General features: G+C 40.4%; 1 protein-coding gene and 1 long non-coding RNA gene across 2 annotated transcripts; one reads left to right on the top strand and one right to left on the bottom strand.

The window, feature by feature from the left end:
- The first annotated feature begins 23,916 nt into the window (after nucleotides 1-23,916).
- ofcc1 (orofacial cleft 1 candidate 1) lies at nucleotides 23,917-101,862 on the top strand. The gene is made up of 24 exons (XM_039617186.1): nucleotides 23,917-23,936; nucleotides 26,408-26,484; nucleotides 30,716-30,786; nucleotides 31,166-31,341; nucleotides 33,729-33,833; nucleotides 34,468-34,551; nucleotides 36,616-36,840; nucleotides 37,169-37,266; nucleotides 38,647-38,733; nucleotides 38,818-38,888; nucleotides 40,126-40,249; nucleotides 45,079-45,321; nucleotides 48,338-48,486; nucleotides 48,756-48,870; nucleotides 49,674-49,971; nucleotides 55,713-55,804; nucleotides 57,584-57,729; nucleotides 69,163-69,417; nucleotides 71,468-71,720; nucleotides 72,090-72,253; nucleotides 77,611-77,770; nucleotides 95,135-95,335; nucleotides 100,582-100,714; nucleotides 100,906-101,862. Exons 2-24 carry the CDS (start codon nucleotides 26,467-26,469, stop codon nucleotides 100,977-100,979), a joined length of 3,342 nt encoding a protein of 1,113 aa, XP_039473120.1. The 5' UTR covers nucleotides 23,917-23,936; nucleotides 26,408-26,466; the 3' UTR covers nucleotides 100,980-101,862.
- On the bottom strand, nucleotides 72,174-117,196 carry LOC120441785. The gene is made up of 4 exons (XR_005614279.1): nucleotides 117,186-117,196; nucleotides 101,856-101,959; nucleotides 100,864-100,967; nucleotides 72,174-72,245 (listed from the first exon to the last, which is right to left on the bottom strand). It is a non-coding gene; the product is annotated as an uncharacterized LOC120441785 (long non-coding RNA).
- Nucleotides 117,197-144,179: the final 26,983 nt, after the last annotated feature.

Genomic DNA, 144,179 nt, shown 5'->3' with positions numbered 1-144,179 from the left:
ACACACACGTGCACACAAACATGCACACACACACACACAGATCATTGTGAGGTATCATGTAGTCCAACCAGTGTGTTTTGCAATTGTCGCCCTGACCTTTACTGCAAAGAAGGCACGGTGAGCCCCAGACCTGGGAGCTGTCAGCAACTCAAACACTCCAATAAATAATGTTTAGGCTTAGGTGTAAATGTGTGTGTGTGGGTCTGTGCGCTACTTAGAAGAGGCCTACAGCACTGTTTCATTTAGTTGATACTCAGAAACCATTTAATAAAATGTTTAAAAATATAGATAAATGCACAGCCTTAATTACAAGTAAAAAAACACACAACGGGTCTATTATTACCAAAGTGTTTCCTGGTTAGCGCTGCTGCTGAAGTCCTGGGTTTGAATCCAACACCTGGCCCGGGCCTTTCTGTGTGGAGTTTGCATGTTTTTCCCGTGTCTTCTCCCATAATCCAAAAACATGCAGTTGGTGCGTTTAGGTCAACTGGTGATTCTAAAATTATTCCACAGATATAAATAGTTGAACTGTGGAGCGGGGTTTTGTGGCAACAGTTACCGTTAACCATAATTTGAGCATAATTATTCAAAGCAACAATAAGAATTGATAAACAGGTTATTGTGGTAATGTTGACTTCACTTCTGCTTTCTCCACTGAGTATATGTTGTAAAACTGAGAGATAAACAAGCCTCTCCCCCCTTTTTCTCCTTGGCATTTATTAAGCATTATTTTTATTCAAGTAATTTTTCACATCAATTGTTAGCTAGTGTCAGGCTTGCAGTAAACAACCTTCCTTTGTGCTATAAAATCACCAAGCAGATCCCCCCCTCTGAAATGTGATAAAGGTGGCACACAATTAAGTCTGTGTATATTATATTTTTCTTATACGTGTAAGATGAATAAGTTTGAATATGAATGTTTCCACACACACGCACAACGATGCACATCCTCTTCTTCAGCACAGACCTCCTGTCTTCCTCACACACTGAATTACTCTGATAATCACCGGAAAAATGAAACAGCTATGACACATAATACAACATAAAAGGGAAAAACACATGCAACACACTTTACTCCATGTTCTAAGCTGTACCACGTAGCAATCACACGTTTGGTGCGCACCAGGGTGAGAGGAATAGCAATAAATTGGATTTCCCAAGGATGATGGTGTGATGAAAGATTGTGTGTTTTTCTCATCTACCGCCAGTGCTGTTAGAGCAAGGCATGATTAAATAAAACCTTGCCCAAGTTTCAATAAATGCATTATAACAATTGCATTTCCTTGACAAAGATTTAGGGACTGGTGTGATGCGATTGGATTACTGGGGAACATTGAGCTTTTTTAATGCTGTTTTTGCCCTGCCTGAAGTTGAACGTACACCTCCACTTGAGCAAGTTTAAAGGATTTCTCTCCTCTCAACATGTGGTTAGGGACTTTGATGAAGATGATAGAGGTGGCTTTTGCTCGTTCCGTCCCCACCCTTTATGCAATGAAGAAAATAAATGACCAAGCTGCCTTTCACGCCATGATTTTAATTCCTATTTGTGGTTAGTGCACACACCAGCAGTGTAACAAGTCATCTGAAAGTTTCTCTCCCAGTATTCTATTTAAACCCTTAAAAGCTCATCTCTCTTAATCAAAATGGCATATTTAGAAGTTTTTGTTTGGTCCCTTTAAACGGACAAAATGTAACTCTACACCTTTGTAAAGGCAAACTTGTCTCTGCCTCCAGCTCCACCAACCCTCTCCATCTCTCTCCTCCATTGGAAGCTACACACTGGCTAGGTGTAATATTGGTGTCATTTGCCATGCATGTTTGAACCAGAAAGCAATTCAAGAAATAAAAGGGTAAATTATACATGGCTGTATGAGCCTTCTACTTGACTGTGTCATGAAAGCTCATAACTCTGTTGTCAAGCCTTTCTCACGACACTGTGCAAGATGCCGGGACTGGTTCCACAGGAATTTTATGTTTGAAACCGTGAATGTCTGAAACAGGGGTTTTTAGTGCAGCACGCTGCACAGTGCAGCTCCAAGTTGGGAATGTTAAGACACATGATGACAAATGTCAAACTTTTATGTATTTATTTGTTTTTTTTAATGACGCAGCAATGGAAAAAAGCCTGGTATCCAAAACAAACTTATATATGCACCAAATTCTGAGAAATAATGTTTAGTTCATAGCAACACAATTGATTGCACGGCCACATTCATGTGGTCTGTGTTGCCTCAGATGAAATATTTATCTGAAGAGTAAAGACAGTATGAGTCATAGCAGATCTAATAGTACAGAAAGATTAGACGGCTGTTATGCTGATGACTAATACGTAAAAGGTAGTGCATAGTTACTGAGGAAATTCAAAGAGATGTAGAGATAGGAAGAACACCCAGATAAACAAAAGGAGACGAGACAAGTTTATGAATGTGTGTGTGTGTGCGTGTGTGTGTGTCACCTACCACCGTGGGAAGATTGCCTTTTTTTGATTTAAGGTCAACTGTCTCGCTTTTCATTAATTCAAGTCCACATGTTAGGAGATATAAACATACTCATGACCCAACGCTACCCATCTGTGATTCTGGCAGGTGGCGACAGGTTTGTTAACAATACCACACCATCTCTTTCTTCTTGTATCTCATGCCCCGCACCACTTTATACACACCCACACAGATGTACAGAGTATACACTGATATATAGGACCTGTATGAAATTACAAAAAAGTTACACGCTTTAAAATTCTGCTGCTCTTGTCATTGGTCCATATTCTCCTGCCTATCTGGGTGTTTACAGGGGGCAGAATAGAGGAAGACATATGACCTTGAGAGGTGTTATTGTCTTCAAACATTGTGGAGAATAATCTTTTTTGCAAGTGTTCAGGATGTTAGAAATGAAAAAGGCTGTCCAGGTTGTTCAGAAATGCCTGAACAACCTGTCACCGAAACAGAATTGTCTGGGATTTAGACTTTACAACTTGATCATTTACTTTATGTGACCAAAATAAAAAAACACCTCCAAAGACAACATGATGCATTAGGTAGGTTATTTTCTCTGTGTTTTTATTTAAACTAAAGCATTTGACTCTAAATAATGGAGGTTAGTTCATTTATACTGTCTGTGTCATTTGCCTTATGTTATTGTGCGACCAAACTCTGTGCAGAAAGGGCTCGTGCCATTCCTCCTCTTTGGAAGAATAGGTAATTGGGCTCATGGCAAGTGTGTCCAGAGCCAATATACATGCTAAAATACAGATCTTTCCTCTTTAAACCAGCCAAGTGCTACAGGAAACTTTCTTCACCAGTGGTGTCCACAACAACCTTTTGACACCAGCACAGCCACCAAAGCAATAGAGATGTGGAACATGGAACATTGGTTCCCCACACTCTTACATAAGGCTTCAACAGCTTTGCAAGATTTGAAGAGATCTCAGATTACTAATTGCCTAAACTGACATTTTCATGATCAAACACAGTGAGTTGGTCAGACATTTCTTGCTGATCACACCACAGTCCTCAATCCACTGCCCAAGTGAGCATTGAAGGCCCCAATGGAGTCACACCAAAGGAGTCCAGAGAGGCACTTGAAGTAGTTCCCCAACCCAAGAGTACAGTGAAAGCACTGGAGAAAAGCAAAATGTATGGCCACTAAACCTGGAGCCAAGAGTACTGCAGTGTACACCACTGTGCACTGCTTCTTACCCAGGGCAACTCCAGAGACAAATAGAGTCCAGCCTCTCTCCAAAAGATTGGCTCAAGAACCTGAACATTTGGGTAAATCCAAACTAGATTTAGCAGTTTTCTTTCAAATATTACTCACTTCTTCTCATAGCAGTAGTCTTGGAAAATATAAGTTTGTCTAGGGTGACCCTCCAAGAGTCAAATTGCCCCAGACAGCAGCTTGTAAAAAAAAAACTGCCTGCAAAACTAAATAACATCAAGGTGTTTTTTTTAACATTGTTCTAACTGGTTACATGTTGCTAATTCAACCAGTTCAGTTCCAGAATAAACATGGTGCACCGGTCATTTAACCACAGCAGTTTGTTGTGCTGAAACAAAGCGAGCAAACATTGCTCCTGGTCTTCTAAGTAAGAACAGACTAAATTCAAGAGATCTGAAAATGCTATAGATTAATTTTTAATGCCACTAAGGCAGTGTAAACCAATTTAATTCATCTGTCACGTACGGGCGTGTGGCGAGCAGGGAATGAACCCAGACGCAGGACCATCTCTAAATCTTGGCTTCATTAATGCTGGCAAAACAGCAGGGAAAGCAAAAAGCAAACACTGATAAGGCAGGTCAGGAACTGATTGACAAAGATCACGCACAATGAAGAAGAACACAACAGAGAACAGAGGGAAACACAGATACACAGGAGGTCATTTCAAGTGGTTGGGCTATAGCCTATCACAGCTGCCATAAGGTTAGACACAGGTAACACCCAGGACACGTCACCAGTAAAACATTCACAAAACACTAGTTAACCTAACATGCATGTCTTTGGACTGTGGGTGGAACTCAGAAAGAACCCATAGACAGGCACAGGAAGAACATTCAAACATTCATAGTAGGTGAATTCAAACCCAGGCGACAGTGCTAACCACTGCACCACTGTCACGCCAACAACTACTTAATGTTTTTAGGTTAGCGAGTGTGTGAATCTGCACACATCCACAGTTAGCACAAACCTTATTTTATTGCTTCATAATATGTAATAAGGTGAAATCTCATGTAAGCTATCGAGACAATGACAATTTCATAACACTAACTGTATATGCGAATACATTAATGTAAAAGTTCCTTATTGAGAGAAGCAAAGCTGTACAATGTTAACAACAGTGTGATGAAGAACAGCATGTTATAGTGGATGGATGTTAAGTAGGCAATAGTGCAATATATAGATTAAAAGGAAAATGTAGGTCGTTTAAACAAAAACACTAAAGTATAAAGCTTAAAAAACACTTTGTGATATCTCATTCCTATTGATGCTTTTAAAAAAACATAATGCAAAATATGCCTGGCATGAGATGAATAAAAAAAAATTGCACAGCTTTAAGTCTGAAAATTAAATGAGAAACAAAACATTGTTTACAATATGCCACGGTTATCATTATTTCAACAGGCAAATATGTGACATTATGGAATGTCATAAAAAAGTGACATTGAGTGATGGCAAGACCATGCAATTGTGTGCCACGGTGGCAAAGGCTGCTACGTCAAATCATTGCCAACTAAAGTGACACGCAGGTTCCTCAATGCAAAATAAAAATAGAGTATTATAATGAGAAAAAATTGTTTTATTAATGTTTTCCCCTTTTCTCTTTTTCTCTCGCCGTTGGAGGCATCCAGGGTTCTGCTCAGCATAGCTCACAGTTCCTCCCTACTTGCAGTCTCTCCTTGGAGGGAAAGTCAAAAGGTTTTTCATTTATCTCAGACTGAAGACAAAGCACAAAACATGACTCCCTCGAGAGACCCACGAGGAAACTGCGAACACCTTGCCCTAAATATCTGATCTTGGAGGAGCAGAAAATAGCATGCACGCATTTGTTTGCTGGGACGAAGACTTCCCTCATTCCCCAGACGCTGTGTTGTCATTGAACATTTTGCCTGTGTTTGTTAGGCATATAAAAATACATTTCGATTTTTATTGGGGAAAGAAAACACATACTACCAAGAACAAAAGATAATTGTATTGATTTGCAGAGCATGTGGAGCAGTTCAAAAAAGTATCTGTTGGTAATGTTTGGAGCTCTGAGATTGTGAATGTGTGTTATGTGTTCATGCATGTGTGTGTGTATTTGCTCACTTCTGTATCTTGATGTGTATATTCTATTGACCACATTTTTTACCAGTGTTGACTTCCAGATATAAAAAGGCTCATTGGGTTGTTAAACTTGAATTTGAGAAACAGCTTTGAGGTATAAAAAACTAAGATGAAAGCTAAAGAGGTGGAGGCAAAAGGTTTAGAGTCCTTCTGCAGCTGTATCTGTACACTGTTCCTGCACAGTGCAGCTACATATATAGATCAGTGTGACACAGAGTTAAAGTTCAAAGCTGAAGGGAATGTGGTTTAAAGGCTGTCATACTCATTGGGGTAGCATCCGTGTTTGTTAATGCAGCAGTAATATTTTGCACTTTGCATTCAAACCTGCATACAAGTGCCGAGTAAGGGACTCCAATGCTTGCATTAGGCTTTTTAATGTGAAATAAAATTCGCATTTCACGCATGCTTTTACTGCAGAAATTCATGGCTGCATCTGAACAAAGTCACCGACAACAGTTAATCAGAGTCACTGAGAGGAACTGGTAATGTCAGTTATGGCTCATGGCTCAAAGACATATTTTCTCATCTGTAGGCAAGTTAATCTCTCACTAACACACTCTCTTTTGCTGCAAGCTACACTAAATCAGATTTGCATATGGATAACTACTCAAGTGAAACCGTATGAATGTCCACAGAAAAAAAAGAAAACAACAACCCCCCCAAAAACTAAAGAGCAAAATAGTAATTATGCTCTGTTCTGCTTTTATCATATATCCTCCCTGACTCATTGTCTCGTTCTCTCATATACACATGCAAAAATGTGTATCTTGTATCAAATGTTCTTGTTATTTTGCAAGATATATAAAATGAAGAAATAGAGGAGACAATGTAAAAGTCTGCCCTCTGCTGCAGCCGGAATGGCAGGCTCCTGTTTGTGTCAAGCGTCGAGTCTTGCACAGACTGGTGTGCTGCACCAAAGCAGTGCAACAAGTAATATATTAGATCATTAGTACAAAACTCTCATCATGTGCTTTTTCTTGTGTGGGTGGGGGACCTCCGGGGAGGCCAAGCTTAGGGGGGAGACCTCCAACCTTTTCACAAGGAGGGTGACCTACAGAGGCAAAGGGGAGTAATAAGACCTTCAAAGGCAGGTTAGTTGAAGAGAGTCAGGGACAACCCACACTTAGTGCCCACATGAATATGAAAACAAGCAAAAAACTTGATGCACTGGAGCACTTAATCATAATGTTTTTTTTTTTAAAGGACATAAAAGAACATATAAAGCTGGGAAAGAAATTCTCACTGATGCTACAGATGCTAAAAAACCCCTCCTTCCTCTCACCTACATATCCACACAAGCACTCACATAAAGTTTCAATCTGGTTATCAACCTTGGTCTCTTGGCTACAGGGCTTGTGGGATATCCCTGCTTCTTGGCACTCATATCTAACACAAGCTGGAAAAACAGGCTTCGGGTTTGTGTGCGCACGTCTGCGCTTCTGAGTCATTCTCTGTGCGCGTTTTGTTTTTGTATGAGTGAGTGTATTTTCAGAGTACGTCTGTTTCTCAGGCATGTGCATTTTAGACGGGCTTTTGTTTGTGGGATAACTTGTGCATGCACCTGTGCAAATGTGTTTGGATTACAGGAGGCAAAAACAGATCCACGACTCGATAAAGCTGTTGAAAAACATAAATGACACACAGAGGAGGAAACGCAATTAGCCGGAGACTAAGAAAAGAAGAGATCCGAAAGCAACTGGTTTCTAAAAGCGCGAATCATTCCTCCTTCTGTGCATGCAACAAAAGGATTGCAAAATGTTCTCGCAGAGGGCTTTTGTGTCGTTACTAAACTTTTAATCAAAGTGAAAGATAAATTTTGGATTTATATGTGAATGTATAAATGACAAAATCAAACAAAAAGCATAAAAATTTGAAGTCTTCATTCTTTTTATTTTGTTTGAAGTAAATTGCCTGAGGAGCAGAAAAAGTGTTAACATTTCATGTTAACTCATTTCATTTCATGAAATGCTGAATTCTGATTGTGCCGCAACTGTTCATGACAGAATTACTCAATTTATATCTGTCAACAACTATATTTTTTAGGTGTAGGCACAGGTACGTGTGTAGGTATAAGTGGGTGTTACTGTAAGTACACGGTGTTTTAAAAAGAATCATCCGATTTGAAAAGGCTGTATTTTTCAAAGTCAAGGCGAGAGAAGCTTACGGTAAATTTTAAAATACGGGGCTGAATATAAAGTTTTTCATGCAAAACTCTGGACGTCCCCTCTGGACCCTACGCTATGAAACTCTGTTGTTCTGCTACGTACTGGCAACCTGGTGAAACTGACGAATTCTAACAGTATGTGTTTCAGTCGTTACTGGTGAACGGCTGTGTAATGAAACCACTTTCTTTTAAAAACATCCTGTAAATCTAGCACAGTTGAATTTGTATTATAAGACCACAGTAATACATAATAAACTATCAGGGTTGTGATCTCATTTTTGAGTCGAGGTTTGAAATCTCAGCAGAGATACCCGTTTCCATCTCACGTACATGTTTTCCTAAGAAGTTACACATGCAACTCTAACTGCTGTTTTTACTGCCTCCTGTCTGGGCTTTGAGGTCACCTCTTACCTTTAATTAGCTCCATCCGTCTGTCCTTCCTTTCATCCATTTTTTTTTTCCAGTTTTCCTATTTAGCCTTTTGGACCTTGACTTTGAATAGTTCAGCCCAAGCAAGATGGACTTTAATACTGACAGGTGTATTTTTTTTCCCACTGGATCACTTTAAATAAGAGCAACATTTATCTGAAAAAAGTGACTCTGATGATGTGTAGCATCATGGAGGATGATGCCAAGGTAGGATACATGTTGAATTATTGACGGTGTCGGTGCTAGAGCAGAGTAAGCAGATATTTGATGAAGATTTTGGATGAGATACGCTGAACAACCTGCTCATAAATGTAGTACTAAGTGCTGATGTGCCAGAAGCTCTCCTTAATTTTTTGATTACTAGCAGCATTTGCAAAGCTGCTTTGCAAACACACACACACTCCCAATCTCATTCATACATTTAAACACCTAACTTGTTTCCCCCCTTAATCCTAAGATAACCAGATGGTTTGCTTCCAGATATTATTTATCTAACAGAACTATTATTGATATGGATGGCGATAATGGGCAGGGGTTGGGGAAAGGACATGGTGCGGCAGCATTCCTGGTAGCCACTCAGCCAGCTGGAGAGTTAGTACTGCTGAAAGCAAAGAGACTTCCCACCCATTTTTCAGAAGATCTACAGGTACCTGCTAATGCAGCCAGTGTGCTTGTTTGTGTTTATACACGTTTTTGTCTACATGAATGAGTTATTAAAAAGCAACCGTGGAATAATGAGACATAGATGTTAAACAACTGCGTGCAATGCAAGAATGTGTGTACAAATCATTCAAATAAGTAGGCATTGAGCAAAAATAAACAAAGACAGCATAAGTTAAAAAATTAATAAATTTCACCACCATTGGTTAACATTTTATGACAGAAAAATCTGAATAAATGTGGACATAAATGCACAGAATTACACAGATTTGTATTGTAATTAACCAGAAACATCATCTCATTATTATGAGTCATGGTCATGCCAATCAAGAAGGTCAGTCCTATAAAATTATATCACTTCCTTTTCTTTCAAGCAATACGGAAGAAACAGTTAACAACTGAGCTGTAACCAAAACAAGACAGTAAGACAGCAAGATGTGAAGAAGCTAAGTGTCTCATTTTTGAAACCTGGGGTTTCCTCTCTTCTTTCTGATATGTGATGTCTTTCTTGTGGACATGAACTAAATATAAATAAAAGGGCAGAGTGCACAGGTATGAGTCTGAGTAGAATAAAAATGGTAGACACATGCAGACAGATACATTTTTGATTAGCTTACTTCTGGAGCCTGTGCAGTGAAGGACTGCACAGGCTGAATGGTAGAGAAGCTGTTGCACAGCATGACGAATGCTCGTGCATTGCTCATTTTCTAAAATTCATTTTTATTTCTCTACTCTATTACCACTGTTCACACATGTTGGTTTTCAGTAGCAATTTTTACTTAAAATGTTGTGGCGAAATCGTAGTAAACAGGCCCCGCACCACTGGCCTCCTCCCCTTTAATAGACCTGGTTAGTCTGAAAATCTCCTTGACTCAAGTTGTTTAATGACCATGGCTAATGCTGCTGTGCTCTCTCCTCTCTTTGTCTTGTCTGTGTAGCCAGCCTAATCACTGCTGACAGTCAGCTTTGCTCTTTTATTAGCTCTGCGTCGCTTGCAATCAGTGACAGTGAAGTCAGGCAGCAGGAAGGGCTTGTGTGAACTCAACACCCACTCTGGCCCAGTGTTCAGACTTGCACACACACAGACACACATATACACACAAATGTGTACATATGCACCATCACAAAAAAACCCCTCCCTGGTCAAATCAACAATCACGCAGCCTCTGACTTGCACACATGCAAATGAGCAGTGTATGTGCAGAGACACGCACGGCCATAAATTCATAAAAATATTTGCAGCGATGTATGTAAGCACAGACTTGTCCATACATGCATTCATACATTTGCTTTCAAAATAATGGAACAGCCTTGACAGCCACTGGCCCCTCTGTATGTGGGTCAGGCCGATGCAAAGCTGTATTGATTTTTTTGGCTGTGTGTCTAACTGCGTGCCCCCGTGTTCAAGAGGCTGACTGCTAACACGACAGCTAGCAAGCATATCTAAACGTGCACACACTCATTCACAGATGAGAGGTTCCACAGTTTGCTAGCCCTTCTCGTCAGTGCCCCACGAATTGGCAGACAATGAACTTATTTGATAAAGAGGAGGGCTGACATTCGAACGGGCAATTTGTGAGCGACAGGCCAGGAGAGAGGGATGGGGGTGGGAATAGGGGGTCAGGAATTTGCTTCACTCTCTTTAGAGAATGTAGCGTCACCCATATGTCCGTCTGCCCTGGTGCATACTCGATGGAGTGGAAGAACAGGGATGTGAGAGTGCTCTCTCTTTTTTATTCTCTCTCTACTTCCAGCCTATTTTTGCAGGGCTGACAAGCTTTCCTCCCCACTCTGGTGCAGAGCAATAGCTTAATGCTGTTTTGTCTATTGCATTAAACCATGGAGTGGCCATTTAGGCCACTATGTAGGCCACACAAAGCCAGAAAGAGACGACTTTAAAACCTGTGCCATCCGTAGCTGAGGTTAGTGCAGTGCACAGCTCTTTCTCAGTGAAATATCTCCAGTATTTTAAAACACTGAAATGTCACTCATCCTGAATTGCCGGAACGTTTCTTTTTCTAAAACGTGCATGCTATATTTAAGTGCTTTTCAGGGATCCCTTATTAATCCCCTTAACTGCAGGTTTGCACCTCATATTTACCACAGCTGACCTTTTGACCCTAGCCACCGGCTAACATCTAATGTTGAAATTGGCTAATTTGTGAAATGGCTGAATTTGGGGCTAAAGACCACTTAGTGCTAATGGCTGGCTCATCTGAATATAAGCGCCATGCTCAGGGGAGGGCATGAACAGGGCAGCACTGCTACCAGTGTTGGTGAGAAGTATTTGCAAGAATTTCCCATCTCAAAGAAGCTAGATGTGTCTCCCTCCCACATCAATCTGAATACCTAAGACTTTCACTGCTTCCATTATCTTGCCATTCGTTATCCTTCTGTGCTGTAGGCTTATTCTCAATTACAGCCATTTATGGTTTCTAGAGTAATTACATCAAACTTCAGTCAGTTACCTGTAAGGTGTGTTCTACTGTAAATTAATTTGGAAGTTTCTGTCTTACTTCCTTTTCATTTGGTAGTAATGGGCTGTACTTCTTTTTATGCAAGACAACTAGAGGGCTGAATGAATTTAGAAGCAGGAATCTGACCTCATGAGGGAAAGCAAAATTCCAAGAGTTTAGAATTAAAACCGGGAGACTGAGCACGATATGTGACAAATGCCGCACATGGAGGGAAAAAAAGATGAGTCATTTGCTCTCTGTTAATAGGAAGATAATTTAACACATTATTACCACATTTTTTAATTAGAACCAGCTTAATTCGTGTGATGGTAATTGGAATGATGATTCAAATAGACAAACTGTAGTGTTGTGCAAAGTAACTAAAAGTAAAATAACCATCTTAAAATAGTTTTATTCCAACTTCTTATAGTCCAGTAAAATAAATCCACTTATTGTGCAACCAAACTATCTATAGAGCACCACTTATTCTACCTACAGCTGCTAGATGTTCTAGGACAGTGGTGTCCAAACCCAGGCCTCGAGGGCCGGTGTCCTGCAGGTTTTAGATGTGTCCTTGATCCATCACAGCTGATTTAAATGGCTAAATTACCTCCTCAACATGTCTTGAAGTTCTCCAGAGGCCTGGTAATGAACTAATCATTTGATTCAGGTGTGTAGACCCAGGGTGGCCCTTAAGGCCTGGAGTTGGCCAAGTCTGTTCTAGGAGAACCATTCCACAAGTGTTATGGGAATTTAGACTTTTCCCAGATATTTCATGTAATCCCAAACTACCTTTGGAGGTTGCAGACAATATGATAAAGTGTATATTTATTTATGGTTGCTTGTCCTGCAGAGCGAATCTGGGATCAATCATACATCTTTCTGATGGTACGGTCCCTAAAACCTTATATTGCTGTATTCTGTTCCCCAAGATACAAACATCATCAAATACTAAAAACACTTTTGGAAGGAGTACGGGGCTTTTTCAGTGGAATTACACAGAAAATATGCATGATGACAGCTATACCTGAGAAAACATATTTACCTCCTTCTTCACTTTCTCTTCACTGTAATTTGTGTACTGGATGTTTCACTATCTCGGTTACCTTCAGCATATTTAGTCAGCCCTTCATTTGCACTCGTCATTTAGGCTAACAGCTTATTCAGCCTGTTTATGGATGGCCCCTCAGAGCTAAATTAATAGAAGAGGCTTTGGGGACCAGAGAGGAAAGTCATAAGCAAGACTGTAATGCTCATTTGCAACGCAGAGGCTAATTACCAATTTGCCACTCTCCAATCTTGTTTCATAATACTTTCACGACTCAACTTCTTTTGTGTTTTGGTGCCTGCGAGCCATGTATGACTTTTATACAACAGAGGATGCTTTGCTTCTGTCTTCTTTATAACTTCATGCGCTGGAGATATTGAGCTTATAGAGTTGCTCCACACAGGCCCACATTAAACACTGGCTCATGTGAGAGTGTGATTGCCTTCAGATTTGACAGTCTTCCCTTCAGTTGCATTTTTTTTTGTCTCGTGAAGAAAAAATGAGGTAGATGTGACAAAGCATCTGAGGGAAAGTGCAATTGGACATAAATCAGTCTAAGCTACTCAGTGGTTAAACTTCTAAAAAGAACTTATAATTTCCTTTTGAGATTCAGAAAATGTGCATAATTTTACAGATAAGGATTTTGCGATAACAACACTTAAAAAACAGACTTTTGCAAGCTTTACTTATAACCTACAGCAGGACAAAATGCTCACATGTCAGGTAATCAGGGGTGATTATAAATAACAACACACTTTTTAAAAATATATGTTTTTAGGGATCATAGACGCATGAAAAATATGAACTGACAAAGCAGTATAAGCACCCTGAGATATGTTACCTGCTTTTAAAATGCCTTTCTTCATTGAAGCCGTGAAAAGACAGACAGAAAAGGAATCTGGAGGGTTTACTGTATTTGACAAAAGCTTTGCTGAACACAATCCAGTCAAGTAATTTTGTCAGATCTTAACAGAAAAGTGAAGTCTGATTTCTGAAGGACTCCGGGGTGACGTGTTGACTCGAGGATTAACAAACCTGAGTTATAACAAGCGTTCACGAAATGAATGTTGACTCCAGCCTTTTATGTACTTTTCATCTCTGGTTAAACATCTTCTACACAGTAGCTATTAATGCTGCTCATCTCACAGCAAACAAACAATGGATTACCCAGCTTTAGAGACTGCATTCTTGAGAATCCATCACTTATGACTTTTGGGTGTTAGCCCTGAAAGCGTTCATAACTAAAAATCAAATTATGTGTCTGCGTGATTGCTGTCAAGGCAAATGCCAAAACATATAGCATTAATATCTTGTTGTAGACTTTCACATTCCTATGAGAGCACATAATCCCCATTGAAACCTCTTTTTTTGTACTGACATGAAGGAGCTGCTTAGCTAGCATATGTGGAAAATTAATTTGGGAAATCAATTAACGGCTAACTTGAAAAGAAACTTGTTGTTTTCTCATAACCACAAAGGAGCTAGCTTACGATCCTTATAGCTTAGTTTTTACCTATATCCCAGTCTTCTTTCTGACTGCCTTTTTATTTGGGTTATTTGTATCTGACTGCTCAATGCTAGAAAGCTGCTAGCTTACTCTGTTACAGCTACTTGTAAAGATATGTTGTCCCTGCAAAATTAAACAATAAAGTAAACAACTAAAACCCACAAGAAGTTGCTGTGTGGGCTACCTACATTTTCTTTGATATACTGTTTACTCACCTCTGCTATTGCCTTGAGTTTAGCTAATGTTAAGGGTTATTTTGTAATATGTTCGAGATGTAAAGACACCGGGTTATATCAATTAGTGGTGTGCGGATCGATATTGAAATATCGATTCCTCCGATACCATTCATTTATGTTCTAGAATCGATTCTCATATTAAAATAGAGATATTTTAGTAATTTAGGGTAAATTTGTAGTTTATTATTAACAGGAACACAGTGGAAAGAAACTATATCATTCGGATTTGTCTACATTGGAAGGAACTACTTCCTCTTCCGCCTTTCATAGTCATGTGCGATATACGGCTGTATAAATGTGTTGCAGCCCCTGGCGTGCGCTCTCACAACAATGGCTGAGCATAAATGGAGTCGTGTGTGGACGTATTTTTACCTCCACAAACAGCCAAGACATGGTTTGCAATACATGTGGCATAAAAGTGAGGTGTTGTGGCAACACCACTAACCTCGTCAAATACCTCAGAGTAAATCATATCACAGAACATGACGAGCGTATGTTGAGGCAAACTGAAGAGGAGGAGTGGACAGCGACAGGTGCTGCTAGGGCGAGACAGACGTCTCTCACGGAGTCCTTTAGTGCTGCAGGCAGGCAAGGTGTTCAAATAACGCACAACTTCAGTTTTTTTATTTCTATATGATAAATTCTGTATAATTAAGTGATAAGAACAAGTAATCTGATGTCCTGTAATCATTATGACGCTATAATTTGAGATACAATAAAACATACAATAAATAAAATACGTTTTTGTACAAAGTATCGATATCGGATCAGTATTGTCGATACCACCCTGAATTTTACTTGGTATCGGATCGGAAAGGAAATCAGTGGTATTGCACATCACTAATATCAATACGTCATGTAGCAATGTTCAAGTCACGTGTTTCTGGGAGGAGTCTTGACAGTGGTGCTCCAGCACCTGTCCTTTTGGCCTCTTCCTTGGTAAGTGCACTTTTTGCAAGACAGTTTTTTTGTGTGGGGGTTTTTATTTCAATTTTAATCTTAAATTTTGCCCACAGCACACAATTCCCAATTAAAGAATGTAATTTCCAGCAACTATATTTTTATAATTTTGCCAGACCACACATAAGGAGCTAAGTCTGCCATTCGAGCACCATTATGTCTCTAAGCTGCTTTTTTCTGGTGAGCCAGGTAATGATGGTGTTCGCCCTAGCCTCATCCATGTGCTATCAATCAATTTAATACAGCCAGCCAAACACAGGCAATGATAATCCACTTTTAGCTTATAAAAAGCAAACAAGTCTGATTTAGAATGTACAAGTGAGCTCAGTCAGTCTCTTTGTTTGATTGCTGAGAGAATTAGGTGATCATTTGTCTACACAAATACTTTTTAATAATTATCATTATTATTTTGGATGAAAACATAGTACACACATCTAGTCAGAGTGGACTAACCAGGTGTCTGGTTCCGTGGGTGCTTCATAAGGTTGGGCTTTTGCTCTGAGTGGACAATGTAGCAGCACAAGCAAAATGAAAGAATATATCAAAGTTGGTGCAAAATTTGTGCGACTCTGCAAGACATGAGTAGCAGCAAATTGCGTGACATTCTGCAGAGGAAAAAAACAACAGAGACGACAGAGTTGATGCCCTGAATAGTTTGGATAATTTGCTCGTCATCAGACTGAAATATTCCTAGCATTCTCAAAAAAAATTCAAATTCAAAAATGCAAGCATTTTTGAGTGTTGGTCACTTAGTTATCGATCAAATGTCTTTAAACCTTAAATATTGCATAATAATTTAATGCTGATTAACCCTTAATTACCATGTAATATACTGATTTTGTATTTGGCAGTTGCCACAATCCCAAGAAAGAAAGAAAGAAAGAAAGAGAACTACAGCAGGCAGTCCAGGGTAGCAGCTCACTTCTGTCGTGGATCAGGCCAGCTATCAATAAAGCGGTCGGAGGGAGATGTATATTATCACCTATTAAACATCCTAAACAGTGACTGTAAAACACCAGGCTCTGTGTGAAACAATATTTTTGCAGAAATCTGTTGATTTTTGATCTGGTAGACGTTTACATGATTGTAAATAAATAAATCAGTAAGTATGTAAGCCACTAAATGGTGTGATATTTTGTAGAACCTTTAATTATTTATTTTTGATTAATACTCATGTAGCCTTCTGTGGCTTGAGCAGCTTAGTTAGCTGCTGGTCTAAAAAATGTGTGACAAATTTCAAGTCTTATTTTGAAAAGAACCTTTATATTACACATACACATACACATTTTGAAATCTACAACATCCACTGAGTTTGAGAGTGACACAAACAGAGAAAAATGCAATTTTACCCCAGAGAACACCTAGTTCTCAATGTGTCCTTGCTTCCCTTGTGCGTTAATATGTCAGTGCACACACACAGCAGTAAACCGAGTGTTGAATCATTAACTGTAGGAAATAGATCATTAAAAGTTCAAAAGAGATCTAGGTTAAACTCACAGAGTGAACATTATACCCTTTAAAAAACTTAAAAGGCAAGAGGCAGAGGACACATAGTCTATGAATAGTCCAGTGAGCTTGCTACTGCCTTCAGGGTCAGCGTTGCATGTCCACTGAAGACAAGCTAAGAGGAGTTGCTCATTGGACATTAACATTTCAAACGTTCTCCTAGAACTTTAGACACACGTGTGGGTTAGCTAACAACCTCAGAGATCATGGTTGAACTCATTTGAGGCAATCAGCTGCTGTTACAGAAAGAGCTTAACCTGGACAGCTCAACTATTTCCTGGTACATTAATTAAAACAGGATATGTCCTTGTGAGCCATTGATGAACTGGTTTAAATAAACTTCAGAAACCTTGCGTACAGTATTTTCTAGAGTCACTTTTTGAGATTTCAAAAGAATTAAGCACAGCATCCTCTCGGAATATTTGATTAGGTTGTCTTACATACGCAGACATTTCTGTGGAACACAGCAGTTCTTACTGTTCACATTGAATGTGAAGGCATGACTGTCAGGAAATGTAAAGGTAATGTATACTATGTATACTATCTGTCTATAATTTAATATAAAGCATCACAACATTAGAAAGTTGTTTGACAGGGTAAACTGTTGAATCTCAAGAAGAATTAACTGAATCTTTCAAACCCAACGAGTTAACAATTTTCTCATACAGTTCTAAGGACAGTTAAAGTTTAAGATTATGTTATTGAGGAAACTTTTTTCCGAAATAAAGTTAAACGGGAATACAGAAGGTTTTTCTAAGCAGAAGCTCATTCACCTTTGCAACTCTGTGTATATATAATAAGAATTAAACTGTACTTAATATGGAAAAAATGACTGGATTTTCTCTGATCTGCAGTGATCACACCTGATGTCAGGTTTTAAAACCCAAGTAACTCCTCCCACTATTATATATTATAGGAATAATTTAGTGTCATTACAGCACAGTTAGGATTGTAATTCAATTTGAATTTATTAATGAACATATTAATGCATTGCACTTTTTATTGCAAACAATTAGCATTAGATTGGAACATGCCCAAATATACATGGAAATACAATATAAGGCAAAACAGAGTTTGTACAATTCCAGCAAGTCTTAACGTTACTTCTTCTTCAAAACAAACCAAACTTTCTTAGTCAAGCTTTCTTGTAATTTCTTTAAGTAGTCTTCAGGAATAGTTCTCCAGGCTTCTTTAATTGGCATTCAGAGCTCTTCTTCTTCTTCTTCTTCATCTGTGGATGTTGGCTGCTTATTTGTTCTATTCTCTGTCGAGATGATCCCACACTGTTTGAGTAATGTTGAGGTTTAGGCTCTGGGGAGGCCAATCCACGACAGATAGTCTTTCATAGTGTGGTTTTATATCCAGGTATGATTTTACTGCATTACTGTGTTTGCATTCATTGTCATGCTGAGAAATGAAGCTGTTGCCAATTAGATGCTCCCGGACATCTCCACATATATTGATGATTTGAACCAAAATTTTAAATTTGGATTTATCACTTTATAATTCTTATAAAGTGATGAATTACAAATTAAAAGAAAGTTTGGCTGCTTAAGACTTTTACACAATGTTGCATGTCATGTTGTTGTTACACTTTTGATGTTCAGTTGTTCAAATAAGTCAATAAACTTAAGATAATTTAAACTAAATATAACCAATCACTAAGCAGCAGAACTGTTTTTATATTACATATTTCTTTTGATGTTTGCTGTGAGTCACCAAAGTTAAGTTGCAGCAATCGATAAAGCCAAACTTGTATGTTCACTCTGGACTAGAAAGAGAGAGCATATTTCTCCTGTATTGGCTTCCCTTCATTGGCTTCCTGTTAAATTCAGAATTGAATTCAAAATCCTGCTCCTCACATACAAGGTCTTAAATAATCAGGCCCCATCTTATCTTAATGACCTTGTAGTACCATATCACCCCATTAGAGCACTTCGCTCTCGCTCTGCAGGCCTACTTGCTGTTCCTAGAGTATTTAAAAGTAGAATGGGAGGCAGAGCCTTCAGTTTTCAGGCCCCTCTTCTGTGGAACCAGCTTCCAGTTTGGATTCGGGAGACAGACACTATCTCTACTTTCAAGATTAGGCTTAAAACTTTCCTTTTTGCTAAAGCATATAGTTAGGGCTGGACCAGGTGACCCTGAATCCTCCCTTAGTTATGCTGCAATAGACATAGGCTGCCGGGGATTCCCATGATGCATTGAGTTTTTCCTTTCCAGTCACCTTTCTCACTCACTATGTGTTAATAGACCTCTCTGCATCGAATCATATCTGTTATTAATCTCTGTCTCTCTTCCACAGCATGTCTTTATCCTGTTTTCCTTCTCTCACCCCAACTGGTCGCAGCAGATGGCCCCGCCCCTCCCTGAGCCTGGTTCTGCCGGAGGTTTCTTCCTGTTAAAAGGGAGTTTTTCCTTCCCACTGTCGCCAAAGTGCTTGCTCATAGGGGGTCATATGATTGTTGGGTTTTTCTCTGTATTTATTATTGTGCTATCTACTGTACAATATAAAGCGCCTTGAGGCGACTTTTGTTGTGATTTGGCGCTATATAAATAAAATTGAATTGAGTTGAATTGAACTCTTGTCTCAGACTGTATTTCTTATCGTATCCTATACATGCCAACCCTTTGAGCCACTTACAGAGTGCAGCCTCTGGCTTCCTGATCTTTAAAAAGAGATCATAAGTCCTTCACTCTGCCATGTCTTCGCTGTATTTCAGAATAAATGGCAAAGAAAGAAAAACAATGTATTTATAGCACAAAGTTTCCTAACAATTGTCTAATTTCCTCAAGCATTTTGGGTGCTCATCAAAAGGGGCAGACTCACTGCCTGTCAAAAAACGAATAATAAATTCTTGTCATATGTAGTCATTTGCATGTGAAAAGCCGCTTGTTGGTCACCAAAATGTTTCTCAAACACGTCCCTCTTACTCTCAATTTCTGTGAGATCATGCCCTAATGATGACCCTAGGCTCACTTTTAATCACTATTTGCATTGCCCTTTTAAAAATTATTCCACTCCTCTGCACAATTTTAACCATAGAAACAGGAGAAGGATTCTTGTGATTAACTCCCTTATAGACGCAATCTTTTAGGGTCACGTCAGTTTTCTCTTCGACATTTGAGGCATTCAAAATAAGTGATGTGAAATTTTAAAGTGAGTTCACATGTGCTTATGGTGCATCATGTAAAGCAAGTTTCCTTCTACAGTAATTGTTCTCAAAATTGATGGAACCAAAGTTGAGGTTTTACATACAAGCCACTTTTTTAAAAAATGTCACTCACTCCTGCTCTTATAGATCTACATGAACTCTATGGTGAAAGAGAAAGAAAAAGCAAATTCAGGAACAAAATGTTTGACAATAGATACAGAACTTTTTTTTTCTTTTTTGACAGAATTGCACTAACATTTACTCTTAGCAACACCTTTTCCAATTTAACTCACCTATAAAATCCAACAGGTCACCAATGACTCGTCAAGATTTAGGGTTACAGTTGGGTATTGTTTTAAAAGGCAGGTTTTTCTAAATTACAGGATGTTGAAATTCAAATAAAATGTCATAGATTTTGCCGTTACGGTTTCTCTGTGAAAGCCTTTTTTCATTTCTGTAAAAACGCACACAGAGCCCAAACCTTGCCCTTAACAATGAATGGATTCCCAGTAACCTGGTGGATGTTAAGGCGTTATGTACACGCATAGGAGGCAGTTTCAGATAAACAGTATATAATACAGATTAGTATTTCACCCATTTTAATTTTAACATTTAGCATAAAATAACAGGATAAACTTTTTTTTTTTTTTGCATCAGTTTCCTATACTTGGATCCAAGAAATAGGTTTATGGTGCTGCGGCGCCACATTCATGTTTGAGTAATCTACAGTACATGCGAATAATAATGTAGCCTTCAAGGTTTATATATTTTCCCTTCATGGGCGATGTTATTAATAGCCTCATCTTTCTTGCTGCCTTAAATACAGGGTGAAATATTTTGACAAGTCCATAGCAAAGGGAGAGAGGTCCAGGCCAAAGAAACATTTGTTTGAATTAATCATTCGATTGTGAATTAACGGTAGGTTTACATCGTGCTGGCCCTTTCTCTGTAACTCTGACATCACCTTGAGTCAGAGTGTGCAATTGCTCCTGTAAGTCACATCTGTGTCTATTTAAGGAAAATCTTTACAGAGATAAATTATTTTTGAGCAATGAAGGATGAATCTCTTGTGTTTTCTTTGACCTTGTGAGCAAAATACAAAAAGTAGAGCAATCGATCTCTACCCTCTGAAGATACCACGATATTGTATTTTGGAATGAACAGCGGGGGGAAAAAAATAGAAGTGAAGCCAGATGAACAGCTGTATTGAGATAAACCGTCACCCCATATGCTGAGGGAAAACAATCTCTGCACATTACGGAGAGTGAAGATGAAAAAAATAAGCTTAATCAACTAACATTGATATTACTTCTGGCAATTAGGAGCATGCTGGTAATGATATGAGTTTTCAGCTGTAAATAATTATGCTGCCTGCGGGCCATGCTTTAATTCTCGGCTGTATCTATAAACAATAATCAAACCAACAGCAGCAGGCTAAAAGTTGGAGATTTGTGGTTTGCAGAGCAGCGGTTGAGGAGCAGCTTATTGGAGCCCTGTGGTGATGCCAGTAGTCAGGGTCACCTTCAGGTGCTCTCTCATCTGTACACCAGCGCGCTAATGCACAGTTCTATTGATCAGCCCGGATGTTTCAACACAACACATACACATATACAGCTGCACACAAAGCACATGCGAACGTACATATGAAAGGTTTGTGCAAAGACGTGCTCATGAATGCATAGGCCCTCGTACCTATATAGTGTGTGTATGCATACTTTCTGTGCACACATGAATAAAGCTGGCATGCTTTATTCATTCTTCACATTAAACTTGTGCCATCTATGCAGGAAGATGCTTTCACCAGTGCAGACAAGTGAACACAAACAATATAGGGGATGTAAAAAATGTGACATCTAATATAAGTTTGTATTAGAACTTAAACATATTAACATTTAGCTTATATTAATAGGATTTCCCTGGCAATGATTACAATAATACTAGGTTTAGGAAACTGACTCAGAACTAAACATGCTTAACATGCTTGTTTTCTTATTAGCAGTTTTAAAAGAGCAACATAGGAAAAAAAAAACTTTAAATGCTAGAGTGAGACTTGACAGGTAACTTTTACTCACTGTCACACAGGAAGCAGAAATCTGCTGATGTGTTGGGACTAAGATGAAGTGCATAATTAAGGAAACATATGAAAGCCAGCGCCAGGCCTGAGATTAATTAGGTGTGTGTCAATACCCTCATCAATATCCGATTAGCTAATGACACATGGCCCAATGAAGGCTATTGATCTTCTTCAAGTATGCGGTGTTAATAGGTTGAAGCCAACACTCAAATGGAAAGCTGACAGAAAGCTGTGGAAACAGCTTCAATGTATTTGGGACACGGGGCCCTAAACACAGCAAAAATCTGAAATGTCCCTTCAGTCATAGACAGTCGGATCACATTCGCGTAATGTGGCCTCGTGGGATTTCAGTGATTGCTGTGACCACAACTGAACTTACTCAGCTTTGCAAGAATTCCCATTCTTTTAGTGATAATTAAAAATGACCCAAAGGATTCCCCTCCCCAAAATGAAAAAAAAAAAGACTCAATCTAGATTAATAGTGGTGGAATGGCCAACATCATAAGTTGGCCCTTTTATGATAATGATTGTAATGATAATAATGAACACTTGGATGAAGGATGAACAATCCCCTGTCCTGGAGTTGAATCCCTATACAGGTTAATTAGGTAAGATAACATCATTAGCCACTCTCATGCCTGCAAAGAGAATTAATTGGATAAGATGGAGATTTAGGTCTATATTTAATCGCATAAACGATCAATGACAGCTTAGGCAGAAAATGGGAGGTCCAAATCGGTGGGCATCTTATTTAGAATATATTTAACCAGCTTAATAAGCAAAAATAAAATTAAAAAAAAAATGTAAAAATCCCAGAGGTTTGTAATATAGATCCTGTAAATACTGCTTTTGATTCAAATGTGCATTAATGATGCGTTGTTGTGCGTAGTTAACTTCTTAATTTTTTCAGCTTTGTTCATTAACCAAAGAAAGAGTGTGATACGGGTCCCCTGAATGAACTCAGAGTGTTCACAGCAGCTATCATAAACTTTTGATAAAACAAAACAGTGACTCCGTAGTGGCAAAAAACAAATGAGGGCTATTCATTGCTGATACATATGAGCAATCTCTCTTCCTCAGTTGAAAAGGCCACCAATGGCCTGATGGCTTTGCAGTCATAAATAAAGCAGAGGCTGACTGTTTGTTCTAAGGGAAGCATTAGTAGTTCATGATCTGTTTTAAGGAGACATTAGTGTTAATATGCCTTATGCCAAACATGAATGGGCCAATCCGCTGGGCATTTTGTGACTATCCTTCATAGCAGCTGTAAAGCTTGCTTGGTTTTCTTTGGCTGAGAAATACATTTGTCTGCACTTTCCTTTAAATAATGCATGCGGCAACTCGTGTGAATTGTCACATACAACATAATGGATGTTTACACAGCAGCACGAGCACTTTAACGTCAGTTTGGGAGGTTCACTGGAATCGACACTGAGCGATGACAAAGGGGGAAGTTTCGTATTTATGTTCAGGTGAAACTATATGTAAACATTTCTTTGGAGAAGCACCATACCGCACTCCGAATTAATAATTCAGCCTTGTTGAGCAGTGATGCCATCTGTTAGATGAAACTATTGCACAGACCAGACTTTATCTTGACAGCTTAATGGTGTTGGTCATGGGTTGCCACAAACTGTCAGAAACGTCCTTCCCCAAAATGTGAAATTGGATAACTCACAGTTCCTGCTTCTGTCATTCATGTTGCATTCATGACAATCATCTTGCCGCTCTCGAATAATGAATTGTGTGCCATCTTTCAAATATAAATAGTTTAAAACAGGATGCGTGTACTTTCACCCAGTGAAAGTGAACATGAGGAGGTCATCTGACACCAAGTGTAAGGGCTTGTTGTTAGGACCTGCGTCACTATTGCCTTGGCGACTGAGGTGTAGCTAACCATAAAGAGGGAGGATTCTGACTTCACAAGGTAACATACCTCTTAATCCTAAGTAATAACAATATGTATGTATTCAGTTACTGTTATGGTGTGCTAGTTATTTGCAAAAGTTTGGCTTAATAATCCAGTCAGATCAAATTACGTACTTTGGGGGAAAGCCTTCTTACCTGCTTTTAATTTACCTGAAGAAGAGCAGTTTGACAGAACTCAGAAAAAGGGATTGTTTTTTTTATATTACTATGAATTTATAAAGTGCAAAGAGAACATTTAAAGTAAATTTGCATGCAAAACGTTAAAAAGCCTGGCCCCTTTTTTGACTGTTATTGTCAGCCATGTGAACTGTGTGTTTTGGGGGAGACTGACGTTTGTCAAAGAACAAGAAAAGGCTTCTGTCTGCAAGCAAATAAAATATTCTTTGGTGCGCGATGCCCTGTCTCTTTGTGACTATTGAATTACAGCCCCGATCCGTGTTTGTGGAAAAGGAAAAAAAAAATGTCAGGGAAGATTTCAGGTCACACCATGCCTCAAAAAAAGGGGAAGTGCCTTGTCTACTGCAAACACTGATCCCACTGTCATTCTGGATTAGGGGCTGATTGAGCTTAGCTGACTAGATGACAGAGGAGATGGTCTTTCTCAGGGCGAAAGAAGTAGATGGAAAAAGGTTGCAGGTCAAATATAGTGACATTCCAGAGGAACAATGCACACACTTGCTGTATTTTTAATCAGTAGATCCATTGTTCATATTAGTGCTGTCACTATTTTAGACTTCTAGGGTAAGCACAAGCTCCTTATTTAATATATTCAGTGTTTGAATTTATGTGGATAAAGTTTAACTCTAAAGTTTTGAGAGAAAACCTATAAAATGCCGCTTCGTGTGGAAAGGTCCAGAAAAAGTCGTGAAAAAGTTCTTTAAAAGCTGAAATATTTTCAGTTCCAAAATTTAAAACAGCAATCAATCGACGGCAGCGTTGTCTTTTTAAACTCTGAACCGAGCTGCTTGTTCCCACCATATTGCTGTGATTGAACAAGGGAAACAGTTTTGTGGTGTGCAGGTCAAAAACAAATGCAATTGCAGGAAACCGTATGTAGATCATTTAGCTGCACCCTGGCTCGTGTTGGCAGAGTGTGTTTGCATGGGTGTATTGTTCAGTAAACACATGAGTTAAATTAACACAGCAGAAAACTCCAAACTTCTTGTCTTTTTTGGGGGGGATTGATACTAGCAAAAAAAAAAAAAAAGTCCAGAAAGTGCATTAAACTTTCTGGACTTTTGGGGTTTGTTGTGCAGTGCTGTAAAATATTCACATATGGCTCTTGACGGAAAGCATGAACCTCAAGCAGAAAAGTGAGCCAGTCCTTTATATGGTTAACAAGAGTACTGGCAATCTCAGTATTTGGCAGGGGGTGTTCAGTTTTAACTACTAATGGACTTATTTTTCTCACAGCATCACAATTTTACAGCCTGTGTAAAACGTTTGCACACACACACACACATGCAAACACACAATGCCAGAAAAACAGTTCACCAAATTAAAAACAGGAATGTGAGGGTGTCTTTAATTCAATAAAATACACATGTACAGGAAATGCTACAAAGCACCTCTTTATCTAAAAGTATTATCCTTCTTCTGGTGATAAGCGCCATTAGACACAAATAGATGCAGCTGGAAATGTAGCTGAAAAGTTTTACTCTCCACAGTTGTTTACGCGATCGCTTTTTCCTTTTCTTTTTTTCTCTCTTTTTTTTTTGTGGGCCGTGATAAGGTGCATGGATATCCTGTGGTCTTTGCCTGGTTAATGTGCACGGACCGCACACTGGCTCCGCTTTCACTGAGTTATTACGTCGAGTGTAATTTGAAACAATTACAAAAACACTGGCCCACTTGTTACAACACTCATTTTCCCTCACATATACAAACCACAGATTCAATAGCTTTACATGTTTTTCAATCACACCCAGTGGAGCAGTGTTCAGTGTGAAAAAGTATAGCATTTCATCCTAGCTCGCATGGTATGGGATAATCTTTCACATTTTGCCTGGGGTTTGTTTTGCTATTTCAGCAGAAACTTGTGCAAGCCATGTGAATTACCATAGGAAAAGACGATAAAAATACCAAATGATATTGTATCAGATGTAAATGAATAAACACTTTGAATAATCAAGGCAAATAATTTGTTATCTGTGATAATAAATGGTGTTTAGTGTCCAATATTCTCTGAGATGCATTGCAGAGATAACGGTTTTAAGCACACAAGCAGGAGGAGAGTGTGTAATGCTGTGTGTGCTGCAGTGAAGGCTTTCCTACGCACATTCAAATAAACCTTTTGTGATGTCTAGCTCTAATAATATAAGGATGCTTTAAATTAAGAGGCAAATTTAAAGTTTGAAATTAAGTCAATAGTAGCGTCTCTTTGTGCTTTTTATTTATTTTTAGTTTTTCAGGAGCCTCGGTTTAACGTCATTTTTTTCCTACCATTTTTCACACATTCTGTTTTTTTAGGCCTGGTCTAAGTTCAGAGATCAGGGTCAGCCAGTGATGATCTTTTGCAGTTTGTGGAGATGGACACCTTTGGCAGTGTGAGTACAGTTTCACTTCTGGCCCTCATAACAGTGTGACTGAACACAGCGAGGTCAAATCCTTGTACCTCCAGCTCTCCCTCTCTCTCAAGGTGCTGGCGCAGCCTGACCATTGACATTTAGCATTCCTCTGTGCCGCCTCTGGGTTTCAATGGGGGGGGACTGAGAGATGCAGAGGCCAGTGCCTGGTTCTCAAGGGTAAAAACAAAAAGGCTCTTGAAAATCCCAAGGAGTTCCCATGATCCTAGGAAAGACCTTGATCCGACCTGTGTTAGATTTCCATTCCATGGATTAGGACAAAAAGAGCATATTTGGCTCGTATTTACTGGCATTATTTTGGTATTTGTTTTGTATTTTGCCCTGGATTTTGGAATTGCAGCGTTTAGACGACTTATCTAAAATTTTGGCAACATTAAGAATTTACAGATTCTCTGCAGTTTATGTTTTCACATCCATTCAGAATTTATGCCCTTCAATGACATTTCTAAGTCGGTACAAAAGCTTGTAGTGACATTTTATGGTAGAAAGTTTTCAAAGTCATTTTTCAAGGTTTTTTCCAGCAACATACATAATCTGTTAGCATCAAAGGAGCACACATGCATAAATAATTGACTAATTCACTTAAAGGGGGCCAGCGTAGATTAATTAAGCTTGAATACTAATTATGTTTTCTGTCTACACCAACTGACGCGGTTGTTGTTTAGAAGAAACTGTTTGGTGGGTCACAATTACCATGCACATATAAGGCTGCTCTATAAATTGAGACGGTTTCACATTTTAAGGGTAGAATTGGCTTTGTATGCTTTTGAAACAAAATGCTAACCTTATCTATACTCATTTAAATAAAGATGCTTTGTAGATGTTTTAATTATTCTTATGACATTTTATCAATATAACCATTTTTATTATGTGGATAGATAAAAAGAGACTTTGTCAACATGAAAACAAAAGTGGTCATTGATTTAGTAAGGCTCAACTTTTGCGTGTCACATCATTTTATTGCATGGAGTTATGATGTGTAGTCAGACATATATGTATATTAATGACTTTACTCGCTGTGTGTATCATGCCCTTGGATTCAAACTGTGTTGATCAAGACAAATAAGAAAGTATTTTTAGGTACAAGTCGGAGCTCAGTGAAGACACAAAACACATTATGGGATCTCTGCGTAAAGCTCTTAAAACTCTTGTCACTTCCAGAATCACTCGTGTCCCTGAATCCTTTGCCTAGTGCGCAGGGTGCTTGTCTGGAAATGGTAGCTTTAAGTAGCTCAGTGAAGACAAGGTTTTGCTGTCTACTCTCCCCTGGCAAGCAGCGCGCACAGGGACAGAGGAAGACAGCTCAAAGCTGGGGCCTTGTTTACAGCTGTGTGGGGAAGAAAACAGGCAGACGTAAATGAGGGTTGACGGTTTCATGAAGCACAATTGGTTGATGGCAGATTCAATGTGACTGGGCTGAACTGGGCGATGATCCGTACAGTATGCAAAATTCACTTTCTAGCTGGTCTGTGCCCACCAGCCCCTAGCAGCAAGCGGTCTTCCCCAAGCCCTTCTAGCTATGCCTTTGAATGCAACAAGAACTGAACAAGGCATTGTTGTGCTCAATTCCTTTTGACAACAATCACATTTAAAAAGAAAGAAAGGGAAAAGAGTCATGATTCTCTTTTTTTGTCACCCGTTGTAAATGATTTTTTTCCCATGTTGGCTGCAAAGTAAGCATTTGGTGTGCTTCACAGTGAAATGAGGTGGAGTGGGTGGATTTAAAGGGGCATATGTAGATGCCTTCAGATGGGGAGAGAATGGGGCTGTTGCGCTGTGCTACTATTTACAGTATGGCTGTTGTGAATGTTATAATACATCCAAATTTCTTGGCGTGTAATTTTGGTGCGGCTCCAAAAGTTTAACACATGTTTGTGCAAAGTCACAGAAAACTTAGCAGAAACTTTGGCTTGGGCTGGTTTTCACATTTCCCAGTGTACTGCATAGTAAGTCCTGCGCCTGACCAATTAATTGGCACTTTTAAGAAAATGACAGTCCTTTCTTAGCTTTCACGACAGAGTTTTACATGGCAGGATGTGCACCCAGAGCACTGAGTCTGGGGCTACCATATAGAGTCTAGGCTCTTTACTTGGTTTCCTTATATTCAAATTAACACTTATATTTGCAGGGCATGAAGCTGCACAGTTAGAAACATGGGAACTTCTATAAATCAGAGTAATACAAAGTATGCTTCGAGGATAACCAGTGTAAAGACAAAGAAAGAATAAAGAGCAGTGCCAAAAACCCTTCATGTTATGTGCTTAAAATATAAAGTCTGCTTTAAATTATGAAGTAAGCGATATTGCAGATATTTCTAATTAGGCTGTTAATTACCTCAAACATACTAGCATAAAGGGTGGCCTCATCTTAAACGTCCACTCCTCAGATGGTTTGTGGTTCAATCCCCAGCCACATGCCACAGTGTCCTTGGGAGAAACATTGAACAATAATAGCAAACACCTGTGTTGAAAGGCCTTATATATGCAGACCATTAAAGAGTATTTTTCTAGTCTGAAAATCAATTACAGTAGCAAACAAATTTGAAATGTTTCTAATCACAGTATGTGTTGTTAAAAGGCTGAACAACAAGCTTTTAGTGTCAAGGGGGAAAAATGTAGAGTGGATGGACATTATTTTATATTTAGTCATTAAGGATTTCCGAATTGGCTCTGAGGTTCCAATAACAATCAGCATTTTAATACCATATAAAGGATGCAAATACCATTTAGCTTATTCAAATCACTGCTTTAGTTTACAGGATAATATTATTTAAGTTGTCTGGTGTACAAATGAGGAGTGTGTGCGTTTTTATTAGCCAAAAAAAGAACTGCCTGATTAATTTTCTTCTAATTGTTGCAGGGAATGTCGATAATTTGAGTATGCACCTGAACATTAGTGCAGAAAGTTCTGTAAATTGTTTACTGAGATGTAAAAAAAAAAAAAAAAAAAAAAAAACAGAGAGAGAGAAAGAAACGAGATGGAGACATCTTCACCAATGCCAAATTTGTCTCTCATTTTTGTATGTGCAACTCAGAGAAAATGATTGGTACCCAGTCGAAAAGAAAATGGTTTTTAAATAAGTTACAATTAGATAAGCATTAATCTCAGTGGTATAAATGAATGTCTTGCTGTAGGGCTTGTTGAATGTAAAAACAGATTTACAAAAACTCCTCTTACCAGATTGGTCTGGAAGTAGTCCTCTGCTATTTTAATTGCTCTGTCATTTAGAGTCGAAATAAGCCCTCCCCACCCATTCTGCCCCTTGATTTTTCCTTTGAAATTAAATATTGTATACAAATACATGCTGTTCATGGGCATGAGCACAGTTCATCACTGAAATCTGCATAAAATGATGCTTAAAAAGCTCCATACGCTCTGAGCAACAAAGCTCTTTTATATGGCGCATTCTTATGTAAACATATCAATAACAAAAACAACTACTTATGCTTTTTACCTCGGCTTTCTTATTGTTCTGCTTGTCCGCAGAAATGAGAGAAATGTGGGAGTGCGGGGTTTGTTCCACATACTCTTGATTTCAAAGAAACCCATACTTTCTCTCTTATAGCCCTTCTTCTTTTTTCTTTCCACTCCATGCCAGTGAAGACCACCTACAACTCCAAGTCGGAATAGTGTTGACTTAGCCTGTCTTTGTATTCCCCCTGCCGCCATTTATATTAAATTTGTGGCATCTTCAAGAATAAGTCCTTCTTCAAAAATCTGTCTTTACCAAATGCAGGAGACCTGACATGATGTTATTTAAACACCACTTCTCTCCCTCCTTTGAGGGTTTTTAGGTTGAGTTCATGTGAATGGAAGTAATGAGAAGTGTGCCTGGATTTCCATACTCATTTGCACACCGAGACGGTGTACTCTCATGCAGCTTGTGCAGAAAAAAAGAAAAGAAAATGCATAATTTTCCAGGCGCGAGTGTTGTTGCCCATTCTTTTTAGAAACAAGGAGGAAGTATTTTAATGTGACCTTCATTACACATTCATGTCAACTTTTCTTATCTATTTATGATTAAATTCTTTTCCACTCCTGTTGTTCAATTAGTGCTTGACCCCTTTAGCGGCGATGTAAATTAAATGACATTTCAGTGTCGTCCCATATTTAAAATACTGCGTTAGTTGCGGATCATAAATGATGATCTTCATTCTGCAGCTAATTTATTCATTTAACAATTTCCCTCCAGAAGTTACAGCAGAAGGCTCTGCAGCAACCTAAGCAGAAGAAATCCAAGTCGGCTGAATTTCTGATGGGTGAGTCCTGCTTGATGAGTTATTGCTCATAATTTGTGTAAGGATTAATTAACTAATTACAGACAAATGGCTTTGGGCTAAATTTTGCTCTTGCTTGTCAGGGCGCAATTTGTAATTATTTTAATCATTTCTTCTTCTCCTCTTTTTTTCTCCTCCTCCTGCAAGATTCTGATTTAATTTTAACCTAATTGTGTTTTAGCATCATTCGAGGAGGATGCGCTTGAACATTTTGGGGCAGTCAAAGCACCAATAGAATTCTGTTGTTTATAAATATGCCTTGTTTTTTTCTTTTTTCTTTTAATGACTCACTTTGATGTAAGTGTTGTCTCGGCCCTGCGTGTCATTGTATTTTCATTTATGTTTCTATTTATTCTGTCAGGGAGAGAAGCGAGAGCTAATGTGGTGGGCATTGAAAACCCAGCCTTTGATGGAGAAAGAAGCACCGAGCGTTCCATTCCTCCGGTTTGGCTCGGGAGAGAAATTCGAGGTGACAGGCCAGATAGCACCCTTGCAGCTCACCAAAAAAAAATGGAGCCGCGAGCCCCTGCCAAAGAAAGAGGTGAAGCTTCATTCTTCATTAGCCTCAAATTTGTTGACAGTAGATGTGTTCCTGATCTAACCTTTCTCTCACTGCCTCTTTCCTTCTCTCAGTCTCTAGCTTTCCATTTGGGGGGCCCTTGGTCCCTGCATTCCAAAGCAAGCGTGTCCTAACAAGCAACCCTCGTATAACTTCTTCCTTCGCTGGAGAACGCTACAGTAGTGGGTGTTCTATCTCTATCTAGAAGTACCCTCGACACAATCAGCCTTGACTCCCACTCTCGGCTACATGCCTTGTGGTGGGCTGGAGTCATAGGAGAGTGCATTTACATACGCTACTACGCTACCGAGCCGATCCGCTGTCTGTGTGGTGTACTCACAACGCCCCCGAAACACGGCTTAAGGCCAATCAGGCATACGAATATGCCCCCTTATAATTCAGTATGTCAGAGAGAACTCTTGAGGAATGGGATGGTAAATTAGGATGTGTTCGAGGTTGTGAGTGTGCCAGTTTTCTCTGGGATGAGTCACATGTTAGATTCTTGATTTAATATGGTTTATTTTGCTTTTGCTGTGTATGGCTAGTAATTATTATCTATTTTGTCATTATGTTTTATGCACAAGAGGCAGAGCAAATCCTGGGTGGAAAATAAAGTTCATTCTCAAGTTGCTCTGGAAAAGCAATCATCCTTTTTCTTGTCTCCCACCATCGGCTCGCATTTAGTGTGAATTAAACACTGTCAATATCCATTATAAGGATTTGCAAGGTAGGCGACCAAATCCGGAATCAGAGAGCGAGCCCCATCCGTTCAGAGAGGCGCGTTACATCTGACTGCCAGTAACTCAGAGTAGCGCTGCAATTGGACAAGGGAAGCTGCTTTGATGGACTCCCTTCATTTTTACATGGACTCCATTAGGAAGGCAATTTATGGTTGCTGAAACACTGCAAATAAATAAAATTGAACATGCACTGAAGAATTTATAGGCTCTGAATCCACAAACTATGAATCAGTAGCACGCAATAAGCACTTCTGACTTGTGTGCCTTTGCTGGAAGATCCAAACGGAGAATGTTCCATGTTTGTGACACTTTGGCCTTTTCCAGACTCTTTCATTATCTCTCGGTCTCTGCTAACAGTATCTCTGGCTGCCAAGAAGTGCTAGTTACAGATATTGTGCATGTAAGAACAGATAATTGAAATTTTCATTAGAGAGATGAATTGGAGGGCAGCCAGACTATTTAGGTAAATCACAGCTATGATTCAAAAGGCGATTCACGAAGCTACTACCATTATGCAAATTTGTATTTGAAAAAAGGGTTTCATAACCTCAGAGCTATTTGCGGAGAAATTGTTCAAACTCTCTGCTAACAATGTACCGGGATTTAACATGTGAATTTCACAGTCAATTTATGACACCATTGAAGAGTCATGTAGCAGCATGACTCTTAATAAGTATTTCAGTCTGAGTGTTTAACTTGGAGTATGAAAGAGCATGAAAACCTCGTGCAGATATTTCACAAGAACACAAAAGAATTTCTGTGGAGTTTTTTGGGGGGTAGTGGCCGAGTGGCCAGTGGTCCTTCTATGCAAACAAACTCGCATTTTTATGCAACCAATCACTGAAGCCCTCAGACTTCTATAAACGCGCCTTGTGTGGAATATATAACATGACTTAACCCATTTTTTTCCCCCCACAATCTGAGAAATACAAGTCAAGCAATTTAGATTGGAGCAAAATATTCAAGGCTTGCAATGATAATGATTCCGGGGGTTAAAAAAAAGCTGTAGGTGGGGTGTACCTTTAATAGAAAGTGCCCCTGAGCCAACTGATTCCCATAAACTCTGTGGAGCAGACTTGATACCCATAGGTCAGTGATTGCTAATAAGAAGTCAATGAGACATGGGCTCAAGTTATTTTCCTTTGGATCTACTCCCCCAAACTTGCCTCCTTCTCCAGGCCGCTGACCTCGGAGTATTTAGCTGGTATTGTCTTTGAAATTCCAGGTACTTTTGGGCTTGTAGACTTTCTCATTAGTTCCTTTTGAACATGGAAAACATATGGCAGTCATATTTAAGAGATTGCTTGCCATGACCTTTTGCAGCATGCTAATTAGGCCCCAGAGCACCGCAGGCCGTGGAGAGGTGCACTGAGAAACCCAGGAGTCTTTTTCCCAGTTCTTTCTCTGCGCCTCTGAACTCCTGTCTCATCTTGGCTCTGCCTTATCTAGTAGCAGCCACTACCACTGCCCTTCGACAGTGTGGGTTTCAAAATTAACATTTTGCTTCATGTGCTTCTAATAACCACTAACCTGAACCTGTACAACTCCCTTCTTCCCCTCCCTTACCATCCCGCCAACTCCCAATCCCTCTTTCTCTCATTCGCTTTCCTCGTCATGCACTTTCCACAGGAAATGAACGTGCGCAAAATTACTTTGACCCGTCATCGACAAGGCAGACGGACTCGGGGCATTGCAGGACGACTGGGGTCAGCGCTGAAGATGAGCTGGAATTAAGTATGCCATTCTCTGTCATAATGGTTCTCCTCGGTTCATTAAAGAGGGGTGAGAGAGATCACTAGTACCAGGCTGCCATTCGTGATGCCACGGCGGTCTATGTAAATACACCAAGTGATGGCATCACTAGATTGGCTACCCAAGTCGTTGTCATTGATGAAGGTCATGTATCATTGGTCAGTTTTCATTTCACCGTGCCGTTTTCTCTCTCCCCCCCCCCCCGTCAAATGACACATGCAGAGCCATATCAGGAGTTTGCAGCCCCCTCCTAAAGCCCCCTATTAAAGGCGAGCTCTTGGGAGCCAAGTAATATGCATGTTATAATGAAACCTGGCTATTAATGGAGAAGGCATTTCACCTGTATCTTTTGGATATCACTGCCGTGTAATATCAAAGGATCCACCAAATCAAATCTCATCACATGATGACAGGCCAGCTAACAGGCATGTTAATGCTCCCATTCCATTACCCCTCTACATACACTTGATTTTCACCCTTCCCCACGACTAATTTGCATGTTAAGATGCAGTTTAGATTGAGTTGGCTGATAAGTAGAAAGTAATTATTAAAGCACACAAAAAGAAATACATTTCTTTTTTTGGCACCATTCAAATATACTTGTTTGGATTTACAGAAACTTTCACTGCTGATGAAAAGAAACTGTATGAAAGAATAACTGCGTTGCTGGACGACGAAGACACCTTCATTGACTTACCTGGTATGTATCCCCTATTAGCTATACTAGAGTGCCATAGTGATTTGTGGGTCCTTGATTTATTGTGATATTTAGCCAAATTTCATCCAGTTTTGCACATGTGTATCACTTAAACTAGTTTGCATGTATTTGCTTGTATTGCTGGTTTAAACCATTGGTATAAGTATTCACAGACATGCTGGTTAGTGTAGATGCAGAAGCACTAAATTTGTCTTCAAACTTTAGAGATACATCTTTCTGTTAATTTCCATCTGTATTAAAATATCATTAAAACCACAATTTTGTGAACAAGAATGTCATATTTTCTTCTGTGTACTACTTTTTTAAAATGTTAAATGTAAATAACAGAAACCATCCACCCAAAAATATGATGCTGTATTTCCCACTAACACTAAAAGCAGCACTACCATAGAACAAAGAGTAAACTAGAAAGGGACACTCACCAGCAGACGCTGCTTTCCAAGCAACGCTATTGTCTCACAGTAGTCGTGCCTTTTCTCATTAGCTCAGTTTCATTTAAATATGTAGCCATCCAGGCAATACTGAGATGGTTTAAGCTTAGCATTGTTCTGGGTGAAGACAGTCATACCAGATCCTGTTGACATGACGCACATCTCTCTTGTAATTCCAGCGCACAAGTGATGGGTTTAGGCCCGCTTCAACATGGTAGAATTTAGCAGGCTTGTATTATTTCCTATTGTTTTGGATTTAGCTGTACCACCGAGATTAGCAACCCCATCCATTGTTTTGGAATGTTCATGAAATCCCACAGAGAAAGTAAAGAGGATCTTGGATTAAGAGTTGCTTCATGCAATAGGCTGAGAGAAAGGGAAGGAAAGAGAGACAGGAAAACAGAGAGAGAGAGAGCTTGTACTTCTGTACTGTCCAAAACTACTGCCAGTTAGCACTTTACTGAGCTACAATAGACTTCAAGACAATGACCTTATGCAGTTGTATGGATGCCTCCCACCGGTGTAGGCTTCAAGTCTTCTTTGCAGAGGGCTCAGAGTATGTCAGTCCTGATCCTGACATTTTGTGACTGCTTCTCAGGCTTTTGTTTTCGCTTTTACAGCCTGTCACAAAGCACCATACACATTTCACAAGAAAGAACCTGAATAAAACAAAACATTAATGAAATGGACAGTGGCCAGTGTTGGAGCGTTTTTTTCTTTCCTTTTTTAAGAAAAAAAAAAGTCTTGTCTGTCTGCCTTGGATCTTCAGCTCTTCTTCGTTTTTTATCTTGATGAATTCCTTTGCTTTGGCTTGGAGATGAAAGACCACAAAACTGGTATTCTGGTTTTCTGTAAGGCGTTAGGCGTCGCTATCAGCTTCTATGTGAAAAGCATTAAGCAGTTATAACAGATTTGGCTCTTGCACACGTTGGACTGCACACGTTGAATGTAGAGATTGTTGAAGAATACATCATATTTCTACCAATGAGGCAGTACAGCAAAACTGAAACAGAAACAGCGAGCATGATAAGCTACTGCAAACAATGCCTCTCTCCATTCAGTAATGATTTTTAGGTTACTAACTTAAAACTACTTTGCACATGTTTTTTTCAGTTTAGAGGCTTGGTCCCATTTCAGTCTGGGCATGTTAGATTAGCCTAGCCTGTAGAATGTATTTTACTGAAATAGAGCAATTTGATGAAATGTGCTATATTCATTTTAAAAACTAACTAAAAAAAATATATTTTTGTACACCTCTTATAATAAAAAACTAACATTATAATATTCAGCATTTCTTTTTTGGTCCTTCTCTAAACAAACGTCCTGCCTCAGTATAGTTTTAAGCCAAACATGTGGATGTGTGAATTGAATATGATGCTTTTGGACTGTTTACCATTGTGTTGTACAAACTTCTACTTCAGTGCATCATACTGTTTGCAAACATACACATATCTATCAGTTTGTGTCTGTTTCTGGATGTGCTAAATATGCTCATCCATCAGTATGTGAATGCATGTTCCAGTGTTTATGAGTGGAAATCCATGTGCATGTGCGTGTTTGTGTATGTCTGGCTGTGCGTGTGTCTGCACATGCCCACTGATGCGAATCTCTCCAGGTACGCTGCTAGCCTCCAGGGATGAGGAGGTGTTGGAGGTGAAGGCGGGTGATCTGGTGCTTCAGCGGCGACTGCTGCTCCACAGTGGTGGTGATGCCTCGGGCTCCAGGCCCTCCCAGGCCCATACCATTGCCAAAACCCAGGCTGAGGGTAGTACTGAGCTGGGAGGAGAGGCTGGACTCGAAGCAGGGAGGATGGTAATGGGCAGAGAGAGCACTGTAAAAAGTAATGCTATCCTTTTATTCGTTTTAATGTTGATTGATCCTATACATATATACATAGTACTATTTTATAGCACTAAATTAAATGGATTATCTGATTAAAACAAATATATATTGGATAGTAGAAAATGTCTTATAAAATCAAAGTTAAAAGTAACATGATATTATTTCAGCATTGCAAAATTAATTAATTCAATTCAGGGTTGCACGATTGGATCAATGATGCAATAGGAGACATGACATAATATTCAAAGAATCATGCAATCTTTGGTAATCTTGTAGTTTTGTTAAATATTAGAATGCTTTTGCTGCCTCTGTAATATTTCTTGCAGTGAGGACAGCTGAGGAGGTGATCCCCCACTACACCCAGCAGCTGAAGGAGCGCGTGCGGCCTGACATGATCATGCTTGGCAGCCTTTCACTGCAGCAGGTCAGCGCTACAAAGAGGAATATCTGTGTCATCATCCCATATTCACCAGCACATCAGCCATGTCCATTATGCTGTGTATCAGTGGCTTGGCTAATGGACATAGAGTCTGTGCATGTGTGCATGTACGTCTATCTGTTTTTTGTCTCTTCACATGCCTGTTTGCAAAGTGAGTAACTTCCTTGGCTTAATTTTCTTCTTCTCATTTTCCATTTTTCTTCTTTTCTGTGTTGTCCCAAACCTTTTTCCCCCCTCCCTTCTCAATCCATTTCATTTTCTTGGAAGATGGTCTCAGCTGAATGCACTCATGTTTCTTTTGAACAGCGGGCATTCAAGGTACTTCAGAGGTTAGATTACTCATTCATCCTTGACTCAAAATTAGAACATGGATTTTAAATCGATATTCTATTCTACATATGATAAGCTCAAACCATTAATTTATTTGATTTATGCAGACTCTCTTATTCTCTCTTTCCACTTTGTTGTGCATTATTATGCATATTTGTTTCTAACAGAAGCTGAATTTCCTCGGTGCTTTACAAGTCTCACGGTCTTTTCAGGAAAAAAAATAAAAGATCATGACTACTTTTCATTTTCCAACTGAGGATTTTCTGAACTAGCTTTAAGATCTGAAGCTTTCAAAACAAGTGTTTGCATTCGATCAGACAGAAGAGAAATGGGAGTGGATACAATAACAGCAGGTTATCATTGTGTAGGCAAATCTAGGTTCCAAAGAAACACATTAATGCATATGTAAACAGAATGCAGGACTTCCATCCACTGTATTTTTAGTTCTAATCCCATTTGAAAAGAGAGGAGAGAGAGTATCAAGTTACATGAATAGAAAGTAAATGTAACTGGGAAACAAAATGCTCAACAATGACTTACTGTCACTCCGAAGTCACAGCAACAGTTGACTCATCTTCCCTCACTGGATAATCAGCGGCATCTACTGTGTACTGTATCAGTAGTGGGATCGGTGTTATCTTATTCGACAATAATATGTATGCGCTCTCCTACTGTTTCCACTCCCACCTCCCATTGAAAGCACATTATCCACCAGAGATTTCACATCTATTTTAAAAATAATAGCGTTTTTCTTCTTTCTCTATTCTGCCGCACAAAGCCGCTGCAGTGCGAGACGTTGTCACTTAGCAGTGTCAATGTGTCTGAATGGGGAGTGTGAATGTGCTGACTGAATGTAAAACCGGCAGAAATACTCATCAAACGCTACATGTCTTTAGGGTCTGGCTCGGTATCGATTGCCTGCAGATTGCATTACAGTTGCTCCTTGTGCTTAATTCTGCCATTATGGTGCACTGCACTGTTTCACAAAGCTGCATCCAAAAGAACGCGTGCATGTGATTTTGAACATGTTTTCAGCAAGTGGCTCAGAATGGACCCCCGAAGAGAAGCGAGTGGGCAAAGAGAAAGAAAAGACTAATGGCTTTCTTCACTGGTGATTTTAAGGTAAATGATCATCATTGTATAGTGCAGTGCAGTGTTGCTGTTTTGCTACATATGAGAACACAACATATCCACTTTAAATTAAAGGAGCCCGGTTCACAAAGAGACAGCGATGAGGCAGTGAGACCACAACCCATGATGAACACACTGCTTCAGTGGTAAAGTCCAGCCCATTTCATATTTCTTTCCATATGTAAAATTTATGTCACATGACTGTAATCATTAATTGTGTTAAAAGCATTTGTATTCCCACTGACATTCGGGAAGGAATGTAATTCATGTGTCCCTCGCATGGCTTCTCTTGTCGGCAGACATTGCGTTGTGGGTACTATGGCTCCGGGGCACAGAAATCTGTCCATGTCACTGGGCTCGGAGGTGCATCAATTCTTGGTCCATCCGCTTTATTCAGAGATCACACATCACATCTTGAAGCGAGAGCCCCAAAGGCAATCAGCTTAGCATGTTTAAGTTTTAAGTAATTACGGACTACCACGCCGGCTGACACGATAAAATCAAGACACCACTGTACACATCAGCATCTCGTCTCGCACCGGGTTGTATTATGGGTGGGTGGCAGTCGGACACCAGCCCTGTCAGATGAATGTGGTTTGGAGTTTAGCGAGATGACCTCCTCTCGACAGCCTTGAACCCTGTAAATTCCCTCTGATATCAATGGTGGGTGGCTATTAGACATGGGAGACTTTCTATGCATCACCTAGGGCTACATCTGCCTGAAATTGAATGAGAAATTATTTCACTTTCTCTCTCTCTCTCTCTCTCTACGCTTGTGAAAGAAAAAAAAATTAAAGAGCAGAGACACGGAGCTGACTTGTGGTTTTTGTAACAAATGTGTAATTCATTTGTTTCCACTGTTTCTAATTTAATGGAGGTTGAGTAATTGCATTAGGAAGCACATTGTGCCTTGTTGTGAACTGATGAAAGCACATGTAATACTTTTGATAGGCAAACAGAGAGGAGGGAGTGAAGGAGAGAAAGAAAAGAAAGAGTGCTCGCCTTTGATGCGCAGCATTTATTTGCTGAATTATCCTCCCTTTTACAAGCATCTTATCCCCAGTCACAGGCAGGCCAGGGCCCTTGTGATATTGCTTTATTTTGAGGAATTAAGAGAGGTGGCGAGGAGACAGAGCGAAGCAACCGCTTATTACATTACCACTGATAAGATTGAAAGGCAGAGAGAAGAAAAAGAGGAGGGGGAGAGAAAGACAGAGAGAGCGAGAGACAGTGGAAAGTGTTTTGTTGTGGTGTTATTAGATTGAGCCGCTGTTGGCTACAGAGTGGAACAACAGAGGGTCCAAAATGCAGGTGGCTGTTAACAGGGTTAGCCTCTTGTGTTTGTGCGCATCGCATACAAGTGTGTGTTTGTGCACGTAGCAGCAGCGACATCGAAAGCCCGTCACTCAGAGCGCTGGGGGAAGGCCAAGAAGAAGCAATGGCCAAATACAGCCAGATGACAGAGCTCCCAGAATCCTCCTCTGCAGCATCACGGCCCCTGTGGCAGGTAAGATCTGTTAGAGCGAGCCACACATTCACCGAGGACAGAAAGCATGTAAACAGGAAGTGACATACCCTTAATCTGTAAAAGGGTGGTCTCGCAGGAGAAGATATTGATCCTGAAGTGTTTACAAATAACCACAAAAAACAGTGTTGTTTGTTACAACAAACATGAATGATGTAATTTTGTGAAATCCTGTAACCTGTTAGAGTATCCAAAAAAAAATCCTTTATTTTCTAGATTTTCAAATTTCGCTCCTGTAAGTGCACATGCCTGCACAAAGGCACATATATTTGCAATGCAGCACTGACTAAAACAGTTTTCCTTATACAGCATGCTAAATAAGTAGTCACAATATCTCTCTATATATAGTCACAATGTATTTTTACGTAGCATATAAAGAATCTTTTTTTCTGTGTGGATGCTGTCTTTGGTTTTTGCAAAATAAGTAGGAGGAAAAGGGAGCCTTTAGAGATGAAAAAGGGGGGAACAGAGTTAGAGGAGAGGAAAGATAACCGAGTGGGAAAGAGAGAGAAGGGGACTGCAGCTTTAGTGGTAGCATCACCAGCTGTGGGAGGAGTGTGCTGTTGTGTTGCATCTGGGGATGAGGCTGCCATGCCACCGTGCTGGCTTAAAGATGTAATGAATCTTCAGTCGGGGGCTTTCCTTCCAGGGTGACAACTGGCTTTGAGGAAGGTTGTAAATGCAGGGGAGATTGTGGTATAATTCCTCAGACTGGCGTTTGTGCCCCCCAGTCACCATTCGATTATCTCCCAAATTGCTGTGTTTCACTGAGATAAAGATTTTTTATGGCTTGCTGACTTGAAACAACTAGCACAGGCAGAATAGGGGGCAAAAGAGGGAGAGGGAAAGAGAGAAAGAAGAGAAAGCAATGGCCAAACCTGCCACGCATAGTAATTTCCTTTGGTAAATGACAAAATCTTTGTTTATATGACATTTCCCTAAAATCACTGCAGCGAGATGAATCTGAAATATAAAATGTCACATTTGGCATGCAAAACTATGAAAATATATTTCTGTGCAAAATTCATGGAGGCATTTAATTTAGAACGTGTTTAATAACTAAGGCAGCCTGCATCAGTAATCCTGCCCGGAGGTCCCAAAAAGATTGTCATATTTATTCTCTCCTTTCTTCACCCCCCTCCTTCATTCCAAAGCCAAAAAATTTTAAGGGTAAATGTTCATTGTTAATTAAGATATACTAATTAAAATGAAAATAATTAACGAGAAAGCTTAATCTCTGAATATTAGCCCATACTTAGAAAGAAAGGAAGTTTTTGTATGTGGCATTTCCTGTCTCTATTAAGAGTGCATTTTGTGTGATCAGTCAATGTGTGGAAAGCCCTGAAAAGATATTTCAGTGAAAGGACGGCCGCTTGCCAGCAAAACCACGGAGGATCCCTCGCTGGAGCCTTTGATCTCATCTGTAGGAGTGCTGTAATGTTATGGCACTTTAGGCACAACTCAAGCTTGGGGCAAACAAACCACCTCTGATATGGAAAATTGGCTCACTTCACCTTTTACCTTCACCTTGCTGTCTCGACTGACTCCTGTGATGCCTGTGCAAGCATGTGGGCTTGATAATAACAATGCTTACAAATTGGACACCGGTATGACGTTATTATTTTTTATTCCGGTGCTTCTTTATGCTCCTTTCTCCTCCTCCTTCTCTTCCTTTCTTGTCTGCATGCATACATCTCGTTCCAGTGTGGGGGTTTGGAGGTCTTCATCCCCTCCTCCCAAATGTGAGATGTGTGGGCTAAACGGCTTTGCCACCAATTATACTAATTTCGCTTCTGCCTAAATTGTTTTAGTTGTTTTGGTATGCAAAGATGCTCACAGTGGGGAGATTGCGGGGCATTACTGCAGGGCTCAGCACACACACCCCTGCATTGCCTGGCAGAGCAATGGGGATCACCAGCCCTTGCTAGGTGAACGTGTGTGGTGCATGACTGTGAAATAGCAGGGAACAATCTCAGGTACAAACAGCACTGTGTGAAAGCGTGTGCGTGTGAGTATAGACACTAGCCCCTGAGTGATGCTATATCATTGATTGGAACTGAGGTCTTTAATTGCCAAACACTCCGAATTTGCCCCTGGCGACTGGTTAACATGGTGTAAATTTGAGCACATAAAATAAATAGGAATTAGAAGTTGGACCTTAGATAATGTCAACACTTATTTAGGATAGGATAGGATGCTATGTTGAGTATTACTGTGCGAATTGTATTGTGGATTTATTTACCTTCATCTGGCAGCAGGATTAGGTCAGGAGAGCTGCTTAAAACTTCAGTATCAGATGGCAGCTACAGTTACAAGTAGTTAATATCATAGCAATGTATCCGTAGTCTCATGGTAACATAAGTATAAAGCTGTATTACTCGACAACTTAGCAAAGTAAGTACAAAAATTTAGTGCCATCGTATGCTCTTTTGCACAATATTATTACTGGATTTTTTGCACTAACTTCTTTACTTCCTAATTTTTGCTGCTACACTAAGGAATGTTTACTGTTCCTCCACTACCTAACTACTACCTACCAAGTTTTTCCTTAGATAGTTAGTTTTTGTTAATTTATGTTGTAATTTATGTTAGGTCAGTCTGTCTTGTCTCTGCTAGCCAGCTAACTAGGCCTCTTAGTTAGCTAGTTTAGTGTTTTCTGTTAATTTATGTTGTAAATTTATGTTGCATGTAGCACCTTGGTTCTGGAGGAACGTTGTTTCGTTTTAACTGTATATGGTTGAAGTGACAATAAAGCCAACTTGACTTGACTTGACTTGCTATAGGTTGGTAGATAAACAGTAATATCTTGATGTTAATGCATAATTAGTTCAATATCAAAAGACAATTAATCACATAATATTCTGCATTTGCAGCGGTATATTGTTGGCATGGTCACTTTTGACCATTAATACACTAATCAGGGTGAGTATTATTTACATATTAACATTCAGTTAGCCATTTTTGCTAACGTCATATAGATTTGGTTACAATGCCCATGTACTTACAATGTTGTTCTTAACATAACACCCCTGCAATGTTCTCTACTAGCCAAGCACAGAGTTTCTGTGTTTAAATCTTTGCATCTTAGCAACAAAGTACTAGCATGTGTCAAATATAGTGTGTGTGTGTGTGTGTGTGTGTGTGGGGGGATTAGTTGCAATCCAGCTAGAAGCCTGCAGTAAATGATGTTATGATGTGAATAAGCAGAAGTAGATGGAGTTAAACAATAACCTCAACTTTTCTTCTAGTTTTTTAAAAGTGCTATATTGGCTAATATATATATCACCCATAAGACTTTAACATTCCTTGTTGATGGGACAGTTCCTCCTGCTGGTTTACAAACGATTACTATAAAATATGCAGTTACTGGTTAAACAAAATAAATATATTTTTAAAAATGACATGTGCACATAAGAAAGCGTACATTCCGGCTGATTGTGGTGATCTGTGATTGCTATCAGGTGGCTGCAGTGCTGCTTCCTGTTTGATGTGTGAAATCAAAATGGCAAATGCTGTAAAGTGGCTTATGGTGCATGATGTGACATCACACACACACATGCACGCGCGCACACGTCCATGCCATGAACATTACATGCTGCAGCTACACCTCCACAGGGTCTCATTCTTTCCAGACTCCCTTGCAAGTGCCCCGATGTAAAATGAACTCATGAGTGGAGTTGCTGTAATCTTAACCTACACTTAAAGTAAACTCAAATATGAATTGCATTGAAATTTAGAAACAGCGCATAATTACATTGTATACAGGTTATTACAACGTTGCCATGCAAAGGCAAGCAATGGGCGAAATTTATTGTTTATGCTAAAAAAGTAAATAAATTGTGACTAAGATCTGGGCTTTCTGTTTAAACTAGATTGACTTTTCATCCACTGCTGTTCAACAGATACCATAGGACACAAAAGGCTAAAAAATATTTGCATTGTTGTCTGATTATGTTTCATTAGAACAAAATAAAAATAACTGTCTGGCCTGCTTAGACTATTACTCATCCTAAGCTCTGAAACAAGGCACATGTCACCAAAGCAAACAAACACATTTACAAGTGGAATGATGTAGCCTGAAGGTTAACGGGATAATCTTAGTAACACAAGGATGTTTTTTTTTAAAAACCAGTTGTCTGAATAGGGAATCTAGTTTCATTATCAAGGAATGCTGGTATTCCCTTGAGCAAGGCCTTAAGCTTTAAACGCTGAGGGATTGAATGGAGATATGCAGATAGGAGATTGTGACTTTACTGAGCTTGTCTTTAGTGGAATCAGATTTGAAACACCTGTAATCTGAGTATTTATTTTTTGAGAGATAAAAATGTAATTCTTGTTTGAAAAATATACTCGTATGAGGGTTTTTAGTTTGTTTGTCCGTCTGTCTGTTTATTTGTTTGTTCTAATGATGTTGCCACCAGCATAATTTAAAGTAAGGACAATATTTAGCTTAAATGATAAATAATACAGACTTTAAGATGCCATTTGGCAAACTCCTCAGGGGGTCTCATATATCCTCAACAGTCAAAGACACTGTTGACAGGCAAAATCTATTAATATAATTATTAATTGCCCCGTAGTTTCCTTAGCATACAATAATTTATATTTATATTTAAGTATAGAGAAAAGCTGTTCAAATAAAATTTGATAAACTTTATTTACACTCACAGTTATTTACAAAGTTACAGAAGTGTTGGTTCAATAAGGGTGTTGATTAAGTAACAGTATTTTCTCTAAGAAAATATTTTTATAATCACATAGTTTCCATGAATAAAGAAAGATAATAAAATCAAGCCTGTACTTTTTTGTAGGCGGACCAAAAGACCGCCTTCCAGCCCGTGGAGGTGTGTGTGCGCTGCCTACGAGCCATGAGGGACAGACTTCCCAGGGGTCTCTATACTGTCAGAGTGGCACTTCACAGCCATCTAGGGGGTCCAGCTCTGGCCTGGTGCAGTAAGAAAGGGCAGCACGTTTGGGCAGCGTTTACTGAGCCGACTGAGCATCGGGGACGCTTCTACGACATTGACCTCCACATTAACCAGAGTCTGTTCATGGTAGCTGCAATTTCACTTTGTATAAGCTTTGTTTAAGCATCAGGGCAAAGCATGGGGTGTGCTCTAATGGGGTGATATCCACTGAGCTCTGACAACAAAAGAAAAGTTTTAATTTTAGCTTCATACGTCTTTTCTCTGTTGACAATAATACAACATCACACATCAGGGAAACTGCACAATCTGGCCCTGGTTAGGTTAAACTTGCATTTAATTTTTATTTTTTCAAAGAAAAATGGAACTAAATATAAAATACATCTTTCACTGGGAAGCAATTTTGACGCTGAGGAGGCAAAAAATTTAATAATATTTATAAATTGGTCAAACAATAAAGCTGCACGTGCAAAAATGACAGAAGCTACAACGCTGCATTTCTGGTGCTATTTCAGAATTTCTCTTTCTTCTTCTGCTTCCTTTATTTTCATCAGCTGCAGTGAAGATGGAGCAGTTTCTACACTGAAAGGGTTATGAGAAGTTATATTACTGTAAAGGCAGCATATGAAAATATGTCACACACAGCCTCTAGGTTTTTCTCTAGGGATCCCTATATGAATAAAACAACAACTTCTCAAACATGACATTTAATCCATGCATGTAAATCAAATCCAATATCAATTATTCATTCATATAGAAGAAATAATGTTTTATTGGAATAAAAATGGAGTACAAATGGAATGAAACATTTCGTTTCTTCCCTGTGTGTCTTTCAGCATCTGCCACATGCTTGAGCCGGATCAAGGCAAATAAAAGCAAAAATAGAAAAGTTAGGCAGAAATGACAAAAATATGTATTTGAAACATATTTTTAAAAATGTCAGCCTACATTTCCATTGCATAATAGATGACTAAATATGTTTTCCCGTTTGGTTCTTTTATTGAAACAACACAGCAGATTACATTAGATAAAATTATGCACATTTTACAACCCCTTTCCTAAACCTTTTGATATGAAGGAGCGGATCTTCTATATAAGCTGTGCTAATCTTTAAAAAAACCCACATACTTATCATGGATGGTCGATATTGACCAGTGGATTAGAACTCTTTGGTTTATTCATTCAGTGATGTGTGAACGGTACAAAAGATTCACAAGCAAAACCTTAAAACAGAAACCACTAAATGCAGTGTCCCTCTTGATCCCATAGAGTCTCATACAGGCTGAGAAAGCATTTCTTCACTGTTGTGATGGCAACTCTAAAGGCCTAGCTGGAGCATTTAGCACATGTGGACACTGTCAGCGTGCTGGTGGGTGTATTCACTGAGCTAGAGCATTCTGATAATATTGTCACAAGCTCCCATGAAACATAAAAGATGGGGTAAAATCTGGCACGAACTGAAAGCAAAACCTGGGCTCTGCGTCAGAGGTAAAAAGAAAGAGGGAAAAAAAAGGTTTAAGTACAGCATGGTAAATGCCTCGTGTCACTCTGCCTTCCCTCCTCTCCTCCCCAAGCCCTCAGCTGTGCTTTATAGACAAACCAGTTGTTGTTGTCCTCATTGATAGTAGTTGGAACGTTGATCAGATTTGTCTGAGACTACCAGGATTGGCTTAGCTGGTTTTCTCTCCGTCTCTCTCGCCTCTTGCCCACACGATAGCGTGCGATTTCAGTGGAGCTTGCAGTGCCTTCTAAGAGGAAATGAGGAATTAGTGATGGTAGGAGGAAGCCAGGAGCTTATTTTCCTTTCCTCTTTCTCCATATCTCTCTCCCACTTTTTTTCATTCACCCTTTGCTTTGTGTGTCTGGGTTTGGATTTAGACAGAAACAGTGCCGCTTAGTTTTGAAACGTCTTGGATATGCAGAAGAGTGGGAATGCTTGAAAAGAGTCGAGAAGGGCCGAGACTCATTTTAGAGTTTTATGCCGAAAAAGGAAAAAAAGATCCACATTCTAATTAAAGAGGGGAGGAGGGGGGTGGACAGGAAGAAAATTAGGCAAGCTCCTAGGAGGTATATGAATTTATTCTTGTCTTTTCCACTTTTTAAATCTTCTGTCATGTGTTGTGCTTATTGTTAAAAGATCACTTTTTATCAGTTTACTGTGAACTGCACAACTGTAGCCATTAATTTTCCCCTCAACACTTTTAAAAAAGTCAACCTGGATATTTATAATAGTTTAAGTAGATCCTCCACAAACAGAGGAGGAGAAAAAACTCTAAAGCATATCAAGTCTCACAAACCTCTCACCACATACGCACATATGCCCACGTGTCTACACAAAGGCACTGCGCGCGCGCACGTAAATGACTATTTATACAGGTCACATTTCTTACAGTAAATGAATAATATGAATATCCTCAATATCTATAATCTCTGATATTATTCCATAAATTTATGTCCTGAGTCAGACACTACTACCCATCATTTCACAGGTGCATACCAAAGGCTGATTTACGGGGGGGGCGGGGGGTTGAAGAGAAGGGGATACAAATGATTTATGTGTTAAAACAAGTCCTCTGCATTTTCCATTACAACTAATAAAGGGATAAAATATTTCCACCCAGTGATGGATGATGTCGCACGCACCTCACTGTCAGTTCATTTTTTAAGCAAACCCACCGTTCTCTGGGTAAATAAGAATGTATGTGTTTTCCATTGACTGCTAACCACTAACAATTTTTGCTTCGCGCAAGACACCCTTGATATTATCAGTCTGATTGATGATGGCTTCTCTGAATCACAAATTCGGTAACTGTCAGCTCACACTCTACAACAGCAAACTCGAGTTGCCCTCTTCGCAGTGTTTGATGCCGCAGTCTTTATCACGCCGACATCTCCTTTTAGGCAATTTTCTGAGCTCGATGGGTTAGAGTGGCAGTTTAGAACGATCCTAAGACAGCAGATAAGTTACGGGAGGATTCAAGTGTAGGATGGAGATTAAAAGGCAGTTAGCATGAGATACTCTGCTGTTGATGTGTCTGCATGTGTGCATGCGTTAATGCATGCGCCCTGCAGGCATGTGCGCTCAGCTGACTGAAACTGTGAGCAACTTTCTTCTTTCCTTATATTTCTCTGTATGTTTATCCAGGTCTTACCTGCCACCTGTAATATCATCCCTTCCATGGTGCTGGTTTTCCAGCTGATCACAGCACCGGGAGATAGAAGTCACGTCAGCTGTGCGCTGGCCTGGGCAGCATTTCCTGCTTGTGGGCCAAGTCTCGGTTTGATCGAGGGCAGGTGAGTCAAAACCACTGTGATGAACAGCAAAATGATCATCAGTCCAAAGACAAGCTCTTTAGCTTAAGCGTGTTAGTTTTTAGCATGTGCACCCTGCCCCTCTGCCCCCTCCAGCCACCCCAGATAGGATAACTGGTAATGAAAATGGATGGCTGTAATTCATTTTCAGAGAAAATACCTGCAGTGCAAAAAGATGCAACCTGCAAGTTTTATGAGTATTTCTCATCAACATTTCTTTGTACTGTGACAAGTTTCTGTTATGTGCACAGGTTCAAAACTCCACTGATCAGGGGCGAGCCCAGCACACAGCTGGACCAGTTTAAAAAGATTGAAGCCCTCATCTCCTCTGATCTCGACCACTGGCTGTGCAACCTGTATTTTCAGGTGTGTGTGCAATTACGAGACCCCGTGTTCACATGTTTGTTTTGATGACGCGAACCTCTCGATTATTGTATTTAAATTCGTAATTGCGTGCAGGTACAGTATGCGCGTGTTTATTTCTTGGTCTCAGTTATAAACCATATGCTTGTGTGTGCAATTTTTTTGTGTCTTTTTCACTCTGATCCTCTTCTTTTATTTGGAATGTTTAGGGGGCAGAACGGTGGATCTGAAAAGATGGGGGGTTGGATTTTTGGATTTTCAACGATAAAAAGCTTTTACAGAGAAATTGAAAATTGGCCCCAGAGAGCAAACAAGAACCACATCTTTACCCAGCAATTCTGAAAGCATTAGAGCTGATGCATTGATTAGATTAGTAAACATCTTAATTGAATTAAAAACCAGAACAAAGCTCTCTGTCTTGGATTTGCTTCTTTATTTGTCCCTTTGACTGTGACATGTTGTTTGTATTACTGCATTATCATTACTGTTGTCTACGGTTGCTTTGATTGCTGTGGGATATTTTTTTTGTATCTCTGCATATGCACAGCACAACAACAAGCACAATATTCTTGTCACATTTATAGATTTAATTGAATAGTTTTACTGCACACTTTGACACCTGTAATGTTATTACATACAGCAAGATGTTCTCCCACAAACAATGGTGATGCAATGGAACATTATGCACATAACTACTGATTAACATGAAGCGGTTATTACAAGCTATTAATGTTCACTGAACACATATGCAGACCTCTGACACATGTGAAGCAGGCCTGTTCCTCTTCTGGTTTCTTGTGTTTTAGGTAAAGAGACTCCCACCTGGAGCATCGAGGGGACCAGAGCACTGCATCACTCTATCAATCCCCTCTTCTAAACAACCTATCATTCCCCAATCTGAGGTCCACCAGAACCAGCTGCCACTCCAGCCCAAGCCCCCATCGCAGCACCAGCTCTGTCCTCAGCTTGTTCATCCCCAGTCCCAACAGCAGGCCTGTACAGACCCCAGCTGCAGAGCGGGAGATCCCACTGTGGTACATTCTCACCGGGGGTCCCCTCTCAACCTGTCAGCTGATTCTGCTTGCTCTTCCTCATCTCTGCCAGGTAGGGCTCCGATGTTACAACCCCCAACTATGCCACAGTGTGGAGAAAATGTCACCCTAATGTCACCAACACTGGGAAAAGAAGAATGACAGGCCTCCCTTACAGCACAGCTCCACTGAGGTGAATGTGCTTGAGGGTAGGGGTTGGTAGGGGAAGGCTTGACAGACAGACATTATATTTGTTTTCTCAGTTAGATTATGTGTAAAAATCCAGTATATAGACTCTAATGTTAGTGTTAGTATAGGCAAAGTATCGTGCACAACATTAGCAGAACCTGATAGTTGACAGACATTTAGATAAATATAACCACCACTTCAGCAAGCAAACAAAAACCTGGCATGTAAAGTGCTGGTTAAATAAGTCCAATCAAGCTAGCTATCGGTGAACAGTGGTTAGCCTAGCTGCCATGACTAGCAGAACAAAGGTTTTTGTAATTTATAACCACATTTTCTTCTTTATATTCTGTGTCCAGCTGAGCCAAACTAAACATTTTACATGCTTACATGACCTGGAAGACACACATTGCTGTGTTTTGTGGTCTGGCTTTGGTGCATTGTGGATGACTAACTTATAATTACCGAGTTCAAGCTATAAAAAGAGCTATATAGCAATTTTCTGCCAGTTGACTGAAATTCCTTCTTTAAGTCCAATACATAGTAGGCGCTTACATGCTGCAATGCATTTCTGATTACCATCTTAACTTCATCTGCCTTTTTATCCACAACTCACAATTTCAATAACATCCGGTTAGTTTTATTTTATATGATTTCTCCTTAGGAAGATAAGATATAAAACAGATGATGAAATTTTAGATTTAGTTATGAGACTTCATCTTGGTTCAGTCTTTACTGTTGCTTCAAGTCAAGGAGAGGCTTTTAGAGTTCGCGTGTTCCCTCATATATGTGTGATCTCTTCCTGTGTCTTGTAGTTACTTCTTTAAATCTTAACACATGCAAGTCATGTTTAAGTGAGGGATGGGCGCTCCTTTGCTTTCCTTTTACAGCATGCAGAGATAATATCCCGTGTCATACAACATAGGTATTAAGGTATCCTTTAGATACATAGGTGAAATGTTTTTTTATGGTTTCCTTGTTTATGTGGTGGTCCAACCCAGGTATATTAGTAGAGGGCCCAGGTTAATATATTTTTTGCTTTATTTCATTACTGAAGTGGAGTGAAGTGATATAAGTATGAATCTTACAATGTCCAAAGTTTGAGCTAAACGATAAAAATGCTGAATTCACATATTTAATCATAACTACATTTAATTGGGGCTAATGATTTTGTTGATAATAATAATGATAAAATTAGAGTCCATCTCCTTATTTTAAAAAACATACTAGTTTTAGTCATCTAGCATTCTGGCCATTGCCACAAATCAAGTGCAGACTCATTTGGTATTGATCCTCAACAAAGACGACCGGCTAGCTTCTTTGTTATTAATACACTGGCCTTTTTTTCCTTTTCTGGCTTTCTTTCTTTCTATTTTTTTGCACGCACAGCTCATCTTTATTTAACAGTCCTCAAAAGTTTCTGGGGTGCTCTGCTTTAAACATCACACAGGCTTTTTAATTACAAATGAGTTGTGACAGGTCTGCTGGGTAGCACCCTGGCCCATTTTAAACGTGATGCCGGCTGACAGCTTGGCAGTGTTCTCCCAGCACTGAAACATGTGGAAGAAATTGGTCTTTTACATTTCACAGCTTGTCGCTTCCTCCGCTGGCTGACCTGTGACCCCCCACAGAGATCCTAACGCCCACAAGGGAAGTGTCCCCAACGAACTGACTGCCTTTCCAGAGAGAAAGAAAGAGCGAGGGAGGGAGAGAAGCACTCACTATGGGAGATTTATGTTCTGCCACACAAGGCAAAAGGTACCAGGTCTCTTCACCGCACACGGCTTCAAACTCTGGCTTGCACGCAGGCAGAGATGTCAACACACACACATGCACGCACACACACACATTCTCACAGGTGAGGAGGTTGCTTGGGAAGTGAACCCAATCCGCAAGTGAAATAACGGATCAAAAGGTGTCCTGCACAACACCTCATCTGCGCCGTTCCCTAAGCCGACCTGACGTTTGTGCCTCATTTGCATACAGATCCGTTCATGTTGCATTACCTCTGGAGCGAATTATGGTGTTCAGATGGGGTGATACGTCAAGGTTGAATGGAGCGATTGGATGGACAACTTTAACCTAGCCAAAAATGGAAATCCAATTCAGCAAGGAAAAGAGGAACGAATTACCCCCCTACCCCACCTCCTTTTCAGTTTTTAGTCAAGTCTGAGGGTTTTCAGACATTTCCTTCCTATTTCATGCCTCCCTGTTTCTGATGTCTTCTGCGTGGAGCTCACTTTCTCTCTGCATGTAACGCCTAGATTTTCCTCATTACCCATTTGTCTCTGAGTCAGGACAAGTATATGGAGATCTCTTGTCATTGTGATAATCTGCACAGTGCAGAGCTTGACAGTGAGACTTGAAGACTGCATTCCTCGGGCCTTAAGTTAATTAATCCCCACAGAAGAAACACAGCGTTGGTGAGGTGTCTACACGGAACGAAACCTGACATCCCAAACCAAGACTATAACTCTGACGAGTTTCAATCAAAACAATTTTATGTGGGCATTAATGTGTTTCTGTTTCAGATCATTATTATTATTAGCTATCGGATGGTAATAATCTGATTTACGTCAGTTGACTTGTCCAAGCAGAACGGAGTGTATTTGGCTTTTTACCGCAGTGATCGGCTGGAGGCACAATGGGTTAAGTGACCTTTCACATTAACTGAATGATCCAGTTAGTATGGGTTTACTTGAACCCAAATGACTAATTAGATTAGCATCTTATTTCATGATAGCCTTTAGTGGATCACTATGAGCATGCAGATGAGTCTGCCGTAACTATGACACTGCTTCCTTTTTTTCTCTCGTTTTTTGAACTCATTTATTTATTTTATCCCCACAAAGGCATCTTACATCCATCCCCTTGAGCATAGATGGTGATTTCGAGGATTCCTCATCTCATCTCTCTTTTGGAGCGTTGCCCTTTACTTTCAGGATGTTTTTTTTCCCCCCTCCAGGCCACTCCCAGTCATCAGCATTTCAAACCGCGACGTTACATCATAAACTCTCAATCAGCCGCATGCCACTTCCTGATGATTAATTCGACCATGTTAATGTCCAACTTCCAAATATATGCAGAAACACACATTTAAAGCTTTACTTTAGTATAAGCAGACTCCATGGGACAAACACACTGAAAGGTGAATTCCCAGAAAAGTGAAGCCTGTGTTTGATTCAGCAGTCGTGATGTAGACAGATTTAACTCCTGATATAATGGCACATAACTATTTACACATTAGTATGCACTGCAGTGTTTGATAGTCATTAAAATGCAATGGATTACAAGAAAGAAAGAAAAAAAAACTTGAGTGAAGCAACAATAAATCTGCACCGTATCATAGCAACCTCAACATGAGAGCCTGACAGACTCGAGGGTAATCCGTGAGTTGCTAACCTTCGATTCCTCTGTAAATTTGGACCAGTCATCAGGCAATTAAGGGCCTAGGTGAACAAGAACTGCCATCTCAGTCTGGTTCCATCTCACCAGTAACACAGTGATGGGGTCTCGACGGTGTTACAGGCCTCGGGCTTTTCTCTTTACTTGGCCTGTTGTTGTGTGTAAGCAAGAAAGAAAAGAGGCACGTTGAGTTATGCGTTTTGCGAGGTAGACTCGTACATTTCTACCCTGGAAAATGTTTGTCCATATATGCAAGTGTCTACATATTAATATCTTTGCCTTTTTGTGTGTGGGTGCATCAATTCAGAGTGTGTGTGCACTGGATGAGTATGTGTACTGGTCTTATAGCTCAGAGCACAGGGGGGAAAACAAGGAGTTTGTTGTTGGCCTTGGGTGCCCGGGGAGGCTGGAGTTGTGGCAGCTCTAGCACTCTGAGTTCATGGACGTAGCCTTTAGCTGTCAGAGCTGTCGATGCTGCCTCCGCACTGATTCTCGTTCCATAGCGTCTGAGCGTTAGCAAGTGGGGCCTAGTGTAATAAGTGTGTGTTTGTGTGTGTGTGGTAGTACAGTCTCTGAAAAGATCCTAATCCACGGTGGTCCAAGTCTGTGAGTTTATGTGGTTGATGCTTCAGCTAATAGAGTATGAGGGGTGTGTGTATTTGTGTGTGAGAGCATTGCATTGTTCTGACTCAGACTGTCTGCACATGAGCACAGACGTAGCGCTCATGTGCAACATTGAAAAGACTTCTGTCCAACGTAAGCTAAAGTCAGCAGTGTCACTGCGTGCTATTTAATCCGACTATGCTTTTTAAAACAAGGTAGGGTAACATTCTATAGTTTACAAAAAGATTGTACTTGAAGACCTGTACTTTTTTATACTCTTTATACTAAGACACACCAATCTGACACAACTTTAAAATCACTTGTCTAATATTGTGCAAGCTCTTTTCATGCCACCAAACCAGTTCTAACCAGTAAAACCTGGCACAGGGGACGTCTGGAGGTGTCCCATGGTGTTTAGATCCTTTAGTTCCTGTGGTTTGCAGGGGTGGAGTCTCTGTGCATACTGTGAATGCTCGACTGGATTGGTGACAAGGGAGTTTGAAAGAGCAGGTATATTTCTCAGGCTCTCATTCTCCTTGTTTGAGTCATTACTGAGCAATTTTGTTATAGTCTGCTGGAGGAGGTCACTGAAGCCAGAAAGGGCCTGGCCTGCAGTGAATAACAAGAAAGAGAGCAAAACATTGCATTTAACAAAGTGGTCAGTTCTAGTCACCTGCTGTTTTAATCTTGTGGCTGGCAAGTGTGTTTATCCCAAGCCCTGATGTGGCCACCCAACTGAGCACATGGTTATGTAATGTCTTTATAATGTAGAGATAAAAATTATTTTATCGTGAGAATAGAATAACTATAACACTATCACCTTACAACTGTGGGCAAATGTTTACCAGCAAAGGGATGGTAATTAAAAACTACATCCGTGTGAAATCTGATTTCAGACTCTCTGAAAAATAGAGGTGAGCAGAATCTTCCTGCCATTTAAATGCAGTAAAAATTTAGCTGTCAGGAGGATTTCTGATATGTGGCTAATATTTAAGTTATTATTACTGATATATTTAATCCCGCAGCAGGAGAAAAATTATATCATTGCTGAGGCTTCCATATGTATTATATAGATGTGATTGGTTCCACGGGGGGGAAAAAAAAGTTTCACATAGTGAGATTTTTACATGTATCAAGCTAAGGTTTACTTAATTACAACCTCCAGGCAAAGCAGGAACCCTTTTTTAAATTCTGTGAATGTTAATATGCTAAATAATGCAGATCTTCGACTCTTCAAGCATGAGACACACATCTGCCGGCTTACCATTTAAATTACAGCAAGAAAAAAAATGTGAGACAGAGAAAAGAAAAAAAAGAAACGGAGGATGAAAAACACTTCAGAAGAAGGGAAATGACGGGAAAATGTGTGAAAATGTATCATAACCAAAATTTAATTTATTTTTTGATTTTTCCTCATTTGTAATTGCATATATATCCATATCTATATATCTTACTGTATCTCCCTATAGTTTTTCTTCCCCTTTTTTTATTATATAAGTGTATTAATATTACTCAGCCCTGAAATTATAATGATAAAGTGTGGTATGCAAGAGAAAACAACCTTAAATATTCTTTTCCTCTTTACACTTACTGCACATTATTTCTCTTTTGGGCATGCAGGCAAGAATTTCTCATCAGGAGCCATTTCTGGAAGCACCGGAGAGAAGAGTGATCCATGCAGGGAGAAAGCAGAGGGTGGGAATCACTACAAGGTAACACTGTGATTTAAGGGGAAGTGTTCCCACCCTTAAAATGAGCACCCTTTCTGCTTTCCCCTTCCCTCCCTTTCCTTCCCGCCCCTCTCTGCGGCCTTGCGCGCACCTCCCCGGCTTATTATCTGAGATTTGTCAAAATACATTTCACACTAACAGGTATTTTTCAGCCTTCAAAGCCAGTTTTGATCTGCTTGACAAGCCAAAGCAGCTCAAATTGTGTGAAATCAGCAACGCTAGCCAGGCCTCGCCTTTTTTTTTTTTTCCTCCAAACCGTTCTAAACACGCCTCTTCCTGGGCTACAGAAGACTTAAGCTAAATTAATCAAAGCCTGCGTGTTACCTGCCATACTTTGAAGTGGTAATTGCAAAATTACTCCATGTGCTGATCTGGCATTGCTGCCTCCCGGTCGGCCCCTTCCATTGTGCCTCTGCTGCGGCCTTTTGTTGTTGTAATGTTATTGTTGAGGTAGTTAGACGCCTATGAACAACATCAAGCCTCCTTCTCTCAAACACATATACCCACCACCCTTTCTTCCCCGTCTTTATTCCTACTAACCTCCTCCTGCTGATGTACAAGAGGCTCTTCGGACCACCATTAATCAGGGATGACCTGTTAAATAAATGAGTTTGTTGATATGAGGTTTTATATCTCTGCAGCCTCTGCAGACCGTGTTTTTCCTTCCCCTCTTGGCCTATCGTTAAAACCTTGCTAACTCTGTCAAATGTCTTGGTTGGAACCCAGTTGTCTAATGATTAAGTGGAGTGATCTCCAACCTGCCCCAGCCTGGAAGCGCTAGGGATCAGATTTCAGCCCTTCAACCTGCAGTGCAGGCCTAATTAAAATGAATTTTCTCCAGGCGACCACTTTGCCCACAGGGCAGGAATTCAGCTATATACGGAATCCACTCTTAAGGTATTGCATTAAATTTATTGTGTGGAGACACTGGAGAACATTGTGGTATATCTCCTGCATTTTTCCCCCCCTCTCTCTGCCTTTTTCTCTCACTCTTTTCCACCTTTTTATTGTGATCATCACTCTGGAATCCAAGCTTGCTTTGGCAAAGATTGCCCTATGAAAACGGATGGAGCTTTTATGGGACTCTGCCCATTTACTACTTCCTGGGCCTAGTTTATCTCAGAGGGAGAGACAGAGAGGGATGGAGGAAAGGGAAGATGAAGAAAAAAATAAATAAAACGGAGAGAGGTAGAGTCAGAAAGGGGCGGAAGAAAGAGGCAGCTTGCTTATTCCAAACTGTGGATCTCATTAACATACATCAGTGTGTATTTCACAACTTCAAGCAGAAAGGCACTAAGCCCACCCAAGGGCAACACAGGCAGGGCTGACACGGCCAGGGAAAGCAAGCCGTTAACATGTTGGCGGCTTAACAAATAATATCTGCTCCCAAGTACCTTAGTGAAAAATTTAAAACCCCACTTCCTAACTCCATTTGACTGTGTTTATGACGATGACAGTAAACGACTTGTGTGGAAAAAAACAGTGCCAGCTGCTCAAATATCACATATTTAACGCCACCATCACTGTACGCATGTTTCCCAAATGAACTCAAGTTGAAGGATGGCATGCCGTATGCGATTTTGCCGTCATTCTTGTCTCGTGTCAATTGAGGCGCGGGTGAGATATAGGAGAGGCTCCAAAGTGCCACGCACACTGTCACTGTCACCGTGTGCATCCCCCAAGATAAATTCAGAGGCCTGTTTCCTGCTTTGATTACAAATGACATCCGCATGTGTTCTCCCCGATTTCTGCTCCTCACAGAAGAAGCCAATCAAGAAGACAAATAGCTGTGGCCCCAGCATGAGCAGCAGAAGTGCACCGCCTCGGCACGCAGACAAACAGAAGATGCAGCCTTCAATGGAGAACCTCTCCACGGAGGAGATGGAGGAGTATACATTCTCCCTACAGTAAGTCTCACCACTCATTATCCCAGCTCAGCCTTGCAAAATTCAAATGTGTGGGGGAAAGAAAAGAAAAAAAAGCAAAAGAAAGAAAAACGTGGGTGACAAGTGGTTTCTGTGCCTCACAGACGCTGAAATGTACAGCATCAACCAGACAGACTCTGACAACAAGACGTGCCTAGAACACCTCCTTAACAGATATAGATAAAGTAGTCGAGTGTCTTTCGAGGGAAATCCAAATGAGTTTGTATTTGGTATAGCTTAAATCGCATATAACTCAATTTTAATTTCCCAACATAAACAAGGCACACTCAAAGCAATTTCCAGAGCCTGATGGCCTCATCTGTCCCGAAGGAAAGGAAAGCACTCCATAAGAATTTGGTGAGGAATCACAGAAATTCAGCTGTCCACAATACTATCATTTTTATATTTGATACTTTCAGAAGTCACAAGTCCTCTTTTGTCTGTTAATTAAATCTCTACTTGTCTACATTTGACTTAGATCTCAAGACTCCACAATCAACAGTCAGTGTTTCTTTGTGCTTTGCTTTTCAGGACAAAATAATCAGTCGTATTCCAGCTAATTTGCTTTGTGACAGTGTCGCATTTAAAGCCAAACCAAACGCTGCTCAAGCTATAACAATAATGTCCCCGTGAATTTTTTTTGTTGCTGTCTCCCAGTCCTCTGCAAAAATGCGTGGAAATTATGTTTCATCTTTATTGTGGCTCACAGCATTTGATTTTAATGAGAAAACAAGAATGTGTGAAATACAAACAGAGCGCCGGATTTCAAACACCTCGGCCAAATTTGCTAAAAGCATCTAGGTAGCACCCGCATGCCCATGGAGCATCAAAACAGACTGAGAGCAAAATTGCTTATTTCAACAAGAAAAGTCACAGGTATTTGTTTTTATTTGAATGTCAACTAAATTGAGGGGAGGAGATTACCATTACTGCACTGGGGGGGAGAGTAAAGACAGAGAGGGAGTCTACTGTATGTATGTGCAAGAGAGACATAAAGCGAGCGCTCCCTGGAGATTTAAAAGTACCCATGTTTCCTCATTTCTGGGAGTTTGTAATTTATAGCTGCTGGTCACATATTAAACAAGATCAGAGACTACTCCCTGACATCTTCTGAACATACTGAGGGAATTCAAATGATTACCACCGTATCCTGCCAACAAATGACGACATAGAGACTATCTTGAGGGAGAGTGAATACAAAAAAAAAAAAAAAAAATGAACACAGAGCCCGGGCAGACTGCGCACAAAGGGACACAATTAAATGGTTTTCACGATTATTCATAGTGCCGCTTTTTACCTCTGAGCAGTTGCTGGGTTCGGTGAGATGAGACATTTCTGTCAGTTATAGGTACGGATTGTATTGAGTTGGAGACTCGGCTGTTCCCTGATGCCCTGTGAAGGTGCTGCTGCTATTGATTTCATCTTTACAAGCACACACATTACAGTATCTTTGAGCTAAAGGCTGATAATTTTATTTTATTTTTTTTGCCCTCACCTAATCAGACTATTAGAAAGATACAGTGGCAGTGCTGGCTTTCACGGTGACATTAAAGACGCAGCAGTCTCTCATCTGTCTCTCCCACTGTGTTGTTTGACTTATTCTGGGTTTGTCTACATTACCTGAGGACTGACAGAGATGCCGACAAAAGGGATTATTTACAGATATTTTTTTATTTATTTTGCCTTAATGATGTCATCTCGCCCCGCGTCGTCTTTTGGCATTTTGGGAGCTCGGGTTTTTATCTCTGTGTCTGTGTTTATGCGCATCAGTAGACGAATGTGAGAGACAGAGGGTGTGTACAGTATTTTTTGACTATGCAAGCGAGTACAGTATGCACACACACACACACACACACTTGCCTGTATATTCTTGTATTTTAACTGAGGAAAGGAATCATACTGAAGTGATTGAGGGATATTACTGCCATCTATTGAGCCACAAGAGACTGAGCTCATTGAGATTTTTATAAGGCGTCCTGACACAAATGTGCAAATCAGATGCTCATGCATTATTAAGCAAAGACTTTGAAACAGTAAGATTCAGTTCAGACAGTCGGAGAATCACACGAGCGGTTTAACATAGTGCATTCATTTATGTGTTGCAGTCAGGAGCACTTTATTCATCAAGTAAAATAAATGCAGAGCGATGAATTGGAATGAAGTGGGCTAAGGTCTTAAAGAGATCTGCAGTATGTATGTGACCTGTATACAAGTGCTTAGACTGTGTGTGCGTTACAGGTGGGACTGTAAATTGGATTAAAAAAAACTTTTTTTTTAAATGTATCAACTACTTAAAAACATAACACTGATACAAGTAGAACCAAGTTTATACGAATGAAAACTTCTAGAGGTTTTATGTAAAAGGTTTTTTTTATTCCAAATGGTGACAACGTCATCTACTTTGACAGAAATACTGCAAAATACATCTTCTGGGAGGAGATCTTTCCAATGCATATGATTGTTTATATATTATAGTACACACATGTATATTTTTTATTTAAAGTCTTTGTTTCATTGGGTGAGGACCAGGCTCTCTTGTGTAATTGCTTTCATATTTCCATGCTGGTGATCTAAAAATGCATAGAAATAAAATAAAAAAAATAATGAAGTCGAAAATCAAAGAAAACACTATGCTATGCACTTTTTTTAACTGCAGGTATTGACAATTGCAAATTAGTTCTGGGTAAATGAAAAAGTCTGAAAACATGTCAGGAATGATCTTTTTGTCAAGCGTTACTGTCCCGCTGATATCTGTTTGAACACGCATGAAAGACTCCAGCCGACCCTCCAGTTTATTTGATGTCTACAAGTGTAATTTTCAACACTCCTCTTTTTTTCTCACAGAATAGAACTGAGCAAAATCAAAGCACCTGATTCAATATGGCTGCTGTAATTCGATCGGGCCAATTTAATGCTTTTGGTCGAGGATAAACATGCTGAATTAATTTTACACTTTAAAGGCTACTTTGGCTGTATTTTACACTTTGTGTACTCAGCACAGTGATGAGATACTAATGGTAGCTCACATTCGACCTGTGCAAACCTCATCACGTGTGATACTGACGAATTATTACTAATAATTATAATTACTATTAGTTTTTATCTGATAATATATACCTGGAAAAACCCCTCTTCCTATGTAGTGTACCACATGCTATAGTGTAGTATTATACCTCATCAATGTCACCCAACTGTTTTTTTTCCTACTCTCGTTTTGAGGAGAGAAACCTGTTTTAATCAAAGTCATTCTCATATAGCAATTAGATCTAATTAGTCCAATTATCAAGATTCTAATTACACTGAAATATATCCCCTAAATCTCATATCAATTATAGTATGTGTGACTCGTCCTGATCGGGAAACATGAAGAACGAGAGTGAAGACAAAGCTGTGTTGAAGGTAGCAGAGAGCATTTTCATTCTCTGGAGGACAACTGGCTGCAGAACTGTCCCCATCTGTCCCCAAAGCTTTTATTACAAAATGCTGTTTGGTCATTTGGGGATAAATGCCGCTTAACCTTTATGTAGTTGTTTCATAATCTGAACTATTTTGCTGCTAATTATGATGCCATGATTAGTTACATGCTTGTTTGTCGTCTCAGTTAGATAAGTTGAATGAATAATAATAAATACAGTTTCAGCTGTTATTGCTGCAGCTATTAAACACCACCGTTAAGTCTGGACTCAAGTAAGGAAGAAGCCACTGCGGTGACAGTGAAGTAGATTAAAGTTAGGTTGAACTTTTGGTAGCACAGTAGCTCATATGCTAATAAGTCTCAAACAGGTATACAAATCCACACACACACACGAAATCAGGAGCAGACCTTGATTGTGTAGCACAGTATGTTGCTATAGTGGTGCATTGTTATACTGTAGGTGCACTGGAAAACACACACACACACACACACACACACACACACACAGACAAATGCACAGCCTGCTCTTGCTGTGGAGTCAGAGGGAACACACTGACCTAATTTCCCCCAGTTAACTCGCCTCGTTGGGGACCAACGTTCCTCTCCACCCGTTTCCCCCAACCGAGCCTATAGGAGCGTTCCCTGATGTGTATCTCTGTGTCTCTATCATTCTGTGCCCTCCATCTGTTTGAGTATGTTTCCTCGCTCAAGTATAAGATTCCAAGTAAAGTGTTATTCTATTTTACGTGTTTATAACAAGGGTAACGTGCAAGCCCGCAGTGTCACACGCCTGGGAAAGACCAGTAACTGTCGTGGAGAGAAAGAAAGCCGAGCCTGAAGTTGTGTACAGAAAAAAGGCAGAAAAACACCTGAAATAACACCCAGTTTCAGGCTGTCAATCCTCTGCAAACTGCATCTACGAATCACAACTCTGTGCAAGGGTCAATAAATTCTGATGTAATACTGGTAGGATAAGTGGGTGGAGACGTGGTGGTGCTAGTCACCCCTAACTCTCCAGCGCTTTCCAGGGCTCTTTCCTGTACTGAGAGGGCAGGGAAGTGTCTGCGCTTCTGCATGCCCAAGTACCTGCTTGCATGTGTGAAAGAGTGGCCCCTGGCTACCACGGCCCGAGTGCACATGTTAGGGGTTTTTTTTTAGTGGCCAGACGTGCCCTGGGTCACTTTCAGATCTCACAGACGCATACTCGCAAAATCAACATGCCGCTTCCTTTATGGAAATCAGAGCTGTCACATCCTTGACAGGCTAACACTGCAATATGATAGGTTAATTCACACTGATGGTGCGCATCAGTGGGCGCATACTGCAGTCCCATTGGTGGTCTGGGTCAAATGAATGCGCTTCACACTGACACGTGGGAAAGAGGGGAGGTGTCAGATACTGAAAAGTGGCAGGAGCTATATGTAAGAATATATGAGTGATCGCATATGATTTGTGCATGACGCCTTTAGTGTGCACTTGAAAAAATAGAGCTAAGCCAGAGGTGGCACTTAACTTACGTTCTTCCTTTTTTCTTTTATATCTCTAATCACTAGTTCCCCAGCGTTATATAAACACATAACTCCTCCAGAAATTACAAGTTTTACATGCAGCTATGTAACAGCCAATGCACTGTAGCACAAACATGCACTAATGGACTGTGTCCTGTGCAAATAAATGTGAACTCTTAGGAAAATATTACTGACAGGCAGCTCTGATACTATAACTGACAAGCTCTCTGGATGCCGATGTAATCAGAAGTTGCAGTTGCACACTGCAGCGTTTGTATATATATATGCATGATGTCATCTGCACACGTTTTAGCTATTATTATCAGCAACGAACAAAGGTGGAGCAGGCCTGACAGGCATTTACCTTCTTCTTATATTTGCTTGGAGACAGTTACGGCTATAGTATCTATAAAAAAACATGATCTTTGTTAATCCATATTTGTGTTGAGGCTGGATTCCTTTGAATGAAGCATTTGAATCAATAACAAAACATTAGATCAGTGAACATAATTGGCCCCCATTAGTGGTAATGTATTGTAACAAAGCCTGGGATTGGAAAAAAAAACAGAAGAGTGGTTTGAGAGTCACAGATGCCACACTCCTACTCTAAAAGGCATTTCAGGCCACGTCTTCAAGTCAAACATCATGTTTGCTTTTTGTCTTTAGGACTCACTTAATTCATCTCTGCGTACCCGCACAGTTAGACTCTATAGCTCTTTATTATTTCCTTTCTTCTTCTCCCTCCCTCCTGTTAATTCCGTCTTTATCTCACGTCTCTGCCTCTCATTTTCTCCATCTTTCCCTCTCCATCCTGTCTCTATCTCTCTGGTGACAATGTCCTGCAGTTATGAAGCAAGGTCAAAAAAGTGAAATCCATTTAAATACTGATGCAACTCTCTGGGGGGCCATACTCAGCTTCTGCAGCACCCGTCCCCGTACACCTCACACAGATTGCTGAATGGATGGATGTGGAACATTTATTTGTTCTGCATTTATCGCTTATTGTGTTGCACATCCACTGGCACTGTATTTTCTCAGGCCCCCCAAAAAAAAAAACTTTAGAGAGAGCGCGAGAAAACAACAACCTGTTCTTCATTGTTGAGCACCAGGGTGGTGGTAGTTGCACCATTCGTGTGTGTGTGTGTGTGTGTGTGTATAGTGCTCGCAAAGTCAGTATGTGTTTGTCCATCCCAGGTGCATCTGCATTTGAAATGTTTCCACCGTACTTTATGGTGCACCAAGGGACCTGCCATTTCCATTTTTTAATTCCCTCTCGTGCTAAGTCAGGCACTCCATAAAAACGCCACATGTTGCTCAGCAATGAAACAGCTACCTCATTTATGCATCTAAACCATTCCAATGTGTGCGAGGAGGCCAAAATGTTTTTGCAGGAGGAGTTTAGGCAATGCAAGAGTCACGATGCTAAATTATGGCTCATGATCTAAGAATAGTTTATCCACAAATATGAGATATGAGATGGTTACATGGTTTGACTTGTAGAGCTGTTTCTATACCTCACATCTATAAATGTAGCATAGATATTTTTACTTTTTAAAATTCTGTTCTCCATAAATTCTGTTTAGTTGCAAGTAATTGGCTTGATTTTTAATTGTGATGTGTACAGGTTTTATTACATGGCAGTGGACTCCAAATACCTGCCACTGTGCTCCAGTTTTGTCAATGAAGCTCATTTAGGGTATGTGTATACTCTTTGGCAGATTTGCAAAATAAATAAATAAATAAATGTGCTTATAAAACCTCAACATGTTAAGGTAATTTCACTTGGAACAAATAAAGCAAAGAAAAGAATCAAATGAGAGGAGGGAGTGCAAGAGAAAGAGTGAGCACAAAGTTATGTCCGATGCATTTTTTTTTTCATGTTTTCTGATTCTTTTTTTTTCCTTGTATAAATAAAAGTTCTCACAAGATGATATAAAATGACTCAATTATCTAAAAGCCTTACAGGCACGGAGAGATGCTCTGTCCAAGTTGTTATTGTGCACACACACATACACGTTCGAGGTGCTTTGGAAAATGATACCAGCTTAGAAACCAATAATTATCATTTAATACATCTTGTGGGAGCGTGTTTCTTTATGGTTTCCACTTTGTAAGCTTCGTGCATTATATTTGGCCCACCTGTGCAAAGCACTGCTTCAGTGCCAGAACTGCAATAAACATCTGTACTTCTGCATGAATAAAATTTAAAAATAAATATGTTTGTTCACATAATTGAAATGCATACATGTGAATTTTATTTACACAAACTTCTGAAACTTATTTGGCAGCTTTAGTTAGTAATTCTTTATTGTGATTTTTTTGCACTCGCATTATAGATCTCCTTCAGAACTGAAGAAACCTCTTCCATGAGATGCAAAACAGCTTCAAAAACTTTTCAAGCTTTTCAGGATCACTTGCACTAGAGTCAAATATCAAAATAATTATTAGTATTCAAATATAACTGATAAAATCCACTTCTTTGGTTTCCAGGGACAAAATGCAAAAAGAAAAAAGTGTTAAATGAAAAGTAAGACATAAGAAGCTGGAGCAGTGATGGCTTTGGCAGCGATTCAATTGAAACAAGTAATAATCTGTTGGGGACCCGTTTTTGTGGAGTATCCAGCTGTGGGAGGCCAGGGAGTGCCTTGGTATGTCTACTTTGTGTGTAACAGTGATTATGCAGGTGGCATGCCAGGCTAAATTAGTTAGTCTAAAGAAGCCAAAGCGCTCCCAACTACTTTTGGGTGCCAACAACTTGTAAAATGTAACAATGTTCTGACAAAATGATAGATATCTCATGCCCAGAGTGAGCAATGGTTGGTTAACATTACACAAGTATGAAACATTGAAACAAAAAGGCCATTTAGTTTAAGATCTAAAGCAAAAGAGGATTTATTACTTTTATTATTCATTTTGTTTATCATATTATGTTTGTTTTGTTGTATTTTAAGACAGTGATGCTGGATGCTGTTGTTGCTGGGCTGACTGACTGACTGAAGTGATACAGGTGTTTAGTAGTCTCGCAGCTTTGGATGTGATGCCTGTGGTATGTTTTGATTCAGCTTTGTTGACTCTAGTTGCTTAGGTCTTCCCCTCTACATGCCCCATCATAACTATCTACACTGACAGCATACTGATGCCCATATACAATGCCAATAAAATTTTTAACACAAGTTTTATTCTGGACGCTCTCACCACTTTTGAATACACAGTTATCCCCTCACTAATTGTTCTCTGAGTTACTTGCTCTCTCTTTTCTTGGCTGATAGACAGCGTTCTTTGTTTTATTCCAGTTAAACGCTTTTTGCCACTACCTGTGTGTGCAACCGTCATTAGCCAGCAATCCCTCTGAGCTCTTGACGTATCAAATGGGTACTGCCAACACAGGTGACAAGGTGACCTATAAGTTTCTTTCAGATTACCAAAAACCTTTCACCACGTTCCAAGCCCGAGTAACGCCTCAGACCTGATTGTGTAACGCACGTAGGACAGATGACAGATACTCTCCTAATTCAAAACAAATTCATTATCAGCGTTCTTCAAAAATGAAATATAAACAAAGATGTGGTATCTTGAGTCCTATCTCTTGACAGAGATAATCACACTTCCATAATCACCACAACACTTATGCATCTGGGCCACTAAGAAAACAATTACATTATCTGTCAATCTCTTAAGTCTATTTTCACAGTGGGGTTTTTTTTTTTTTTGCTTTTTGCTTTCTCTGTTTCCCCGACAGCAAACCGTTCATCGACTAGGTGGGAAAAGAAGTGTGGTTTTAGTGCATTTAAAAACAATGCCGGTGGCCTAAATAAGAAAGTGACAGAAAATATCTTAATCCTCCGAATAAAGGGATAAGTCCAAGACTTTAAGTGGTCTGACACTGGAGGGTTTAAGCCATCGGGGCTACGCAGAGGGAATCTGTGGGTTACCTTTACTCCCTACAGCCCTGGAGCCTTCACACCATAAGTGTGCTATTTTAAATGGAACACCCCACTGTACTCCCTCCCCCCATCCACCCTTCCATCTCGTATTACCCGTGCCGTCTTCAAGGTATAATGCATGTCACTACTTGCTTTTCGCTTTGTGCTATTTTTAAGAGCGTAGCGTCTGTTTGTTGTCATAGCGTACAACATTAAGGGACACCAGCCTGGGAAAACCAGTCCAAGAGATGCTTCTGACAGAAACACACTAGTTAAATCTGATTTACAGGCCTTGGCACACTCAGGAAAGGTTTGGAGTGGATGATGAGTCCTTTTGCAATATGCTTTGATGACACGGGTATGAACAACAAACATATCAAAACTAAGATAATGAGCAAACAGCTTCTGGCCCAGATTTCACAAAAGCATTAAAACTACAATTAAAATATAGTATTATGTCCCATGCATGCCTGTTGAAATGGTTGGTTTCATCACTTGGCCACTATGCCACATACTATCAGCCATTCAGAGGACAGGCTGTGATATTGAAATGAAACATCCTTCATCCCTGCGAGATAAAAATCCCACACGTCCGCCCGCTGCCTTCCCCTATTTTTCTGTATTATACTTTTGTAATTGGAGGTGCCATAATGAAATCAATTCAGTCGGGATAACAGATTTCACATCATGTTACCGGTTTCCTTTAGAAGGGGCCGCTACGTGAAGACGTCTAAAAATATTCCTCTTTCATGCATCATCAATATCTTCATTACATGAAAGATGGACGTCAGATTGTATTTGCTGTTTTTCCGCGATGCCAGTTGACAGGGTAGCATCTCGCCTGTGTCTGCGACACACTGCGTTTACAGGGATGTGGAGAGCATTTTTGTGAAACACAGGGAAGTTGCAATAAAGCTGGAAGTGCTTTTGTGGAGAAGCGTGAGATGCGTTTGCTAAGACATCATCTTTCTCTTTGCGTTTTAACTCCAAATCTTGTATAAAAGCACTGAATTGGATCTTTTTCAGTGATAGTAAACAAAGACTTTGGCTGAATAAATATATATATTTACTCTGTGTGCATGAGCAACCAGTGGTTTCACACAGGAAACATGCAGTTTATTCGCAGTGGAATATACTTTAGTTTAAGATCTCAAACAGAGAGCTGAGTGATAACAGACTTTCATGACACATTTATCCTGTTGGGCTAAATGTTATTTCAGCCAAGCTCGAACATTTATCAGCGCAAACTCTTGACTGAGCACTTTTTTTTTTTCAATGAATTCCAACTTTTCCCACATGTACAGCGAAATATACCACTGCTCTAAATAGCTTCCACTGAGGAAACTTGATTCAACTTGAGATAATTTCACACTTCACACCTCACAGCGACGGCCAAAATTATCTCTGGCTTCAAACAAAACTATGTGAGGCTCGATATTTTTGTATTAGTAGAAGCAGGGAACACAATGCACTGGTACATTTTGATGCAAGTCTAGCCCACATTTGGTAATGGGGGTGAGAGAGCAATACAATTGATTCGGTTTTTCGTCTTTAGGCAATGTACCATTTTCCCTAGATACACACTACAAAGTGAATTCCAACTGTGCTCTGGGACACAGTGGTGAGACATGGGGATGTCCACAGGCATAGGCCTTAAGTCACATTGTGTGATCCTCACCATAGCTCTACTGTAAACACCTACTTTAAGTCTTGTTCTAATTACTATCAGGCGAATGTTAGGAGTCATCACTATCACTGCTTGTTGACATGCGCAAACTATATTGGATAAAAGTCAACGAATGTTGTAAATGCACACCTAATTTACCTACACACAAATGTGAAATGTCAGGTTTTTATGTTAGGGTATTTCCTTTCCTTTCCTTTCCTTTCCTTTCCTTTCCTTTCCTTTCCTTTGCTCCTGCCTCCACTGCTCCATCTGTGCACTCCTTATGAAAGGGAATAGTTGAGCAGGCCTGACAAAGGGCGGCACATAGGAGGCAGAGGTGCTGAGGGAAGCTGAGCACCGCTGAAAGGGATTCCTATCTGTTTGCGTGTCTTTGGTGTGTTAGTGAGAGAGAGAAAAAAAAAGAGAGAGCACTTGTGTATATGTTGGCAATTGTATGCGTGTGTGTGCCAATTTGAATACTACATTTCCCTACCTTTAATGTTTACTGCATGGCTCTCATGATGGAAATAAGCTTCTGAATAGTATGCAACAGAAAGAGGAGGAAGGATTTGCATCGTTATTCAAAGTGATTGCCATAACCTCCAAATCGACTGAACAAAGTCAACACCTTTGTTCTGTTTCAGTAATCTCGCTTAATGTGGTCACCTGTGCATGAACGTTCTTATCCACCGTGAGTTTAAATCATGCAGCCTGAAAGTGTGATGTAAAATTATCGAGAAAAAAAGACATTAAAATGCTTTCATTCGAGGAAATCTGAGTAATGAACTCACATAATTACATACTTGAGTAATATTATTACTGTCTAAAAAAAAAAAGAAATGGTGAAGAGAAAACTTCAGATGGTCATGTACAGTGTGTGTGATCCTCCTCTTATGAAAACAGATCACAACTGACTGGACCTGGCTCCTGTCCTCCGTGTCTGTCTGACCGAGCCCGTCTGGCTCTCTCCATGCTGCCATCTGAGCTGGGCCTGCCGTTGCTGCGGCAACAACAACAACTGCATAGTAGCTGGCATGGCTCCGTTCAGCAGCTCGGCCTCATTATACTGCTGCTGGCTTTGATGTGGTTTCTGAGGCTCTACCTGCATTACTGCAGCCAGTGGCTCTACCTCCAGGCCATAGCAGTTCCTGTCAACAAGTGAGTTTGCTTCCTTTGATATTGCCCTGCACGCACACACATGCATGGAAGAGGATCGCAGGAATACACACACAGACGCGCAAAACTTTTCGAGCGCACACATTGCTGCTGACATAAATCCATTAATAAAAATGGAGGACTGACACATACCAGATAATAGTAGCATATTACCATACTGTAAATTCATTAGCATGGCCACACATAACATGACCTGTGTGTAGGCTCGCACTCATGCGGTGTACAGTTATGGGAAAATAGGATGTGGAGAGGACAACAAGCTGAGAGGATGAGGATGTGCTGTGTGTGTCTTGGTGTGTGTGTTGGCAAATGCAGGCTTGATACACCCAGATCATCTGTTTGGAATCCCCCCATTAACATTTTAACAAGACTTTCTCAATATTAACAAACCATTGCTGGGGGAGTTTGCTCACCACACAGCTTTAAGTCCCAAAAGGCTACATTATTTGGAAGGAATTTATTGTTATTATTTGGTACGCAGCATTGATAATAAACAGCAATAAGATGCCACAGAACTGTTAAATCACATTGGAATAGCATATGGTGCTGATTTAATTCATCACAATAAAAGGGCTGGCTGCAAACATGCATACAACCAGGTTTTTATTACAATAACTCAGGGGCGCAAACATCATGGAAAGTGATGGAGGAGAGCGCAGGAAGAAAAAAAATGTGGCTGAGTGGAAAAAAAGGAAAAAAGAATGGACTGAGGGGGCGGATAGAAAACAAAAATGTGAAAACAGAGGGGGTCAACGCTGGATGACAACTTCCACATGTCCAAATCTGCTGCTCTCCCTCCAAGCATTTCTCTCTCCATGCAATGGTCAGAGCTGGTGGTGCCCATTGAGAGGGAGGGAGAGAGAGACTAAGTGACAGTCGAGCGGTTAGCATGATGACAGGCATACCTCGCTTCACCCTTATATCTCACACTCGTTCCTTTTTCTTCCTTTCTACGTTTGTGTCTGTTTGTTTTTGCATTCTCCCTTCCCATAATCCATCCTGGGACACCATCGGACTGCAAAGAGACCCCAGGAGCAAGAGTCCCTGGCCTTCGGTGCTTCTACAGTTATCTATGAGTGCTTCATTTCTTCTCTTCTTTTCTTTTACTGACTCAAGTTACAAAGCAGTAATACACTGGTCTAAAGTACTAAACATCTTGTGTTCAGAATATCCCTGAATTATAAGCAAACATATGATGCAGGCATAAGCAGTATAATATTTTTGTGTTTATTAAAGATGTTTTTCACTGTAATCTGCTAAATACAAGAGCGATCAGAAGTAGAGTGCAGCATAAATCACATTCTTCAAGGACAAAAAAAGTATGTCAAAGTTGTACTTAACTAAACGTACTTTAATTATAGCACAAAATGTCTCTTATTTTGTGGCAAAATAATAGGAAGCATTTGAGAGAGATTTTAAGATTTTTACTTATGATTTTGTCTGGAAATATAAAAAATAACACATCCAAGTCTCATGTCTTTACCGGTCATCCAGAGAGGTAATCTCTGTTCTCTGAAATGACTTTTTGGGGCTTGAATCTCTTGAGAGATTTGCTTCAGATGAAACACCAATGGACCTCTACTGTCAGATTAATGGACAGAATCCGAGAGATGCTTGACTCTTGGAGCAAATCAGATGGAAATTAATGAGAGAAAACTGGACCCCTCCTCTCCCACCACTGGCTCTACCTCCTCCTGACTGATGGGAAGATTAAGGAACTCATGAGGCTTGCTGTAAATGGGGAGTTTAACGTACAACAGGAGGCTTGGATAAGCTCTGCCATGTATCTGCAAAGGTGGTAATACTCTTACTTTCAGTGTCCTTTGCATCTTTAGTGTCTTTTATGATAGTAATAAGTATAAAGGTTTCCTTAACAACAGCCAGTTATAATGCCATCAAAGTCATTTGAGTGAATTAGCCACAAATACTATAACACAGTATATGGAGTTGCTGGAAACAGCTGCCCTTGAGCTGCAAAGCATCACAAACACAAATATGGTACACACATATTGACACTTTCCTCTCTTACCAGATTCCACTTCCACGCACACACGGTGGACCTCGTGTACCAGAGTTCTTTACTCCACACCCGGGAGGAGCTGGCAATGGTGGTGGTGGGTCCCCTGACCTTGAACGCAATAACGTTCCTGCTGGTTCTGATCAGATGGGGCTGTCAACAGATATTTGGCTCACTCCCTTCCTTCACGTCAAAGTTTATCATGGCTCAGGGAGTGTGGACAGTCCTCGACCCCCTGGCAGTCTTTGCAGTGGACGCCATCCTCGGGGTAAGTCACTTAAAAATAACTTGGACACTTGTGCACTTTAAATAGGAGTTCACTTTATCTTGGCAAAGTGACTTTAGATTACAAAAAAAAGAGTGCAGAGAGGGTGAGAAGCAAAATGTGCAAGGTTGGATGGGTGTCTTTTTTGGCAGTGGGTTAGATGTGTAAGGTGACTGGACATTTCTTGCTGCAGTTTAATGTAGGCACCAACTTAAACATAAAAAGGGAGAGAAAACGTTGTTATATTTTGACTTTTGAAATATGTGAAAGAAAATCCGTGAACTGTCTTGTGATCTTCATTTAGAAAAGGAGATTTTCTGCATCCACAGTTATAGGAAACTATTTATTTATTTTTAATCCTTGTCTCCTTAGCGCCTCTCCTACAGCCCTGACACACCAGTGGGGGATGCTGCCAAGCTTTATTGGCACTTCTATCAAGCTGACAAATCAGGTGCAGCGGGGGTGATCATCACTCTCTTCCTCTATGCCGTCCTTTTTCTCCTTTCCATCACCATCCTCTCCATGTACCTGCTCAGGTGAGATACACGGTTAGAATACCAAATATAGCAAGAAAACAATTACATTATCTTAAACACAAAATGTTTTGAAGCAACTGGCATTAACATTAAAATAAATCTGAAATGTAGACTAAATATTTTCTTCTTATTTTAGAGATAAAATTAATGTATTTTTGAATGTTAATTTGTTTCTGTTTTAGGTATGCTCCTAGTATATAATATGTACAATAAACTTATTTAATACTTGCTGGCTTGGTTTAAGTCAACCATCTACAAGAACTTTGTTTTGAATCTGAAAACAAGTTATATCACTTGTTAATGCCACTTGTATCTGTGGCATTAAATACAAAGTATCTTTAAGAGACACCCACAAATAAGTCTGCCTTAAATTCTGTTTCAGGGGCCACATGCAGGTCAATCTGATCTGAAGTGAGCTGGGACAATAAAACCACTGCAGTAAAACCTATAACACCCCCACAACCCACAGCACACAAATGCACAACCAGCCCTTAATCGTCCAAACCTTACCTCCTCCCCATTTAGTAAAAAAAGAAAGATGACATTCTGAAATTGGTTTCTTTGGGTCTCAGTCACACCGGCCTAGAGACCAATCGGTGATCCCCTGACAACCTGTTTTTGAGGAAACATTGTTAACAAGTGGTAAAGAAGTGGTTGCAAATAGGTTTCCGCATTAAAAATCTCTTTATAATTGCTTTGGTCGGTAGTAATCACACGGCTAAAGTACAGCTAGCAACTAGCTGTGGCCACCTATAGTTGGAAGTCCGCTACCTGCCTACAAACACTGGCCAACTGCTCCTCGAGGAGTAGTGAAACTTGATTGAAACTTGCAAACTGCAGGTAAAAACAGCAATCTGCTAGCAACAAAACAATCATAAGGAGGTTTCTTGTGTAGGACTGTATTCTTCTTTCACAGCAACTTCCAGCAACCACTTGCTAACCGGAAATATAACATTTTTCTTTAAGGACTAGAGGTTGACAGGGGTTGCTGACTGGTCTCCAGGCCTGTGAGGCTTATTACATGTGCATTACAGATCAAAGTAGCTGTGTAAAGGCACAAAACCCTCACATACAAAATGCTTTTGCACTAAAGAAAAATTCATGAGTCAAAATGTCTTGAGATCTAGAAATATATTTGACTTTCTATACATTTCCACTCGTGTGTAGTAATGCTGGCAGGCATCACCACATTGATGCGTTTCAATTATTAAAGACTTCTCTACTATCAGGCCATCCAGTGGCACGTATTGAAACCTGTTGTGGGAAAGTTTGGTATATATGAGCACTGCTGTAGACTGCTACAGGCTCTGAACAGGAAGATATTTTCTAAAATGCACCGACACTCACCAACCTGATATTGTAAAGCACCAGTTAATAATAATACAGTATATATAAATGTTACCATCCTGCTTGTTCTAACCTTCATCAAGTATTTATTCACCTTTTCTGTCCACAAAAAAAAAAACTGTAAACCAAAAAACCAAAAATATAAACAAATGTTGATCTAATTTATTTTGAATTTATAGTTGCAGGGAATTGCTGATGCAGTTATGCATCAAAGGCTCACATCCACAAGCATACACAAACTTATTAAACACAGAATCAGGAATATACACACGCACCACACAGCTAGCTTGCCTGAACACACCATTCGCTGCAATTCACTGGAAAATGGAAATCATTTCTAATTCAAAAGTTAGATGTGTTTTGATATAGCGTGAATATGGAACCCCCTTACTTTATCCGATTAGGCTGGGTGTTTTGCATGGTTGGGATCACTGCAGGTTTCATACATATTGAAAAGGACGGCGTGCGGATGGTGATGAATTCACATACTCTATCTTAATGCACTGTGTGTTCCACTCATGTCTTGCAGATTGAGGTCAGCCATGTTGAAACATTTGGTTGCTAGCCTGCACTGTGATTTGGCAACTCGGATGGTTTTTTCATGTCATCTATAGACCGTTTGCTGATTAGTTCGAAAGCCCAGGCAAAACAAACACTGCTCTTTCTCAAACATTCAAAGGCATTTGATTTGACAGACTTTTTGCAATATAGGACTCACTTTAAAGGCAGGCAGGTGATAAATTACTGAATAGTGTAACTCAGTATTCATCTAAGGTGTGTTCTCTCACTCTAATATACGACCAAATTCCATTAACAGCTTAAAATGTAAGAAAACGCCTATTGAATTAATCAGTTTGAGATTGGCGGCCAAGGAGAGGGTGCCATCTAATTTCAGTGAGCGAGACGCTTATCGGGATCAGGCTAAATGGACAATATTAAAACAGCAGCCGGGAATAATGACTTCTGCCACTCAGCAGCCACACGGGTTTGTATTGAATGTAGGCCACGAGGCTGAAGCAAGGCTGATAATTTTATGGGTTACAATTTCCTATTGGCTACAAGGAAGGGGCTCTGACACAGACCGTGACCTATTTCTAAAAAATATGCTCCAGGCCGTATGTATAGATAGAATGGACTGCTATCCTTTTTTCTTAATTACATTTAGGAAGCTTTTATTCACTGCCTGCAAAAATACGTGTAAAATACCTCTGTATTCTTTGACCCTTTATGGAAACCAAAATGAGCGGCTATAAAAGTAGTAGTGCAGTGGTAGTTCCATCAACATACTTGCAAGACTGTAGGAAGAAAAAAAACTTTCAGTTACTACAAGTGTTTGTTTTATCAATTCTTTATCAGTTTTCATTCTTCATTAGACAAGTTTGCAAGTTGGTTTTTGATGGGATAAGATAAGAAGGTATCTTTTTTCCCACTAAACCTTTGTTCCATTAAATTTAGTTTGATAGGATCCTTTAAAATAAATCACACATTCTATAAATTGAGAAATACCATTTAAGCTACTTTTGACGGCTCCTTTATTCACTAAGGGTTTCCACAGTGGGTATCTCTGCATGTTTGATTGAGCAGTTTTCACGCTGAACGCCTTTCTTGATGCAACCCCAAAGATGTCACCTCCCATCTTTTGCTTGTTAGGCAAATGTGTAAACCACTACACTACGTAGCAACCAAAGTGAGAAAAACCTTTGGGTGAGATAATACTAACGTATACGTTAGAAAGACAAATCATTTGTGTTTTATTCTCTGACCCTTTCATCCACTGACATCAACCCGTGAACCTTGTGCTTAAACAAAGACCTGCCATGAGCCTTGTCATCCAGATCACAACCTACATGGTTAAGAATTACATACTTAAATTCAGGCCTTTTCCACACCAAAGAAATTACCCCTTTTTGAAGCTCGGAGATGCAAAGATGGTGAATTCCTCCAAGAGAGAAACCGCATAAATGAATGAGAAGCACAATTCAAGTGTAGGATTAAAATGAATGCATGCTATTCCTGTGTCTGAGGTCAAGATTCTACAAACATCCCACTCCCAGGAGCAATGGGGAATGATGCTGAGTTCAAAGCTCCGTACCAGCTTCTTGTATAAATCCTTGCCTCCTTGATGTTGGTTTTATTTGAGAGTTGATTACCCTCTGACAGGCTAGAATCTCTGTGGAAGGGCACAAGGTCTGTTGGTTTTGATGGTCAGCCAAGACATTTGTTTACAGACATGGTGTTTCTTTTTAGGGGTTGGCTGCATGTGGCAAACGAAAAATAGCATTTTGGTGATGTGTACTCATGTGGAGGTATGAATCAATATGCCTTCTGCTGGGCAGAAAATTTTCTTGTGACTCAAGCCGGGCTCTCCAGACGCATCTGCAACCAGCACGTCCACTGTATCTGCCATCTTTGAAGCCCAGCATTAACACTGAAGAAAATCCCAGGATCCGACTCCCACACATTAATATTTGTGCAACCACGCAGACACCCAGCCAAACTCAGACATTTCTACACTCAGCTTGTGTCCACAAAATACTTCCCACTCACAGGCCAATTTGTTTGATTCCTTTTGCTGTTTCAATTGATGTATTAGACTTTTATAGAGCATCCAACCCAGCTGTCAGAATAAAAAGTTGGCCCTGTGCATTTCTGCAAGCTGCAGATCCACACAACGTCTGTATTCTGGAACCAAAAATAGGTTTCATACGAACTTTTTTAGGTATGTGTGAATAAAGGTGATGTTTCAAATGCTCTTGGAACTTTTGAGGGCATATACTGCAGTAACCTATGAAATAATAAACGTTATATATTTAATTACGCACCGCATTTTATGTTTCTGCAACAGTGGAAACGTTTTTTTGTTCACCATCCTCCAGCCTCCATTTCTCATACGTGCACTTGTTTACAACCAGCAACCATGATTTAATGAACGCAATTAATATTCTTAATAACAAACTAAGAAAAAAAAAAAGATTGGTTCTTGGTGGCAATGAAACAAGCAACATGTTCTCATATGTCAGTGGTAAAGCAGGTTAATTGCCAGTGACTCCTAAATTGATATACATACGTGTTTGTAAAAAATAACATAATCGAGTATTTTCACTCACTAGTTGTGTTTGTGTTATACTGCTTCAGTAAAATCTGATGATTTAAGGCGTAAATCTGAGTAAAAAGTCTTTGTTGCTTTTGCAGCTTTGCCAGTAAAGGTTTCTAGGCTGCATCAGTCAGGTTCTTGTATTTCTCTGTGTGTTTAGTCTCATAATGGCAATTCAAAGTGTAATTCTTAAACACAGCAATGTGCTCGACAAAAACTAAGGACATAGCTTTACTGACTTCAGTAAATAAATACTTGGAAGTCCGTGGCCTGTCAAAAACTCCAAATTCATTCTGCATCAGTCATTCTTCTTATTACCGTGATCTGACATTTCTCATCACTGTCTGTTCCAGTGCATTTATAGTGAAGCTATACAGTTTTGTTTTGTTTTTAAAAAGAAGAGTGTTTAATGGGTGAAACACTACATGATGCATGTATTTACATTTGAATCCGATTGACCAAACATGGGCTGGCCAGGGACAACCAAAGGGCCAGATGTGGCTTTACGATGACTAGGTCTGTGGTGGGCAGTACAGTTACCGCTGTATACTTTATCAGTCATCATTCCCTGTCATTGCAAAGTTCCCATTCCCTTCTGTGTTTCTTTAATATCTGCTGTATTTGCAGACTAACTACCCTCATATAGCAAGTCGCCATTTTTTTAAATCTCGTGCCACTGTCAGGCATATTCTCGTGTGCTCAAAGAGCTTCTTATCAGTCTTGAGTTGCCACCAGCAATTAAAAAATTAGAACTCTGAAATGTAGATATGAAGCTATATTTTTGTATCAGGAATGCAGTGCAGTATTTTATTACAAAAGGCTGTGTTTAGTTCTCTAAGATCTCCAGTCAGTCTGTTTTTGTTGCTCCATCTTACATTTCTAAATCTTTTCTCTTTTCTCACCACACACCTTCCAGACTCCACAATGATGGTCGCATGCTGGATGTCTTTCAGCGACTCACCGCGAAGGAGGGGGTGTACTTTCTGCCTCAAGACCTTGAGCTGTCCAATCAGGAACTGAGCTACATTGTCAAGAAAGCAGAGCAGTGGAGAGGGTTCAATGGAGAGAGGCGCAAGGTAAATACATTATTGGTCTCCTTTGCTGTCTCTAAATAAATTGCATTGTAATTAAACCAATAGTGACCTGTTGGGCTAATGATACTAGTCTTTTCAATTAACCTGGTCAAAGGGGAGGAATTAACTGTGGTGTTTGTAACCAATAAGGTCTTCTGCCATGGTGCAGGTGCTCAGTGAAAGTGCTGAGCTGGGTGAGATCAGTGAGGCACTAACAGAAACATTTAAAGGCAGCCAAGATAACACAGGGTTAGCATTCACTGGTCACTTTAAAGGAGATATTACATTGGAGAGGATGTATAGAATAGGTTCATTTTATATCATTAAATTTTCTTTAGTTACATTTGAGAAAGCTGAGAATTCATCTCAGAGGTCTTTAGCTCCGTTCTAATTAGTACAAGATAATTACCAAAACAGAAACTCAGCTAACAGGCAGCCTGATTAGTCTGTGGAAACCAATTTTCGAAGATATTTCATTAAAGAGAGACTGCTCAATCAACACACACAGTGGAAGGCGTGTGTGAGATATAGTGGGCATTCCCTTATTGCGGACATTTCGAAATCATCTAAGGCAGCTGAAATAAATGCTTGTCCCCATGAAATTACTATCACGGGGGAGAGGATGACGCATGTGGCCCAGCCCCGTGTAGGTCGATGATGGTGGCACAGGAGAGGGCAGTGTATTAGCACAAAGCCTACCCCTGATGTAAAATCTTTGCATAGTGATTGAAAATGTGACTTGTTGAGATAAGGGAAATAGAATGCAGCGATCAAACTGCAGCCCCCTTTAATTTATTCTGTAGGGTATTTTAGTAGCACACTGCTCGCTACATGTTCTCCATGTTCATTAACTCCCTTGCTCTTTTCTCAAACAAGTATGTGCGGCAACGGGATGAGAAGCTGCAGTGGACTGTGGTGAAAGATGGTCTGCGTATTAGGAAGTGATGCATTATTTTGTCTAATTGTAGAACTAAAACAGCGTGGGCCAAACCAAAATGTAGTTTTTGAGGGTCATAGCAGTTAATATCTGAATGACTACACATCAAAGCCGCGTCAAACCGTGTCCTAACAAAGTTTACACTACAAGCAGGACTGCATTCATTATGTTGCGTTCACAGCGCTGTGGAAAAGCGAATTTTGTTTCAATGAAAAAGGCAACATGAAGCTGCTATCTCAAACCTGGCACTTGTCGCCGTGTGACAGGTGTGACATGTGATAAAGCAAAGTTAAACATTCCGGAATTTCTTCAGGGTAGTAATAACAGGGTGAAGCAGCAACCAACAGAGCCCCACAGGCAGAGACGGAACAAAACCTCAGCGGTGAACGATGCAACAAAGTGAGCTTGTTGCCGGTTGTGTCAACATGGCATTAGAACTTGTGTCTTCCTGTCAATGATGCAATGTTTTGTTGGGGTTTTTTAAATCTGTATTTACACTTTATTTTGAAACAAAAGACAGGATGTGCAACAGGAAACAGGAGACACGGAGACAAAACAGTATGCAAAATCTTGTTTTCCTAAACAAAGTATTTAACTATGTCGATTGTGACATGCCAGACACAGGGGAATGGATACCTTTGAAAAGCTGGATTCTTCTTGATAGAAAATTGTACAAAAACTCAGCTACAAAAGTGAGAGAAACTGAGGAATACATTTTGCATCAGCAGGACCTAAAAAATACACTTTTTAAACGGTTTTACACTACATTGCTAAACTAGATAGTATAATTGTAATCGTGTAAATGCTATTCTTTTTCTAAAGTCTTTTTTTGTTGTTGTTTATTGGTCTTCATGCCTTAATGAAATGCAACCCCTGTTCTGAGAGGTGACTACACCGCCATTAATGGGATGGTGATGGACCTGTTTATTGGAAGAAAATTGAGCCTTCCGTTGTTTGGAGACTTTAAAAGAAATTACATCCCCAAAGTTTGTGATTAAGAAAATGCCTCATTTAGCAGCTGATGGCCTCTTGCTGTGGTGCACTGCTAAATCATCTTTGCATTACTGCATATCCCCCTCCATGGTAACAATTACAGCATACTTCATATTATACCTAATTTGATGTTATTAAACTGATAAAATGCTAACACGTTAACACGTTCTCTGGTATGATGAAAATTTAGGGTTATTGCATTTTAACATTTTTACATTATTCAAGCAGACCATTTTTCATCAAAATAAGATGGGCCTTACCATTATTTCATAATTATTGTAACAGTTTCTCCTATGAAAAGGGTCACTTTCCTAACTCAGCAAAGACATATCCCTATTAGACTAATTTGACTACATGCAAATTTTTGTCATTTTTCCCTCATTAACTATTTATCATAGACAGGGAAAAAATATATTCATGAAAGCGAGCAAAGGAGCAGCCCAAAAGAGCTGAAACTAATATTTTGCAACTCTAATGATTTTTTGCATCCTTAATTAGATAGAATAAGGTTGATATGATTAGGTCAGGATGTAGTGTTTTTCATTAAAAATACATTTCAGAAACTGTATTCCAAATGTGCCCTTGCAATTAAATAATGAATCTGACGCATTCCTTATTATGGACCCAATTAATATCGGAGGCAAGGGCGTAATTTTAATAACAGTGGGCTACGAGACCTTCATTAGCTGAGCGAGAGAAAGGAGGGATGAGGGGAAGGAAAAACAAGGTACCCATAGGAACATCAGGAGTTTGTAACCAAATTTAAAACGTTATTGAAAAAGATAGAGTGAGATATTTTAAACAAATCCGATCTCGGGCTATCGGGATCTGCAAATAGCCCTTGTTTGTTTTAACTAACTCTGGCACTTTTGAATATTTTTATAGTCTTAGATCCTTTTCTATATAACCCTGTAGAGGTGTTGAGGCTGGACCAAAGCTGAAAGAAGCTTTAGCCTTAAAAGGGAAAAGAACGATTATTGCTTTTTATTTTTAACATCGCATCTCTACTGAAATGTGGTCACCTTTGAAAAGCCACTTCCCCCTTTTTTCCTCTCACCCCCCTGGAAAGCAGGCAATGCATTCATCAGACAGCCACCACCACACACTTGACCTTTGTGTGGTCCATGTGCAAAAGGGCGGGTGTTGCTCAGTGCTCACACAGTGTCAGCGTCATCATGGATATACCTCCAGATTCTTCTCAGCCTGGGGAAAACTTCTATTCCCATCCATACTTAATTAAATACATGAAACAATGCTGCTGATTATGATTCCTCCTAAATAGCTAATTGGTATCCATCTAGGCTAAAATCATGTTAAACAGTGTGTAAATATGAAAGTTTTGTAACTGCACATATTCTGGCTGCCTAACATGTAGCACAGAAGCTCACCTGCTAAAAGAAACCCTCTTTAACCCTCACTGAAATACAAATAGGCTTCATAATAATGAGAAAAAACAGGGTGCTATATCTAGTCTTTAGCCATGTCATCAAGCATGATGTATGCACTTTAAATGTGCATGTTACACAGTCACAGTTGTTGTCAATGTTATACTGTATCATCACAGAGTTGGTTAGCATGGGTGAACGTTGGTGAGCCGGAGTCTTCATTATGAGCATTAGCACAGTTTTGGGTTCTCTCTTTTTTGCCATATTTTTCAGGTAACCTATATTTGACAACAGCAAAATAAAATTGGAAATTCTGTTTTTGCTGTGCCAACGCAATACTTTATTGGCCCCCATATGGCAAAATTATGTAGGGGTCCCTGTTCTTTACTACCTGTAATGTAGTTGTTTCTGTCCTGGATGCACTTTTCACTTTGCCATCGACCTCTCGTCCTTTTGTGCAAGTAAAAGTAATGTCCGCATCCAGACCGCGCCACCGTTTTCTTCAACCTTCAAGCTGCAAAGGATGAAAGAAGCAAGTTTGATGCTTTTCTTATTTCTCTCTTCCTGCTGTTAAGATAATTGAGAACATTTGTAATTACATAATTGTAACTGTAATGGGATTAAAGTAGCACATTAGTTTGTAGCACGTTAGGACATTAGCAGTGGATAGTTGTTTCTGGCCTAGGCATGGGTTCCACTTTACCCCCACTTTCTTTTCCACTTTGAGCAATAAAAGTTAGGCTTACATCTCCACTTCTCAAAAGTTGTAGAACCATTTATTTTTCTATTTTGGAGATTTCTACAGACAATCATTTACAAATTCCTGAAAATTATGATTGTATTATATATCTACACCTGTACTAGAAGCTATATTGCTGTATGCTAGTAAAAGAAGACTTCTCCATTATTTTTAAACACATACAAATAATGAACTGACTTACCATGTAACACCATGAAGCAAGGACTTTACAGAAGATGCAATGCCAATAATGGAGCCACCGATCAGTGCTCCAAACTCCAAACAGATAAACTTCAGGGGCATAAAAATTAGCCCTGCAACAGGTGGCAATTTCTCCAAAAATCTCTAAACAACAGATCTGCCAAGTGCAACATGAATTCATACCAAAACTGAATTTTATTTTTCTCCACTGTTTCTTTTTTTTTTAATATGGGAAGATTTTTTTAAAGGCTAAAATTAAACCAAGTAGAAATATGAGAGGCAGGTAATCAGTTAGGCTAAAAGTAGATTCTTGATGGTGTTAGCATGCTCAGCAAAATCTCTGTAATGCTCTATGTCCCCCAAGCAATGAAACAATAAAAAAAGAATCCACATTCAATAACCAACCTGCAAATGGCCTATTATTATCAAACTTGTAATTTTCACAAGGTGGTCATAAAACATAATTTCATTTTTACTTTCTCACCAATTAACTTTATATTATAAGATTCATCCATCGAGTTGTTCCATTGAGTTGCTTGAAGGTTTAAAAATTACTCAGGTTAAGATGTCAACAGCAGGGTCCACTGACTAAGCAAAGAGGGCGAGTAAAATAATAGTATGTAGCTTTTTAATTTAATTGTGTGATAAATACAATCTTCCTTTTCCTGTGATAACGACAATCATGGAAAACAGCTGAGAGACGTAAAGAAAACATCATATGTTCTTCATTTGTTTATCAGATTTGCCCTGATATACGACTGATATACAACGTGTTGTGACTCAGGATGATGTTTTTAAAACCTGTGGAATAAATTAATAAAAAGTTCACATATTTTGCTGGTAGACGCAATCAGTACCCCAGGTTAGCCAACTAGAGGCGCATTTCAGTGATTTCAAATAAAGAAAAATCTTCACTTTTCCTGTGCTGTCAGTAATGCTCCAAGCTAGTGAGAGGGCTTGCATGCTCCACATCTTACTAGTGGTGCAGTAATGAGCCCCATTAATTATGTAAAGGCAGTGATGCAGATGGACCTAATTAATTGTCTCCCGTCACCCCCTTGATTACTGTACCTGGAAGGGAGGTGTTAATTTCTGTAATACTTAAGCAGGTACGCAAACTGTTTTGTCGGAGCTACCGCTATGACAGTGACAGAGTAGAGCACCAGCTTTCCCGTTGCTGTTAATTCACCGAAAGGAAAGTTTCCCAGTGGTGGTGGTGACATTGTATTAATTGAAGGAGGGAGGGAGAGATTAAAAGAAGTGAGGAAGGAGGGAGAGAGTGGAGAGAGGGGGTTTGTATGATGGCCCTGGAGATGTTTTCTCAACCTGATTGCATCAACATTTGCGTACCTTTGTGCCGTTTGTCTCTGTATGTCTAGGTAATGGGTTACCAGCAGGCGAGTTTGGGAACACCCAAGGTGTTTTGCAACAGCAGTGCGCTTGGTGGAGAGTAAACCTGTTGAGAGTCAAACGGCACAGACTGGAGTGGTAATGATAACTCGTGTCTGGGAGGCTGGCTGTTAATCATATGAGGTGTGCTCTCCATTTTAATCCAAAGCCTGTGTGTGTTGTGAGCCCCTGACCATAGAGGACTGTCAGGGTCACACTTTTGCCACCAATTACCAAGTGATAAAAATAGATTTTGAGCTTTAATCTCTTTGCAAAAGTTCATCTGGATTCAGACAAAATAATATAGGCTACAAATATCATACCTGCCTAATCTATACAATAGCTATGAGGACTAGAGATGGACCGATCCGATATTACGTATCGGTATCGGACATAAAAAGTGGTATTTTCAGAGGCATCACAAAAATCTTAATCCCATAGCTAAATAAATACAATTCAGTCCTTAAAACACTACAAGTGTTCATGCCTGCGCACTTGTACTGATCAATCTTGTGCTTGTTCAAATAGTACAGTTAAATGAGTATGAGCCACTTGAGATGCAAATCTAGACTCATGTAAAGAAAGAAGCTTTGGAGAGGAAGGTAGACAGAGGGAGCAGTAGGCCGTGACAGGATACACAGGAACCGCTGTCACAGAACAATAGAACCTTCAGCTCCTCAAAAGGAACCCATAACAGCAACACAGGAACCCCGAGAGAGGAGAGGAAGAGCTGAGTGGTTCACTGGCACAGGAAGGGTTTTTAGAGTCAGAGGGCAGCTACTGGTCTGTAGTGTGTGTGTGTGTCTGTGTGTGTGCGCCTTTGTGCGTGGGATCAAAATAGTCCTCCCAACCCCCAATAACCTCTACAAAAGAGCAATGTGGTCAGTGTGCGGGCAAGTGTACGTGTGTGTGCACGCGTGCATTTATTGGCTTGGTTGCGTGTGTATGAAGGCAAACCTGTTCATGTAGGCCCAGTATGCCTGCATGTGTGTAAACTGTCATGCACATTTATAAGTGTGACTGTGTGCATGCAAACCTTTCTGCTTGCCTGCGTGTGCATGTCACATTAGAGAGACTTCTTCAATTACAGTGGATTTTTTTTTTCTTCTTTTTTTAGTGGACAGTGCTGAGGGCCCCAGTGGCCCGAGGCGATAGCGAGCAGACAGGCAAGGACAGGAGCGACACAGCAGCAAGCACAGCATCCACAGTCGGAGCATTAGGGAGCGCAATATGAGATATGACTGCAAAGGCTACATGCCTGTGTTCCTGAAAAGGTCATGGACTTTGCTGAGCAGTAATGTGTGAAAGTGGTGCACAGTGGTTAAAAAAGAAGAGAGAGGGGGAAAAAACAGATAAAGATCAAACACATTCACCTCTTTTCCAATTCACACGCAAGATTTTATGGACACAAATACAGAATATCTTCAGTAAAATGAGCTGACTACTTTTAAATGTAGTGAGATCATTGCAGGTTCATCAAGAGGGTTAAAAAGCACAAACCTTATCTTATTTGGGTTTAAATTTCACCACACACTTCCTTTTCTTATAGTCAACCTGCATTCCTAAACAGGCTCACAGTTCCAACATTAGATAGCAAGAGAAAGGAGAAAGTGTTCCAGTATGAACTCGTCGGTGTGAACAGTTTAATTACAGGGAGTGTCAGCTCCATTGCTTAATGTGTCCCTTACAATTAATCCAGGGAGAGGATGTCATTATCTACCAATGCCTGGGCCTGGGCAGGCTTTTCTTTCAAAGAGATGGAATGTGAGAGGGGAAAAAGAGGAGTCTAAACAAGGAAGCGCCTTTGGTTAGCAGCCTATATTATGTTCGACCTCTGTGTCAACCAAAAGGATTTAGGTAAGATGCTCGGGTGTTGTTTCGAAACATTGAGTTTGAATATTTTGGACACTTGACTCTCATGAAACCATTAGTGAGGAAAAGCTTTTCCCTATAATTTCTTCATAATATGAAGCTTTGCATGTCAGCTGTCAAAACATGCGCAGCTGGAAGAGGTTAAACTGACAACAGGTTTTCGCCACTTTCAAGCCTTCCTTCCATCGACTTCTTCCTCCTCCAGCGGGCCACGTCCTAAAGAGTCCTTTTGTTGCTGCCCTGCCATCCCCTAATGTGAAACAGAAGACAACAAATTGGACTCTTGAAAGTGAGAAAAAGACTGTAGCGAGAGCTTTCCAACCAAGACTCGTTTTACATCGGTTAAAGAGGTTTTCCACTCAGAGCACCTGGCTCGGATCTGTGAAGCCGGTGCAGAATGTGGTTTCACCAAACATTTTAAGTGATTAATGACACAGTGAGGTGCCATTATTGGAGGAAAAGATTTGATTATATCAGCTGAGGAAATGTTACAGGGCACGTACCCTGCAGGCAGATATACTTTGCATACACACTGGGGCGATGTTGTATGTAATGCATACTCAACATACATGCATGCTTAGGTATACAGCTTCTAGCTCCGCAGAGGTTTTGTGGCTTGAATTTGACAGATCTGATTTTTTGCGACTGTCTGCCGTTACTTACTTCTCCTCCCTTCACTCCCCCTTTAAAGAGTTTGACCTTGGCCGCTTCCTGTGGCCCTTAGGGGATGAAGAAGTCCTGGTGATTGTGACAGGTGTTGCGTCTTAACAGCCCCACGTGACATCCAGAGGAGAGATAGACATTTGGATTTTTTTTCACCACATTTGGAGATTTTTTTTTCCCCTCATAAGCTTAAAGAGACAACTTAGGGTGTGTGTGTGTGTGTGCGTGTGTGTGTGCACATCCAGCTATAGTGTGTCTGAGTGAGAATGTGTGTGAAGTCTTACCACTTATTCCCAGCTCTCATTTTGGTTATTGGCTTGGATACTTATCACCTCCAGCCTTCGAGGCTTTATTAGGTGGAAGCTACTCCAAAGTCAAATTCTGGATATCAAAGGCAATACTCAACTTTGGCATCTGTCTGCAGCATCTTAATACGAAGCCTGGTCTCCTAAAATTTTAAGAACTCGACATGACATTTTGAAATGCGTCCTCCACGGAAACGTGTTTTCCCACCACAAAAGGGCATGCGACAAATGCCAAATGAGTAAGTTGGAAAGTACTGGTGATACAATTAGTTTGAACTTGATACACTTAATGTTAGAAAGTTATGGTCCTGACCGTAAAGGCTGGCTGGAAAAGTCTAGCAAGACCCATCTACCAATCGGAAATCAGTGGTTTGTTCCCCAGATACTACAGTCTGCATGACAAAGTATCTTTGGGCAAGATACTGAACCCCGATCGGTTCATTTCAATTCAATTTTAATTATATAGCAACATTGTAAGGTAGAGACCCTACACTAATACAGAGAAAACCCCAAAAATCAAAGGACCTCCTTTGAGCACTTGGCGACAGTGGAAAGGAAAAACTCAATTTTAACAGGAAGAAGCTTCCAGCAGAACCAGGCTAATGGAGGAGCAGCCATCTGCTGCGACTGGTTGGGAGCTATTGAGCTGATTCCAAAGAGGAGGGTCCTGAAAGCTGATGACTCTGCCTCCAATTCTACTTTTAAATACTTTACGGAAGCGCGAAGTCTAAGAGCGAAGTGCTCTGTTAGTACGATACGCTACTATGAGATCTTTAAGACAAGATGGGGCCTGATTATTCAAGAACCTGTTTGTGAGGAGAAAGATTTTAAATTTGATTTTGGATTTAATAAGGAGCCAATAAAGACGGAAGCCAATATGACACACAAACCTTTCTTGGAGGTTGGGGTTGTAGCGTCGCCCCCTATGCATTCGTGTGTGTGTGAGTGTGTTCAAATGTTGACAAGACAAAATAATTACTAAACATTTGACACTTGATTATAGTTTCATTTATCATCAGTTCTGTTAGTGAAAATAAGGATAATAAGAAAACAGTTGAAAACTAGCTGCTGCCTGCTGTGCGTCTTTATGAGAGAGAGGTTTCTTATTCCAGTAATAACAGTAATACAGTTTGTTCCTGTCAGAGAGAAAGAGTGCCTACTTTACTGTTTCACCCTGCTTGTCAGTATTCTTAAGTATCATAAGGTTCATACATTTAACTAATAGTAACTAATTTATTTTCTGTTTTACGGGAGATAAGAGTGAAAACTATGTTCCTTGGCAGGAGAGCATGTATTCTGTTTCTTTATAAAAAAGTGAAGCAGTACTGAATCATACATGAGAAATACTGTAGTAAAACCCGTGATCAATGGAAATTCAAATACAGAAAAAAAGAGTGTGGAAAAAGTAGCATATCATCAATATTTTAGAAACCAGCAACATTTCATAAATCATATTTAGGTGAGCTCATGACTTATCAAGAGTAGTTCAGATCCTGGTCTTAAGAGTCTTAATGCTCGTGGATACTGGTTTACGTGTTCACCTTTTCCCGGTGGATTCATTATTTCAACACTGGTGAAGATTCCGATCAACTTTAATCACCTTTACTTGCAGAAACTTGCGACTGTGAGTCATCTGTAAACATTGAAACATTTAAATGTGGCACAGGCTTATTTATCTTTTGTTAAAGTTTCAAGTAAACTTCAATATTCTCCAGAACAAACCTGGAAAAAGTGATCTCCCTAAGGCCCAGGGTGAGTCAGACATGGTGTGGCAGAAAAAAAGATGGGCTGCTATCTGAGTTGTTTACTGTAGGTTGAGAGTAGGCTTTCTGCAAAGGAGATTAGTAATGGCGAATTATGCATATCTTATTTTCTGGATTATCTCAGGCAGTCAGCGATGCTATCTCATTGTATAATCTCTTTTAAAGTCGTTTGGTTTATTCTGACTGTAAATACAGTCAGTTTTGCTTGTTTATCTTTTCTAGAAGTCCAATTTAGCCTGTGCTACTTTTAGACGGAGTGTATTACTGCTTATAATCTATCATTCTTCAAGTTGAAATAATTGCAGACGGTGATCTTTGCTTTACGGGCACAGCCATGTGAGGAGGGTGGGTGGAAGCTACTGTAGCATAACAGTCATTTTGTCACTGTGTGTGTGTGTGTGTGTGTGTATATATGCATGCACGTATGTGTGTCCCTCCATGCAAATATGAATGGGTGGCCTGTCTTGTCCAGCGGTGCGTTTAACCAGACACAGACCTTTGCTTCAGCCAACTCAGGCCCAACGCAGACAGTGTGCATCCATGCCATTTTCAAGCTGCTCCAATTATATCTGCCGAGCATCCACATATTGGCTAAATTTGCAATAATAGCATATCTATTTCCATTCTAATGGCTGACATTGCTTGGCTTATCCATGCATGTATGTCGGTGGTCTTTTATGCTTTATGGTTTGGTCTGTTCCCAGCCATGTGCAATGTGCTGTAGCGTGTCTTGGCTTTGGATGTGTATGTGCTGTACGAACCTCGTGTGCTGCTACTCACTGTGGCGTGCAGCAGTTTGTTACTTAGAAAAATGTTGCACGAATGTGGATGCATTTTTTTCCCCTTTAACAGGAAGTATACATGGTTACAATTTGAAATTCAGTTGTTATATTACGTTTGCTAATCTCAGTGCCTCTGTTACTTTGACATTTGTGGTTGGCCTATTAGCTCTTTTATTAGCTGTTCCAGGATGGTGGTTCACCTCTACCAAAAGACAAATGCCAGTTCTAGTAAATTCAAACTGTTTCATGCTCTGGACTGGGAGTCACCTAGTTTTTATCTTTAACAGTTATAGTGTACATGCTGAGAAATAAGGCTAACCTTGAAGACAAAATTCCTTAAGATGCAAAATAAACTTTTTCTTGTAAACTTTCAGATCAGTGTCCAGTAACAACAGGTTATTCATGACTTTTTCTACTGGGTAATGAGTAATGCGATTACTTTTTAAATAATGTCATGAGTTAAGTGACTGATTTTCCAGTAACATTTCCAACATTATGTTCATAAATGCATGAAGTAATATCAGAGAATGAGCTTGTGCTTTAGTACAATTTGGCCTCTGACGTACGTGCAATGCATCTCTGCACATCTGCACTAAAGCATATGCACTTATTAATTCAAATTGTTGTGCTGCATGCAATGTATAATTACATGTTGGTGGTGCATGTGTCCACGAGTCCATGTTGACGTGTGTGTTTGTGTTTCTACATACTGTCTGTATCTGTTACATGAACCCCGTGTTCAGCAACCAGGCCTTGAACCCAAGCCAGCTCTGACAGAAATGATGGTGGTGTTGGAGAGGAGGGATTGACCCTCTATAGCTTGGAGAGCCTCAATGCACAGTGCGCACACACACACGCACACACACACACCCAACACACACCCTCCTCCCCATCAACCCACAACCCACTACTCCCTGCCTCCCCCCACTCCCTGCTGCATAGCCCTAAGCGCCCGCAGGCATTGGAGATGCACGCATGCGTTGCCTTACTGTGTGGGGCTTTGTCTGTCTGTGAGCATGGTCGTATGTGTGTGTTAGTATTTATATGAGTGTTACTGTTTCTCTCCTCTCTCTGTGTGTGTGTGTGTGTGTGTGTGTGTGTGTGTGTGTACGTACATGTGGACAAAGAAGCAACCATGTCTACCTCTTTTCTCACTTGGTAATAATCACTGATGCTTCTTTCAGATCTGTGTGTGCTAACCCACTGCATTTACTGCCTTAGATGTGACTGCCTTTTGTTGTAAAGTATATGGATGAATTTGTATTAAATGGTAATACCAGTGAGCACTAATTCAATGTACAGTGAAAATGTGAATACAAAATATCGCTTTAATGTGTTTTAAGTACCTATGTTCCATACAAATAAATTATCTATCTATCTATCTATCTATCTATCTATCTATCTATCTATCTATGACACAAAGTCTACTTCGTAAACTTAATGCAATGCAGTGATCCAGATGAAGCTTAACTGGATCTGCTGAAACACTTAAAATGTTTCCTTTTGGATCATGTCACAGTTCAGCATTTCCAGCCAGCATGACTCTGATCTGGTTCACAGCGTAAAATATATTTACAGAAAGACTGCTAAAAACCAGGTGACTTGGAACTCCATAAAGCTTTCTTTGTGCTCAAAATATTCCTTATGTAAGAATCTCCAAGTAACTTGCTAAGGATACCCCAAAAACAAGTCTGTACACAGACTTCTATTTTTTATTTCTAAACCTCTATAGGGCAAATTAAAGCAGTAATCCATACACACAGTCCCAGACATACATCAGTCTCTTTAATCCAACATAGGTATCAGTCCTACTACTCTCCCCATTACTGGGTCTCTTACCACTATAGCCTTAAATCTCCTCCATACATCCAGATTCACTCCCATATTTCTTTCCTCTCTTCTACACTTCTTTTCCACTGATTTGGTGCCAGTGCTGGTGCTACCTTTCTACCTTATTAGAAGCAGCATGCATCGAGCAGGTTTAGAATCAAATATTACAAATATTAGACAGCATATATTTTAGGTAATTTACATGGTAAAAAAAAAATCATGGTGGGTGGAATCTGCAGACTGAATCTGCAACTCTTTGATTAATTTCTTGCAGTAATCCCAAAACCACTGACGACCATGGATCCGACTTTGGGCCCAGCAAATTTGTTGGATGCAAACAGAATTGCTGGGCAGCAGTCTTTTTGTGGTAACAGTTCATGGAAGCGGTGCTAGATTGGGCACCGGTGCTGTAACTGCTTTGGTTGGCAAGATGTGCAAAAATGCCAGGAGCCACAGCACCGTTCTGAGCACCGGGTCCAGAACCAGCAACATCCTCTGTAGTCTCCCAAAATCCAAACCCCGTATCACCCTCTCCACTGAGTTTCAATCTCGTCCCTAGTCTGAGTCCCAACTGCAGCCACAGCCGGGGCTTCCATGTGCGACTGACACATAAATAACCAAGCCTGTCCGCCACCCAGGCAAATTCAAATGCACCTGTCAAAGTGATGAAGCACCCACCCGCAGGGAAGCATTGTTTACATTTTCACTCCATTCTTTGCAAAAGTGAGATTCTAATTATTTTCCCACTGTAAATTAAAGCCAAGTGGGACAGAACTACAAACCAAAAGGATCACGACAGTGGAGAAAACCCCAGCCCTTGCGGAGAAGCGTGAGTTGGTGACGGGCGGGACGGAGGCAAGGTCAGCAGCTTTTAAGAAGGGAAGCAGAAATGGGAGGTATAGCATTCACACTGGCTGTAAAGCAAGGCGATGCAAGCAAGACGAGTCTAAGAGAACTCCAACCGGCTGGAATACATTATGCCCCTCACATTTCATACATAATAACGTGCCAAAAATGTGCTGCATTATTTTTCATACCACTGGACACAGAGTGAGACAGAAAGAGGTAGGGAGACAGAGAGAGCAAGAGAGGAGGGAAATGTTTAATTAGTCCATGGAAACGTGCAAATGGGAGGTAAAATTAGGCGAAGGTAGGGAGGTCTGGAGAAGAGAGAGTGCATGAATGGTAATGATGGCTATCTAGTTTGGATCAATCATTAAGGGATCAGGGGGACTGACAAGCCTGTTTGTGCCCATGCCTTAGGCTCCTGTTCTGGACAGTAGCCAGCCTGGCTCAGCTTGTGTGCTCATTGAAACTTCTCCTTTCCTCCTCCCTTTAGTTGCAAACATACACACACACTCTGGCTGCACAAGTGCATCATACAGTATAAGTATAAACAGGTTTGTGCAGTTTAGTATAGTAAACCCATCATTTTAAAAGTAACATTTTAATATCTAATACATGTAATTAACTCACTTGCAAAATAGTGGATTTCCACATTCGTGGGAGATTTTTGACTTGAGGCCCCGTGATTAGTCCCTACTCTGACAGAGTGTTTTGATCAGTTCATTACAAGGTTACAGGGTTACATTTGGGAACTGTTTTGATTGTCAGAGGCAACATGACAGGTTTTTTTTTTCATAACAATCCAATCTAGACATGGTGTTTACATGTGTCATGTCACAAAATGGAGCAAGATGTCACATGAATATGTGTATGATGGGGAAGGCCATGTAAGACAAACAAATAAAATACACTGTACCTTTCCCAGACACGCATTACCAGAGAAATGTGTCACCCAGTGGAACTGTGTCTCTCCGTCTGCCCTCTTTTTAGCTGTTATTTGCAAGTTCAAGTCCTATTTTAGGTATAAATATAGGTCGCTCTTAAAATATGACACAAAAGAATACCCTTTTAGAATGAAGTGCATTTATACTTTTATCTCTGAGCCATAGATGCCTCCGATCGCAGTTTATTTTTTATTTTGTTTGCCCTCAGACTAAAAAAGCAACAAAGCGTCATGCTATCGGTGACAGGTAATCCAAATCCATCTGTTGCTAGACTTTATATTTGCACACGCACTTGAATAAAAATGACTGTCAGGTCAGTCAAATTTTATCACAAGTCACACTGGATTTTTTTTAAAAGAGAACCTTTCCACAGGCGCTTGTATTTAAAGACTGATGGCTTTTCTTCTGCATTCATATGTGGTATGGTATGATTCGCTAGGTGTGAAATCACATCTTCTCCCAGAAAGACAGACAGACTATATTTGCGAACCATGGAGCCACGTCTGCAGCTGTGCCATCCCCACTTCCTGTGCCCCTGCTCCTCCCTCCCATTCCCAATGTGCATTTGCGGTAATGTCTACAAATCCTGAAATTTATGTCCCTGCTGGAAAACATGGTTTGCCGTTTATAGTCCTCCGCTAAAAGAAATAAGGCCCATCTCTCCTGATACAAGTCAAGGGACTGATGCAGACTCTATCAGATTTCTAAATACAGACCCCAACGATAAATCCTGGCTTGATTGGGTTTGAATTGGGTTAGCTCACTTGAATGCTATCTGCTTAACCCACAGCTGGCCTGTCTGCTCCATGCAGGCATTGAACCTAAATCAGTCACTTAGTGCTATCAAATGGAACAATGGTGGAGTGGAGGGAGCACTCAAGCTAGGGCTAGAAGCCAGGCTAGCACCATAACACAACACAACAGACCAGAACAGAGTAGTGTCGAGCAGACAGGCCCTCTAATGCTCTTTCCTTTTTGTGTCTTAGCAATGATGCTTCCTGAGAGCCATGGTGCATTGCATGAAATGGCATCACCCAAACCGAACACACAAACACCTTTTCAAGCTTTTGTCTCGTCTTGTCAACTGGATTTCACGTGCTAATTAGCATAGGATGGTGGCATGGCAAACATTTAAAAAAATAAATAAAAATCCATTTTCATGCAAGCCAAAATACAGACACGCAGCACACCATACCGGGGGAATTTAAGCAGGTGCGTTTAACCAAAGTGACTGAGAGCACAGAGGCAGAATTCATGGTGTTTCTATCATCACTGTACAGCTTGGATTAAAACATCCTGGAAAGGGGCCATAATTGAGTCATAGGCACACTTCCTGTGGCCAGTAAAGGAGGAAAAGACGCTTTCTTAGTCGTTTTTAAGACTAATGAATGACCTTAAAAATGCAGTCTGAGAACCATGGTATTGGAAGAGATCTATGTAGCTTTTACTCAGAGAGAGATGAAAACAATAAAAATCTGAATATCAACATCGATGTAAACCTGCTATCGAAACAGACTGATTGTTGCCTTGCAGGGGCGCTAAACACAAAAGAAATCCAGGTAATCAGTTTCCCTCTCGTGTGGGCCGAGGCCAGGCTGGAGGCAAGGCAGCTGAGGGGATTCCACAAATGAGCATCTGAATTAGCATCGAAGAGATCCATCCTAGCATACACACCAAATACACACACACACACACACACACATCTTCTTTGAGTGTTTTTAACTAGTCTTATTTTCTACACCCGTAACCCGTTGACATTTCGACTCTGAGGTCTTTTTCCACTCTTTGGGTCGTGTGCTTTGCAGTTTATACTAGGCTTCTAATTACAAGAGGGGTAATAGCTCCCACTGTTTTCTCAGTGAAGCGCCTAGAGTTGTGTTTGGCTAACCGTTTCCAAGTCTGAGGTGACATCGATACACCGCCAAATTAAACTTCTCCTTCAGCTTGACCCTGCCACTCACGGCCCTCTGAATGAGTTTGCCTTTTTTCCCATATTTTTAGACGAATCATAATTATGCCGCCAATTAGAGGGTCACCTTGAAAAACTTCCTCCTCCTTTTGACTCTCTGTGTGTGGCTCAGTTTACGTGCGTGTAATGTTCACTGTTTTGGGTCGGTAGCTGTGAGCTAGACTTTAAATTATGTCTTTAAGTACAGCCACGTACACACAGGCAGAGAAAGAGCGCGTCACCGATTCAGCAATGTTACAGTCGCGGTTTATGAATATGAAAGAAAAAAGTTGATTTAAAGTGTGTGTAGTTTTTTCAAGAAGGCTTTGCTTTGCCCGACACTGACTCTCTGTGAGCCAGATGGGCGGTGCTCGTGGTTTTACTACCTGGTCTTTCAGTTGAAGTGACGTATACAATCTGTGACCATTACATGTTCAAGACTTTACCACTCTCGGTGAGGAAGAGAGCTTCCATGATCTTCACACATGGATGACTTCAAGTTACATGACCTACATAACATGTTACACGCGCTGCTTGCTCCCCATGCCTCACCCTAATAGGGAAGGGCAGCACATTACAGGTGTGTAATCCCTAATATGTGCATATGGACACACAGAGAAACAACTGGTCTCTTTACATGCCACGTGGTACTCATGCACTCTGTTAGCTCCTGTTTAACACAACGGCGTTCATATTTGTTTTGTTTTTTTATATCTTCTCATGCGTTCCTGCTGTTAGCTGGCCTATATGTTCTTATCTCCCTCTCAAAGGTGGCCGTGTATGACTATATCTTAACAACGGAGGACCCCGTGTCAGACTCTGCAGCGCCCAGCGATGAGTCCCATAGGGATGGCGCACACATGCCAGAGGGTGAGACCAGCACCCATGTGGCAGTCTACACACTACACCTCAGCGGGCTTAAACAAATATACAGGCACTTTCTTCGACAGTCAGATGGAGCCATCATAGAGGTGAGATATCAATGGAGATGACACTGTAGTCTTAATTTATTTGCATGTCTCCAATTTATGCAAATGTGAAACAAAAAAAAAGACTGTGTTGTTGGGAGACGTTGCTTCCTGTTTTGCTCCAAAATGAAACTGTATAGTGATCTATACTGGAGCTGAATTTATATGCCTTTAAAACCTGAAACAGGGCTCCCTCTTCTGTTGCTCTGTCCTGTTTTTTCAAAGATTTACTTCAATTCAAATTAAAGGTCTAATGCGATAGAATTTCAGATGGTGTACAAATGACAAAACATGAGACAATTGCATCATTTAAAAAAAAGCAGAGTAGTTGTCTTCCCTGAAAAGTGAAGCTTTTTGCTTCATCTACATTCAGATCAGCAGTAAATAAACAGAAAGCCACCTTTGGCTGCTCCCCTATTCACAAGGCGTCATGACAACGGGTGTTTGATTTGATGTGGAGTTGCTGGGATTTATGTCATACTATAAGAGACTAAAAGAAATCTGTTAATGTAGATCATATTACTAAAACTCATCTTTATTCAGTTTGAGACCATTTTAGTTTGTTTTATCTCATTCCCTCACTCTTTCTTTTAATGCTTACTGACGTTGAAGGTAGAGGGAAATTAAAGGAAGACGGCAAGAGAGAGCAAGAAGAAGACAGAGGGTGTGATTGTTTCACTGGCCCTTGGTTTAGTCCCTCTGAATAGAGTAAGAATGGGAAAGGACAGAAGTGGATGCAGCAACTATTTCTTTATTCTACTTTCAGTACAATGAGAGGCAACAGTACAGCTCTGTGGCCTGAAAGGGTGAATAACTATGATTCATTTTTTTTTTTATCCTTGGGCTAAAGCAGATTTGAAATTCTTTCTTCTTTTCAAACAGAAAATGACAGGATTTGCCCCGAGAAACAAATCATGACTGAGTTCAACATGTGAGCGTAACTACAAGCCAAAATTTAGCCAACAAAACAATTTCCTCTGTCTCCATGTGTGTGGGTAACAATCATTTAGAATTTTTGGGGTGCAAAGGTCTGCTCTGTGTAAAGTCCGGGACATCGGTTTAAGTCACGACTCACGGTGACGCTGGAAAATATTGATTGCTGTCCTCTAAGCACTTGCAAGAGAGACAGGCCAGAGTAACTGGCTGATTCATAGCTTGTTGCCTAATTAAAAGTAGGACTTCCTAACAACTGCTGCTGTGGCAAGAATGTTTTCCTTTCCTCAATCATTCTGTCACTCCCCTCACAACCTGGATCGTCCCAACAAAATTAATATTTTGAATGTCAACAGAGTGAGGATGGAGGGTGTCATACGCACTAACAATTAGCTCTGAGGCTCTGTTGTGCGCTAATAGCTCTCAATCATAATTTGAATGATGGAGCGCTTATGTGAATAAACACATGGCATGGTATATCTATTACTGGTGTCACACTGTCTGTCTGTTTGTGTGTGCGTAGCCTCTAGACCTGCGCATAGCAGATGAGACATCTGGGAGGATTTTTCAAACAACAAAACCGCGCACACACCGACGCACGGATCCTTTCTGTCTGTGAAAAAAATAAGTTATAGTGTTCACACAAAACCTTCAGCGCTCTCCCTTCGCATAAACACACAAATTTACTACACCAATAACCTTGGCAGACACAGCCTTAGCTCACTCAGAGAAACAGAATTCATTCCCAACCTGGCAACATGCTATTCTTTAAACAGTGCAGCAAGTGTCAGAGAAGCCACCGTAAGTGAAAGATAGGTGTCACTGTCTGTGGAAAACAGGCTCGCACTCATGCACAGACACACACACATGCACACACAGACACATGCTGTTCATAATCTTTCTGTTGATCCCTTTTCTCTCTCTCTTACACACACACACACACACACACACACACACACACACACAATGTCCCGTGGGTATTGCTGTCTGTTCCTTGCAACTTCACAGGCAAAGGACCCCCAGCAGCAAGAGATGCTGATGGCATCCTCTTTCACCCGCCAGTGGTGGGAATGATAGTGCCGATGTGCAGAGTGGCCGATAGAGTACTTTGTCGCTTCCTTTTGCTTTTTAGAACAGATCCCCTCTTTACATATGCAAAACTAATCCCCTGGATATATAGACTGGTTTTATGTATAGGGCAAGATCTAGGAATCTCCAAAGCGCATCCCCAGCACTTGGAAGAACACTTGAGCTGATTTTATTAGTGGTTTATGTAATTGTGGCAGTGATACACGCACTGCAGTCGGGTCCTGTATACAAAATGGCCTTCAAATGTAAGGTGACAGCTGCTGAGAGATGAGAACAGCACAAAGGACCTATATATGTATATGTATATATATATATATATATATATATATATATATATATATATATATATATATATATATATATATATATATATATATATATATATATATATATATATATATATATATATATATATATATATATATATACATATTTTATTATATATTTTCCTTATTTATGCAAAAACATGTTTTGAGATGTGATGATGTGGTTACATTACAGTTGGATTCTTTATTTGTGAAATTTTCACAACCAATGACAAAAGCATTTATCTTAATTAAACTGTGTACTGACAGTACTCGATTCTCCGCCTCAGTTGGCTTAAAAGCTAATCTTACTACTTAAAGAGTCTGTTTCCATTTACTGTGGAAATATTGACTGATGCCTCATTTCCTTTAAAAACCTTTGTTTTTTCAGGCAGCGTCCTGGACATCGGTGCCCTGGAGGCCTTGTTCCGCCCTTAGCCTAACATGACCACAGCTCGAGGGGCCTGTAGCTTTGCATAACGCAACATATATACACCCAAGATTTGCCTAAATGCACATTTTAAAAAGCAAGTCCCAGAAGAAGTGCCCTGAGCTATAGACACTGTAAGACACCGTTTGGAAGGAGCAAAACAGTTAGGTGTGTACTGTTTGATTTGCTGTAAAATGAACGTCTGAGAGAGAGTCACGAGAAACTAAACTATTTCTGTTGTTTATTCAGCCAATGTTGAAACAGCTCCGTTCTTTTCTTTCCTCTGTTTGGAGTCCTCGGTGACACGTAGGACCAAACGGAGGAAAGCTGAAATCGTGGGCGCGTCGTAAAAATTAACTGATGCTCAAGTCTTTATTGACTTGCATATTGAATTCTGTTTAAAGAAAGTTAATATTAATGATCCATCATATGCTCTCGTTCAGTTTGTTGCCCAAGGCAGGTGTCTGTAATATGGACCATGTTGAAGGAATCTTCTCGCTGAATCACAACAATAGAAAAAGTTAAAGCTACGTTCCCATCAGTGTGCTCCAATAAAAGACATTAAAGGTAAAGTGAGGTGTAGCTTTTCAAACACTCATTACCTATAAACAGATGTTCCACAGCTGCCGACTCACAAAACGCACTGCTGACAACAACTGTTAGGGCCAAAATTATGCAGGGAAATGCATCTATATAACCTAGGACCTTCAGAGAAGGACTCATAACCACTCTGTCTGGAGAAACAAGATGGCTGATGAAGAAATTAATGCAGGCAAAGTCATTATCTTCCCTCCTAAAACCACAGTGGGTTTATGTCCCCCTGTGTCGTTTTTTCTCCGGGGCTAACATTTAAGTGTCGATGGACTTATAAAAAGATAGGACAAGCCAACTGTGCTCCTTTTGTCTCCTTTCCTCCATATGGGAGGCAGCAGCATATGCAAGAACTGGCTCAGCTTCTGTAAAACTTCCATTAAAGATGCACAACTAAGGCTCTGCCAGCTTGAATATTACCTCTCTCTGCAAATTATTTATGGCTCGGAAAAAACGCTGATGATGAGCATCTCCAGCGACTTGTATAAATAAAAACACTTTTTTTTCTGCAATTTCAGCTGTGCTTTTTTTCCCCTCCTCTCTCTCTCTCTCCCTGTTCTGGGAATGCACTTAACTGTTTGTAGAAACCAAAGCTATGCAGTTTAGACACATACGGTTTCAACTTCATAACATTTATTAGCTTACCTTCCCAGCTGGACTTATGGAGTTTTACAAGTACAGTGACAAAGCAAACAAATATGATAATAATGATGCAGAGCAATGCAAAGCTTTTTTTTGTGTGTGTGTTTTTTTTCCTTCCCATGGCTCAGTCCACTGTCCCTCTGCACATGACGACTCTTCACCGGACCAATATTGACCTAATTTAACATGCAGACAATATGAAGAAGTTAACCTTTTGAAAAAACACCTTGCAGCAACGTTAATTGACAAACCACATCAATTCTCCCTCCTACCCCTCTTTTGTAATTACTCTGCTGCATGTTTGATTGCCGCTGTGGAGCTGAAGACCTGCGCTTCATTTGCCGTGAGGTCAGCGGCAGCCCTCAGAAATATGAATTTGATTTTTACAGGAAGTGAGCGCGCTCTCTGTGTGCGTGCGTGTGTGTGATGTCGTTTCATGTGCTGCATGTGTCTACGAGAGGCAGAGGAAAAGAATTAGGGAGGGGAATGTCCTTGGCTATGTACTATATGTTGCATGAGGAGATTAATGCCTCCCTGGCAGTCATATCTGTTTAACAGGAGGACTTCCCAAAGGCAATTGTCTAGCAAGTTTATACTAATTTTAGAAAAAATAAAAAATTAAATGAGCTAAAATGAAATAAATAATAGAAAAGAAAACAATTTTTGTCAACACTTGCAAAACTAAACTTTGAATATATAGACTGGTTTCATGTATAGGGTGCTTTTGTGCCAGCCTGCATTTTCAGCCTGACCACTTGATGTATAGCACAACATGATAAACATTATTCTCTTCTTTTATATGCCTTTTTTTGACAAATGTGTGGTTCATCATTCTGTAATTGCTTATACCAGTGAGATTTAAGTTATATTTCCTATCACTGTATATAAGTAGGCCAACCCAGAGTTGTGAGAGCCGTTTCCCCTCTGGGACGAGAGGTAGTGTGTCATATAAAGTCTCCATTTCTGCTTCTCCTCCAACTTCACTCTAAGCACGGGGACAGAGGAAGAGACTGTGCATGACAACACTATTCGCAGGCCTCGAGGAAAATCGCGGTTCTTCTGCCAATCTCAGTCACTGTCATCCAAGTTCAACCTGCACTTTGTGACGCTTGATACGTTTACAGGCCGCGGGGACTCCTGAAACAGTCGGGTTTATCATTGTTGTGCTGTTCATTTCTTTTTTGTTACCTTTTCTCGTTTATGCTACCTGGCTGATTTAAGCATGCTTTGGGTGTTTTTTTTTTTTTCTTTTTCTGAAGGTGATGGGTGACATAGAAGGCCTCGACAACGCATCCAGCACGGTGCCCTGCCCGGCTCAGAGCTCTGACAAACAGAGGGAGGACAAAGGAGGCGACGCTCTCCAGCTACGGAAGCGAAAGAAACGATTCTGGCGTGAGTGTCTCTCTGTGTTATTTCTATCACTGTAACAAAAATATGTTTTTCACAGTTAGCTCGTCATACTGAGAGCACACAACTGCAGCACATTCAGTAGTCCCAGTCACCTCACACACGTTTGACTCTCTTTGCTTGTGCAAACCTACCTGTTATTGACACAGTTTTATCAGTCGTTTCATTGCCCTTAGGGTCCCATCGTGTTGAGCCAGTAGGAGGAAACAGGTGTGACTCCAGTTTTGCACTACAAGACCTCAATCAATGACATCAGGTGGAAGAGAGAATAAACACTGAGTCCTCTTATTGATCATTTAGCAATACACTGCAGAAGTTATGCATTCTGAATGTTACTTTTCCTGCTCTTTGTGTTAAAATCAGCATTTATTAATCTCCCAACAGCAGAGTTCCTGACAACAGCTCTCATCACCTGTTTGTTTTTTAGTAGTTACAAAAAATATCCCCCTGTTCTGTGTATTTGTGTAGTACTTCAAATAACTGCAGTGAGAAATGCACTGTACTTTTCACTCTTGAGACCCTGTGCAAGTAAACATAAATGGTGTATGTGAACTGATAAGCCATCTGTGACCTAATAAAGCAAATAAATACTTCACCACCACTTCTAATGGGTACAGGTTGTTAAGTGCTGGGGACTGCCTCAACACAATGAAATATGAAGATTCTTAAAGTCACTAATCAGAACACGAGTGATAAAATATCAATATTGGCCCCACATTAAGCAGGATAATATTCAGGCCAGCTTGATTTGTATTGAATATGTGTCTGCTAGCCGGTGCTTAGTGTAATGAAGTGGCTCACAAATCAGACTGTAATGGCCGCCTACTTACACATATTGCTTAATTAAAGGTTGTGAGCTTATTAGCATGTGTCTCTGCACAGGGTGGAGGGAGATGAGGATCGGGACTGCTGTCATTGAGGGCCAGGCTTTAAAGGTTTTATAGATAGCTAACCTATCATACTAAAGCCATAGCACCCCCTGCCACCCCCCTAAAATCGGATCTTAATAACCTGTCATTTTCATTGATGATGATTCTCCTTTATGGGCAGCCATTATAGATCAACTTCAGGGTCTTGCTGAATGGCCATAGTGCCCGTTTGCGGCCCATCATTATCGCGAACACACCTTACTTTGGCCTCGAAGTTGCTCCTCACCTCCATGTTTAAACCATCACAGCCTTGCCCCTATGCGAATGGACACACACGCACATACAAGAGGCCTCTCAATCCCTATAAAAGAGAGAAAAGAATGAAAGCACTTTAAGGCTTATAAGTCCATTTTTAATACAGAAAATGAAGTTAGAAGACATCGGCATACTTGTTGATAGGTTATCTGTAATTTATGCAAATGTCAGCTATTTGTTTATGACAGTGTACCTCCAGCACTCGCAGGATGTGTCAGAGTAGTGTTGCACCTTGCCCTTCTGTCTGCGTTTGACACTAGCCAGAACCTACAGAGCTAATTAGAGATCGCTCCATTAACGGTGACAGTGCTACACCCACCAATTCAATCAGCCCTGAAATGAACATTAAACAGAGACGCTGTTTTTCAGAGATGACAGGAAGCTCTTTCTCTAATTTTCTTACCTTGCTGCCTGCGTCATTTCACGGAACTACTCAGTGACCTATGTCTTACTTTGCTCTATAGTATATATGTGACATGACCTTGGTCTGAGGTCATCGCAGCTGAATGATGGACATATTTCACCTGTTTTCTTGTTTGCTTTGGCATGTTATTCTCTTTTTTCATATATAAACAGAGAAAATTTGATGAACGGCTCTTCTTTCTCCTCCTGCTTTCTCTTTCGTGTGATGTTCTCTGGGAGCTCCATCACCTTTTTCTGTTCACAATCATCAAAACAATGCCCCGTGTAGTATTTTCTTTTCCCAACTAGGGGCAGAGGGTGCAGAAACGGAGGGGGCAAAGGTATTTCAGCGGTTCAAATATTTGATTGCTAATGACAAACACCGTTTCACAGCGATTTAAATTTCAAATTGATCCCTGGGAGCAATTATTTCTGAGGGGAGAGAAACACGCCGCTAGGTCTCTGCTACACACATTTGCTGATTTAAGTTAAAAGAAAACCTTTTTGCAGTGCTATCATAAGGGAGCAGCAACTTTTTGAAGTAAGTGCCTGCATCTGCTTGCAGCCAACCCAACCTGGGGATGTTGCTGGAGAGTGAGAACAGAGGGGGGAAAATAAAACATAAAAAGAAAAAATAACACTTTGTCTAATTCTATATTTATGTAGCCCTCAGCTTGAGGTATTCACATAAAACAGTTTGTATTCAGAAGTGCTGCCGTGATCGTTATGCTGCACGTTGAGATCGGCAACTCTTCGGGCAGGGTTGGCGGGTGCAGCTCAGCCTGATTCATTTGAATTAAAGTTGCTCAACTAAATAAAAGGGATTCAAATTCATACTTTTTTTTCTTCTTTTTCTTCTTTTCAAACCTGTTTTTAAGGCAACCGAGCATTCCTTTTGATGAGGAATTTTCTACCTGTAGTCTTTGGCATACACGCCTGTATTTTCTATTTGCACAGCCCCATTTATGGCATCGCTTTGTTTGATGTTGAAATTGTATTAGGCCTTGTAAAGAGTGGAAGAGCTTGTTGCTTTGGGACCTTAAGAAGGTCTGAGACCATACAGAGTAATCGAGTGTTAATCCACATCTTGTATTTCTCTGCACTGCTTGGCACACACTTCTTAAAATCCAAAACTTTTTTATAGAGTGTGCACCATTAGAGTCAGAGAGGTGTGCTACGTTATTTTATCTATTATTTCATGTATTATTTTAAAGAAAGCATCCCTCTGCTTTAGATTGTGCCAAATCAGATACAAGGCATAGCGATCCAGCTTTAGCAGCAAGTCCGCTGATCCTCTTGTCAAATGAATTTTAGTAGGGTCTCCATGAAACCTTCAACACCAGTGTTATAGCAGCATTCATGCCACTGTGGAAGAACAACATTATGCAAAACAGATATACACTCCAGACCTCTGTCAGGTTTTTATGCTCAGGCTGTATTCTTCTCCGCTGACCCCGAAAAGGATTCCCTGGTGCTTAAGCTGTGGAAAATCCACACGGTCGGGGTATGTGACGATGTCAACATCGTGCCATATTTCTGTGGCATCTGGATAGATCATGTGCCTCTCTACACATACATATTTATTTATTTTTCCTCTTCCAGAGCAGTGTCGGGGAGGCAGATGTCCTGCTCACAGGAAAAATAATTTGCAGTGGGGGGGAAAGAAAAAAAAAGAAGGGGGGAGAGGTGGGGTGGTGAAGGGAAAAATATATGAATATGCAAATCTTGTCACAGTGTGGAACCTTGTAATGAGTGGGAAATGTTGTTGCCATCTTTCATTATGCAGAGGTCATTGCTTAATGCCAGGCAGCTGGGCCCAGATTCTTCTCTATGAGCTCCCCCCCACCCTCACCACCACCACTACCACCATTTCTGCTGTCACCTCACAGCAACTTGAACCAAAATACAGCCTGGCAACACAGTTCACAAAAAACACAAATGCACGTGAGGTACTCACAAACGCTACAGGTACACGACACCTGGATGTCTCCGTAGCTATAAGGAAACCTTCTTTTGTTCAATTTCCCGATTAAGACAACTCTGCTGCTTCTATGAAGTACTTCAGTTTAACACAATTGCATGATTTACTGTGTGTGTATAAATTATCCTGATATGTCTGCATGTAATTTGCCAAACCACATGTGAATAAACCTGACAGCATATTTGATCAGTCAGAAATTTTGGTCAGAACTCCCGAGATCAGATCTGGTGATTATCATCTGGCTGATACGTTACACGATCACCTCAGCAGGACTGTGTTTGTTACCAAATGGGCTTCTAAGTATGGAAACTAAGAGATTTGGGGTTTGATTTGAATCATTTTTAGCATCATTTTGGTTTCTTAGGTGCAACTGTAAGTTAAAATATCAGTTTTACTCTTTAAAACCAAAAGTTAAGGTATAAGAATACTTTCTAAAGTGACTGCTGCTGTATGTCGCATGTTTCATTTGTGCAGAGCGATGCATGCACAGCTTCAGAAAATGGAAAAGAGGCTTAAAGTATGTCTCTTTCCAATCCAGCAGCTGGACCGTCTATTGGATGATCTATTGTTGTTTAAGCGGTTGCATCAAGCTCTTTGGAGCTGAAAGTTTAAAAAGTGGGCACAGCTCATAGTTGTTGTTGTTGTTCCCAGCTTCCTTTTGATCAACCCTTTCATGTTTTGTAGATTGCTGAGACAGCTCACTGCTGTTCTGTCTCCTCTTGCAACAGCTTTCCTGAAATTTCCGCTGGCGTCTGCCCGACATTGAGCTATGGGGCTAATCATTAGGTAAACCCGTCTCCCTCTCTCTCATGCACTCTTCAAATAATCCTGGGTTTGAATGCTAAAAATGTAATGAACTTCACGGTTCATTGTGTCTGACATTGCTTAATTAATGGGTGCATTTAAAGTACATAGGGCCCCGGTAATTGATTTATATGCATGATTTGCACATACAGCTGTTGGTTCCTGTAGGAGACTCATCACTCAAAAAGTGGCTGTGCTGATGTTAGGCTTGGTAGGTAATATTAAGATTTTTCTGTTGGCCGATCCAGCCTTGAGAGAAAAAGACCAGGTCACATGTTAGCATATTTTTTCATTTGCAATTATGAACAGCTACTTAAAAAATTAGACTTGGGCAATTTAATATCATATTTTCCACCAAAACACTTAAAGGACTCAGTCTGAGCCTGGAAATGTTTTTCATATGGAAAACCTTTGGCTCCTGTAACATAATTGAAAAAAAAAATGGCAGAATATATTTGAGAAACTTTATTTTCATTAGGCTGTGCCTGACAATAGGGCTGGACCAGTTAGTTCTGTGCTACCCAGAGGACCTCCAGCACGCTTTGACTTCACAGTCTTACTCGCCTCAGTTAATGCATTTGCCAAGAAGAAGCTGGACACAGGCATTACCATAAAGTTCTGCATGCTGAACATGATGCATTTGAATCTGGGTTAGTTAATCTATAAAAGAATATTTATCTTTTATTTTGTTTTGTTTCTTAATTCTTCTTATATCTTTATTTATGCTTCGAGCCCTTCTTGTGATCCCACTTACCCATCTAAAAACTAAGGATACTGTACAGTCCAAACCGGCTTACCATCCATTCTTCTCTCTATAGGAGCTTAAAACTCATCTGTTCAGGCTTTTGTGTGGTTTTTGTGTTTTATTTGTTTCACGTGTGTTCACTATTGATACCTCTGTAAAACATTTTGTGTGTACATTTTACTTTAAGCAATATTTTTATAATCTATTGACGTCCACCTAAGAATTTATGCATTCGAAAAGTACTCACAGCACTCTCAGTTTACTACAGTAACCAGGGTTTTTTGTCTTTAAGTGACCAAGTTTAGTGAGAATCATTAGGTGGCTAGGAAATAGTTAACTAGGGTAAATGATGTGTACCAGAAGACACATATTTGAGAATAAAACAGAAGTGTTGACAGTGTGAATGCAATTATTGTTGAAAGTTCCAGCTTTTTCTTTTATGCTGAAACACAATATTTGTAACATTAGTGTTCATCTTTCACACCTTTATGCTTATTCCAGGCATATACAGTGTGGTCATAATTATTGTTTTCTGCAGAGATCTCGAGGTCACTGGCTCCTAACCATTATTTGGCTTCGGACAGATTCTCTGTGGAGCTCAGATCAATCTATCACATTCAAGCATATTTCTATCACCATCAAATTGATTTTTCCATGAGCAGGCCCTTGTTGTATGTGTGTGTGCATGTGTGTGAAGTGTTTTCATGCACAGCGCATAGGGAATGCAGCCTGCAGCATGCACAAACACACACGCGCACACAGCTAAATGCGCCGCACAAAAAGACGCATGCACAGGTGCACACGCACAGATAGTGTACTTGTTCATTTATTCATTTCTGTAGACACCCTTCGGCATTTCTGTGAGTAAAATGCAGGCATCGGCATATTTAGTGGTCTCAGATCTTAAACGTGCGCTCGCACACGCATACAGTACACTTCTTGTTAAAGCAGACACCAAGTGAACCGTGGCCTCTCGGGGGCCAGGTGTCTCACTTTCTTTATTATGTACACATTAATCAATACAGACTGACCTGGCGTCGAGGCTTGCCATCTTTTCATCTTTCCCCAACACACACACCCTCTTCAACCCTCCACCCCCAGCACCCATCGCTCATCTATCATTTTCCTTCCCTCCTTCACCTCTCCGCACCTGAATGCCATCAATCCCCTTCCTCGTCCATCTATCAGCTCTTATCCGTTCATTTCACTGCCCAGCCATCACTCCTTCCACATGACTGTCTCGGACCTTGGCATCCCTTTGATTCAGGAAGGGGGGGGGGGGATCACAAGAAGTTGTGAAGAGTAAAAGAAAGAGTGCGCAAAGAGAGGTGGGGGTGTGGCGGCAGTGAATTGTGGGCTGGCAGCATTATTGTCATCCATAACGTAGCTGGACAGGGGAGGGTGATTTGGATTTAAATAATGTATTAGTTTTTCAGAGCTACCATCCACAATGCCTCACAACACTGTGAAACATAATAACTTAAAGGTGCGCGTGTGTGCGTGCAGGCTTGTGTGCGAAGGTGAAGGAAAGCAAAGGAGATGAAATTGGATGTCTTTTAGATGCAAATTGAGCTGCGTGTAAAATGGTTTGATGCAGACTGATTGGGTCAAATTGTATTCCCACTGTTGTTTAGCAATAAAGGATAGAAGAAATAAAGGAAGTCGTCTTTTATTGTCCGAGCGTGCTACAAACACACGGAAAGACAGGCTGCCGTGTAGCACTGGTGCCGAGGACTTTGAGACAAAGGAGGTGGCTGGGCAGAGCGAGGAGGGCGGGAATAAAAGATTGTGCTGGAATTTGTCAAAAGCCAATAATCATTCTGGTGCAGGAGAGGAGTACTACATCAGAGTGGCGAATCAATATCGCATTACTTAGTATGGGAGTATATACAAGACTCATCAAATTGATTATTTTTGATGCTACAATGGCAGTTTCATTTGCTGGGGCCTCTCGACAACAACTACTGTTCAATTACCGGGGATGTCTGTGAATTGGGGAGGAGGAAAAAAAGAAATACAGCAAGACAAATGGATATTTATTTGACTAAAATAAAGCCTTGCCTGGTAAAGAAATGAGGAATGGAATGTCACAGTCAAGCTCTGGTTAAAAGATGACTTGTCTCATCGGACATTGAAATTTCATGAATATATTTTCCAAGGGCCAGGAAAAACAGAATTCATCATGAAGTTTGTATACAGGCCATAATGTCACAGCAAAGATTAGTCAATCTCCTAATGCACAGTGGCACTGTTAAGCATACGCCTCTCCTGACTCGCAGAGTTACAGAGTGGGATGGTTGTGGGCAGGGTGCAAAACTTTGTGCTCTTTTAGTAAAACTGTGTTTTGGGTTTCTCCTAAAAGCCTCAGAGCCCAATTAAATCTATACTCCATAAATTATAATTTAATGGGAGTAGATTTGCAGCTGCGTCGAATCTTATAAAACATATATTATCGATGCGTATGTACGCAGCAAGCGGCCTGAACAAAGAACAGAATTTTTAAAACCATTATTTATAAAGAAAAAAAGAAATGCGCATCAGATGTTTCCAGTGTTTCATCCCAGGCGCTCTTCAGTTTGGACTAGTTCATCCCTAAAAAGCCCAACTGTTGCTAAGAACAGCTTCTACCAATGAAGTCCTTCTCCTAATGGCTCCAAGTCTTCAATATGGGGCCATCAGGAGATACAAGGCGCAGCGGCTCCTTGGATGATTAAAAAGTCATTTCCTTAACTGTCCTCCCAGGATTTGTGGGCTTTTTTTTGTAAGAAAACATTAAATTGCTCCAATCAAGCATAAACGTCTCCTGCTTGTGGTGTAATTTGTACTGCTGTTCGCGTGGTGGGCGCTTATTTGTCATCCTTTTCCTTTGGCGCTTTTCCCAACCGCCTTGATCAACAATTAATGGTTGAAATTGCTTCCCTGTTACTTATGGCTGTGGAGACAGATGCAGCAATGCAAAAAAAACCAAAAAAAAAACAAACTAAAAAATAGTGGGAAAAAGAAGTTTAATTGAACAACAGAAATGAAGTTCAGATTTATTTAACTTTATTCATACATGCTTGGGAACAAAATATATATATTTTTGCCGTTACACTTTTTTCGAATAGTTATGCTCGGAGCCTCCAGCATCATAAGTTCTGTTATTAGACAAATGCAGCATCGCATCAGCAGCAGTCCACTCGTTCTTTCCTGTCCACTCTGCCTCTCTGCTCTTCTGTCTCTCTTCCCCCACACTGTTCTTTTACACAGTGACCTTTAGTGCTCTTTTCTTCATTGCGGGGACAGGCTGGGGCCTGGCATCTGATAGAATCAATATTCTATTATGATAGTGCGTGGAGCGTGTGGGGCTTTACAACTCTGCTGTAATAGTCTCTCTATTTCATCCCGTGGCAGCCATGGCCTGAGGGATCATCCAGGCTTCTCCAGGCTCTATGCTCCCAGCATCGCCCCATTTCCATTAACGTCGCAGGCCTCTGCCTACCAGGGGACATTCTGTGTGACCGATGGATGGGGTTGAGAATGAGTCCAGCCCGGGTGCAATGTGTGTCAATAGACTGTGTAATAGCCAGGCCTGGGTGAAATGTTAGTTAAATGGCTTTCCAGTTTTAAAAGAAACAGGAGGGATATTTGAGCTATTTCTCTTATTTTATCTTGGCATTTTTCTTTTTTTTACCCTATTGTCTCTCCCTAGAGGTGATCTCAAACTAAATCAGTATATTTGAAAATACGACCGAAACCGGCAAAGCAAAATGATCTTTTTCTTGATTTTCATGGCAATCAGTTATCCTCCGCAGTGATTAAACCAGTGACAGGCAGATAGTAAATCAGGATTTATTAAAAAAAACAACAACAACAACAAAAATAGCACCCATGATTTGGACTCAAGTTAGCATCACACTCTAGCATGTAAAGCATTTTTTTTGATTAGGGCAGACCTGGGTTATACTGCACTAGCGAGGGAGTGCTAAAGTGAAATGTTAAGCTATTAGAGATCGTGACACCAGGCAGACCCCCGCCCCCCCACACCATAAAAGATTCATGCCATTCACAGCTGCCTTCTCGAATAATTAACTAATGTAAGTATTTTGCTCAGCCAAATGCAGTTATCGTTCAAAAATCTGTGCATTGAAATGTCATTTGTGCGCGGACTTTTGATGTGACTTTTTAATCTGGGACAATAAACGTTATGAGGTTAACAGGACATTCGCTGTCATCTGAGATGCTTCCATCAAAGCCTGGTCTAAAATGTCAAGATTGGTTGTAAAGTGCATTACTGTTTCTCTCGGTGGGAAGTTGCTGGAATGCATAATATTTGTAAAGTCACGGAAGTCAAGAGCAGACACTTTAAAACCTATGGTCAGTGCGTAGTGCCCTTTTAAATGCCACAGACACACAGACAAAAAAAAATCTTTGAGAAATACCTGTAGAATAACCTCCTTCAGTCCCATTTACTCCTGATGTATGTCTTTCTTTCTTGGGGGAGAGCTGTCCCTAACAGCATACATACGCCTCATCCCCTAAAACTCCGCCCCCCCACCCGCCGCCTCTTCGTTTGATTGAGAGTTGGGTGACTGGAGGTACGCGATGAGGCCCCATTCGCCTCATATTCATCATGATGTAACCGTGAGCAACCCGGATCTAAATTACCTTCGTCTGGCATCATTCCAGCACATGCTATAAATGAGGTAATCGTCCTTGACTATAAAATTTGCATTTTCAAGACTTAATTGCCATCATTACATTTTTTGCGTAATTCTATTAATTTAACAGAATGGGGGATCAGAGGCTTTTTTATGGTTATAATTTGCAGTAAAACAATGCATTCCCAAAGTAAAAAAAAAGAAAAGAAAGAAAGTCTCAAGTAGAAAAAGGATGAGCGGAGAATCAGGACAACTCTGGCCCTCTCATCGCGAGCTTCCATTAGCCCTTTGCATTTGAAAGGGGAGATTTTAAAAACTTGCACTCGCACGGCGTAAGGCTCAAGGATGTGTGTTTGTGAAGGCTAGCGTGAAAAGCTGTCTCAGGTTTAAAATGGGAGATGCCTCAGTTATTTCCCATCGTCACATTGTGTGGGCTAACTGAAGCTTGTGTCTTAATGATGTCAACCTCGGCTCTAGTTTTTTGCCCCCCCACACACACACGCGTGTTTTCAACATCGCCTGCCTCCTTTCTTCACATACGACGTCAGCGGCGCTCAGTAGTGCCGTCCCTGAAAAAAAATATGGTGGCGAGCACATCGGATGACACGGAACAACGGAGCCATCAACTCCCATTTATGCTTCCTGCGGTGACCTTGCCACAGACGTCTACGAGGTTCAGAAGTGCGCCAAGCTAAGTGCCAGCAACATTCTGCAACCCGCTGCACTTCCTCGCACTCTGCTGACCTTAAAAGTGTGGCCTCAATTTGGGGGAAGGCTGAAAAAAAACATACACGCGTTCTGCTTCTCCTTCTGCGTTGCACTTGTGCTGCAATGCCCTACTTTTATCACCGTGATTGTTTACAGTTTTTCACAAAAATGGAAGTAAATTAATTGCAGATACTGCAAATCAGATAGCAGCTTTTTAGACTTGATCTTTGGGGTTTCCCCAGTTATTGGATTCAACCAAAGAACAGAAACACTGGAATCACTCTAGGAGAACTTGTATATCTATTCTACAATATTACACATTCTTCAAAAACACAGAGTGACACGTTACATAATCAACTGTAATTTAAATCAGCCACAATGTTCCAGAATCTATTATTATCATTGTTATTATTATTATTTATCAAGCTTACAAAATACAAAATATGAATACATGGGACAGCTTTAGTTATCAATAAATAATAGGCTGACACTAGGAATACATTTTATGTATGTAACTTCTTAAAATGCACAAGCAGCTTAAAGAAAATCCCCCGGAGGCATCTTGTGTTTCTCTAGCCTCAATGTGCTACATCTGACAACGCTGCAGCTCAAAAAATAAAATAAAAAATAAGAAATAGGTTCATCCATCCATCCATCCATCCATCCATCTTCATCTGCTTTATCCGAGGCCGGGTCGCGGGGGCAGCAGCCTAAGCAGAGAAGCCCAGACCTCCCTCTCCCAGCCACCTCCTCCAGCTTATCCGGGGAACACCATGCGTTCCCAGGCCAGCCGAGATATAATCTCTCCAGCGTGTCCTGGGTCTGCCCTGGCCTCCTCCCAGTGGGACATGCCCGAACACCTCACCCAGGAGGCGCCCAGGAGGCATCCTTGTCAGATGCCCGAACCACCTCAACTGGCTCCTTTCGATGTGGAGGAGCAGCGGTCTCACTCTGAGCCCCTCCCGGATGGCCGAACCTCTCACCCTATCTCTAAGGGAGAGGCCAGCCACCCTTCGGAGGAAGCTCATTTCTGCCGCTTGTATCCGCGATCTCGTTTTTCGGTCACTACCCACAGCTCGTGGCCATAGGTGAGGGTAGGGACGAGATCGACCGGTAAATTGAGAGCTTCGCTTTTACACTCAGCTCCCTCTTCACCACGACGGACCGGTGCAGCTCGTGGCCATAGGTGAGGTGTAGGGACAGTAGATCGACCGGTAAATTGAGAAAGTTATACTCAGCTTCACCACGACGGACCGACATAGCATCCGCATCACTGCAGCCGCAGCACCAATCCGTCTGTCGATCTCCGGCTCCCTTCTCCCATCAAATAATAGGTATAATAGAAATAAATAATAGAAATAGGTTCATTATCAGAGAAATATTTCTGAGAATTACCTCTCACATGTGTCCCAGAAGCAGCTGCATTTTAATGCTGCTCACCTGTCTTAAAATCCAGTTTTTTTGCTCCAATCAAACCCAAATAGTGCTAAATACATTTATTTTAAACTTTAATCCAGGGTGATTAACACTCCATGTGAGGGTTTAGTACAATGACATATTGTCTAAATTAAGTCCAAAAGGCAGCATTGTGGAAAAATCTAGCAGGGACCGACAACATACAGCACGGTGCTGCTTTAGATCAAAGTCATGCTGGTAAATACAGACAGCGGTTCACTAAAGGGAAACGGTATGAGGATCTGGTGTTCCTTTATTCCCCATTTCCCTTCCCCTGTTATCTGTCTCATACTGACTTCTGCTGACACTGACCAGGTGGCTTCGTCACTACGTGTTTCCATGGAGCCTTTAAACAGGAAGCAGGTAAGGCCTGACACACCATCCTCGATGCTTAACGTAGCGGTGAAGGAACACCGAGCTTTGTTTTGACTGTGTCAAGCAACATCAGCTCAAGCTTTGGGTGTGAGGCACAGAAGGCTGTTTCCTTTCTTTGTGTCTCTGCATCAGCATCTGGAGTGCGAGCGTGCTGTGTGTCTTCATCGCGGCTGGGAGAAGGTGTCAGGTGTGTATGCAGTGAGAGCACTTCTGACAGGGGCGCTTTAGTGCATGTGTAGATGAAAGAGAGCGGGGATGACTCACCTCTGGACATTGCTTTGTGGTTTAGGTACAGTACAGACAGGGAACAAAAGCTTAAGCCTTGATCGAGATCTTTTTAAAATGATTTTAAGAATGACGTATGAATAAAACAGCCCACATAGTTAATATGACACACCATCACAGCATTTCTTGGGATTCATAAAAAGGATGAAGGTGCGGGCGTAGTAGCCAAACCTTTCTCTCAAAAAAGCAACAGTAAGAGTATTGTTTAACCTACTCTTTAGCTGAAGATACATGAGGCATTAAGGAATCAAACACTGTTTGAGTTTGGATTTAAAATTCTCATTCAAGTGTTGAGAGGCACAACTCTCCGTTGCCACTGATAATCTCCATCTATCAACACACTAAGCTAGCTGCGATAAAAAGTTTTATCTTCAGTGCTTAAAGACATTTTTCCAATAAAGGCTCTCATCAAGACACCTCACTCTGCACAGAGCATATTAGCCACTTTGTGTCTGCGGCCAGCTCAAGCTGTTCCCTCAGACTCATTTCTCATCGCGGTACAGTGTAGCAGAAGTAGAGAAATGAGTGTTTTGATCATCGCTGAAAGAAAAAGAGCTTTTATTTAAATAAGTTGCATTAAAAGCTTTCTGCTGTCAAGCTGAACAAAACAGCAACCGCTCCCAAATGTGAAGCTAGGTGGAAAAACAAGAGCAAACTTTTCAAAGCTCGGAAAGAAATATGATACGCTCTGTGAGTTTTTCTTTAATGCCAAAATCAAGAGCTCATTCGACTTGGTGGAAGCCCGGCTCTTTGCATGCTGAAACAAAGGGGCATTTTCTTGATAAAGTACTGTACTTGACATTCATCTGTTGTGCAAATTAACATTTAATAGCAATACACATTTGAATATGTTCTATCTTGACACAGTGAGAAACCCACAACGTCAACTACATACACAAGCTGAGGAGAACGAGAGATGGGTTTTGGCCCCGAGCGCTTTTGCCCACCACAAGCAACATTAATTGTTTCGCAAAAGCTAACTGCGGAGCCCATTTTTCAACATTGTTTCTTGTTTTTTTGTTTCTCCTGTAAACAACTCTTGCCTTACGATTTGTTCATCATAACTCGACAGTGGATGGCAGAAAGAAGCTTTTTTTTTTTCGTGCCCCGGAGTAACGACCTTGAAAAAAAAGAGCCCAAATAAAAGGACCAGTGGGAGGATGATGAAGGCAGACGATGGTTGTGCATTTGTCAGATTTCTGAATTAAAGAGATGTTTGTGGAGTTATTGCTGCACAGACGACCAGCAGAGACTGCCGTCATGCATCTGTGTTATATGCGAGAGTTCTCCAGCCAAGTTACTGAAACCGTCTGAATGCTGAAGTAAGCGTGCACATATGAGACTTTGAGCTAATAAAAGAAATAAATCAACATATAACGTGGATTCTTACACTCTTTCTATAGGAAATCTCGGTTATTTGGAAGTGCTTCCCAAGTGCTCAAGCTCAAAAGCGTGACACGATCTGTCTGCTGGGTGCTGTTTGTTTGGTGCTGCTTGACTTCAGCTCAAGAGGAATCTACTCTGGTGCTCGTCAGGTGGTACAAACCCCGTCTTAGAACACTTTTCATTGAGCGTGCAAAGATGGCAATAAGCCAAAGTGTTTCATCAAGAGAAGAGAAGAGGCCCTGAGTGTTGTATTAGTGTGTTTCTCCAGAGCGGCTAGCCCTCTTCCTCAGGTGTGACCGATGTGACAACAGAGTCAGAACAGTATTTAGCACCTAGAGGTCAGGTGGAGGTAGACTCAGTAAAAACCCTCCTCCTGGTCAGGATCAGGTGCTCTCCTTGGGGACGGGCGATGTGGGAACCCTGATAGCAGCCCTGACCCTGTATAAAGTGTTCATGTCTGTGCGTGAGCGTGCACGTGACCACCAGAAAGGGGGCATCTCCTTTCTGATTGAGACTGATGCATGCCGATTGGTTGCGAGGCCGTGCTCAGCAGCGGCTCAGCAGTGTCAGGTGAAATTAGCAGCCGTCAATAAAAGGACCCTCAGACCTGGAGGATTCATTAGGGACAACCGCCCCCATCTCAGCAAGCTGACAGCCCTTCACACTTCCACCCTTGACTTCCAAACACACACGTGCGTGGTAGACACACTCCATTCCCGTCTGTTCCAAATAATGACTCCCAGCGAAAAGTCTCACCAAGTTCAAAGAGGAGCGTACATCCATGTGTGTGTCTGTGAGCGCGTGTTTGTCAGCGCATGTGTGTCCTGGCCCTCTCTGTTTTGCCTGTGAGGACGTGTGTGATGCTACAGGGCCACTTCAGCAAACACCACACCAACTACAAAACATCATTCACAAGTATCTTCTCCTACACTTCAACAAGCTTGCTGTCTCTTTCAATAAGATAACATCAGAGCAGAATCACTAAAGAAAGTATCTCTCAGTTTTTCATCATTTTTCCTTATACTGCTTCCTCCTAGTTTTACATTTTGATTGACAGGAAACCCAAATTAGAAAAAAGTGTTTTGTTATGGTGTCTAGGCATTGATTTTATGATTTATACGGCATCAGTGAAAGTATCATAATACAAACTGTAGTTTGAAGTGTTGTATAGTACAGTATAGTGATAGTATTGGCCTTAGCTAACCCTTTAAACAAATATAAGAGATACATATGAAGATAAGCAGACCTGCCATGCGGTTAGATTAGCTAAACAGCTCACCGGATAACAAACATCCACCCAGAACCACCTCTAAATCTCACTAGTGTGCCTTTTTTTAAAAATCCATTGCTTTTGGACAAGTGCTAAGCAAGTCAAACTCCAGCTTCATACATAAGAAACAGATGAGAGTAAAATTGATAGTCTCATCAACGCCTGGCAAGGAAAATAATAAATGTATCTCCTGAAAGTTGTACTGTTTTCTCAAGTTATGAAAAGACGAAAGGTCATGAAAGAGCTTCTGTGAGAGAGACTTACCTGTGATAAATTGATTATGTACATGGCTTGGCAACATGTTTTTTTGGCATTACTGAACCAAATAAAAATCCATAACAACCTTTCATCACATGCAAGTGCAGGGAACTAGACTCCTGCAGCTCTTCTTTGCTCTGTTTACAGGGTTTAGAAAATCTAGGCTATGGGAGACTTTGGCTAATCACACTTCTTTGCAGACCGTAGCAGGAACAAGAAGACTTTCACCTGTTTTTTTGGTGTGTAGGAAGCACAATATGCCCCCTGACACCTGGGCTTACAACAGGGAGGAGAGAGCTGCAGAAGGAGGAATATCTATTTAAAATTTTTCTTCTTCTTTTTTGACTTTTTAAGATTTCTATCAACAGAAGTTGTTAGCTGAAGTCTGACATATATATATAAATGAGCAAGGAGCTGTTTCCACTTTGTGCTCTGTTCTACCGCATACATCTAATCAGTGGTGGTATGTCTGCTCACACAGCCAAGCCCAACCTGGAAATGTGCTAATGTGGTCAGGGATTGTATATTAAGTCATTATTGGTACTACAGGGGAACCTGCTGTCTCCAGCTGGACACAGCACTCATGCTACCTGTGAGTTTTGGCGTTATCCCAGATTTGCTCTGCCGAATGAGAAACTGTTTCCAGCCGGCCAGGCTGGCTCAGTCACCCCCCGCCCTCCTCCTCCTCCTCCTTTTTTTTCTTCCTTCTTCTTCTTCTGTTTACGTGTGTCACTAATTTTTATTCCGATCCACTCTCTGAAGTTGCGTCAGCCCCTCCTTCCTTCCTGACTTTTTCTTTTCAGTCCTCAATTCCCAGCATAGATCTCTGTTTACTCTTTTCTCTGCTCTTTTTCAATTTTTTCTCTTTGAAATTGTTTATTTATTAAAGCCTCTAAAACAACTGTAATTTAATACAGGATAAAGGGTGGTATTAAGTAACTTTTGGTAGGGTTGCATCCAAACCTTTTATGGGGGAACACTGACAAATTATCAAATGCTGGAAATAAGTCAGGGTCATACATTCAAATGTGCCTCAAATCTGTAGGATGAAAGGGAATATGCGTAGTTTAAGCATGCATAGTACATCAGTAGAGTGATTTGAAACAGGCTTTTATGCCAGTTTGTACATCTGCACGCATGATCAAAGCTGATGACTTTGAACTAGGGTCCATTTGCCCTCATGAGAACTCTCTTAATCCAGTGCTTCCCAGTTTAGGAGCATGTAGCTGCAACACAGAAGCTCTGCTCATTAGAATTAGAGACATTAGTTACGACCAAAGGAACTCTATTTCACGCACATCTCCCCGACTGACTAAATGAAGCTTTGCAAATCCTCTACAGCTTTTAATAGCTGCCGCTAATATTACAGGTCACAAATGATTGCACCCTGAGACTCAGATTTGGCTGATCAAACACAGACTGAGATTATCAGTGTTATTTACGCTTGTATTTCTCTGGCATAAACACGCATTTATGGAAATGCAATCCTTCTGTGGTAAGACACAGCAATGATTTATGCCGAAATGATTCATGGAAAATGGGGCGGCATATAGGCAGATTCAACCCACAATCCAAAGTTGCTTTTTTAACTAGCATTTCTTCCCCTCCTGTTTCCCAACTGAGACGTGGTTCCTGCTAATGCTTACATGTGCATGTATCACAAAGGCTCAGGCTGTGTTTCGGAAACACGAGTGGTCTGTGTACAGAGTACAATGGTTACACCTTTACAAATCAATTATTAAGTCCGGACTAAATAATATGATGCGTGTCTTATTACCCAACAATTCAAAAGCTTTTGGGGGCCTTGCCAAGGAGTAATGGAGCAAACACACGTAATACCATGCAAACACACACACACATATATTTAAAAATCCCAAATGCACATAATTGGTTTCACACTAGCTCACACGAGTAGAAAACGCACAACTCAAATAAACACAAAGTCACAGGTACTCAATATATCGACTAATTAAAATAAAGGATTACTATGTTGAATGTGTGTGTGTGCGTGTGTGTGTGTGTGTGTGTGGGCACCGCTGCCATGCACACAGGCAGGCAGGCAGGCAGGCAGGCCTCACATTGCCCACAGCTACTCGGTAAGGATTCCCGATAAGGAGAATTAGTCAAAACTTGGGAGCTGCCAGTCAGCGCCAATTAAACTTTAATCTTGGGCTGAAACAGGCACAAATAAATTAAACCCTTGTGAGCGGCAATGTGCGCTCTCCTGATAATAGGGGATTGAAGTCGTCTCGAAGCGAGGCTGCATGTTCCCCAGCTCAGCCATGGCAAGCAGTGGTGCAGAGGGAACGGGGGTAAGGCTGGTGACAGAGTGAACTGAAAGGAACTCTCAAAGTTGACAGAAGCACACACACCGATATGCACACAAGGACAAGAATCCTCGATGCTGGCCAACAGAAAAAAAAAGAAGAAATTATAGGACTAGCATAATTCGTCTAACATCCCTGATCATTTAAAATGAAGGGACTTTCCCCTTGTGCTACAAGATCCTTTGTCTTCTTTATGACCTTCTAATGCTCTCACATTGTGGATGAATCTATGCAAATATCAATAAAGTTCCTTGCACCTTTTTTTTCATGGTCCAGGCCTAAATATGGTTATTAGAAATGCTACCCAGGCATGCAATTGACCTTTTTTTTCATATCTGCATAAAGCCGATGTATTTATTGTAAATGTCTTTGGACAATCTTGGGCTGGGATCACCTCGCAGTGTGTGTTGGAATTTGATAACAAAACCATGCATGATGCTCCCAGTACCAAATGGAAATGATATTTTCAATCACGTTCAGGCGTGGAAAACAGGCTAAAAGTATCAACTTATTAATAATAAAGATAGATCTACTGTTCATATCAGCCAGAGGAAATGCTTTTAATGTTGCAATATTCAAAAGTATGGTTGTCTCCATGCACACTGTGTAGAGGGGGATATTTCATTAATATTTTTTAATGAATTAGCACCCTTATCTCTATTTCCTGTGCCCGACCTGTGCTAGCCTGGTGTTTAATTTCAAAGTCATTTTCTTGCTATATGAGCATGCAGTTTATGTATTAATGTCATGGGCCTCGTCAGCCAATGCCATGATTTATTCCAGAGTAGCGGTCACATACATTCTAATAACTTAAAAATAAGCCCCAGAGAAATGCTGTAATGAGAAAACAATAACATTAACAATATTAGCAACAATAATGAAAATAATTGCCAGTGAAGCAACAATGGTAATCACACATAGAGAAATACCTCTGTGTTTGACCGAATCGTACACAATTATCATGCATGTGTATATAATATAATTAATTCTATGTCTGAGCCTCTTAGCCTGGGGCGATCAGCATAGAATCAGTTTTGTATGTATAATAGATCAGAGCGCAGTTCATGAATAAAACAAACGTGGGGACTATGCAGCAGTGACTGTGAATGTTTGTCTTTGGACAGCAGAATCAAAGTGAACATGTAATATTGTGATAATCCATACTTGATGAATTCAAGGGGCTGACTTGCCTTAGCTAAGTTCAGCTAATTTCCAGACATGGCTTGCCTCCATAATTGAGTTTCCAATAACATTATGATTATTCCAGCCCACATGATAATTGAATTCAAGGTATTTTTTTTTCTTAACACCGCAATATTGTAGATGTGTGATTATTATGCATTTGCATGTAGATTTCAGTGCCTTCCTGAAACTCATCACTTTTCTTCTAACTGGATTTCCTATATTGTAGCATACATTTGGCTCATAACAAATGACGGGATCCCCTCTCCTTATGAGCACAGAGTCAATTATTCCAAAAAGTTCATTTTTATATCAATTTTACCCCACATAATGATATTGCAAAGAAGATTCACCCCCTGAAAAGTCTACTCGAAAAGTCTACCCAGCGCCGACCTGTTTGTCATACTCATTATACGTGAAAAGTGAATATTTTTACTGTTGAACTCATCAAATTCACATCACTGCCAACACTCCTCCCGCGCTTCCAGTCTGATCCTGCTTAAGAAATGCTATCAAACTTAGACACCATGGCCCCAATGCTCATCTGTTGCATAATGTAGACTGTATAGGCAGGAATGGCGCGGGTGTGAATGTAATTTTCATCAGGCTGCTGATAGAGCCCCCACAGATCCAGCCTGTGCATACGGGTAAAGTAGGGGCACAGAACAGAGCAGGGAGCTGGCTGTTGAATATGGGAGTACTGCAGTTTTCTTTTCAGCGGCACAATGCACTAAATCCCCTTTTCTTACAGCTCTAGGTGAACTAGTTGGCAACTTCAAACTGTACCCTTGCATAAAATGAATTTTTGACAGTGCAACGCTGAGAAGTCAATGCATTCATGCATGCATAGTAGCATAAATTGAGCAGACCCCCCAGCCCCCCCACAAGACCCCCCAAAAAAGGGAAATTATTTACCATATTGCCCTCCATCTAAGCCAGCGTCACGTGCAGATTTGTAAGAAAAAGAGTTTTTATTCTGGTGCTGATCAGCACAGATACCGCGCAAGTTCACAGCAAGAAGCTGGTGGTGTTGCAGCATTAGCGTAGCGTTAGCCGCTTGCTCTGACTGCAGCTAGCTGTCACATTGGGGAATGACTGGGCAACTAGTTGATGCTTTAAGCTACTGGGCGCACATGGATGGTTGTGAATGGAAGCTCTATCCATTCTCATCATTTGGAGTAGCCACAGGGCCTGTACAGTGAGGATGGCACCAGCCAAGACATTATGCCAGAGTTTAGCTGTTGTTTTGCATAAATGTTGAATCATGCCAGCGTCCTTTTAGTGTGTAACAACAGCCTGCATTGATATTGATTTAATGCTCACTAATATTTAAACTGCCCTGAGGGATCAATACTGTTGAACATGATTTAATATGGCCTACTAGTACAGATATAAATACAGCCACATAACACAGAAAATCGATTATTTGGTCTCAGATTTAACTTTTTTTTAAAGAGACAACAACTCTTTCATGTCTTATTTTAAACTGAAAATATTTAATACTTTATTAAATCAAAAATGGCCGCCAGGGATCATCAGTACTGTACAAATACACCAGTAGACATTTTCTTTTCCGTCCTTTTTTAGCGGACATCTATCATTTCAGAAGTAGACGGAATTCTTGTTGATGAGGAAGAATGGGGAAAGGAAAGGCAGAAATAACGAGCAAAGGGAGGTTGCAACAACTTTTAACAAAACATGACATGCGAATGAGTGCTGAGTCCTCATTTACATATGCTGACATTTTGCGGAGAATATTTCAACGTTAGGCTGAGCTGTAATGAACTCCTGCCAGGGAGCAGTCAAGGAATAATGTTTCCATAAAGGTAACCTGTCCACATCTCCTGCAGGAGAAAGATGTGGAGGAGGAAAAGAGACATTTTTCTCGCTCCCCCTCTCTTCTTCAATGCTGGGTGTTTGGCAACAAAGGGGTATTTTTCTTTCAGCACACTTCATCCATCTTGGCCGATACTGATTTAGTGTATTTTTCCACCCTTTTTACAGGCTAATTGCGCACAGCAATGGTGAATTTGTTAGTGGTGACACCTTGCCTACCCATTGGGAATGCATCTCATTACTGGACGCAATGTCCAGGAACATCAGATATTATTAGCTGTCATTAATCTGCCATATATAGTGAAGGGGGAGAATGGGGAGGAGAGAAGGGCAACAAAGGACACAAAGAGACAAATATGATGGCTGGCAAAGGGTTGTGTGGTAAGGTCAAAGTTCGGAAAGGTTAGCAAGAACCCAGGTGGGCTAGAGGAGGTGGTGGAGATTATGAATGATAGCGTTAGGATGGAGTCTTAACTGAAAATAAACCTAATGATTGTTGCAGCACACAAATGCAATGTAACTTTATTTTCTCCACCTGCACACACGGCTTTAGATTTGACTTGCTCACTTAGCAAGCGAGTAAAAACAGCAAACACTGGAATGACAAGATTTTGTTTACCACAGCATTTCCAAAAAGACAGGAACAAAGTCTCATGCTTGCTACTTCAATGCAAAGAAGAAGAAAAAGAAAATAGAAAATAAACAGCAGGTGACTCAACTTTGCATGACTATAATCAACACATATAAATGCATTCCTAGCTCATAATTTCAGTAAGTAAATGTCTCATTGCCAATGCACCTCTTATATTTATGACTTCCAGCTCCATTGTACTAAAATATTTACATCAATAATATTCAGATGATTGTATTTAATAACTTTTAGTATTAAATGTGTTTCATAATATCCCCCAATTTCATTTAAGGTGCTGTGGACTTGCTTTAAGTCCTACAGTGACTGAACAGAGAATGCAGATGTGTGTTTTTTCTTTTTTTTCTCTTTATAAACAGATCAACTATTGGGTCTGCTTTTGTCATGTTTCAAACTGCGTTTTGTTCTCAAATCCCATTTGACTAAAATGAATATGACAACCCTAAACTAGATTTTCAGAACAAATTCAGTCTCTTTCAATGCGGCCTGATTGTTGCCCAAAAGAGTGTGCTTCTTTCACACATATGTTTGATTTGATACAGCATCTTTGGCTGTTTTTCCCGCACAGCCCCGCCTGAAGACTGCTACATGCATACTAGATAGGATTACACCTTCTAAGCAGATTTCGTTGTGGAAGGGTTAACACAGATCCCCCTGCTTTGCCGAACAAACAGGACACCATCTGAAGACAGAGGAACTAACTAGGCTCTCATTAAGACCATTTTCTTTTTTTCTCTCTCTTCTCTTGTTGACGGGGGGGTTCTGTCCTGCTTTTTTGTGTAGAAGAAGCACGTTGCAGCCTCCTGCCGCGTCGCCTGGCTCTTTGAGTGAGATGGAGTATATGGCCTAATGACTAAAAGTTCCTCTATAAAAAGTATACAGCACAGCTCCCTGCAAATTGAGTTTCCTCTTTGTGCCAATTGAGGGTGGTTTATGTAGGCTGCGGGGAGTTCCTTTGAACTCTCATTCCAAAAAAACCTCCAGATTCCTGGGTAACCCCCCCCACGCCTTTCCTATTTCTCTCCCACCAGTAGTTCAAATAGAGGAAGAGGTGGCTGCTGTCTCAGACACCCAAATTCACGCCACATTTATGCACAGAGCAACAATCGAGACATAATGTGAGTGAGAAAAAGAAAACATGTCAAAATGAGGTTAGGATGGCACGAAGCAGGTGTTTCTCTTCTTCTTTATTGGTAATAAATGAGTTTGTAAATTGAACTTTATTGGATTAAACTTTCTAACGGTGTTTACATAAGAGCACGTCTGGAAAAAAAAGTCATTACACACAATAATGGTGTCTGTATTTAAAGTCATATCTTCACAGAAGACAAACATCCTTTAGTTTCTTGACGGGAGAAAAAAAAAATGTGGCAAAATGTGGCGAGAGATGCAATCATGACATCAGTGGGAAAATTATCCTTAATGTGTCAAAAAATAAAGAAAAATGTAAACCCTAACAATGCAATTATAGGGCGAATGTTAACATAATAAAGTCAAACCATGTTTAATTCATTCATTTCTTCAAAACTAAAGCAGCAGAATAATTCTCCAGTCTCCAAATTCCTCTCCTGTTTAACTTTTTCCTCATAACGGGTCTTATAAAAAAAATAAAACATATATAAATTAAGAAGCCCTGCTTGCAATAAGAACTTGCCAAGAAGTACTTGCTGTCTGTTTTTTTGTCCTCAGCTATCTTTATTGCCAAAAGCGAATGTTGGCGGCATCCCATGTGGAAGCAATGGGGGCCCTGATGCCCAGGACTCAGCCAAGTGGCAGCGTTTGTTTTCCATGTCGGGGGCATGAAAGCTGGGCTCGTTCTACACTAATCAAAACCCCCCAAAAAAGGTCTCAGTATAAATCCTGAGACCTCTTCTTCTTCTTCTTCTTTTCCCCCACCCCACCATTTTCACAATTATGCACATGCATTGCCATAAATCTAATGCGCTTTCATGATCTGTGGGAGCGGAGTACATAAAACGTGTTTGCCGGATTTGCATACAAACATACTTATTCTAAATCCCCCTCAGAAGTTGTAAATGATTGTCTTTTCCTGAAATACATCTCAGCAAATTGTATTTGGGCATGTTTATGAATCCTATTATGGCATGGGTTTTATCATATTTTGTGGACAGTGATGGCTTCTCAGCATAGCTGTTAAGAAGAGGGAGAGTTGGGCCTTGGGCGATAGACTTTGTCATTTGTTTCAGATGGGCGCTGGATTCCCCTTCATTGCTCTATGACAGGTTCACGGTACCAAGATGGATCTCTGCTAAGTCCCTGCAAGAAGAGTAATTCAGTAACTACTGTCTACTGGATGAAAGAGGCTTCACTTACTGTTCATTTGGTCTTTGGTGCAGCACTTTTGAATGCATTATTTGGAAACCTTTGATTGTGGCCTTTTCAATTCCCCCTTCTTTTTTTTATACCCTGTAAACATCGTGACATAATCGAGTGAACGGTTGCATAATAAGGCCTCTATAAAGCAGTATTTATCAAGAGCTGGAGAGCTTCTGGGCAGGGAAGAGTAGGAAGACTTTGTTAGCTGTGCCTGAGAGGCCTGGCCTGCCAGAGAGATTGTAATATCTCCTTGCTGTGCTTCCCTGTAGCATCTGAACAGCCAGCATAAAGTACTGATGGCATATGCTATCAGGAAGTAAATAACAACCCAGGTGGGGATAGTCTTGCTTAATAAAAAATAGGAGTATCGCATCTTGTTTCGGGTAGTAGTTTTAGCTTGAATGTTAATCACATTACTTAGTAAATCATGGACATGTCAGCAGTGTCAGGCGTTTGAAATATATTTTTCCTCACTGCCTTTTTTCCATGTTTTATCTGGTTGGGCCAGCTGAGCTCATCGGGTCTGTCAGAATCAGCCATTAATTGGTGGGACAAGCTGTTGAGTGAGAAGGTCATAAACATTTCAAGTGTTATAAAACTTTCATTAAGTTCTCACGATATCGCGCCAGTGAATGACCCGCTTGCTCTCTCGCTCTCTGTTTTTTTTTTTTGTGTCTGGGCGGCGTTGAAGAGGGGAATGATTGCGAACAAGCGGCCTCTTTGTGGCGGAGGGAGCCTTTTTCAAACTGTCTCGGCCTCTTGACTCGTCCTAAGCCAGAGATCAGAGCTTGGAAAGTGGCAAAACAAAGGGCTGATTTAATGAGATTGTAAAACAGGCCGAGGAAAAGGAGGGGGTTACCAAATAGCCAGACTGCCAGCTCTGGTCCATTTCAAAAGGTCTTTTCAGGATCTCTTCTAAGCCGTCTCAGTATGAGCAAGAGGAAAAAAAAAATCAAAGGACTCCGAATGCTTCGACAGATTTTGACATGAAGAAGATGTGGATATTTGCCTGCTGTTTTCCACACAAAGTGGTCGCATTCCTGAAAAAGAATAGCACCGCATTTCTTTTTTTTTTGCACTTGCGAATAAATTCCTGCAGTCAAACTAATATTACAGCAATTTGTCTCCTAGTTACAATTAGATTATTTTTTAAATGAGGGTGACTGAAAATATAAAGCAATTAAGAAAAATCAATTACACTTGGAACAAGTCCTTACAACCGCTTTCAGCTTCAGATCAGTTCACTTCTCAAAGAGTGCAAAAAAACGCCGGGTCTTGTTTGATCTGCAAAAAATAAATAAATAAATGAACCTACCAATTATGATAGTCATAAGGCGGGACTTCTTGTTGTGTACACACACCCTATAAATAGCACCGGCACACATCATAAAGGAAACAACATTCTCATTCATGTCTCTGGCTTCTTACTTGCTTTTTCTAAGTAATGCCAGCATCATGTTTATCGCTACAAATCTGTCACGTATCTTCTCCCTCCAAAAATCTCTGTGGAATTAGACCATTTAACCCCTCCTCAGTTGTCAGTAGGGGGGGGTTGGGAGGAGAAATAGTAGGAGGGGCAGGGGAGGAGAGGAATGAAAACAAGCCAGAGTTGAAGCGATAACCATCAGGGTCCTAAACCCATTATCTGGCCCCTGTCCACTGTTGAGTGTCAGGAGTCACACCCAGGTCCAAGTTAGCCTGGAGCTGTTGACCTGATGGTCTCCGCTGACATTTCCATTCAGATGAATGGCTCTTCGCTGCATGCTAGGAAGTGTCCAGTTTGACCCCTACCTGCCCCAAGATTCCCTCTCTTATTAACTGGGCTGTGGCCCTCTGTCTAACCTGTATTCTACTGCCTATCACCCCCTCCCCAGCTGTGAGGCTCTGAAGGCTGAGCCGTCTTCAGTAATAATGGAGGACAAATGAAGCCAGGCGGCCCTAATGGTGGTGGTTTTTAATGACACTGAGCTTTTGTGCTCCTTTCATTTAGACAAGAAGTGAGAGATGAGGAGGCAAACTGCCGCAGCACTGCGACAGTAAAACCGTGGTGAGTGGCGCACCCTCATTTTAAGGTTATAGGACACAGTTAAGTTCCTGGCACAGGCAGACGTGTAAGTAATGGGCTCGTTGGGGGAACTGTGCCTTGTACAGCTGTTTCTTTTATGCTCCTTAATTTGCTCGGAGGAGAAAATAAAGCATGTGATTGTGTCTTTAAGGAGGCCCATGGACTTGAGAGACCAAATACCAAAAGGACCATCATAGGTGCACTGTAGTTAACCAATGTAATTAGCAAGAACACAAGTAATCAGTCCGGGGAAGTGTGTCATTAAACGGCATCCCTCCATGATTAATTTGCCGCTCATAATGACGAAATGAACCTTCTCTGTGTCCTTAATGACCCTGGTTAATCTTTTAAAGAAACGGAGAGGAGAGCAGACAACGAGAGCTAGGGAGCAGAGGGAAGCTTGACAGCGAGAGAGGGACCAGATATTGATTGCTTCCATCAATTGTTTGCGGCGTTATATAATTTCTGCCAAACCCAAACTGGACCACTGAAATGCTATTTCAAGTGGTTTTGGAGAGTGGTTAAGCAGCAACAGACACTTAAACAGATCCAGCTCCCAGTGATCTGTTTTGTCGGATAAATCCCTCTTACAAAGAGAACAGAGGCAGCACATGGTGCCCAGCATCTCGCATCGTGCTCTCTAAAGTGGAGGTGGCAAAAAAAAAGATTAGTGCGGGGAAAAAGAACCCCTATTACACGCCCCGTTGCATAATTAAAAACACCTCTATGTAATTCATTCTGCAGCGGAGTACATATTTGTCTTAGTTATTTTTTTCTTACGCTATGATAAAGCAGAATTAACCATTTGAATTAATCATGGGAATTAAAGCTTTTATAGGCCCTTGCATCCAGCCAGCTGCACTGGCCACGGCCTGCCTGCTTAACACCAGAAGTGCCAAGCATATGCTCGTTGGAAGGAGGAGGGCTGATAGGAAGGCCTGGGTGGGCAGGGAGGAGGTCCCTGTGGAGCCCTTCACAATGAAACACAATATCCTCCTCCTCAGACGCGTGCAATGACTTAAACACTCCATTGTATTAAATATGAATGAGGTTCCCTATTGTCCTGGTGCGGGCGAGCGGGGAGACAGTGTTGTCGATTAGCCACATGATTAAGCAGATGACACGGTAGGGGCCACAGAGGTAAATAAAGGCCGCCTTCTGTCATTTCCTCATCCCCAAGGGGGCCCCCCCGACGCCTCTTCACAAAACTTAGCACTGTTAAAGCCAATTGACAGAAAAAGTGATAATGTATGACTGTGAAAACAGCTGAGTGACAGAAAGGAGGGAGGGGATGGACAGAGAGGGAGATTAACTGGCTTGGAAGTGGATTTGAGGGAAGGGGAGAAAGTGAGGTGAGAGGAAAGAAGGAAGAGAATTTAGAGAGGGACGAGAGAAATCTGAATGATGAAAAAATAAAACCAAAAAAAAAAAAACCACAGAGAAGGTGATGATGTTACTGAGGAAGAGGAATGTGAGAAAAAGAGAAGGGCAACATGAGGTTGGGGAGTTACAATAAGAAGTGCCTTTGATTAAACAGGCAGGATAATTCAGTCATGCTCCATGTCAGGTGTTTATTATCACATTGTAGCATTTGCATGTGAAAAAGACGCTAGCGCTTGCTTCGCCCCGGCCCTTTTTCCTGCCTTTTGATTGGCTGACAGCGCATCTGCGCTACACTGTTGCAAAGCCCCCCTGTTAGGAGTGCATGAACCCATTCAAGGCTATTCACAGAGGGCCCAATATGTCAAACGGTTATTATTGGCAGCGTTAGCCAGGGAAACAAATAGAGGCGGAGAGCCTCATAATGAAAGGGAATAAATTGTTTTAATCAATTCTCCTCATTAATCAATTTGGAGCAATATGTCAAAGGCGCAGTCCCAGATGATACTGCTGACAAGTCACATAAAGCATTATTTTGTAAATTCTTCAAATTTCAAGTAATATTAAGGGATATCTCTTTGTTTTTCCTATTATTACTAATGGTTTTATTATTGGTAATATGGATGCAGTATAAATTAAAATGTCAAAGGTAATTTCACCACAAAGAAAACCACCAAAAGCCATAACTTAGATGGTCTTCTTGTCATTTTCTGCAGCTATTAACCTCTCTTTACTCGCCCTTCCTTGAATCCCCATGTTGGTGAAAAGTTTGCCACTTGCATAGTTTTACCCACAATGTGTCTCTTTTGAAAGATTTAACCGACTCGCCCGTCTAAGCCTCCCCCTCCCCCTACCCACAACGCCCACTAGCCCCCACCTATCCCGTCGCGGGACATTCAGGTAACTAATCTGCCTTTAAATATGTCTCGAAGGAAGCTCGGCTAATTAGTATCGGAATTTACTGCCTTCACTTTTATTGACTTGTCCTACTTCTCCGATAATTAACTAATGAGTAAAGTAATGAGCTATGTCGTTCAGTCTTGCTGTTCAATTAGGGTGCAGAATCAATTATTGAAAATAGTTTCTGATGCCAACACCGCCTGGTATGGCGATTGCATGCAGAGAGGGGACAATGCTAATATGACCAAAGGGAAGGAACGTTGTAATGTTTTTGACTGCTTTGAGTGAATACCGCACCTGAAATAAAGGCTTTACCTTCCATCATGTTGAAGTGAAAGCAAGAAGTGAATCTTGTCTTGTCACGTTTTCTAACTCTTATTAATTTGTATGTTCAGAGTTGCTGACAAAACATGAGCATGCACCAGGCCTCTGCAGTATGTAACCCAACACAAGCCTCCACTCCAACAACCCAGTGGAGCTGGAGCTGTATGAGGTCTCTCAGTAAACAAAGTGTCATTGAGGTATTTCCGAGCTTAACAAAAACATTGGGTTCATTATAGAAAATTAATTAGAGTAACACGCTCCCAAGTGTTTTGGCTGATAATGAACTCTCTATCTTGTCAGGCCAATTTAGTCTGATGCTCTTTGATAATTATGTTTACATCAAAATCAATGCCCCTTGTGATGAAATGGAGCCTATTACAATTTATCATGTGATTCAATATTATACGAAGGCAATACAGTAAAGTTATGTTCTTTGTGACAGCAATGTTTTCAAAGTTTGGATGTGTATGTGTGCGTGGTTGTGGGGTTTTTGCAATCCATGTAATTGGTTATTAAGTTACTTATTCAAATGAGCACTCCAGTACTGTTCAAATTGTACCTTTTTTAGGACAAGCTTTAACGAGGCACCGGTATTATGACTGGCTTTAACTTAATGTTACGGTTCTTGTGTAAAACAGGAAATGCTAGCTTTTATCTAAATTCCTCATTGTGAGAAAAACAAACATGTTTGTTGCTGGTTATGTGATCCATGAACTAATATTACCTTGTTGTGCAGTAAGGTACAGTAGAGTGGTAGAGGTGCAGTGGGCTGTACATCCTCTGGACAATACAACCAGCACATAAAAGACATTACAAAGGAGTTTTCAATGTTACTGCAAAAGTAGGTAGATCAGAGGAAATTCATGAACTCATTTCCTCAATCCTGAAACAATCTAGAGTGATTACACTGACTCTGCACACGCTCATTAGGATTCTGTCTGTGCCAGTGGAGGAAATGGAGGGTTAGTTAACTTCTGCAGAATTTCTCAAGGACAAAACTGATTTTGTGATAAGGAAGTTACTTTTTGGATGTGTAGTAATTTTCTTCTGCTACCCAAAGTTAGTTGTCTGTGAACTGATAAAAAAAATAAAAAAAATTTCATGCTATCTAGAATACAAGATTGTAACATGGATGTCATAGTGAGGGCAATAGTAACAGACATGCAATTATCCTGCTTGTATTGTTGTCATACTTTATTATATTACATTAGAACATACAGATATAAACAAATATGTCGTGCTTTTTGCTATGTTGCTTTTAAATAATTCTCCACATGATCTTATTATTTTATTTGAGTAAGCTCTATCATTTAGTCTGGTAATATCCTAACATCTATAAATATATTTTGTGTTTGTAAATGTAAGTCAGGTTAGAAACTATTTTTAATCATTAAAGCTCATTTGTTAAAAATTAGTTATTTCTTAAATAGTTCAAATTCTTCTGTAAAAAATTGAAATATTTCTCCTTGAATGCAAAACCAACAATACCCAACAAATGTAAAAGAACATACTAAACACTTTTAAAGTGACATTATTAGATATTACTATAGTAATGTTATTAATTTAAAGACTGCTCTTGTTTGATATAGTTGGTATTTTTTAAGACAGGCTCCTGCAGCATTAAATTCTAAAGAAGTTACTTTTTGGATGCACAGTAATTTTCATCTGCTAACAAAAGTTAAAGCTAAAAGTTAAAACGCCAATTTTATTTGTCTAATGAAATTTAGATGAAAACTTTATGCTAATATAGGTAGAAAATTGACATGGTTTACTAAACATTTAATTATATTTTATGTAATAATATCACTTAAAAGTACAAAAATGAGACAACAGTACTAACTACTTGACCACTATAGCACCTGACTCCTTGCATTAAAGTGAATACTGCCTTGTTCGTATTAGTGAAAGTACACCGACTGTACTGTTAGTTAGTGTATATGTTCTCCTTTTAGCAAAAGATGACTAAGTGTATTTCAAGCAGTCTGTGTATTTCAAGCAGTCTGTAAGATGTGAAAGAAAATGTATAACAGATGTTATAATAGCCCGAGGCCTCCCACAAGTTATTTTTCTTAGAAAACAGCACTGTTATAAAAAGGTAGCAACCCTTTTAATGGCAAAAATCTTGCAATGTGATGTGGTAATTTTTAAAAGTAATGTTACTGAATTATTTGTTACATCAAGCTCTCAGAAAAATTCAATATGACTTTGCCATCACAGTGTAAGGCGTATAGGTGACAGAACGGGAAAATTCTACCACTTTACGACATTCGAAAAGAAGCCTGGGAAAGGATACCGGCGTGATTTAAGTAACAGCGTTGGAAAATTTAAAGGACTTGTGGAGTCATGCCAGTACTGGTTGGTGTAACTGTGGTGGAAACATGAATAAAGATAGTTGGATGAACTCCCAGTTTTTCATGGCTGAGTCATTGTTTTTAAAAATGTCCACATGAAGGCACATGTATAGTGTGTCTTATGCAACAGCAGTGACAGGAACTGTAGTGCGCATGCACTATAAGTACACCTGTGTGTGTGTGCAGTTTGATTCCACTGCGTAGCTTTTCCGGTAGTAAGCCCACAGATCATAAAAAAAACGGTTCTACTGATAATTAAAGCAATGAAGTTGATGTTTGATGTTGATGAATGATTAAACAAAGACAGGAGGTATAAACACTAATTAAGTGGGTTTTGCATAACATCAGAATTATGAAAAAAACAGGAAAAAAGCTGAAGCACGAGCATTCAGAGAGGGGAATGGGACGAAAGAGGTGGATTAAGGTCCTGCAGAAGGAGAGAAGAGGGGAAGACACAGAAACATCCCACCACAGTGTTTTGGAGGTATCAATATTCTATTAATATTCACAATGCCAGAGGTCTGGTATGGTCTGGTATGCCAGTCAGTGCTGAGCCGATGTGACAGGCTCCCGGAAAGACGCTAAAGCCAAGGACATTAAATTCCCCCTGACAGCAACCTTGGAGACCGTCCCAGGCACGCGTCGCTTCGACTGCGGTAAATCAGAGAAATAAACTCAAAAGAACATAATGGAGTCGGCTCACATCATTATTATGACAAGCAGGTTTATTTAGTGTACAGTTGGCTCTCCTTCAGTGTCTATGCGTGTCTGTGTGTGTTTGTGCTTGCCTTGCTAAGCTTTAATAAGCCAACCAAGAGTGACTGTCAACTGTCAGAAATTCCTATGTGCTAAAGCCGTCGTTGGACTTTCCACGTGGTAATGCCAAAAGATTATGAAGAAATTAACTCGAAAGCAATCAAGAGCCACACTCATAAACAAAAATTAATAAATGAACACCTAGTTCTTACTTGCAGATTAAGGAAATGTGTCATTCAGTAAATGACACACATTCGCCCGGGAGGGTCATACTGATTAGATTCCCAAACCAAGATATTAGCGCATCACATTTTTGTGATTTTATGATTTTCCGTTATTACGTCAAATGTGTACATCTTCATGTCGCATTACTGCATTTTGAATTCCAGTATATGAAGAATTTATTGCAACAGAGATATCACAGCTAGCACACTTGGAACAATACAGATTTAACCTTTGGCCATTTTCTTATGTACAGAACCAAGATGACACATTTCTCGGTAATTCATTTTGTGGCATACAGTATGTAGATCATGGGCTTTATGATTCCAGAGATGGGGAGAACCCTCATACCTCCCTGCCAACTATATACTGTATTTGTTTTTCTGATTATATCCACAAAATGAGAAATAAAACAACAGCTTATGGCACTGCAGACAGCCTCAAGCGAGCTATCTGGGGGTCCTCTATCATCCGTGTCTTCCACCCCCCACCCCACCCCTCCTTATAATAGAAGCCTTGGCCAAACCTTATCATCCCTGCTTCTATTTGAATAGTATCACATGCTGGCCAGAGGAAATGGAGATGTCATAAAAAATTGTATTGATTTTTTTTTGTACTTGTTGTCGCCATACATTAATTTCACCAAATAACTATAGCGCTCCTGTTTTAAGCCTGGCTTTTGTGGAATGTGTCATTTATTTTTTTTCTCTCCCCTCAATATGTCGTAACAGATTCTGGTGACGTTATCTTTCAAGTACAGCGTGACTGATCCTTCTGCATCTTGTCAGTCTCCTGAAAGAAAGGCCTTTTTGACATGCACAACCACACTGCAGCAGGATTTAATGTGGCATGCTGAACAGTAGACTGTAGATGACCTCCTAGTCCCATCCAAGGACTGTGGCTGTTTTAGTTTAAGTGCATGTACGTCTGTGTAAATGAAGACATGCACTTCTATAGGGCATATCTGTATTTATTGCCTGTTTTCCTTGTAAGAAACCTGCCTGCTTGCATTCACTGTGCGAGTGTCGTTCCTGTGTGTGTGATGTGTGATGTTCCACAATGACACATTCACACCTTCTAAAGACAGAACCAATGTCCACACACTTAGGCTGTTGTCCTTATACCCCCTTCACCAACGCCAGTTTCTCCTCTCCGGGTCACCTGGTGTAAGCAGGTGACAAGCTCTGTGGAGGTGTGAGTATGTGTATGTGTTTACCTTTAACTCTAGCCAGACACATCTGTCAGGTGTCAGTCACAGGGATTAGACAGAGATTTAGCAGGGCAGGAAGCACTGCTGTGAGTTCTGTTGTGCCGGAAACAGTTAATTCATTAAATGGGGGGTTGTATATACATGTTTTTGTTCTTAACAAATGTGTGTATATCTCTGTATGTATACAAGAGTTTGCGTAAGGTCAGTTTATGTTTGTCACCTCTGTCACACACATATTAAACACACAAGCACAGCAAAGATTATTCCATACGCAGTATAAGCAACCCCCACCGCCCCTCTAACAACACTCAGCACAAAGTAGTGACACAAAGAGGCACCAATGAGGAGGTCAGCACAAAAAAAAAATAAAAATCAGAAGGGGTCAGCATATGTCCAGTCGGCGTACAACACCTCGCCAGACAACTGTCCCAACCAAGCAGATTGGGTCTCTCCTACAGCTTCAGTGTGGTGTGGTGCACGGCTGCGTGTGTGTGCGCGCGCGTGCATGTGATGCTTTTCATTGTACAGTGCGTGCATGTGCTGACCCATGTCACGTACAATACTGCACAAGTGAAGATGGGGCAGAATAGCAGGAGAGCTGCATGGGCAGATTTGGGTGTTGCCCCCAGGGTGTGTGCTGTGGTCTCCATAAGCACTGACGTGACAGGCCTTAGACCCATATTTTTGTGCCTTGATTATACTGCAGGTCCAGGTAATGAGGTTGGAGCGATAGTCCTGAATTTTATCTCCAGTACGGAGCATGTTTAATTCACACAAGAACCTCTCGACTCATTAAGGCTTTGAGAGAGAGAAGGAGAGAAGACAGTAGCAGCGGTGCTCGCAACTAATTCAAGGACAATGGACAAGACAGTCCTTAACAGATATAATGAGACATCGTTCTATACCGATATGTTTTTAAACATGGCTTTAAAATAGAGATGACTTGAAATGGCAATTTTTTACATTCTTTATATGAAATATAGAAATTGAAGTTAGGAAATAGAAACAGAAAAGTAGCAAACAAGTAACACGACCAAATAAAATAACTGGAAATGTTAAAAAAATGGATTAAAGAAAAATAATCTGGAGAATCTGTTGGAAATCTTCTCGGTGAATGCAGACTTTTACAAAGCATAGGGTTTGTCTTTATAATAAAACCTCAGTCGTTAGGTCAGTCAGTGGCACAGCAAAGACATAACATCAATGGCTACAGCACACTACAGTCATGGATGTGGGTCCCTATTTGTTGTTTATGTTCTGCCTTCCGCCACAGCCACTGATCCATCCAAAGTTAATCACTCCAAACAGCATTGCAATTAGTGCAGTTTGGAGTCAAACATCCATCTCCTAGTCTATCTATCACCATTTTTTTTCTCTATGTGGTAATATTCCCCAATTAAAGGATTATTGTAGCCTACTTCATCAAGGGCTAAAGTAATCAAGATTAATCTCAGTGAGCTGACACGCGCTGTTTGCTAAGGAACACACAGAACAATTGCTCTGGGCGAGCATCATTAGGAAATGCAATAAAATTAGGCAAACTGATTATATTTCAGAACTGGGGAGCAAAATAAAAACACAATTTGGGGAGGGCTTCAATTATGGTGGCAGCGCTTGCTTGTTTGAACATCAGCCATTAAACCACTTTACAGTTGTTGCAAGTTTTCATCCACACAGGACACATGTGCACCCGTATACAGGTGTTTGTCTTCTTTTTCCTTATGTTGCATATCTCTGGCCTCCTCTAGAAGGCACATTCTTGTATATATTTTATTTATGCAGGAAGGCTAACTGCAAACTACTTTCAGCCAGCTATTGACACTGATTCGGTCTTAGCCAACGGCTGCAGCTATCATTTAAGGCTTCTTTGTCAATTGGTATCTAATAGGGGTTAAGTGTTTTGAAATCTGTCTTTTGAGGAAAACACCACCAGAAGGGAAGATTTAATTTAACTACAGCTCAGATGGAAAAAGGAGTGCAATATGAGCACTGCTGGATTTTTTTTTTTTTTAACTTATGTGCACGTGAGTTTTAAATTGCATTTGCATTTAGGTTTGTGTGAGATTTCACTGGGTGCTGTCCTTGTGTTTAGCTTATTTTTCTGTGTTTCCCAGTACGTTGGTAGGGTATGCCAGGACAATCTATTTATGTCATTCATGGCCACTCAGTAGTGAACAATACTCTGAAACACACACTGTGATTTGCCGGTTAGCAGTGAAACCGTTTTAAATGCTTATTAATCTTGCCTAAGGCAAAACTCTTCCTCCTCCTCTTTCCCCAAAATGGGAAAATGAATGAAAATACATGGAAATATGAAAAATACCTTATCTTATCACTGGATGGAGGTAATATTGTGTGATCCCTTGCTGAAATAGCTCTGAACATTCCATGAATATATTTTGAATATTCCCATCGCCTATGTTTGAATTGATGTACAGCAGTGTGTACAGGGATTTGTGTTGTGTGTCACCCTTATCACAACATTTTCCCAATCAACGCTGACAAGAAGGACCACTTCCCAGTCATTTAGATCGGCTGAGGGAATGAAACGGAACACCCTTATTGTTTTTCCTCAGCAGACATATCCTCGAATCTCTTCCTTACCTTGGATTATTGCATCTGGCAACAGACAAAAGCTTAGCTTAGCTGACTGACATAAGTGATGATGTGCAAAATAGAGGTACGTTATGTCTGCATCCGACACCTCCGCTTTTCATAAGATGCGGCCAAGCAATAGATGAAGGGGTACATCCAAAAAAAAATGCTTTTCATTTTGCTTGAAATAAAGAATTTATTGTATAAAAAGGCTAAGGAGAGAAATTTATATTTAATGTATTCTCTATTGTAGACGTCACATTTTAAGGTATTCCGTTCAACAGGTCCTTTGCTGTCACTGGATGCAGTTAGAAGATACTGTATTTTCCTCATTTGTGGCTAAAGCTTTTAAAATGTGTCTTTTAACACACTGTATAAACCTAGCCGTACATTTTATGCCTAAATTTAACCAAACAGAGACAGAAAAAAAGTCACAAATAAAAATCTCTTAAGTACGGTAGTGTAGTTATGAAGACTGACTACACCTTCTTCTTCTAGAAAAACGTTTTTGGAGCATGTTGGAAAAAGATACTAAAAGGGTACAACTTGCATTAAAATGTGACTGTTTTGACTAAATATCACATTACAACTAGTTTGGAATGAAGAGACCCCTTTGTGGATGTAACCACAAGTTTACCTCAAGTTGTAATCCAGTAGTAAAACCCGAGACTGCAATATATTACATTAGAAAACATGTAAAACCGTTCTGAGGCTGTCAGTTGTTATATTAGTAGCTTACTCGTGACATTATTTCCAAATAGAAAACATGCAGAATATTAAATGTTGCAGCTTGTATGAAACGTGGGTCACCACATTAGCTCTACGGTGCATATTTTGGCAGATTTTTACACCAGATGCCCTTCCTGAAAAAAACACCCTAGAGCCCCGTGTCTCCTCCTGGTGTCAAACTGGGATCTTTTGCTTGCTAGGTGATGTGTAAAGCACTCCACTAACCACGATTATGGAAAGAAGAAACACAGCTTCATATACAACACAAAAACATCGATGAAATCAGTTTTTGCATGTTTATTTAACTTTTTAAATTTTAGGAAATGTTCTTTAAGAAAATGAAAATGTTGTATTTTAGCCTGGTTTTGCATTCTGCATCTGATATGAAGGACAAAAGGCAAAACAGCAGTGAATTGTGGGGAAAAGCAGAAAATTAAATTGTCTTGCAAGTGAAAAGTTTGGCAATTCAAGTGGCGGGTGAGTTAGATAGTATCTAATGAGCAGATGAACTGTGTCATAATGCATCTCATCAACCAAACATTATGTTTAACACTACTATGAAGAAAGGAATATGTTATGACTGCACTGAATAGATGATACAGTCCTGGGTCAAGCTAGAGGGCTGCATTATGCAGCTTTCCCAATGTTCATATTATTTATATTATATTTTACACTGGCCCTCTGCCACTGATGAGTTCTGACCCAGTGAATGACTTTCTTGAATAGCATAATAGTTCATTTATTTGGGGTCAATTTTATATTTGCAGCCCACATATGGATGAGAACACATGAAATCAATACAATAACACACACATATGCCACTATGTGATATTCATTGTTCTGAGAACATAATCAATACGCTCATAAAAAAAAAATCAGGATGACCTTATGGCACGGCATAACCCACTTGCTTATGATTAACCTTGTTCACATTGCGCCACTGACCTGTGCCTATAGACCTTATAAATTATAAATTATAAATACAGTTCATTATCATAGTCCAGTCATTAAGGGATATCATACCCTACACATAAGTGTTTCGTTTTTGTCCCAACTGAGATAACTCTCTCACTGTTTTGTTTTTTTCAGTTTAGTTGAGTTTATTCTCATGCTTCTTCATTCTTTCCTCTCTCTCCCTGTCTCCTTTCTCTTCTTCTGTTTTGCATATTGTCAGACCTCTGAGGATGGGGCAAGAAAAAGGGGAGAAAAAAAAGAAGCGAGACGGATAGAAATAGTTAACAAACTCTGCAAATGATTGATGGGCTAATTTCAAGCCCTGAATAAAGCAGTTTCCTAAGTCTGTTGATTCTCCATTTATTAGGGAATAGAAGCATTTATCAAAAAAGTCACATTTTTTGCTTAAGCAATAATTGCATTTTTAAGCCCTCATTAGGTCTTCCATGCATACATAATCCAATTGAATAAATACAGGGTTGGAGTGAAGAATTAATACCCCTCCTATGGTAAACTGAAAGTTGGAGATTCTGCAGCTTGACTCCTGTTCATATAGAATAATATACTGAAACTACTGCGAGGTGAAGTAGCAGCTAAAGCTCAAATGCTTCCAGTGGTTTCATTTAATATTTACTATTAAAATGTTATACTCACTAGTACTATAAAGACAGTTTGTAGTGGTCAGAGCACAGGCGTATTTTCGGGTGATAGCAGTCTGTTGGTTGATCTTTGCAAAATGGCACAAATTTATTTCATCCAAATAATATTATAAACCCCATCTAATATTAAAATGGTAAATAACAAATAAATATTGTCATGTTAATGCTGAAAAGTGGAGTCTGTTATTTGTGAAATACAGTCAAGGAGCCCCAAAGTGTTACCATCCATCAATGATCATTTATAAGAAGAAGGAAAGTGCTAATAAGTGAAATCATTTTTTGTTTTTATTGGTGGTTTTATGAGTGTCGTGATGATTGCAGGGCAGAGCCTCACTATGGAATATTTCAGTGCTTTATCTCTGGATTAGCGGCGATGCACATTAGGTGAGTGTTGCTCTCTGCTTCCTGTATCGCCTGGCCAAGGACGTGCTTTTCCACTTTATCTCCTACCAGCCCACTGTAGCTTTAGCCTTTTGCGTGTGTAGTAACATCAAAACAGCAGTCATGTCTTGTTACCTGGCAACGGTCCCACTAGCCAGCTAAGGCTCTTGTTCCAGTAGAGAGAGCCAGTTTTAATCACCTAGCAAATTTCCAGCACTGAAAACAGACAGGGCCTCAGCTTAATCTTGTTAGCACGATGAGGCCGTTTTCAGATATCATTGCTAATCAAATCATCCCAAAGGCTTTGAGCCTGGGTTTTTTTTGTTTTTTTTGGTTAGAGATGTGGTAGTAGTGGTGGATGGAGCAGATGTGTGTGTGGACATGGCAGGGGGGAGGTGATGAAGCTGGTGTCTGTGTATTTTTGTGTGAATTCATATATGTGAGCATTCACAGAGCGGGAAGGTGGTTTGTGGTATGAAAAACATGCCAAGGTGCAGAAATGGTAAAAAGACAGTAAAGACACAGCGGTATTCCACTGCATTACACGCACTCTTAGAAACGTCAGTGTACAGCTGTACACAGCACATGCATACTCATCATTGTAACCAATACCTCCCTTTCTCCCTTCCCCTCAAAACTCTGCTTGTGAGTGTTCACTCCAATTTGAAAGGCTCCTCCACTTTTCCCTGTAGATAACCTGCATTTTTTTAATAGCCCAAAGCCACTCACCAGCACCCAGAGAGACTTCCCAACCCAGGGCCCAGGAGAGCCCACACAACAGAGAGAAAAGGAGAACAAAGCCAACCTGCAAAGTCTTAAAAAGTTAAAACATGTACTTTGATAGCCTCGGCCTACCTATCGCAGCAGCACTGATCCGACCCCAGGGAGACTGACAGCACCGCAGAGAAAGCGGGGATACAGAGGAGAAGAAGAAGAAGTGGGCCACAGCAACCCCAAAGTCTTCACTTCTTCTATTTTCCATATCTACATGCACACAGGAGTTTGATATATGCCGAGCTGATGGTTTCATCAATTGCACTGCAATAATACCGCTTTAGTCCGACTACTTTCTGCATTAGCATATGTGTCTTTGAACAGTACAGTACGTGAGAGACACGAGCTGTGAAATACTGTACACTGAGAAAAACACAACATTTGAATGCAGTGGGAGCACCCTGGGATTTCCACTTGCTGTTACAACTTGAATTTCCTTTTGCAAATTTCCCAGAGCACATTGATATTGTTTAGTGACGTTAGCACATGGATTGTGGTTTGAATCCTGAATTGACAAATGCATCTAAGCTTTGAAGGAATAGCTCTACTAGCACTTTGAGAATGATGCTTTTTCATAGCAATAGCGATACAAAAGTAGTATTTTATTTATAAAAGTGCTATGAATTTAGTTTCATGCTTGGCTGTTTTTTTAGAAATCGTCGAATTTTCAAACTGATTGTCGAGTAGTTATTTAGATTTTTAAACCTGAAATTTCTCCAATGAGAGGCAATAAAGGATATTTCCATTCTATTCCAAAGGCACATTCCTGAGTGTGTAAAAATGCCGAAAAGCTACCTGAAATTCCAAAATATTACTGTTTAGAATTTAATCTCACAGCACTTTAGACTACAATCCACATTTCAATTTATTCTCTATACTTCATCTTCTTCACATCCATGGCTAATATAGAATCATCAATTAACCAAACATGCAAGTCATTGGCCTGTGGAGAGAACCCAGAGGAAACACACGCAGGCAGAACATCCAAACGTCACTCAGAGAGGCTGCAGCCAGGGTTCAAACCAGGAATCTTCTTGCTGCGAGGCCAAACTGCTAACCACTGCGCCACAGCAAACGAGTGTCAGCTGTATTGTTATTTCTTTGTGCTGTCGTATCTTTGAGGATATCTTTGGGAATAAAATTATTTTAATAAGAGCAGTGACCAGTTGGGCATTTATTTGTTTGCTATATACAAGTGTGATACAAGTGCTATGGCAATACAGCACGAGGGGCACAAACATGGCTGAAAAATGTAATAATTCTCTCTTTTGTAATTAGCTGACTCATGCTGATGAGCTATGGAATGAAAAGTAAGCCTTGACTTGAGTAGCTGTTTTCAATATAACAATAATAATAATAATAATAATAATAATAATTTATAATAATAATTTTAGACTTAGACATCATCAGGTATTGATTTAGAGAATAATATATATATATATATATATATATATATATATATATATATATATATATATATATATATATATATATATATATATATATATATATATATATATATGAATGACTTAGGATCAAATGTGGCAATTCATTGCCTACAGTGTTGGAATTTATTGCTCACACTAAACTGGTTGTTGGGCCCTAAATCACTGACCTTAAGTGTCAAAAAGCCTTTTTGATGAGTGTCAGTAGTGACAATAAGCTTGGAGCATTCCTCCCTCACAGTAGCAGGGGGTGAATAACACTACTGTGTATGGATACCATCCCTCACTCACACATACACCCACACACACAAACCTCCTCCTCGCTGTTATTAAATTTGCCTGTTAATTTTCTCTAAGGGTTTGGTGTAATTAATGGACCGGTTTAGAACGGCCGGCGAGACCCAAGCCACCATCACTATCCTTGTCCCTGCGGTCACTCGTGAAGGGCCACTCCAGAGGCCCACTGGGGTCCCACCAGCACAAGCACCAGGCCCTGTCAGTCACATGCCCTCCCTGGGACTGGGGCTTGTCCATCAGGAACGGAGTGATGGAAAGATGGGACAGTGTGCTCGGTTATGGCAGTTTTCCCCTCAAGTGGCTATGATTGTGCTCATTACTGCCCATTTACATTTCATCAGCAGGCTAGGTACCCCTGCACTGTTAGTGCCACCGACTCATTAGCACAAGGGAGGGGTGAGGTGGAGGTGGAGGGGCTGAGGTGCGTTAAGGCCCGGGGCACCCAAGATCTAAAATGCACCGAAAGGAGGATTCAGAAAAAGAGCAGGGAGCCAGACAGATAGAAATTCACGTAGGCAACAGAGTGAGTGAGAGAGAGAGACAATCATTGTGCCTGTGTCTGATCAGATAATACAGAGAGGAAAAGAGAAAGGATTTAAATCGATATGTAATAATGCCCAGTGCTGTCTCCAGCCCTGCTCTTTCCTGGATGAGTAAGCAAACAAGTCTCTCTTAAGCACTGCTGTGCTACATTTACACATAAACAAATGATCTGTTCACTCTTTGTGGTGCAAATCTCCACATGCAGCAGAAACAGCATCCAAATTTGGAATTTATTTATAGCAAAGTAACGATACACAGAAAGCAAATGCCTGTGCATCCAGACATCAGTGATGACATATATAACAAACTGCCATTTAGGCCTCAGAGGGTTAGTGTTAGACAGTATTTGACACTTTGTGTCTCTGTCGTTTTTCACCACTAAATCTATAAAAGCATATATTCGCAATTAATTCAAATGGAATTATGATGCAATGTAATTGAAAAGAAATATATGCGAGATATCCAGTAAAGCCACAATGTATAAATATATTTATATACAAAGAAAAAAATGCCTTTATATGAAAAAACCCATCTAATTCATATTTATAACTACAAAATATCAATAAACAATGAGCACACAAAATGTATACGGCTGATTTTTCTTAACTCTTGGTGCCCAGTCTGATCTCTCACCCCGCAGACACCAAAGAGTTGGCTGCGGGTGGGTGGGTATCAGAAAATCCCCTTGTTGATCAAAGTTCAGAGAAGGAGAGAAATGATGACAGGGGTAAGGCCCAGGGAGGGAGAGAGAAAGAAAGAAAGATGTATTATGGGATATGAGATTAAATACAGTATGTCTGCCCTCTTCTGGTCACCATCACCATCATCCACTCCAAGAGTGTCCTCACTGGAGGGAGGAGGAGGAGATGGGGGTGGGGGGGGGTAGCTAAGCGAGGAGAAGGAGGAGATGCAGAAGACAGGAGAGACAGATGTGTGAATGAGGAGGAGACTGAAGGCAAGGAACAAATGAGGGGCAGTACTGTACTCACAGACGTCTCCTGTAATATGTGGTGGCGGACTATTACAGCTTAGGCACTTGTTTGTAAATAACACTCGTTCATACCGCGTGCCTTTCTCATCATCGCAAGCAAACCTGCTTTGTTTGTGCAGTCGCTATTATCCTATTCCCCTGTCATATCCACAGGAAAATTATAATTTCATATTGTGTGTCTCATTTGCTGTTAATATTAATCCAATATCATGTGAAATGACATTTCCGAGTGACTGAAAAACTCCATGATATTCAAAATGTAATTAAACAGTGCTGCCATATCCCGCTATTTTCATGACTATTAAAGCACTGGCTTGATTACGGTGGGGAAAAAAAGTATAACGAAATGGAAATGGTTTTCCACTGTCTCTTGACTGACAGCATTGTTTTTAATCTCATTAGCGACAGGAAATTGACTGCAAATGACGAGTGCACGTTCCTAATATTACTAATTTACTTTAGCGCGTTGGGTGTTTCTTTAGCACCTGGCATTTATTTGTTAGCAATAATTGCCACGGCTTTGACAAACAACATTCGGTGAATGACACACAGGCTTAGCGTTCACTGCGTGTGTGTGTGTGTGTGTGTTCATGCGTGGGGAGGTTTACCTGCCGTGTATGTGTATGCAGGGGCAACTTGTGAGTCGGTGTTTATGGGATGCGAATACACACGCTCGCCCGTATGTGTGTGTGTCTGTGCGTTTGTGTGTTCTTCCAAGCGAGCGCTCTCTTGAGGCCCACCTCTGCCTCTAGGTGCTGCTGGGGCAGGTGTGTAGCCAACAGGCAGAAGTGATGGCTAGTTAGCCAACTCAGAGGTGAGAGGTTTAGTCTTAGAAGAGCTAGTTAGTGGTAGGCAGGATTAAGCTCTTCGTGTCAATAGCAGATGACTCTTTATTCTGTGCTCTATCATGTTTTGTTTGGAAAAATTCAAAAATTGGTCCCACTGAGGTATTCACATTTTGTGGTTATATCTAGGCCCGGGGCTACAATTCAAGGCAATGTAGCAAAGACAGGAAAATTTGTCAACAATTATAATAATGCTTCTTTTGGC

This window comes from Oreochromis aureus, linkage group 9 (genome assembly GCF_013358895.1).
Source record: "Oreochromis aureus strain Israel breed Guangdong linkage group 9, ZZ_aureus, whole genome shotgun sequence".
NCBI classification, from domain to species: Eukaryota; Metazoa; Chordata; class Actinopteri; order Cichliformes; family Cichlidae; genus Oreochromis; species Oreochromis aureus.
This window is presented reverse-complemented; position numbering and strand designations above follow the sequence as displayed.

Excerpts from the sequence above, each read along its gene's own strand:
- ofcc1 (XM_039617186.1), top strand. Across the intron at positions 57,730-69,162 it reads GAGTATACATTCTCCCTACA|ATCACAACTGACTGGACCTG; the intron begins GTAAGTCTCACC and ends TTATGAAAACAG. Across the intron at positions 100,715-100,905 it reads GCGAAAGAAACGATTCTGGC|GGTCCCATCGTGTTGAGCCA; the intron begins GTGAGTGTCTCT and ends CATTGCCCTTAG.